Source organism: Cyprinodon tularosa, unplaced genomic scaffold (genome assembly GCF_016077235.1).
Source record: "Cyprinodon tularosa strain WSP-4 unplaced genomic scaffold, ASM1607723v1 ctg705, whole genome shotgun sequence".
NCBI classification, from domain to species: domain Eukaryota; kingdom Metazoa; phylum Chordata; class Actinopteri; order Cyprinodontiformes; family Cyprinodontidae; genus Cyprinodon; species Cyprinodon tularosa.
Genome location: NW_024039458.1, coordinates 163,408 through 307,586, shown reverse-complemented (window position 1 = coordinate 307,586; position 144,179 = coordinate 163,408). Strand labels below are relative to the sequence as shown.

General features: G+C 38.1%; 1 protein-coding gene across 2 annotated transcripts; it reads right to left on the bottom strand.

The window, feature by feature from the left end:
- Window positions 1-40,274: 40,274 nt before the first annotated feature.
- tnfsf10l (TNF superfamily member 10, like) lies at window positions 40,275-133,834 on the bottom strand. 2 transcript variants are annotated; one of them, XM_038268611.1, is made up of 7 exons: window positions 133,302-133,834; window positions 88,987-89,136; window positions 45,221-45,257; window positions 45,040-45,135; window positions 42,148-42,314; window positions 41,357-41,467; window positions 40,275-41,273 (listed from the first exon to the last, which is right to left on the bottom strand). In XM_038268611.1, the coding sequence occupies exons 1-7, from the start codon at window positions 133,560-133,562 to the stop codon at window positions 41,088-41,090; spliced, it is 1,008 nt and encodes a 335-aa protein (XP_038124539.1). In that variant the 5' UTR covers window positions 133,563-133,834; the 3' UTR covers window positions 40,275-41,087. The 2 variants fall into 2 exon arrangements, with proteins under 2 accessions (XP_038124539.1, XP_038124540.1); XM_038268612.1 differs by having other exon boundaries at window positions 41,088-41,273; window positions 42,148-42,311; window positions 133,302-133,562.
- Between the last annotated feature and the right edge of the window lie 10,345 nt (window positions 133,835-144,179).

The following is a 144,179-nucleotide window of genomic DNA, read 5'->3' as shown; positions in this document are numbered from 1 at the left end:
TCGCGAGTTCTGGAATAGGCTCCCCCTTGTGCTTTGGTAGGAAACTGCTGTGCGTCCCTAAAAATTCCAGACCGACGTTGCAGACCAGCAAAACTGGTTCACGACCAGACCCAAGTGACATCGTATGTGTGCAGTTGCAGAAGTATAATCTGCTCTTAACTCTCTGTGTTAGCTTCATTGTCATTGATATCACCAGTGAACATTCAAAGAATCACGTTTTTAAAGTTATTGTTATGTTGGACAGTTTCCTTTAGTTTCATGTTAGCCTATAGCCTACATAAGACTTTTGTATCCCTTCTAGGTAGATGATTAAGAAACAACACAAACAGGTTAGTGATGCTGGCTAGAGGCTGTAAAATAACCCAGAGGAAGCTCTGGGTTTTACTGCTCGATACAGGCTGTGTTCTATGGGCTATAATCTGCATATGTCGGTTTTAGGAGCAAAGAAATAAATAAAATCCAAAACCCTTGAGGGAGAAGATGTTTTGGCACAATTCAAAAGGTATATTTGGCCCAAATAAATAAGCATCACTGAAAAAACTTTTACCTACTAAATATGGTTTATTTAACAAAGTGGGTAAAAGAAGGAGCTTATCTAAATAGTTTTGTGACACTGCGAGATGCTCATGTTATCTGTGCGAAACCAGGATTTAGCTTTTTTAGTCATGATGATGGACAAGGACATCAGGTTTTATTTTTTTTCCACTTGATTCACCAGAACCGGGGCTGAAACCTGCAGACAACAACCTTGTTCTTTGTGTGCAGACTCCCACTCAGTTACATCGACACTGGAGGCAGCAGCTGCAACAGGCTGTCAATCTGATGAAAGATAAACACCATAACAGCCTAAGTACAAAAAAAACAAACACTTCTTATATATGTCTTTACAGACCTCATAAAGACTCCTTTAACACACTTATGAGGTACAGCACTGCCATTTCTGAAAATGTCTTAAGTGGTTAATAACCTCTGCTTGTTAGAAGTTCCTCATGAATAACTCAGCAGACGATTGGCTACTCAACGCTTTTTATTATGGAACATGTGCATGTATTGGTCCCAAAGGGTTTAAACAATGTCTGCTGCTAAACTACGGAAGCCTGGATTAAAAATAAACCCTAAAGCATTGATTAAAAACAGACAAAAGAGGCCATTAGCCAATGAGAGCAGCTGCTTTAATCTTATTTTGAACAGCAAACCTTTGAAAAAAATCATCTTTTTTTGTTATTAATGGTAAAGACTGGGAGTTGTGCATGTCGATCCGTGCAAGGCTCACACTGGGGTCGGCATGGTGACCTCTATGGTCACCGTGACTCATGGTCTCCTGCAGCACGTTGGAGCATGTGTCTGGCCACATAATCCCTGTGAGAGCGAATGTCTGAGGGGCTGAAGATGGAGTGGAAGAATGAAGTAATGTATGTGGGCGTTTCGCATATGGATTCCTTCTATTTGTTGCACGTTTGTGCGAGCAGGTTACATTTTCTGTGCAAATCTTGATTTTTTTTCGTTGTTGTTCTTGTTGGTGAGGAAGGTGCATGCATCTCAGGAATGTGAGCACATTGTATTCAGCTTGTACTCACTCGGCGTAGGCTTGATCTTACGTCCTGCTCGCTTCCTGAGACTTCACATGGGGCTCGGGTTACAGACCTGCCCGTAGGTCCTGCTTTCTCACACCTTGAATGCTCCCTCGCACTCCCAAACACACACAGTATTTTTTCTTCCTTCCACCTTTGTGGAGCTTTTAGATTTTCAGTTTCTTTCCTGTGTTGTAATTGTGTTACTCTTTTTAAAATTGCCTCTCTCCTACACCAGCACCCCCTGTTCCCAGGCTTGCTATTGTATCACTGCGCATTACAAAGTGACACAAATATTTGGATGTGGTAACAAGCCCAGTTTAAGGTGTCACCCTACACCTGGAAGCCTCAGATCCCTTCTTTTCTAACATACCTGTGTGTCTGTGTGTCCTGAGGGTTGCGCAGGGTTTAGCCAATGCCGAGGAGCAGGGCCCTGCCTGAGCTGTGTGGAGGTTGTGCAATCCTATCTGCTCCCCACCGTTTCATCTCTGCTGACTGTGGCTCACCTGACTTCATGAGGTGGAGGTTCCCACCGCTTCAGTGTCTGCTGCCGCTGCTCATGTAACAGAATAATCACACTGAGATTCCACCTGCCAAAAATAACAAATAACCCCAGGCCAGTCAGAAGAAGGAAGCTTTTTCTATCTTCTTTAGGACTGGCGTATGGCTGCATGTTTAAAGCGCTGCCAGACACTAATTGGGTAGATTTGAAGCTACAGTGCAAAGTGGTGTGTTATGCATCAGTTATAAGCAAGTGCAGCCGGATAAAAGACAAGAGCTGCAAATATGAGCTTTTGATAAAAGAGAACTTATTTTTAGTTCAATATCTGAAATATGTGGTGTCTTTTTGTTTTAAAGAGTCGACATTTCATTTGTGTTTTTCCTAGGTTTTAGACGAAAAAAACAACTTTTGCATAAAAAGGAGACAGATTTTCTAATTGTTGAAGTTATGCATAACAACATATCGTTTCTAAGCTAATCTATCCATCTATTTTCCATTACACTAATCCCTGCTGGGGTCGCAAGGGATGCAATGGGCGAGAGGTGGGGTTCACCCTGGACAGGTCGCCGATCCATCGCAGGAAAACACGGAGACAAACAGGACATACAACCATTCACTCACACCGAAGGAGAATTTAGAGAAGCCAATCAACCTAACAGTCATGTTTTTGGACTGTGGGAGGAAGCTGGAGTACCCAGAAAGAACCCACGCATGCACAGGGAGAACATGCAAACTCCATGCAGAAAGTCCCCGGGCCGGAGAATGGAACCTGGAACCTTCTTTCCACTGCTGCCACGATGGAGAAAATAATACAACTTAAAACATATCACTGCCAACAAGTAAAGTTAATCTGTTTTCAAAATAACTAAAAGAGTACAGCATAAAATGTACCCAAACCACTCCATTTAAAATTGTATTTTTATTATTATATGTACATCCAAAGGAAATATGAGGTGTTCGAAAATTCTGACTAATAAACATACTTTTGATTTTTGCAAAACTTTACCTTATTTTTTTGGTTGTTTTCCATGAAGCTGACATTGCTGTCCGGCCATTAGCTCTCCAGTCAAATGATAAATGATGTACCACGTAGCAAGTGGACACAGGTAAAACAAAAAAAGTTAAGTTACTTTTTGTGGTAGAAAATGACAGTGATCCCTTTAGGGACAGGTGATATTTTTATGGAAAAAAGAAACATGTTATATTTTTATTAGAAATAGGAATTTCTGTGCCATTGCCAATAAAGATACTGCTAATCAAATTAAATTTTAGTCTTTGGAAGGACTAAGAGTATAAAACCTGGCCAAGGGACAAATGACATAGCAAAAACATTCAATATAAAACCATATTTTATATAAGATAAATAACAATTCATAGATCATAAACTGGTTGTAGGTTCGTCTTTCTGTTTAATAAGTACAGCATTAATAAAAAAAAACACAAACATGTTTTTCTTCTTCTGATTTCTGCCTAGGACACAAATTAATTGATAGGTGCAGAATCACCAATCTATTTGGCAATATGACAAGAAATCTAATGGGCAGACAGGAAGTGAGATCTGTAATAAAAATCTAATGAATCTGTTTTGGAGAAAATACAAACTATAATGGTCAAATCGCAAAATAAACCATCCTGTAATTAGAATAGAATACAACTTTTTATTGTCAATAAACTGTCAGAAGTACAGAGTAACGAAATGAACTTGGGAGCAGTGGGCTGCCATTGTGCGGGGCCCGGGGAACAGTTTGGGGTTAAGGGTCTTACCCAGGGACCCAGAGTGGCAGTCCGTGGGAGTGGGGCTCAAACTCAGAACCTCTGGGACCCATGTACAAGGCCCTAACAACTAGGCCGCCACTCCCCCGAATTCTTCACTAATTTCTGCACTGTGCTGGTGAAGATTCTCAGTCATCCAGGTCATAGTCTTTCCACAAAACTTAAAAAACAATCCACTGGACTTTGTTTTCAAGTTTGAAGATGTTTAGTTTCCAATCCAGGAAGCTTTTTCAATTCAAATAGTCAGAATCAGGCTCAGTTCGAAGCTTTATATAGTTGCCCAAAAACTTGTTTTGGCTTAGAAAACATTCAAACTGAACTAGAAAACCAGGTCCGCCCCTTAGGAATGGAGAGTTGTTTGAGTTCTTTGTTAGCTTGCAATACCCTATACTGGTCTATGCCTCTGAAAAGGGGGTCGTTAAAGGCAATTGTTGGCCTGGCTGACCAGGGAAGATGTCTCGGTCCCCTGCATAGCGATGGGGGTTGAGATGATAGCGAAAAGGAATCAACTCTATCGCTGTGTTGTAGGTATTGAAAGCTGAAACCTGAGTCCATCCCCTCTGTGTTTAAGGTCGGTTATCAATATTTATAAATTCATATGATGTGAATTTCTGGAATTTTCTTTGGGATTCTGTCTCTCATTGTTAGAATGTACATATGATTAAAATTGTAGATCGTTGCAAATCTGCAAAATCAACAAGGGGTCAAATACTTATTTCCCCCACTGTATATCAGGTATCTAAAAAAAATAGTGTGTGAAAGAGAAGGAAAAAATTAACAAATTGTAATCAACTTCAGGCACTAATAAAGCAAGACTGGGTCACCACCAGAGGAATAAGCCACAGCCATTGGTTTAACAAATGACTGAATGAACTCAAGACGTTAAAGAATCCACATTAATGACCTTTGAAAGACATTTCATTAAAAGAAAATTTATGTCTGTGTCACAGTTATAGAAAACATATGTGTTTTATTTCTTTACAATCTTGAAAAGTAAATGGTACCTATTTAGGACCCAAACCCAACATAATAATTTATAAAGTGAGTCTTCAGATACAGTACACTGTGTGCAATCTTCATATCAAACCCTGAACCTTTGCCTTCCAGTTCTATGACTAGGAACAGCAGGAACGAGTCCTTTAAGCTGCTCATCGTAAAATTCAAATTGAACAAAGTGGAGCTGCTTTTCACTCCCAAACTGCAGGATAATCCTTTTTTTCCTCCTTTCAGTACCCTCATGGAATACATGCCAGACCTCTAAGTCATTGAACCATATCTAATCTCTTACAGAAATGTTCTTGTATCCACATTGATGTACACTCTTGTAGAGCTTTCCTAGATTTTTCACAACCCCTAAAGGGAATAACGGATTCTTTGTGCTTTTATTTTATATAAATGTGTGATAACATGTGTTTATAATAAACAACATCTTCACTCAATGATTACATGTATATCCAAAATGATTTATTGATTTTAAATAAAGGAATCTAAGATAAATTTGGTTGAATTTAAAGTTTTTAAGTTCTTTTTTTTTTGTATATCTAATCTACTTCCCTTTGAATTGATGTGTAAAATACACTGCAAAAATGGAAATCTAATTAAGCAATTTTTATTTAAAATACGTGCATTTTTTTCTCCAATTCAGTACGAAAGTGCGACACTTTGCCAATGGAACAAGACGATTTACATTTAAAAGAAGAAAAACAATTGCATTGTCTTATTTCAAGTTCATATTATCTAATTATCTTATTTTAAGAGTAAAGATACTAATTTCATTGGCAACTTATTGTATTTACCCACTCAAATTAAGGGTAAATACACTTAATTTAAGACATTTTTACTTATTTCTAGATCATTTTTGCAGTGTACTACCTGCAACTTGAAATCAATGTAGTTATTTTCCGATTGGTCCTGATTTGGGTCATGTTTCTCTCCTTAAAATTTTTACATAATAAATTGAAACTTCTTGATTTCAAAATGGGAAAATTAAGACTCTGCATTTAACCCATTAGTGCCACTATGCAGCAATCAGGAAGCAATCGGGGGTAAAGTGTCTTGCTCAGAGAGCCAAAGTGGCAGTCTGTGGGAGTAGGTTTCAAACTCACAACCTCAGGATTCTAAGCCCTATGCCATAACCACTAGGCCACCACTCCTATACACTGGAAAAATTATCTAAAAATGAGTTCCGTAAAAGTTCAAAAACTATCCACTGGACCTGGTTTCCAAGATTTGAAGACGTTTCGCTACCTCTCCAGGAAGCTTTCTCAATTCAAATGTCTGCACTGTGCTTGTGAAGGTTCTCAGTCATCCAGGTCGTGGTCTTTCCACAAAAGTTAAAAAACAATCCGCTGGACTTTGTTTCCCAGTTTGAAGTTGTTTCGTTTCCAATCCAGGAAGCTTTTGAATTGAGAAAGCTTCCTGGAGAGGTGGCGAAACGTCTTCAAATCTTGGAAACCAAGTCCAGTGGATATTTTTTGAACTTTTACGGAACTCATTTTTGACCTCATTTTTGACGGAATGATTATGACCTGGATGACTGAGAACCTTCATCAGCATCTAAAAATGAGTAAATATTTCATATATTAAGTGCATTTGCCCTTAATTTAAGTAGGTAAATTGCCAATGGACTTAGTATTTTTACTCTTAAAATAAGATAATTAGATGATATGCGCTTGAAATAAGACAATGCAATCATGTTTTCTTATTTTAGGTGTAAATTGTCTTGTTCCATTGGCAAAATGTCTCTTTTACCTCTCAATCCAAGAAAAAAATGCACTTTTTTTAAGGACAAAATGATTTATCTAGAGTTCTATTTTTTTCTAGTGTAGAATGGAAGCTCTTACTTTTAAACCAGTAGTGTCTTGAAGAGAAAACATAAGTAATAAAGACTAGTGTTGCGCCGATGCCATTTTTTAGCCCCGATATGATACCTAGCTGTGCAGTATTGGCCGATACCGATACCATCTGTTTAAAATTGATGTGTGTGTATATATGAAGAACTGCGTACTACTTGGATGTAAAATAATTGCCATCATAGCTTTGTCAAGCTGCTGCCTACCTTTGTGACACAGAGCTTTTTTTTAACAACTTCTATACTTGAAGTTCTCCTCTTTTGCTTAACTAACGTTTAAGATTTTTATTTGTACTTTTCCATTCAATTTTGACTTGCAGTAGGAGACATTTTCTTCGCCTTGACTCCCTAAATCCATGTGCTGTTTAGGAGCTTTGAAGTGTTATTGAATCTCAGGGGTGAATTCCAGTATAAAGACTTTATTTGTTGCAGATTCATTCATTTCTGTCTGTGATTTGTTGAGCAATAATCCATCCAGCCAACTCCTGTAAATCATTTGGAGCTCTCCTAGCTTCAAATTTGAGGATACTGACAAGAATGTCAATCAAGCTTGGTTTCTTCTTTTTTATTTTTTATCTATTTATCTTTTTTATATATGAAAAAAATTGGTTTCTAATGAAACTGCCAATCTAAACTGTAGCAGCTGTGTTGTTACTAGGCCTATTTTCCTAAACTTACCATAAGTTTGGCAAAATTTGGCAATGGATACTGCATTCATAAGGACAGGGATCTAGAGTCGTCTTCAGGAGAAATGCAGACAGCTGGCAGCATGTGTTGCGGAACAAGAGTAAAATTCCTCATCTAGCAGCTGCAGCATCATGGACAATAGACATCTAATAAATTTCATTCTGATCTGTGGTTTACTGCTCTTTAAAATCTGCTGAGAGAAAAGAAACTGTATAAGACTTTTTTTCTAAATGGCAGTTTTCTCCTGCAGGTTAAGAGTGCAGTTGGGACTGGAAAGACTGAGATGTCATGAACCGAAGAGGTATTATAAATCATAAAATTGTTCAAGACACATACGTTAAAAGTTAAAAGATCGGGCCAAGAAATATCTGAGGATGGATTTTTTTAAAGCTTTATGAGCTGATGGGAGTTTAAAGCGTGCCTCCTGTTGGATCAGATGGATGGGCTCTGGGTTGATGGGTAAGACACATAGAGCTCAGCTTGGACAATGGTGCCAGCAAGGTAGAGACAGGACTGTGGAATGGGATATATAAGCTAAAGGGACATTTTTATTTGCTTTAGATCAGGGGTAACCAATTAAAAATCAGCAGGGTCCTAATAAAGAAAATCAACAACCAGTAAAGGTCCGGAGACATTTTTAATTCTCTATTTTAAACAGACTTTAACACTGAAATTAAACAAGGTATTTATGCATCCATGTTATACGTTGAATTTTTAAATAAAAATGTAAACAAAAATAGAACATTTTTCCATCAAATAGAGAATAACATATCATCTAATAGAGAACAACAATCGTTCAGTTTGGTATATAGACAATTTCCTGATTCACATATTTTATAAAACACCCAAACTGACTGTTTTTTGTTTTTCTTTTTCTGGCTTAATGAGAGCAGTGGGCTTTATGCTGCCCTGCAAGGCTTTAAACCTGGGTTTGAATGGAGACAAAGCCATTCTAAAGCACATATCAAGGACCTCTTTTAGAGCCTGGATCCATATTTATTTTTGATTCTGTTCATGGTGGAGAATCCTGCTTCACAGCAGCAGGTTGGGCCAAACATACTCTAAGGCCCCGTCCACACGAAGTCAAACCCTGGCCTAAACGCACAAATTTTTCACCAAACCAGCCTCTCATCCATACGAAGCCGGCGTTTCAGGGGTCTGTAAACAATCTTTTTTTTATTAAGCCTTCAGAGTGGGAAGATTTTGAAACGCTGTTTTCGCGTTTCCATCTTTAAGCTCTGACCGCATTTTTTTTCTTACACGCATGCGTCATAGCGTCGCCTCTAAACACGCATGTGCGACACAGTATCGCAACAACAATGGCGCCGTACTGTGTTGAATGGTTGCTGCTAATGCTACTCACCCTGCTGTCGGGCTTACAACAGAATCTTCTTCTGGCATATCTCCAGGAAGAACAGAGCAATATCGACGACATGGTTCAGCACCTGAATTTGACTGAACCACGAAAATGGACCCGCAGGGCAAACATGTATAAATATTACTGCGCATGCCCAAAATTCTGTTGCCTGTTTTCGCCTATTTTTGCTTTGGCACCACAGCGCCACTTACAGGCCTGGCATACATTTTGCAGCGTTTTCATGCATTCGTGTGGACGATCACATTTATTTTACATCTCCGTCTTTACGACAAACGTTCTGGAAAATACTAGCGTTTCGTGTTCGTTTTGACTTCGTGTGGACGGGGCCTAAATATTCAGGGTCATCTGTGATCTGTGTAGCCTGGTCCTAGACAATCCGTAGGGCTCAGTGGCACAAGGTAAGTTAGACACTGTCGTCGGACAACATGGGGTAATTTATAAATGTCTTAAATCAGGTTGGTTCCAGATCCAGATCCTGGATCCGTGACCTCTGTGCTAGATTATCATGTTTAAGGAAATTACTGCCAGAATGTAACATGTTAATTACATGATTAACAAGTTGGCAGATTAACAAGGGCAGCTTGCTACATACAGTATAACTGAGATAAAACATCTTACTGACTTGGTTACTTTCATAGAAACATTTGTTATAAGACTATGTGACGTCTTCAATAGATGGTTCAAATCCATTGGAGGGAAAAAAATTGGAGGAGGAATTGTTATGTTGTTGGTTGAACAAAGTCAAAATCAGGAACATAACTTTTTTTTAACCTGATTTTTGTGCAAAAACAAGGAGCTTGCATTTTTGTTTCCCATCCAAACAGGATAATAGAAGCACATTGTATTTTTGGTAAATTGATAAAAAAACGAATGGTTGTTGTAATGATGTAAAAAGGCCTAAACTGTTCTAGCAAAGCATCTAACTATCTGGCTGTCTGTCTGTTGAACAGATCAAGGATTGAGGGAAGATCAGTCCTGATGAACCTCAGATCACTGGGAAAAATTAAAATCTAGATAAGTCATTTTTTTTTTTAATAAGTGCATTTGTTCTTGAATAGAGGAGATAAGTGAGACATTTTGCCAATGAAACAAGACAATTAACATTTAAAATACAGAAATACAATTCCATGGTCTTACTTCAAGTGCATGTTATCTAATTATCTTATTTTAAGAGTAAAAATACTAATTCCATTGGCAAACTATTTCATTTACCTACTCAAATTAAGGGTAAATCGACTTAATTTATGTCTAGATCATTTTTCCACTGAACCTGATTGTTCTCTGCAGTTCAAACCTGTCCTCTTTTGGAGAAGAACCAAACCACACAGAGATAGATGTGCATAAAAAGATGGCTGTGTAGCAGATGAGCAGCCATCCCTAGAGAAAGTTGCTACAGGAAGTCCAACCTTTGGTATAGTCTAGGTGTAAGGTAGCCTCGTGAGACCATCCTGATCTCGCGAGCTTTCAAGGTTTCACTCGCAGATCAGTCCGGAGACTCTCCGTTGAAGAAAATTTGGAGCCGTTCACCAAACGAACGTCCAATCAGCGTTGGCTTTGAGGCGGGTTGAGGTGTGACGCAACGAGAAGCACGACAGTTCAGTCTAAAGAACATGGCGGCTTCAGCCGCTGAAACTAGCGTTAGCGTGGCTATCGAGCAAGTTTTATCGGAATTACACTGTATTTCTTCACTGAAAGAAGAGCAAAACACTGCTCTGGAGGCTTTTCTCAGAAGAAAAGATGTTTTTGCTCTTCTCCCGAATGGTTTCTATCAATTGGCTCCTCTTTGTCGTCGCTCTGTTAGTACGTCATATGCTTCGTTGATCTGATTGGTTTATTTGGCCCGTCTATCACCAACATAGGCCAATCAGCTAACCAGTATTTTCGCCCCTACCCAAAATTACTTCAAAAGCAAATCCATCTGGCGGAGTCAGGTTAGGTGTAAGGACCACCTCAAGTTGACATAAAAGGTGGTCCCTAAGAAATGGATATGGTCCACAGTCAACATCATGTTGCCAAGGTTAGTATATGGGTTGTTTTTCTCTTGAAGTCGACCCTCATCTCCACAGTTTTATGAGGATTTGCCCTGGGGAGTTCTGAGATCACCAGTTTGGTCTATCTCCTGTCTTTACAGTGTGCTGATTAGTCCTTGTCCTGCATCAAACCAATGAAAGTGGTGTCACATGCAAAATTCTGGAGTTTCATAAACAGGTCCACCGAGAAGCTGCCATTATGTCCAGAGGGAAGAAGAGTGGAGAGGGAACACATCCCTGGGGTGCACAACAAAAAATGCCTCCTAAAAAATGAGAAAAAAATATAGTGTATTAAGTGAATTATTGCTTATTTTTAGCAAAATAATCTGCCAGTGCAGCATGCAAATGAGACTTGGTAAGATTTCTTAAAACAAGAACATAATATCCAAGTAGTAAGCATCCAAAAAAACTTAAATCAAGTATAAAATTCTATTTTTCCTTTTACTCATTAAGATTTTTTCTCTTATTTTAAGCAATGTATTCTCATTTATTAGTCATTATTGCTTAGAATTAAATAACCTCTAACCAATTATTGCTCAAAACAAGCATACAACAGGCTTAAAAACAAGGCAAATGTACCAGTTCATTTAAAGGCTTAAAACTAGTCTGTTTTTCGTAGCTAGAATTAATTTCATTAGGTGTAGTGAATGTATGGGAAAATACACTTGACAAAAACTTCAAAACGTTTTTTTTATTAATATTTTAGCAGAAATGTCACAGAATTAAGCGAAATAAAATGCTGAATTCAAGTTTATTAAACTTGTATAGATTTTCCTTTTTTGCAGTGTGCTCCATTGTTGATTGGTTCTCACCTGTCTGGAAGCTGGTGATGAGCTATGAGCTGGATTAGTCTCTGATGGAGGACGTCCTGGATGATGGTGATGAACGACAAGCTAAAGACCATATACAGGACCCTGGTGTATTTCCTGGTAGACATTGTAGTGCAGGAATAATTGTAGGCCCACTGCCTGATGCAACAAGCAGTTTGCACGGTCTGCAAATTCTGGGGAGTCCATGATGATCTTTCAGCAACAGAACTTCATGACGTCAAAGCAACAGTTTTTCACTTAAATCACTACATAAATTGATTCATTTTAATCTCATCCTGTTAAAATTTCTTGATATACTGCTCAAAAAGACGTTTTTAATCATACCTAAGCTTGCTTTAATTTCAGTTTCTGGTATTATTGCACAACTTTTCACGATGTATTTCTATTTGATTGCATAAAATACATACACTGCAAAAATGGTCTAAAAATAAGTAAAAAAACGTCTTAAATCAAGAGTATTTACCCTTCATTTTAGTAGGTAAATGGGATGATTTGCCAATGAAATGAATAAGACAATGCGGTTGCTTTTTCTTATTTTAAATGTGAATTGTCTTGTTCCATTGGAAAAGTGTCTCACTTACCTCCTCAATTCAAGATCAAATGCACTTAGTTTAAGAAAAAATTACTTATTTAGATAACCATTTTATGCAGTGTATAAATACTTTGCTAAAATACTTACTCAGGCAGCAGGAGTTTTCTTTTAATACTGACTAAATCTATACATTTAGATATTTTAATCTTGAAAGTAAAATATTAGCATGACATATAATAAAATAGTAAAGTTAAAAATGATGTTCTCCTGTTTATGACCCCTCCCTTCCATCTTCCCAATGACCAATAACGTATCTAGAGGTGTTCAAAATGAACTGATTTATTGGTTTTGCTCCAGTTGTTAAATTCACTTCCTTCCTTCCTTTTCTGCTTTATTATCACAGAGATGCTGATTCTCTGAGGGTGTTCTTGTTGTCCCCCCTTTCCTTCCTCTACAATGTGCTCCCAAAACAAGTGGCTCGGCTGTGTGGTGTACCTCTGTGGGCCCCTACAGCTTTTTCTCATGAATCTGACCATCTACAATATAAACCCAACTTAAGTGTGAGAAAGCAATCACATGGAGCCACTTTGCTTTTTTCCTGAGCCCATTCCAAGCTGGCGGTTCCCCTCGGCTTCCTGAGACAAACCCGTTGTGTGCCAAGGAAAGGGGCTTTAAAGACCTTATCAAAGGTTTAGTAATGTTTGTTGCTCTGCCGCGGGAATAACCGCATTGTTTAGGTGCCCTGCAAGGTATTCTGATAGCACCACTCCCACTGGTTCTGAAATTCCCTTTCCCAATGGCCGGTAGTCGAGGCAGCGGGGTTGAAACAGAAGTATTGTTCTTCGAAGAAAAGTGTGTGTGTGTCAGGTTGAGCGCTTGTCTGGCCCCACGTAGTCTCTTCAGGAAGTTATGGGTTTTCTGTGTGTGTGCCTGTATGATTTCCAGCTTTATAAAACTCATTTCCTGGCTGCCTCCAAGGAAAACATTAAGCATGATGGGCAATAATCGGGAAGAAAAAAAGGGAGAAGCTGCTCCGTGATGGAATTGCTAATGTGTGAGAGACGGACACAGGCTGTATTGGTGTGAGATAAAGGGACTTGAAGGCTATTTGTATGACTGTTGGTGTACGAGTGTGTCAGGAAGGGTGGCGTTACATGTGTGTGGACAGAGGATGAGGGGCCGGTTAAATAAGCTGATAGCTCTTTAGTTAACTATCCTATTAAACATAGCAGGGTCAGAGGAAAGCAGATAAGATGCTTAAAATGGCAGATTTATGAACAACTAGCAAGGTCCAAGAATAAAGGCGAGAAAAGTGGAATAAAAGGGTTGACCCATTATTGGAATGTTTGGGTTGGCTCAAGGAGAAGATAGTTGAGGTCGGGACTTTATGCCCGCTACCTTTGATATATGTATTTGTGAAGCCAATTGTTTTCTCAAATACTTCTATATTAACACTGTGCATTGGTACTTTGTAGGACCTTCCTCTGCTGCAGTAACATATGCAGGCTTCTTGGTAAAGTCTCTGCTAGCTTTATACATCTATACTGAATATTTTACCTTATCTTCTACAAAAATGTCAAAGAACTCAATGTGGTTTGATAGAGAGGGCCTTTAAGAACATTTTTTATATTTTATATACAGGTGCTGGTCATAAAATTAGAATATCATGAAAAAGTAGATTGATTTCAGTAATTCCATTTAAAAAGTGAAACTTGTATATTATATTCATACATTACATACAAACTCATATATTTCAGATGTTTATTTTGTTTAATTTTGATGATTACAAATGACAACAAATGAAAATCTCAAATTCATCATATCAGAAAATTAGAATATTGTGAAAAGGTTAAAAATTGATGGCCCCTGGTGCCACACTCTAATCAGCTAATTAACTCAAACCACCTGCAAAAGCCTTTAAATGGTCTTTCAGTCTAGTTCTATAGGCTACACAATCATGGGGAAGACTGCTGACTTGACAGTTGTCCAAAAGACGACCATCGACACCTTGCACAAGGAGGGCAAGACACAAAAGGTCATCGCTAAAGAGGCTGGCTGTTCACAGAGCTCAGTGTCCAAGCACAGGAAAAGAAGGAAAAGATGTGGTCGAAAAAAGTGTACAAGCAAGAGAGATAACCGCACCCTGGAGAGGATTGTGAAACAAAACCCATTAAAAAATGTGGGGGAGATTCACAAAGAGTGGACTGCAGCTGGAGTGAGTGCTTCAAGAACCACCACACACAGACGTATGAAAGACATGGGTTTCTGCTGTCGCATTCCTTGTGTCAAGCCACTCTTGAACCACAGACAGCGTCAGAAGCGTCTTGCCTGGGCTAAAGAGAAACAGGACTGGACTGCTGGTGAGTGGTCCAAAGTCATGTTCTCTGATGAAAGTAAATTTTGCATTTCCTTTGGAAATCAAGGTCCCAGAGTCTGGAGGAAAAGAAGAGAGGCACTTCATCCACGTTGCTTGAAGTCCAGTGTAAAGTTTCCACAGTCAGTGATGGTTTGGGGTGCCATGTCATCTGCTGGTGTTGGTCCATTGTGTTTTCTGAGGTCCAGGGTCAACGCAGCCACATACCAGGAAGTTTTAGAGCACTTCATGCTTCCTGCAGCTGACCAACTTTTTGGAGATGCAGATTTCATTTTCCAACAGGACTTGGCACCTGCACACAGTGCCAAAGCTACCAGTACCTGGTTGAAGGACCATGGTATCCCTGTTCTTAATTGGCCAGCAAACTCTCCTGACCTTAACCCCATAGAAAATCTATGGGGTATTGTGAAGAAGAAGATGCAATACACCAGACCCAACAATTCAGAAGAGCTAAAAGCCACTATTATAACAACCTGGGCTATCATAACACCTGAGCAGTGCCACAGACTGATCGACTCCATGCCAGGCCGCATTGCTGCAGTAATACAGGCCAAAGGAGGCCCAACTAAATACTGAGTGCTGTACATGCTCATACTTTTCATGTTCATACTTTTCAGTTGGCCAACATTTCTATAAATCCTTTGTTTTTATTGGTCTTCAGTAATATTCTAATTTTCTGATATGATGAATTTGAGATTTTCATTTGTTGTCATTTGTAATCATCAAAGTTAAACAAAATAAACATCTGAAATATATGAGTTTGTATGTAATGTATGAATATAATATACAAGTTTCACTTTTTAAATGGAATTACTGAAATCAATCTACTTTTTCATGATATTCTAATTTTATGACCAGCACCTGTATTTAGTTCATAGTCCTGGCTATAGGTTAGGAGGTCATTTTCCTGCTAGATGGTTAAACCCTATTACTCAGTCTCATGTCTTTTGAGGATTTCCATGCATCTAGTTTCCTTTATCTCCCCATCAACTCTGACCAGCCTCCATGTTTTTGGTAAAGAATCCAACAGCATCCTGCTGCCACCACCATTAATAAAACCTTCAACTTGTCATGATGGGTCTCTGTGACTAAACCCACATGCAGAACACCACAGGAGTTTGAGTAAAAGTTCAACAGTTTATTTTGATAAGCACACACAGAGTAAATATTTGCACTGGTTCTGGTACAGGTCGGGGACTGGGTTCACAGAGTTCTCTGCAGAGAGGGATTGTTTGGTTAGCCAGGTAGTTATGATGTCTTGACAGAGATTTATTCTGAGTTGTACCTGATGAGGTTCAGACGGATCGGTGGAGAGAGGGAACCGGTTGGGTCCAGAGACTGTGGGTTCAGCAGAGAGCTTAGCAGCGGCAGAGCTTAGCTTCAGGCTAGTGAGGTTCAGACCTTGAGTTGTTCTTCAAGTTCTCTCCAGAGAACAAGCAGGGAGATTCAGACTGAGGATCTTCAGGTTTGGCTTCTCAGAGCAGGCAGGCAGGTTTCCAAACATGAGCTCCTCCAGAGCTACAGACTTCGATCAGGTTTTCCTATGAGGCAGAGAAGACAAAGACTGGTTAGAATCAGAGTTACTCTCTAGAGCAGACAGAGATTCTAGGTTCAGGCTGAGGCTCAGGTTCTGCTAACCAAAACTGGTCAACACTCCGGCGCTGAAGGGAAGTCAAGCCGCTGCTTAAGTAGCTGGTCTCCTGATGAGATGAATCAGCCTCAGGTGTGCAGGTGGCTTCAGCTCAGGAGACCCAGGGCGCTCTCTGCTGGAGAAAGGTGGCAGACCTCCAGATCCCAACACAACTAACTTAAACAAGCTTTATTATGACTTTCTAGGGTATTAATTACCGGACCAAAAGAGAAGAGATCCTGAGTTAGCTCACAGTTTCAGTTACTAGAGCTAGAAACCACTGATTATGGCTGAAATCTTGGTGTCATGATGGACTCAGACCTGAACCTTCAGAGACACATGAAGACAGTTATTAAATCAACCTTTTATCATCTGAAGAACATCTCCAGGATTAAAGGTCTAATGTCCAAGCAGGATCTATAAAAGTCTATTTAGAAAACTTATTAATGCATTTACCTTTAGTAGATTTGATTACTTCAACAGTGTCTTCACAGCTTTGCCTAAAAAGTCCTTCAGACAGCTGCAGCTGATCCAAAAATCTGCTGTTAGTGTTCTCACTATAATTAAGAAAGTAGAATACATCAGGACGGTTTTGACGTCCTTCCACTGTAGCTCAAAGAATAGACTTTAAAATCCTTCTGTTAGTCTAGAAATCACTCGATCAGCACCTCAATACATAACAGATTTGCTGTCAGTGTATCAACCTCCCAGACCTCTCTTCTAGTTCCAGCCTACTCTGTCCACCCAGAACCAAACATGGAGAAACAGAATTTAGTTCCTATGCTCCACCTATCTGGAACAAACTCCCAGAAGACTGTAAAAGTGCTGAAAGTCTGAGTTCTTTAAGTCAAAGTTAAAAACCCATTTGTTTAGAACTGTCTTTGACCGTAGAAGTTAAACTGATAGTTAGCTAGTTTTTGGGTCAGTTAGTTTAAGTTTTTGGGCCAACTGTTATATATTTTTTCAATTTTATAGTTTAATTAATGTAAAAAAAATATGTCTATGTACTGAATTGTGCTTTTCAAATAAACTTGTCTTGCCTTTCTTTAATCTAGTGTTGCACTGATGCCAATTTTTTGGCCCCAATACCGATACTGATACCTGGCTGTGCGATACAGATACCATACCGATACCATCTGTTTGAAATCGATGTGTGTGTGTATATAGGAAGAACCACATACTACTTGGATTTAAAATAATTGCCATCATGGCTATGTCAAGCTGCTGCCTACCTTTGTGAAGCAGGAAAAAGACTAAAACAAAGTGAATCCAGTAGAACTTTTTATTGCCTACCTGGAATGGATGACAATAGTTGACTAAACTTTTGGCTCTCAAAATGGTATCAGTGCCCAGCATTTTAGTGCTGGATCGGGACCCCGCCCAATACTGGTATCTGTATTGATGCAACACTACTTTAAACAATGACTTATGTCTTGCAAGTTTCTAATAAATACTAGCTTTGACTGTGCAAATAAGTTGTCCTGTTGACTTATTCTCCAATTTTTTTTGAGGATCTTTGCAGCTCCATGGTCACCATTGACCTCTTGATTTTGTATGTGATTAATTCTCACTTTATCTGACCTACCTTTTCAGGGTGACCTTGATGTCTTTATTCAATTTTACAATGTGCTTTACACCTACCATCTTGAGATGGTGGATTGATCGGAGCTCTTTAAGACGTCCGATGCTTGAGGCACTCTCTTAAATACTAACCCTCTCCTTAAACTTTTTCACAACTTTCTTCTTGGTCTGTCTGCTCTGTTCCCCGGTCTATAAGATGCAGTTTGTTTACTTAGTTTCAAACGACCTCTGAGGCCTTTGCAGAACAGCTGAACTCACGCTGAGATGAAATAACACACAGATATACTCTGTTTGCTAAATAGAGCACTTCTGAAAGCAATTTGTTGCAGTGAATTTTATTTACCGAATACAAGCGACAGCAATAGGGCTAGCTATCCCGTGGCAGCACAACAGTTGTTTCTCTGTATCTTCAGTTTACACAGATGTCCTTTAATCTCGCCACAAAAATGCAAGTCATCATGGTTATGTGTCTCATTTTAATTGTATCTTATCAGTTTTGAAATAAAATAAAATAAAAGAATAACTGTTTATATTGATCCGAAAACTCAAAGCGCAGTTTCTGGACTTGTGATTATGCATGGCAACATGGATGTTGGTAAAACACACAGCAACACACTAGACATGTTATGCAAATGTGGAAAAATGAGTGGCATCACAACAGTATTAACAATTTACATGTTTCTAATATCAGCTTTTTAGGCCCTCCAGTACAGATACCCATTAGCACTAAGCTGTTTTCTGTTGCTATAAACACATTGCACTATTACTTCTATTGACCAGAAGAAAGGCAGACTTTATTGATGCCATTGGATTCCAAATACTCTTTTTGGAGCAACAACATTTTCTGCAGAGGTAACCCAGATTAAGATTATTTTGTAGCTGAAATTCTGTTTCAGATTGCATGCTATTTAACAAAGCAAGACTAAGTCTGTTTGCAACAAGATCTAATGACGATATGATTGTAAATGCTATTTTTCTAGTTAAAGGGAAGTCTAAATGCTGCAACATCATGTGTTCATCTTGTCAAATAGGAGTAAGGTGTAATGAGTCCTAGATAAGATCAGTGTGTTATGTTACTGGTAGTTTGGGACTCTTTTTTTTGAAGCAACAGAGGAAGTATGTCCTGAAATGGACTGATGTATTTACAGTATACAGTATAGACTACTTATCTGTCTGTCTGGACATACATGATTATGAAACAATCAAAGACAGCTGAAAGTTGGAAGTTTATTTCATAGTATTTTTTAAATTTTACACACCAGCAAAATTTTATTATATATGATAAATTGATCTTCAAATTTCTCAAATTGTAACTATGGAAACAAATTCGGTTAACAGACACCATATAATTTTTTTTTATTATTAAAATAGGTTTTGAGCTGATATGAGGAGCTTTTTTGGCTCTATCAAAATTGATGTATTTCACAAACATGCAATGGAACAATTTAGTTCCCAGCACATGATTTATGTAATAAACAACTGGGTGTAACTGGCAAAAAAAGACAGAAGCTCACTGCATGAACCTCAGATTATAGGTCCTAGCTGCTGTTCTTACAGCTCCTACATCACCTTTCGCAGTGTCAGCTGTAAGAACTCTATCGGGGACATAAAATCCTCCCTTGACCACTGTGCTGAATCGAAACAGCCTTCAGCCTTACAGACGCCATTACCAAAAGGACATGAATTACGCTTATCAATTGATCACATCCTTTTGGAAAAGAACTACAATCATCAAAATGTACACAAATGTAGCAAATAGCCAGAACTCTCCATTATGTAAACCATAACATATGAAGTTGAGGACATTTGCATGACTCACATGGTATATGTCACAAAATAATGTATTTTTGTTAACTAGCTGAGGTGGATTGGGCCTATGCCTATTCCTGTGCTCCCTGTGTCAGACGTCAGACTATGGTCAACCAACGTAATGATTATTAACTAAAACTAAAGAAATATTGAAAACTATAATTAAAAAACATTTTAATAGCATTTGTAATAAAAGTTTACATAAAATTGATCTAAAGGGGAGTGGTTAGGGTGTAGAGCTTAGAATCCTGAGGTTGTGAGTTTGAAGCCCCACTCTCACATACTGCCACTCTGGGTCTCCCTTAACCCCTGATTGCTCCCTGGGCGCCCCACAGTAGCAAGCCCAATGCTCCCCAAAGGGAATGCATTAAATGCAGAGGTAAATTTCTCCAATGTGAGATCAGTGAAGTTAAATTATTATTACTTTATGAGGTCAAGTTTCCACTTGCTGTCTTCGCTTTTTTGCCGTACCACTGTCATAATCTTGGCAATGTTGTCTGGTCTGATTACTCGCTTCACACACCTGCTTAGCTCCACCCAGTTTTTCTTTACGTCCATCTTATCCGACTGTACCAGACTATTTAACCAGCCTTCAGACAAGTCATCAGTGCCAAATTATTTTCTAGCCTTTAGTGCGAATTATACCTGTGTTCTGACTGTCTGATCCTTCCTCTTGACCTCTGAGCCTGCCTGTCCGCATCTGATCTGTTTGCCTGACCTGTCTTCTGACTCCGGCTGAATCTCTGCCTGTCTGCGTACTGAACCCGGAACTCTTTCCCGACTCCTTTCTAGATTCTCCAACAGCACCTCACTGGATCTCTGACCTACAGTACTGGCTCTGACAACTGAGCATGTCTTCGACATCAACTCTGGCTTCCCTCTCTGGATTATTTTGCCTTTCTTCCTATGCTAAGTTCTGATCTACTGCCTGGTCTCCGAAATCCGGCACTTCAGCATCTGGGACTCTCTGTGTGACAACGGCTTCATCGCATTGGCAGCCAACCGGCTGGAACCAACCTCACCCTCTGGACTCGGACTGAAATATAACCTGGTTAGTGACTCGCACATTTTTTATCATCCACTTTCAAAAACACATGGTCCCTAACCTGTTGCGTTGTCTCCTCCTGTAGAGTTTCCTGCCTCAGACACCGACACTGCTCACTTCGGTTCAGTTTTTCAATTCACATTTTATGAAATCTAACTACTTGTCTGCGTTGAATAGTGGATCCTAACAATATCACATCATCAGGCGGATGGTGCAGCAATCAGGTTATTTGGGATTTTATTTCAATGATTTTTTTATTTTTTATTTTTTGTCTTGCCCTTGATATTGGCTGACAGGTAAAAACTCGCAGTAAATGATTAGACAAGCTTGCTTGCAGCATTTTCTTTTTTGCTCACAGCATTTTGTTTGTGTTTGCAGTATTTTTCTGTTTGCATTTGTTATGTTGATTACATTTTTTTTCTTTTATGTTTAGTGACTGCAGTATCTTTTTGTTTGCAGCATTTTTCTGTTTTTTGTGTTGGTGTGTTTTGGAGTTTGCATCTCACATGTTTTTGCAACTCATCAGCCACCATAAAGATGTGTTCACACCCAACACAGCATCAAAGCATCTGATTTACGTGCAAAGTCTATGGCAGACAGAACTGACTACACACATGATGTTTTGAGGTGTGCTTTCTCGCTTAAAAACGTGTAAAAAAATATTTTCCCCAATTAATTAAAGTAGATAAAGGCAAGCAGCTCTTAAGCTTGCAACAATAGAACACAGCAGAAAACCAACCAGAGTTTAAACGTTTTTGACGCTCAGATCGGGTTTGGTGTGAACGCACGCTAAAAGCATAACTAAATATAATAAAAAATAAACTGAAACAAAGAAATTTCAAAAAAATTTAAATTTAAGTAAATTACCGAACAAATAATTCAAACAAATAAAAAAAAAGATAGAATTGAAAATAAGAAGTCAGAACTAAATAAAAAAAAAATAAACATCTCCAAACTACTTAAATCTTGATCCTAAATAAACAAGCACTGGAAAGCCTCCCTGTCTTGGCTCCTTCTTAAATGTCACCATTATTCAGATAACACTTATTATGATGACCGCAGAAACACTTTCGCCATGCCATCAGTGTCCTTACAGATTTTAGGTATTCAGATTGAGCCGAAGAAGATGACCAGAGGTAATAGAGGGATGATGAGTTATCTTGCAAACAGACTTATTCAGGTAAGATAATAGCTGTAGATAAATAAAAGCACAGCAGTTGCGAATGTGGTCTTTTGGCAATAGCAGAATATTGACAGCTTTGTAGACATTTGTAATGGAAATGCAGCTCATGAGAGCTCCTGCTAGAGCACCCTGACTGGAAAATGATCTAGAAATAACTACAGATTTCTTAAATTAAGTGTATTTACCCTCAATTTAAATAGGTAAATAAGATAGTTTGCCAATGGAATGAGTATTTTTACTATTAAAATAAAATAATTAGATAGTATGCACTCAAATTAAGTCAATGCAATTGTTTTGTTCCATTGGCAAAGTGTCTCAATTACTACTCAATTCAAGAAAAAAAAAATACTTATTTAGATAAAAACAAATTGCAGTGCAGTAACAGAACAGTGTACAGGGGACTCAACTATAGATAATTTCATCAGGATGAATTAGGATTGTAAAATACTTCTGGGAGTACAACTGAATCTGAAAAAAATCGAATTACATAATTAAAGTCTGCAAAGAAAGTCTTTAAAACATAGTTTCCAAACCTTATGTACTACCTAAAACCCTAAAAAGAACCAATTTGTTAGCACTCAATGCTAGTAATCCTTACTTCCTGCACAGCATGTGTGGTTTCACTGATAAACACACACAGGCTCAGCTGTTCCTACGATTAATCATAGATTTTGAAGGCCAGAAAAAAAAGGTGAAATCATGGTTATATAATTCATAAGATCATATCTGCTCTTGGCTGAAACCCGCATGACAGCATTTTCTGTAAATCTTTGTTAGTGAAGGCATCAGGAGGCCAGGCACAAGCAGATGCTTTCGTTTTGCAATCTGTTGCCAGGTATTTCAGCTAGAGAGAAACGCCTAAAAGCGGATTGACTTTGTTAGAACTGCTGGACATGTGTTTGCAGCGAGGCTCCAAAATAGCTCAGCTGCCGGGTGAACCTCTTCCCGAAACAACTGGATCAACCTCACACTGCAAATTACACCTGACAAGGGAATATTTGGCCTCCAAACACCAACATTCCTTTAAGAGCATTTGACCAAAAATTGGTCAGTAAAACCTAATAAAAATGTCCTTATCAGGTGCCAAATAGGAACCGGAGAAACAAAGTTAAACAATGACAAAGGTTTACTTCACTTGATAGCATATTTTGAACGCCCATTTTAAGATAAATAGGTTTAACCCTACAAATTATCAGTGTGTCGGCCGTGTTTTGTTTCAAGTGTTGGACATTTAACATATGAACTACAACTAACCGATGACTGTCGAGCATAAAAAAAGCTGCATACATTTCTGAACATCACAGTAGCATTCTTAAGATGAACCCTGATGCAGCCCGATGCACTAAACTTTATTAGATTTTGTCTTGCAAATATTTATCTCCCAAACACTCTATGCACACACAAACTGCACCATCCATTTTATAATCTAAATAAGAAACAAATGTGAACAACAGCTGTTTTTTTGTTGTTGAAAGGTTTAAATGTGTGGTTCTAAATTGTTAAAGTGAGATACTGGCATAAAATATCTCTTAACTGCATCACTTAATCTCTTATTATCATTATTTTCCATAAATATAGATTTAATTTCCCCTGAGGCTGAAACAACTGGATAATCAAGGAGTAGTTGGGACCAAAGCAGATTCCTCCAGTCCCCAAAAAAGGCCCCAAATTCAAAACCTTCTAATCATTCCAAAAAATTGCATAACATCAACCTCTGAACTGCCATCACATCCACATCAACATGCAAATTTACAAATGACTTAAACTTAAAAGTATACCGCTCTTTCTATACAAATGTAGCCCCGAGTGCTTAACAGAGTTAGGCCTGCAGCTCTCAATACATGTTTTTAACACAGGAAGATCATTGTTGGCGCACCCTTTCCTGGCTCTGTGTAAATAGTATAAAGGTTCATAAAATAGCATGTACATAAAGTGCTATGATGTTTTTGAGGCTGGTGCTGTTCAAGATGGTGGAAGTCCGCTTTAGCCTTGGCCTATCTCTGGTAAGCTAAAAGTCTTCAACTAAACAGAGTTCAATCCAATTAAAATGTATCTCTGCACCAGTTAACTACTGATGCACTACTTTATCTTTAAAACCAAAAAGTGAATAAGTGTATACTACCTTAGAACAATAATTAAATTAATGCACACTATAACCTGTTAACCAAAGAGACTCAGTTCATTTTAATTCAGTTTATTTCTATAGCGCCAATTCACAACATGTCATCTCAAGGCACTTCACTTCAACCAGATCATAGTCAGATTGGTTAAGTTTTCCTGTCTAGAAAAAACCAGCTGATTGCATTGACTCATCAACTCGAAGGTATTCCCTCACACACCAAGAATGCTTTTAGCGACAGTGGAGAGGAAAACTCCCTTTTAACAGGAAGAAACCTCCAGCAGAACCAGGCTCAGTGTGAGCGCCCATCTGCCGAGGCCGACTGGGGTTCAAGGAGACAGAAGCATAGATACAAAAAGCAACTGTTAATTAGCTCCTCTATAATCCTCTTTAAATTAAAATTTAGGCAAATTTAGGCAAAAAAAAAACACTGCTAGAAATAGATATGTTCATTTAATTAATGGTGACTGTAGGTTGCTTGCAGCGGCAGAGCAAGACAATTTTGAAAGGGGTGGCCAGACATCGAACAATGTGCACCGTGGGGTGGCTGAAAAATTGATAGGCACAGAACCAGTTCAGGGTTAATCTACAATGTACCAAGATGAAAACAAAAGCGCTCAAAATTCCATAATTCCTGGGTGTGCTTTGGTGGCGCAGTGGTTAGTGCAGATGACCCATGCGTAGGCCTGTGCATAGTCCTTGATGTGGCCGACCTGGGTTTGAATCTTACCTGTGGTCCCTAGCATGTCTCTCATACCCTCTTTTTCTCTCCAGCCAACTGTCCGAAAAACTTGCTAAAAAATATACGCACATATTAACACACTCAAGCTGTCGATCAAAGAGACGTAGGATAGGTGGGGGGTCATCTTACCTATTGGGGTTATCACTGCTGCCATCCTTGGATTTAGAGGAACCTTTACCGTAACTACTTCCACATGGGAACAACAAATCACAGGGTTGCTAATGGTTAGCAAATGGTGGCCATGGCTTTCACTACCCGATCCGTCCCGGAAGCACGATCCGTCCTGCTCATGCATGAACAGATATACATACGGGTGCTCATAAATAATGTAATTATGGTACTTTATGTTTAAATCCAAAGCCTAAAAAGTTAGGTAGGATCCCATTTCCGGTGCAGATCGGGCAGAGACGAGTGATAAAACAGAAAAAGATTTTAAGGCATTTATTTTCTCAGGAAATACATTTTTAACCTATAAAAGATAAAATTTTAGTACAAGGAGGAAAAAAACATCATTTAGGTCTTTTTAACTAAATAAAATCAAGGGCGCCCTGGATGTATATCTGGATGCGCATGCGCAGGACGGAGTGACAATGGCCACCCCTAGACCCCCTTCTAGCTCTGCCCCTGTATTTGTATTTAGCTAATACATTTTCATCTATGACTCATTTGTTTTTCATCTCTAGAATGTAAAAACTGCACAGACTCAGTCGCCTGTTTTTGAGATTAGCTTTAGTTCTTGTTGGCCTGTTTGTTGCACAAAATGAAGACACTGTTTAAGAGGCTTTACATACAATCCACTGTTACATTATGTATGACAGGGATGACTGCTATTATGACTGATGACGCAAAAGAGAAAAACTTTACCAAAGAGTACTTTAGCATGAGCAAATGATGCTATAGATTTTTTTTTTTTTTTGCAAAAAAAATGATCTTTTAAACAGCCTCCTATAAAGTGTTTGACAGGGAGTGTTTTTTTTTTCTTTTTTTCTAATATGAAGGATATAATTAATAATAAGGATACAACATAAAGTGTTAGCCGGTGCAACTTATTCATTTTAGTGCATTTATGCAGAGGTGACCTTAACGTCTCCTCAGGGTGGAAACACAGAGATGCTAATCAAACTATGACTACTTCTACTGAGAGCTAACTTTGCATTTACCAGTTTAATATAACCCAGTTTTTCTGCACTTTTATTCTTTATGAACTTCAGGCAGAACCAGAGCCATAACAAACATAAGTCTACAATTATCACAAATTACGGGACATCCCTAGGCAGTGAAATTGGTCGTGCCGTCTAGAAACACACAGCAGGTGCGTCTCAGCTTTGGACTGACCTTTCAGCCTTACAAATAAATTGGAAACATATTTGCTGTGAGGAAACACGGGGGGGAAAGCTGCAGGTATGGCCTCTATGGGTTTGAATGGGATTTCAGAGTCTATCGCTCACACTCCCAGCTGCATATTGACTGTTTTAATGCAGCAATGTCCCAAATGAGTATGTTTCAGAGCAGCTATTTATCAGTCAAAGGAGATATTACATTTCTTTTAGAATCATTGTAAAATCTAAATCTTACTGTCAAAATAAACCTCTGAAGGATAGAAGCAGGCTTTAGAAATGTTAGTTTGTCCCTGCTTTATGTTGCAAACATATCATGACTGTTGTCTCTAAATGCATTAAGCTATGATAAAGAACAGCTTTTCCTAAAGCATGAGAAACAAAGACATTATTTCGTAGGTGGTCAGCAAACGTTAGGTCAAAATCCTCAAAAGATTCTGGCCCCGTCACGGTAATTTTTCCAGCCCTATAGCCAAAAGAGACACATCATGTCATAAAGTAGAGGCATATGTTCTTTTAAAGAGTACAACATGGCTAAAACTGCAAATTAAATGGGTGTAAATGTAGAACAGCATGGCAGTGTGCTGTTAGTAAATGAAAGGATGAACCTTAAAGTTTATACATACAGATGAAACAGACCCTTTTTAAGACTTGGTAAAGCTGAAGAGGACAGTTATAAAAATGAGTTAGATACCAAACAACTGGGATTTTCCAGAGAAAGTGTTTATTCATGCATGCTTTCTATATGTTCTTTGAAACAATTCAATTTTATTGCTCTGGCTCTTGGCTATAGATATATTTAGTTTGAAATTGTATTATTGATTTATTTAATCAACATGGATTCTGGGATTGCCATCAAAATCTCTAACGCTTTTGCTTTTCCAGGAGGCAGTGACAATTTTAAAATTAATATAGATAAAATCTAAAGAACAAAGTATGGCTAAAGTTGTTCTAGGCTTTAACAACACTCTTAGTGCGTTGTTTAGGTATTTATGGAGTTAGAAAGATGTTTTTTTTTTTTCTTTGGCACATTGAAGCTATAGTGGAGGATGTTCTTTTTCCGGGTGGATCATCAAAATCAGTGGTCCTCCTAATTGTCAACCATTCTGGTGATATGTTTACATAAAGCTGTCCTACATGCTCGTCCCCATTTTCAATCTAACATACTTAATTGCCAGTACATAACGTACAGGCAAACATAAACACACAGTGCAACAACAATGACAACAACAACAACAACAGCAAAAAAAAACAAGAATAAAAGACAGACTACAATACAATCAGCTAGACTGAAAAAAAAAAGAAAAAAAAAAAGGAACCTTGATCGTGGATCACATAATATTTATAGATTAAATGGGAATATTTATCTTTCCATTATCTATTCACTTTCTACCAAGGTATAGAGTAACAAGAGTCCATCTCCTTATAAACAAAGGCAGTTTCAACTGTAGAATAGCAGTCATATTTTCCATCATTTGGACATGTTTAATTTTCTGCATCCATTCAGATATTATGGGAGGGTCAGGCTGCATCCAGTGGATCGTTATCATTTTCCTAGCAGTCATCAAAAGGATATGTAGAATATAGCATTGGTCTTTGGTCAACTTTTGGGACCACAGGGACCAAAGGTAAATGAATACCCATAATTTTTTCCAGTTTGTCTTGTATGTGTATTTTGTTTTAAGTGCAGAGGGTGGGTCTTTGGAAAATCCTCCACTTTACCTTTAACACAACCAACTTCTTTGTGTCTTCTATTTTTTCACGACTAGCACAGTTGCTCATACATACTTTTAACATAAAAGGTAGATCTGTATTTGTACATAAAAGCCTAAAACAACTTGTGCACATTTATACTTTCTCTTCTATTGCCTCCCAAAGAATGAGTCCACCTGAGAACATTTTAACCTCATAACAAACTCAGCTTTTCAGTGAAGGCCTCAGATGGTTTATCGGAGAAGAGTATTGGACAGAAATAAGTCATAAAGAACACAACAGAAAGGTCTGGGACAAAGCTGTGGAGAAATCTAAACCAGAGTTACTTTATTGAACAATATCCCAAGCTTTGAACATCAAAGCACTGCTCCATACATTATCAGAAGATAGCGAAACTCCAGCACAGCTGCAGAACTATTAAGACTTGGTGGTCCACCTTAACTGACAGTATGTGCAAGAAAGGCATTAATCAGAGGATCAGCTAAAACACTGGTGGTAACTCTAGAATAGTCACAGATATCCATTGCTCAGATGAGATGATCCGTTGATTGGTTAATTACAGTCATGCACCCCTTAATAAAGAAAAATGACCATGTTTAGTTGCCTTAAGTTACATAGAAGGGCATTCTCCTATAAGAAAAGTCCAAATTAGAGCTTTATAGCCAATAGGACTTTATGCGTATGAGAACAGAAATACCCAAAATACGCACCACCACCATGGTACGTCATGGTAGCTGCATCCTGCTGTGGAAGCTTTCACTAGGAACACAAAAACTGATCAGAGTTGTTGGGAATATTCAGCTGGAAAACCTGGTTGCAAAAGTCTGAGGTTTACCTCCTCTGTGGTCAACATCATTTAGTATAAAGCTCTGGCATAATAATTTGGGCTTATCCATATAGGGCCTACTAATGTAGTCAAGTGGTTCAATCAAAGCTCAAAACTAATTAACAGAAAATCTGTGGCAGGACTTGATATTCACATATGCTCATCATTCAAAAAATGACAAAAAAAGTATGACGTGAGTTTTACACTATGGCTTTAAGTGAGCTACAGCACATGCAACCATCCAATTTGTGAGGAATATTGACAAAAACGACGGTTCTCTTAATTAGTTTAGGTTTCTTGGAATATCTGCAATTACTTTTCTGTTACAGAAACTACATTTGTACATTTTTCATTATGAGTATGAGGACTGAGGAGACTAATCAACTGTTTCACAAACTAATGATGACAAAGTCCAGGGGTCTGGATTGAATTTTCGGCCTCATGATATTCAGCCAAACGCTACAAACATCACCTTTCATTATGTCAAGCTCAGTGGATAATTTGCTCGGGCGACCCATTTCAGTTAGCAGAGCGGCTTCAGCAATCTGGTCCTGATGAGTCCTTTTGTTGCAATACCTCCATGCCTGCAGCATGATGTCACTGCCTTTTTTCTAATGCTTCAAACATGTTGAGGATATATTTCCTAAATGGGTCCCTCAAGAGCTGCACCAGCACTCCGTTACTTTTTAGGCTGCAGATGTTATTATTTTAAATTTGAAGTCTTAAACTGTTTATTTGCGCCTAGATCATTGGTTGTAGTTTTGGCGGCACAGCCTCTGCTAAAGAACAAAGAAGATAAAAGAGAGCTATTGTCAATGTCAGGAATTACACTGCAGAGAGATCTAAAGCAGGGTTAGCTTTGAACTTTACCGATGCAAAATTAACATCAACTTTTGCAATCAAAGGACATATATCGTAGTTTTACTTTTTAAGGTGTTTTGCGAGAACTTGGGCTAAGCTTTGGCGCATTACTTGCTATTCACAGGATCCAAAAACGTATGTACAATGCCATTTAAAAGTATTCCGTGCCAAAGCCACCTCTGAAGGTTTGGGATTCCAATAAAACACACCTAGTATTCATAAATCTATAGAAACTGAATAAAATAGTGGTCAGCCTGCCCAAATGACTACAAAAGCATGATAAGTCTATTAGGTCACCCAAAATACCAGAACTACTCTGAAAGCAGCGCAGTCCTCACTTGTCATGGTCAAAATTCTTGCCTCAAAATTAGACGTTTCCCATTATTTTCAATGCAGTTTTTGAAGTATTACATCAAAGAGCTTGACGGAAGCAGCGGAATTCTAATGAATCCAATCATACATCCATCTATCTTCTCCTGCCTAATCTGTCAGGGTCGTGGTGGGGCTGGTGCCCATCTCCGGTGTGGTCTGTGGACGAAATGTGGGGAACACCCTGGACAGGTCGCCAGTCCATCGCAGGGCAACACAGAGACACACAGAGAGATACAACCATGCACACACACATGCACACACACACCTACAAACTCGTTCTGCTATATGTATTGAGGACCATGTGTTGACTCCCATGACTTCCATTGATTTTCAGTCATTTTCAACCCTTTCTATGCCCTAACCCTAACCATTGCCTACAGTATGCATACCTCACCGTAACTCTAACCCCGTTGACACCTAAGCCCTCAACCTAGCCATTAGCATAATAGCACATGAGGACCAGCAAAGTGTTCTTACTTTGCAACAACTGGTCATCTATTTGAGTTGAAATTGGAAAAATTGTCCTCACTCTGAGCACTAGACAGGTACACCCCCCCCCCCCACACACACACACACACTGAAGGACAATTTGGAAATTAAACTGACAATGAAGTTGGAGTACCCAGAGAGAGCCCATCTATGCATTTTTTTTGCATTTAGCCAAATCTGATGTGAAATTTCAATTAAACTTTTAAAAATTAGACTTGTTTCTACATTACCCATGGGTGTAGCAAACAGAAAGTATGGTTAGTAAGCTAGCACAGAACACTGATTATTTATTTGCTGAGGGTTTACTGATTGTGTTGCAATTAGGTAAGCTTCTTGTAATGTTAGCTAGTATTATGAAATGGTACGTGCTATCTGGAGACATAAAGACCGAAGTGTGATTCTAATGGTGCAGTCAGGACACCAGTGGCACAAGGTAAACATGCCCTACATCAGAACTTACTTGACAAGTGTGTGTTAATCTCTTTAGGCCTTTATCGGATAAGTAAAAAGCCAACTAAAGGGGTCGTAAACACTTTTTTTCAGAACTTGAGGAGGTTGAATTTTGTTGTTTCCAACAAGCTATATTATATAAAAACAAAACGTGATGGAAACATCTATTGGCTGAGGTGGATTTTTAATATTTCAAATAAGTAAATGAGCTTAAGAGGAGATGGAAACACATTTGTTTAATAAGTTTTGATGTAGGGAAGATTTACCTCACATTACTGACCAGCTGTTTCTGCTCCTGGGACCTTGAATGTGAGCATTAAGACGGCATTTCTGTCTCCACATTTCTGGATGGCATGTGCCCTCGCTAATACTAGATAACTTGATAAAGTACGTACAACTTGACCAATTGCAACACATTTATTAAAAAACATGCCCCATTAAGCCAGTTTTTACAGTGTACGACTTTTTGCCCTTTTCGGGCCAATTTTCCAGTCATGCCAGAATTTTTTGGATCGAACAGAGTTTCAGCCTCATTGTGCGTCCTGTAGTACACAGTGGGTAACGAGGGGCGATTAGCTTCTCACGACCACCTCGCAATCAGGTCGGGAGAAAATTAAACATGTTTCAATTTCAGTCTGCCCTTGTAGGGTGTCCGTGAGCAGATCCTGCTGTTGAAGCAATGTTAGGAGCATCTACAAGCCGATTTACCAGAACCTCGAGCACTGCGCATGAGCAAACAAGGGAGTTATTCTTCTTCTTTCAGATTGACTGGTCAGACCAGCGCCATCTCTTGGCATTGAGTTCAACGTGTGTTTTTTGGATGTGCAGTATGAGCAGGTAGATCGTATCAGAGCGTCGGGCCTTGTATCGGAGCATCGGGCCTCACAGTGTAAGACCACACATCGCGAGGTGTAAACGTTTAAACCCTGCAGCTTGATTGTACAGTTTGAGTCGTAGCTGAGTACAAAGTTTGAAAGTATTGTACAAAGTTTGCTAAAAATGAGCCAAAACATTTCTTAGTGAAGAAGAGCATCCAAATCAATGCACAACACCAGACAAACACGCACATGTGGAGCCATCAAGTCATGTCTATGTCGTGCATTTGTTCTGCCAAGCCACTGAACCAGGTAAGCCCAATCTTGGACTCTCCTGGTAAAGTGGACTCATTGCTCTGGGCAAGAACAAATACATGACATAGAGAAGACTTTATGGCTTCACATCTCCCACCTCTGCAAACAGATGAAACACGTTATTGTAAAAGCAAATAAAGTGTAAATGCGGATTTGGAGAACTGGTCTAACTGACAGCCTTCATGCTTCCTGTGAAAATATGTTGTCGTGTTCAGCAAACCGCAGTCTTTTAAAACATGGAACAATGAACGAATCTTAAATGGAAACTGGGAACAGCACAGCTGGAAACTGGTTTCCGGAGCTGATTTACATATAGTTTAAAGGGTTTTATGATGATTGCTTACTTGATGTCTTTCACCAAGTCTGGAAGCCAGCGGGTTATCCCTGATATATTTCCAAAGAATGTGACTCCATCTTTGCTGTTGATGATTATTTCTGCCTTTTATTGAATGTGTTTCCAAGTTAAACAGAATGCCCCAACGCTGTAACACAAACCCTATCATTATCTCCATATGAGGTGCATGTTTCATAACAAAAAAAAAAGTTTTTAAATTGTTTTTCAGCTGTGTTCTGTATAAACACTCACCTCAGATTGGTGGGTGGGTTTAAAGAGTTGGTTAACAGCTAATGGGTCTGGCTAAAAGAAAAGTGGATTTCATCCATCATAAAATTACTCTTATTGTGATAAAACAGAAATGTGTGCACATGCTATTTTATAAACTTGAGTCTATCATGTTTGAAACAGTTACTCACTGATGGAAGAACAAGTAAAACAAAACTAGTCTACATTCTATTGCTTAAAATTAAATTGCTTACTGCAAAAAACACGATATAACATCTTTCATGTGTGCAAATCTGAAAAATTTGGTGTGTATTAATAAGCCTGCTCGACTCTAACACTGCTAAATAAAAACTGGTGCAGTCATTTTGTTTTCAGAGGTGCACTAATAGGTAAGTAGTCCACCTATAGGTGATTTAATTTCATTATAAATACAGCTTCTTTTTAAACGTCATGAGGAAGACCCCAAGGAACAAAACACACAGCTCAGAAATAAAGTTGGAGATAAATCTAAAGCAGGTTTAGAGTCAAACTTTGTCACACCGTGTCGTTTAATCCATTATCTTAAAATTAAGAATGTAGACCAAGCAGTAAAGTGAAGAGAATGGATGTATGAAATGAATTGATTAAATTGCCTTTTTTTGAGATGTATATTAAAAAAACTGTGGAATTTAAACAGTAAATTGACACAGAATACTAACTTAGAATAACGAGTCTTTAAAAGGGGTAGTTATGTGATTTTGATGAGATTTTTTTTATTTTATTGCAATATGTAAATTACCGTAGTTAACTTTTCTTTGTTCAACTGTTGAGAAGGTTGGTGGTGGTGGGGGGGACCACTGGTTTAGTGTGACGGACATGGACAGTACTACTTTAGAAATGTGACCTCTTTTTCTTGGTGCTTCTAACAGCTGTTTCCATTTCCTCTTTCTTTTTAAGCTTTACCATCCGGGTTTGATGATAAAGAGCCACACAGTCTGGTTATGTACAGCTGCTTTAATATCATGCTCATTCTCTCACAGTGTGAAACGTTCAAGTATGATGTTGCAGTCTGCATTATGTGGTACACATTTGTTACTTAAGTAGAAGTATAGATACTGCAGTTTAAAAACACTCTGGTAAAAGTTGAAGTATCAACTTGACCTCTTTACTCAAAAGTGAAAACGTATGTGCATCAAAAACGACTTAAAGTATAAAAGTATAAAGTAGCCTTTAAAAAAAACCCAGCCAGATGCCACTATATGAATTGAAAGCTCAATTTTTTGACAATTTTGAAAAATTCTTTGAGATAGGGCCAAGGATGAGGGAGGTCTTGTTGGTCTCCGTCTCCATCTCCCGATACGCTCTCACCTGTGACCTTTCAGGCATTTCAACATCTTTTTCTGAATCTGACATTGTAGCATGGCATAAACAATTCAGGTTTGCAGTTTGATGAACACCTGCCTGCTTCTAAAGATTTCCTGATGATTAACTAATGAGTGTTTGCATTATATGACTCATCCAATTACACTGGTCTTCACTAGATGTGGATGACGCCAATGATCTGCATTGAATGGCGCACATGATGTGAAATAAATATTTGTAAACATTAAACCAAAGCCAAGAGTACCGAGTAATGTTTGTTTTGAAAATGTAAGGAATAGAAAGAACAGATACTTGTGTGAAAATGTAATGAGTAGAAGTCAGAAGTAGAAGGAAAAATAAGTAATGGAGTAAGGTACAGATACCTAAAATGTGTACTTAAGTACAGTAACAAAGTATTTGTACTTTGTTACTTGACACCTCTGAAAGAGTGTTTGAATAAGCTGAAGCTTTTTTGACACTAGATTCATGTTAAGGTTTATTTTTTTAAGAAACCTGCCTTTTTCCTGGGGTTTGACACTCTTCTTCTGTTTATCTAAACAAAACATCATTAGGACCCTTATCTACTGATAATAAGAGCCATTTGCTCAAAGAAACCAGTGAATATGACGTTTATAGCCTTGTTATGGGCTCTAAAACAAAAATGTTGACATTCACCTCGACCATACAGGGGGGAAAAAAACCTTTTTACCAATCTTTTTCTCACTATGTTAGATATTTTTGTACTTTTTTTGTTTTTTTTAGACCTCTAAGGGGAATTACAGCCATGTCTTAGGGTGGTGCCTTCTGTCTATGCCATAACTGGTTCCTGTCGTCACATGGTGTCTCTTAACCTGTGAGTTTTTGTTTTTGATTGTTTTTTATCTGGACCTTGAGTCTAAAATAAAGAATCTTATCTAACACAGACAATAACTGGAGCAGGTGTCTGTCACTCGTGACAGTCTGATGATTTTAAATAACATTTGGCCTAGATGTCTTGAATCATTGAGGTTATTTACTGTGGAATAACCACTCTCCTTACAGGCAGTAAAAACACAGAACGTGTGTCTAACCTGCATTCAGAAGAGATCTTTGGCAGGAAGGGAAGGATCACCACTGTTGCAGATGAAAACATGAAACACTTAGTAAGTGTTAACCTACCAGCAAGGGGCATGACTTCTACATACTGTCATAATATTTTAGAACCAACTGTCTGACTATAATCCAGGGGAGCCACTGCCAACATAGTTTATAGTTCTTTGGTGTTCTTTATCCTGCAGCCTCAGCTATCTGAAGACATGCAGCGAGACCTCAACTTTTATTTTTATTAAGTAATTTCCCTCTGGGATTAATCAAGTATTTCTGATTCTGAATTCACCAGCTCACAAAATTTGATAATCCAGTGACACATCTCCAGAAGAGAAATTTAGAGGGAGACCAAAATGACTTAATGAGTGATAAACGACTAGATTAATGACTAAAATATGGACATGCTTCTCTTACAAATATCTACTATGCCTTAATGGCATAATGAAACCTTTAAAAATGGAAATAAAATTCTGTTGGTCAAATGCAGCAAGATAAAGTAGCAATAATTACAATCACGAATTAATGACAAAAAAAACAACAACAAAAAAAACAAAGGATTGTCCCTCATTGAATAGATCAACTCAAACTGAACTGCCATTGACCAACAACAGCTCGGGAGCCACGACTGTACGATGCGTCAAACTCATTGCCTTTCTGCTGGCATATTATTATGGTGACTCCAACAGATCCCTGATGATACCCTTTTTGGTGTCCTAAGTGGGACTGAGCTAACTTTAGAACCTCAATAACAGACCTCAAGTTTTCTTTTTAATAAGAATGTGTTTGCTATTCTCAGCTTTACTGGTTTCATGGACTCAAAAATTACAAAAAGTGAGCGTATTGCTTAGAATGTTTGCGTCACATCTAAAGTTATCTGATTGAGGCTGACCGAGTTAGTCCCGCCTTTGAAATTAAGCACTACCAGCCCTTTACCAGCCGTGCATGTCGTATCAGTACTTAATTGGCATCAATTGGGAAGGGGCTTGTATTTTGTTCCATGCTAAACTCAGGAGTTTTTGTTGCTCAAATCTTTTAACCTACAGTTCAACAAGATCCTGAAACGGAAAACTAAGCCATACCCTGGCATGATCTCGGTACTCTATTAGAACCATGGAGTGGTTGCCTTGCAGGATGTATACAGTACAGTATGTACTGGTACTCAGTTTATCCACCAGAGTATGACGGCATGTGACGTTTGATCAGCGCATTTGAGAAGAGAAGAGCAAGAGGAAAGCCACAGCAGGAGGTTGAATCTAAAGATGAAGAAGTTTGGACATCTGTCTCTGGGTTATATGGAATTTTGAACATGAAACTAGCAACAGATACCCCACCACTACCAACATTCAAAGTTTCTCCATTGTGTCTTATCTAATCGAGGCAGTCTTTCTTCTTTCTTGTGGATCAGCACAATACTGGATTAATTCTGCCCCCCCGAATCACTCTGTTTCAACTGCATTAGGGGAGGGTGGCCTAGTGTTAGGGCATTGTTCTTGGAATCCAGAGGTTCTGAGTTCAAGCCCAGCTCCCATGGACTGACACTCTGGGTTCCTGAGCAAGACCCTTAACCCCACACCCCAGGCACCGCACAATGGCAGCCTACTGCTCCCCAGGATGGGTTAAATGCAGAGAGTGAATTTCGATGCCCTGTACTTGTGTAATGACAATAATAAAAAAAAGAAAGCTGCATGCCATTTTACTCTTTTACCAAACCGTGGACGAATTTACCCAATAAATGCACCCAAAGTACTTAAAGCTTGCATAAGAATTAACAAAATTTGCATGCCTGCAACTGTGATGGTGGGATCAAAAATTGTGGTTATAGAGACTTGGGGACCCAAAGATGCCCCTCTCTGCTGCAGTTATCTAACTATGAGCTCTGGGCATTTTGCCAAGCTTCCTGCTGTGTTTATTGGCAGGAAAACACACCAGACCTCATTAGGCCGTGTTTGCCACACCAGTTGTTTTAAACTCTTAAATAATTTCTTAGACTGTACATATAGGCAGATTTTGCTGAGTCATTTATTGTAGCTTAGGTAAAGCAAAGTACACCTGGCTCAGTTACATAAAAAGCTTTCCTGCCTTTTCTGTTTTTAAAACATAGGCCTCTGTGTCATAATTATACCCTGGAGAAGCAGAGAAGTTCAAACCCTTTGATTAATTTTAAATTCAAAAGGATACATGACATATAAAAACTGCACATTTAACAGTGGAGTCATTATTGTTTGCATAAAATGTTTGTTTAAAACAAACATTTTATGCCTGAATGATTGATAAGTTGGATTTAAGTGACACAAACCACAACAGTGTATGACTCTATACTAGTTGTAATATTTATAAAGTGACATAATATAAACATGATGAAAAACTGAATTAAATCCTGTAGATTATTTGTTTTGGTCTTAATCCCATTTTTCTGCAGACCTTTGTTTAACCAAAGAAAGCTGTTCTTTTGGTTTTTTTTTTGTTACTTTGAACCCCAATGTAAGAATTTAATCACACGCAGTTTTTTTTTTTGATATTTGTTTATTTTTCCAGAAACACTGTGCCACAAATGTCCACAGCTACGTATAAAACTGTTCAGTAGAAACAAAGCCCTTAGACATTCAATGCAGAAATTGAAAAAAGATGTTGGATGTATTGTTACAATGTGGACACGTAGGTTTTGATAATAATGTGAGGGTTTTTATGTCGTTTGGAGACACTGAGAGTCAACCGTGGTGTACAAGACAGAACATTAATGGGGTGAGAGAAATCACAACCTGCAAAAAAAAGAAAAGGTAACAAGGCAATCATTCTAAAGTTTTTTTTACAGTTAAACCATTACAACTGAATTATTGCTCCGCCTGACGGCATACATATTTCTGTGTGTAGAAATGTCCTCTACTCCAGGGAAAAAATTACGGCTTTAGTGTTCAGGCAAAGAAAGGTGCGTTTCATTTGTTCAATCTCATATCTTAATTCTGATTGTGACATAAGCTGTTTAAACAGAAAACCCATACAGTAAGTGGACTCTGACAACAACCAGATGGCATGGGGAGGCTGCAACATAAATTTCCGAGTGTGTATAAATCTGAGTGTTTGTGCTTTTTGCACTGAGTGTGACACCAGATGATGTGTGTGTCTGCAAAGCACATGCTGGCCGGCATGAAGTGTGAGGTGATGGGTATGTGTGTCTTTTTATTTTGCATACATTCCCACATACCAGCAAAAGGAAAGTGTGTAGGGGGTTGAGTCTGTGCTAGGGGGTGCATGGTTTGTGTCAGCAAATATCTTGCTTCCTCCCATCTAATAATGTCTGTGACTTTCTTTAACTGGGATGTTTTTCCAAAACTATAGTGTGGCTATTTTCTGATCTGCGCATACAAGGCAGTCTATGTCCATATTTAATCATGTGATCTTTCATCGGTGTACTGTAACACCAGCTTTTGTTTAAAGTCTCCTGTTTAAAATCGTTTTTAAATTGTGGTAGTAAAAAGAAAAGAAATTACTTCCACAGTACATGAGAATTTCAATAACTAACGTCCCACATGGGCACTTTTGGGGAAAACGTCCTGATCGGTGGCTTTAGCTTAAAGGAACTGTTACCCCCAGTTTTATTTTCGACTGTTACGCTTCCTGCTATTACATTTCACGAAAAAACGTAGGCCTTGCTCGTAATGGTTGATTTTAGTCGGATTTAAAATACTTGTTCTCAAAGTGAAACCTAATGTCGGTGACGCACCTCAACAGTTTTCGTGTTTGAGCTCGTTTCAGAGTATAATCTTATATTTAAGGGTTTTCCTAAAGGGTTCATAGCAAAAGGCTAACACCTAGCTTACCTGATTTTAGTAGTGTAAAACGCCTCAAACGGGCAATTTTCATAACCACATAATTTAGTATGAAGTTATTAGACATATACATGTTTGCAGTTGGTTGTTAAATTCGTCCTTTTAACTTTTCTAGGTCCTTTATTTCCATGGAAGCTATTCTAACAGAGTGATGACCAGATAATGAGGCACATTGAGGCAGCTAGTAAGATGGAGGAACATAAATTCAGCAACAGAGGAAAACATTACTTGGGAAATAAGAGGCTTTTGTCAAACTGATCAAATACTGCTGTTATAGGAAAAAAAAAAACCCTACTTCAAACATCATTTTTTACTTAAAAACGATCAAGGTTGTGTTATGTTTGTAATCAAGTCTTTATTCTAACTTTGGAGGGTTTTTGATTTGAGCTTACTTTAAAGTCCAAAATTAAAACAACATCTTTAACCAAGTTTCACTAATGCAAGCAAAGCAATCTTTAGAGCGATATTAGTTTCAGTCAAAACACTGAAAGCAGCTTTTCTGTTTATCGTGTCTGCTTATCCAAACAAGCAAACACAAATGATAAGAATAGCAGAACACACAGTGCGTCAGTTTCGCTCTCCTGAAGATACTGACAGGGGTTAGCTAGGCCCAGATTGAAAGATTGGTTGAAAGATTTGATGCGTGGGGTTTTTCTCAGTAATTAGTTAATTAACCTATTTTTCTTAAATTATGATTGAACAAAAGATTTATAGGTCTAATGCAGATTGTAACTTTTAGATAGACACAAAGCTAGGTACATGGTTAGCTTAATCTATGTGGTTTAGCATCCTGAGTTCACTAGTTACAAATCACAGTCCTAGCTCATGAACTTTAACAATTTTATCCCATTTTAATTTTTGTCAAAATGTTGCTGTTTTATTGTAATAAACCTGCCCATCATACCTCATAAAAAAACAACAACTATGCATTGGGAGGGTTTAGCAAATTCTTATAAAAAAAGAACACCCCGTTAGCTCGAAAGCATGTTTTTAGCGGCTTCTAGAAGGTAGCTAAAAATTTAAGGCATTGAAAAGTTTTTTGTTTTATAGAAATGCTCTATCCTCTGAACAAAAGTTTGTACAAGGTAGAGATTTGAAGAAAGTGAATTATAGATTCATAATCTAACATATGTATTTGTTATTTTTAGGTCAAGTTTTCTGTAGAAATAATCCTCATTAGAGCAGTTTTGACGTAGTTGTTGTCAAGGAAGATTAAAATTACAGTTAGTGTTTGAACATTATTATGAATGTATTTCAATGTAGAAGGTGCTAGTTGTGACATTGTCCCTAAAGAAACAAAAGTTAACACAATAACTTTTCAACCATGCTAGCTGTAAATATTTAAAATTTACCAACTAGAGTTTCTCATTATCAAACATTATCGTAATCCACCTGTTTGGTATTTCAGGTTGAGTTTTTAGTTTTTTCCTTACGGTAAAACACAATGCAGGTTCACAGGTTAGACAACTAAGGCAAGGCTGAATAAACTATTGAAAAACTTGACAGAAAGGAAGAATCAGAGACTTGTTTGGCTGCATGCAATTCTAAGCCTCTCTGAGTCTTTGTTTTATCTCCCTCTTCTTTGTTGCTGTCATTCTTTGTAATAATTCACCTTTATTCTCTTTGTTTTCACCTCTATCTTCTTTACAGACTCTTAAAAAAGTTCTTGTTTGATCACAGTTCTTGGTAGTATCCAGTATGAATAGGCAGTCCTTATCCTCTACTGCCCCTTTCATGCACTCCATGGTTCTAGTCCAAGTGGTTTTCGGTTAAGTCAAAGCAAAAATAAAAAAATGCATTAGATTAAATATCACCACAGGTCATCATCATCATCTAAGTCCCATGCTAAGGCCTACATATGTACAGTACTCTCATGGCACACTTAGAAAAGTTAAACTCAAGACACTTTGCTTTGGTTTGATTATTACACTTCTGCTACGTCAAAAAAAAAAGTCCTTCTTCACATCTTTGATGCAGAAGATGGTGTGTACATTCTTTGGTTCGGAAATCCAAGGGTATGTTTGTTTTTTTTTTTTTTTTTTTTTTTTTTTTACAACAAAGTTTGTTAACAGAGTAAAATCACAGAGATAGATCTGTTCAGTGAAGATGTCCAAATGATCTTTTGCAAAATCCAAACAGCACAAATCAACTGTTAATCAGTCCTCACATTTATGATTGCACACCTCTGTATAATCTTTCCACCAACCACGTTTTTCTTGTGGACAGTGGGAAAGACAAATCCACTCTTTTTGCTTTCCCTTTCATTCAAACGTCTTGCTGTGTTTGTCTTTCAGGCTAACGTGTATACCCCCACAACTGTCCTCAATAGGTGTGTCTATCGTGGCCCACACTCAAGAGCCAAGATCCAGCCTTCCCGTTGTGATCAACTGATATTTGTCGCATTATCTCCATTTACACCTTAGTCTCTTTGTCTTTTGTCTTCTCCCGTCCTGTTCTTAAAGGTCCAAGCGGAAGGCCCCAAAATAACTGGAGGAATCATCGGCATTCACCATGGTGGGAGAAGACACTGAGACGAAGAGTTCGTCCCCGGCCCTTAGCTCAAACAGTCCTCCCTGGTAGACCGAGTGCAGGGCGTACTCAGCATCTGGAGCCCAGCACTTGGTTCCTACACCCTTTAAGAGCTAGGAAAATCAAAGACAAGAGAAAATCAAGATGAGGAATGGCTCAGATAACTGATTCATGTAAAGAAATACACATTTTCTACCTGTATAGGGTCTGGGTAGGAGGTTTTCTTGTAGACGCATTGCACCAGCTGGTGGCTGACGCTACGCTGGTCCCCATCACTGGCTGCTGGAGACGGATATCGAAAATAGACCTAGAGGTAGTCGGCAACAGAGGACGATTATGAACCATGGATGGCATCATTTTGCAAGATCTGTGTCAGGTTTGACTAATCATCTATACTTTAGGACCCCACATAGTCTGGACATACTGAAGGGGTACTCCAGGCAATCTCGAAGCGGACATCCCCTGGAAATGTCCACGGAAAGCTTGTTTTTTACTAACATAAAAACGTTATGCTAACATGGTGTTGTGCAATAAGCTTCCTGGCAAGAAACGGCGATCACAATGAACCATTTTGTATGTGACAACAATAGATTGAGTATTGCCACCATCTTCTGGGTGAAATGGACTTAAGAGCATCTTGTGGAGTGGGTTAGAAAACATAAAAACTTGTTCAGTGAGGGAATCCCTGATCTGGATTAATATCCTTATATACCATTCTTTCTTCTTTTGTTTTTATAAAGCTAAAAGACAAATCTTACAACTAAAGACTTCACATGACTGAAACAATAGAGTATAAACTCTCAGCAGTCTGCAGGGATCAGCTCAGTATATGCGCACAGTATGTGGGGGCCTTTAGGCGTATTGCTTTTCAATAAAATTCATTAGGCATGAATAACACCACAACAGCAGATTTTTTTTTTGTGAGCAACCCATGGCACCTCTTAAATCTTTCTATGCCATTTGAACCAAGCTGATGAGAGTGATCACCTGTGAGTACAGGTAGTACCGTCCGTCCTGAGGCACTCGCAGCCTCCCATTGGTCAACGTCATGTTGTGCAGGTGAGCTCCGAAGCTCTGATTGGCCCAGGATCGCACCACGTGACGACAGGACTGGTGGAGACTCGATTTGGTATTTTGATTGAGAGAGAACCCTGCTGGCAGAGATTAGAGAAAGGTAAGGAGTAATGAAACACTGCAGGCAAGATGGATTGTACTAAAAACTGGCAAAGGCTCAAAAGCAGCACTATTTGACAAAAAAAAAGGTAAAAATAAGACAGTGATGAATTCCAGAACGTGACCAAAGGGCAGTGCTTCCCCAAGGATATGTCAACGGCTGTCAGATTCAAAATACATTTGTAAATTATTATAATTGCTTGAAGTTTGTAGGAATACTGTAAAAATGCAGACTGGTTGACATTTACGTGACTTTTGAGCAGACAACGCACACTCATAATGTGTTTATGCACATTAGGCAATTATGTAATTGTATTCAATAGAAAATCTTTTTATGACCTCACTCAAACATATCATTTGGAAGAGGAATTTACTGTATGTGGTGGGAAAAAATGGTTTAAATACAAAGCTTTAACATTGGTCAAAAATCATAAAGGAGATATCCATCTTCTATGCCATAATTTTTTTAAAATAATTTTCTTTAAAAAATAGTTTATATAAGGCATAACCATTAATATCAATGCTTGTTTTTGCTTTATGAATTTATGTTTTAATTATCAACTATCATCAGCAAATAAGCAGATAAAAAGTTGGGAGAGTGAAGTATGAGTTACAGTTACTAATTTGGCCCTCATTTGAGTAGGTTAGTAAAATTATGTACAGATTAAATTGAATTTTGGCCCCTAAAATAAAATAAAAATATATATATATATTTGCATTTAAAATAAGATACAGTTTTTTTTTTTTTTTTTTTAAGCTACAGTGTGTAATGATTACAGGGATATACAGTCTGAAATGTAATATATTATACATAACTATGTTATTTATCATCATCTACGAGCTCAGCCTCTTAACCTTAATATTTGCGTTGCCTTAGAATTCGTTATTTATAATTACATAGGAGCGGGTCTCGCAGCCATGGAGGCAGACATCTTTGCTCTACGGCAGCACAGAGCCAACAAACTAGCGATTGCGAGATCGCCAAAACGTCATAACGATGTAGAAAAAATAACGGGTATATTTATTATCTTAAGTCTACATGAAATCTATACCCTACACAGACTAATGAAATACTATCTGTAAAATTATCTATGTAAACAAACCTCATCACTTGAGAAGGTAGGTGATGCGGACGTCGTGGAAGACATTTTGTCCCGTATCGCTCGCCGTACAGTTGGGGGGGAGATGTTCATATTGCTGCAGTCTGCAGTCTGACCGCTAGATGTCGCTAAAAGTTACACACTGTAGCTTTAAAGGTAAAAATCTTGTTTTATAGGTAGATAATTTTACTTATCTACTTAAATCGAGAACAAATACACCTATTTGAAGAAAGTTTCTACTATGATGTCTTCTGTTTAAAGTGTAAATCATATTTTGCTTTGTTATGTTGTAATGCGTTTGATAATTAATCATTTGGCCTAATTCTGTTGTTTTAATTCTCCGTCACAATACTGAATTTTACTTTATTGTACAGAAAAAATATGAGTTTATCCTATTAATGCCATTAGTATTTCATATATCCCTTTAAGAGGAAACTAAATAAAGATATTCCGGCATCAATTATATTATTTTATTCTCAGTATACTAAGTTTTTATACGAAACATCAATGGATCAATTTAACTGACTGAAGATATCTCTGTTGTAGCTGCAGTTTTCACGTTAGTTCAACATATGAATGGCAGAATAAACTAACATGCTTTGGGTTTTACTGCAAAGATAAAAGCTTCATCGAATCGATTAGAAGGCTTTCCCCAGAGCGTCTCTCACTGCTGCACTTCCTTTTGAGAAATCCAGGCTGAATGTGTGAACCTCACCCTGTCTTCCTCCTTCCCTTTCGTACACAAACACATAAACGCTCACAAACACTTCTACATTCCTTGCCCTTTGTCAGCTTAGTGGAAACAACATCATGCAGCCTTTGCCAGATTGTTAACACCCTTCGGTTTGCACGCCAGTTTCAAATAAAATGCAAAAAAAAGTCTTGATTTAATAACATTTTTCCAACTGAAAAGTGTGTTTTTTTTATGAACAAACTTGTTTTTTTTATCGTTTACATCTATTAATCATTCCCGGTCAATGTCTGTTAAATGATTTTCGGTTCGAAGAAGGATGAAATAGTTTTATCGGATGCTGACAACGAAAATAACTGATGGTTTGAGCAATTTAATTCCCCTTCAAATGTCACCAGATAGTTATGAACTGGAAAAGAAAGAGGTTTGCATCTGTTTCAAATGAAAACATGATTTTAAAAAAAGAAGACTTGTTTAAACCAAATCTGCGCTGGGAGAATTGGAAAATCTAGAAACACAGATGTTTAAGCGAGAGAGCACACAGAGATATGAAAGTAAAGGTGATCTAAAGAACATTTAATGCGATCCGTTTGAGTTGGCGCGGACATGATATGCTCCGGCCGAGTGTTTTCCTCACTGTTTGTGACTGTTGTTTGTCGTTACGATTGAGATGGCTAATTGGTTTTGACAAGGCTCAGCTGGGACTTGTATTCTTATAAACTGACTCAACATGGGGCTTCATTCTGATCAGGCCTTAGCGTCATTTGAACAGACACATGCTGGCAAAGAGGAAACAGAATTCAGGTTGTTTATGATTGTTTTTTTCCATTGCTTGAACTCAAGGATCCTGAATGAACCCTCCTGGAACAACATCTTTTAAGCGCCCTCCTAAAGTTTCCTGTCCAGATGTCTCACCTTGAGAGCCGATGTCTCGAAGAGTCAGGTGAGCAGACGGCCTCTGGGCCACGGAGCTCTTTGAGATGTTGAACGAGCGAGGCATCGTTCTCGCCTCTGTGAGAGAGGAAAGAAAATCAGGGGAAGCTCTGGAAGGAATGCTGTGGATGAATTATGGAGTGTGTGAGACGGAGATGCTCACCGATGAAGGTTTGTTTGGAGATGATGTTCTCCGTCACCTGAAAGAAGATGTGAATGCTTGAATGAACAAAAGTGCCATGAATCACAATGACATTTTACAGTTTTTTTTTTCTTGTAACATTTCTGGTTGGAAGAAGCAGAACTCATACAGTACTTCATTATATCAATTCCAGAACATAAAATATAGAGTAAATTCTGAGCAATGACTCATCATACTGTGTTAAAAAAAAAAAAATCAGATTAATTTAATTTGATTTTGATCAATTTATGACTTAAACTATGTTCATTTTTTCTCCAAATTTGATCTTCCTTTGAAACTTTAAGCCTGTAGTGCTCTTTAACATATCGTATTAACCATGACTTCTTTATTCTTCCTCGTTCCTTTTGACATCATGTATACTTAAAGCAAACAGACTATTTTGTTTGAATAAATTAAACCTAGAAAGTACACTGCAAAAAATGCAAATCTAAATAAGTAATTTTTTCATAAAATAAGTAAAATTTTTTCTTGAATTGAGGAGGTAAGTGAGACTCTTTGCTTATGGAACAAGAACGTTTACATTTAAAATCAGGGGGAAAAAATTATTTCATGTTATTATTATCTAATTATCTTATTTCAAGGGTAAAAGAAAAACAAATTCCACTGGCAAATCATCTTATTTATCTGTTCAAATTAAGGCTAAATACACTTAATTTAAGAAATTTATACTAATTTATAGATTGTTTTTGCAGTGTAAAATAAAAAGTGCTTAGAGAAGAAGATCGAGCATAAATATAGCTCTTTAATATTATTTTGTTGGATATTTGTATGTTTTTTTGTTAATTAAACTAACAACATTTAGAGTCCCAACATGTTCCAGACTAAAAAATGTCTAACAAATTCAATTCAGTTTATTTCTATAGCGCCAATTCACAACACATGCCATCTCAAGGCACTTTCCAGTTCACCAGATCATTTGAATCCTTTGATTCAAAGTTTTCTATCTAAGGAAAACCAAGTGATTGCATCGACTTATTGACTGGAATGCAATCCCTATCTAATTATCTTATTTTAATATTAAAAATACTCATTCCATTGGGAAACTATCTCATTAACCTACTCTACTCTACCCTACTAAGGCTAAATACACTTTATTTAAGAAATATGCACTTATTTCTAGATAGTTTTTTCCAGTGTGCTGCTTCCCAGCATAAGTGAGCAGAGGTGGGCAGAGGGGCAGAGAGCAAACCTACTTTATTACATTTTTAATAACTAAAAACAAAAAGTAAAAGGTAGCAATCCAATAAATTACTTAAGTAAGAGTAAAAAAGTAGGCTAATTGTGAAAAAAGGCTGCTAAAGCACTGATCAGACCATCTGATTTAATGTTTTAGAATGATGCAAATGTACAAAACGTTTAAAGTTATCTGCAAATTTTAAAAGTGAAATAAAATAAATAAATATATAACATTCAGTAATTAAAAACTGATTTCAGGTGGAAGAAACAAGATATTTTTGCTATAAAGTCTCTGACATTATGGATAGCATGTTATGAGTAAGTTACTTCTTGCAACATGATAAATTAAACCAATTGCTTTACTTTCACTTGGCGTACAAATAACACGGCAGGATCAGCAAACAGAAAATAACATTAAAGCAAAGAAGCTGCAGTAAAAATAAAAGCCTTACTTTTGGCTCATATTCTTTTGATCATCTTCATTCATTTTCTTTAACATCCCCATTTTAATGTCTCTTTTCTCCATCTTCCTTCAGTCCTGCGGTACCTTTCCACCCCCCCAAGCAGAAAACTGAATCCTGGTTGTTTCAGTTCTCCCTAATTAATTTGCAAAGAAACCACAAAATCCTAAATATGGCTTTCATTTCACCCCACTTTCTGAAAGGTGGTGTGTTTTTCTTGGCTGGAGGATCGGTTTGTCAGCAGCGCGCACTCAACTGAACCTGCAAATTGAAAATGATCACTTAGGGGGTTGGTTAGGTGTTTCAGTAAATGAAGGCCCCCCCTTCAGCCTCCCCCCACGGTCTGCACCCTGTCTATACATTCTAACGAAAACACAGCAGAGAGTAAACGGCGTCTAATCTGCCGCCGTGGCTCGTTTCGCTACACGTAGCGTGCCGGCCTCAGCTTCCATATGTCCCAAAAGAAGAAAATTACTCCGTCCCCCAAACACACACTTGGAGACGAGAAAATTGCCAACAGATTTCTTTCTGCCCAGCATCTGGCTGCGACAAAACGGGGAATCTTGTAGGAGCAGCAACCCTTTGGTTGACCTTACAACGCTGTTTTCAAAATTCAAGATCAAAATGTCGGCTGTGATTAAAGGTAAACGGCTCCTATGGGAAGCTGTCAGGAGCGCTAAAGAATTTGGACTCTACTAGTTGTGGAGGAATCCGTTCCCTCCTTCTGACTGTTCCAATCTGGTTCGTATTTCAGATGCTTCATGCACATTTAGATACTTTTCGATTGAGCGTGAAAAGCCTCAAACATGCTCCAGATTAATTCCCTACACATATGTAAACACGCAAGACTTAAAAAAAATAAGATGCATCACTTTGATTAAATACCCCACTCAACAAAAGCTTTAAAATCTGGCCTGATAAAGTGCGGAGCTCCATGCATGCTCCCCGTTAGGATAAGCAAGACCAAATGGCGTCTGACAGGAGAGAAATGAGCAGCAAAAACATTTGAACTATTACACAATCACACCTGAATCCCTCACAGGTATTATTCTTAGGAGCTGACAAGATTTCCCTCAGATGTGATAAAATCCTAATAAATCCAACAGCCTTGTTTCCACCGATGATTTAAAGCGGATAAATGTGGGATAAAGGCTTTTCAACCTTCTGTCTGTTGGACACAAAATGAAGTCATTATTTACTGATAATTCAATGTAATAAGGAATGTCCAGTGAATAATCCACGGCTCAGCGTGTTAGCCTGTTAATTATTCAGTCTTAATCAGGAAAGATTTACTTGGACCACTTAGCCCCAATAAAATGGAAATCTGAGCGGCTTTATTTGGGTTCCTCTGGGATACAGTTTAAACAAACGGAAATGCGCTGGAAAGTTTACTCTGAATGTCATCCTGCTCTCTGATCCACAAGGGAACAAAAGCTCAACAAGCACAGCTGCCATATGGTACACATTTCTTTTTTTTCTATTTCAAATTAAACACATTCATTGTGTTTTGACACTTAATTCTGTCTGTTTACTAAATCCTGTCACTTAGATCTAAAGGGTTAATGCTGGTTTAGATGGCCTTATAGGAACTAATGTCACAGAGGAGGATGTGTTTTTTGTATGGCTTTAGAAAAAAAGGTCTGAATCAGGGAAAAGATGACTAAAAAGTAACATAAACACACAAAAAAGCTGCAGTTTTCCAATAGCCAAATGATGTGTTTTCAATAAGAAGAAAAATCTTAACAAGCTGCAGAGGAAATGATTGGGATGTCAAAGGTTTAAGCAAGAAAAAGAACAAAAAGAGAGCATGTTGAAGTAGTTATTTTCAAGGTTAGTCCCTCTGATGGCCTCGTTGATCACTGTCTGTTATCAGTTATCTATTTGACTCCACACAATCCTTTATATCCAGCTACAGTCACATTAAACTATCAACACACCCATCGGTGAGCGGCTAAAGGTAAGGGTTAATTGCCTTGCCTAAGGCTTGCGCTAATGCCCCTACACTGGAAAAAATCAAAATCAATTATAAGTCATTTTTCTTAAAATAAGTGCTTTTGTTCTTGGATTGAGGAGGTAAAAGAGACATTTTGCAAATGGAACAAGACAATTTACACTTAAAATATGTAAACACAATTAGCCTTGTGTTGTTTTCAGTGCATATTATCTAGTTATCTTACTTTAAGAGTAAAAATACTCATTCCATTGGCAAACTATCTCATTTACCTACTCAAAATACGGGTAAATACACTTAATTTAAGAATTTTTTACTTATTTCTAGATCATTTTTTTCCAGTTGAAATCAAACTCCTGATTTTCAGATTGCAAAAGCACTGCCTTTTTTTCCCACAAAGCCACAGTTAGACATTTATTTTCATGCTTAAAAAGTATAGAATTATTTTTTTTTGGTAATGCATAGATATAGGGAAAAAACTATTGTATTCATGTCATTATCAAAGAAAAAAAGACTTTCTAAGAAACACTAATATACAGAGATTTAATTTAATTATAATTGTACGGAAACTTATTCAAAAACTCAGATGGACTGATCAGATTTTAAAATATTCAATTAAACTGTTAAAAATTGTTTTACTAAATAAACTACTTAAAATTCTTAGGGCATCTTTAGTTATTTTAAATAAACAAAAATATACTTGAGGTAACTTATGATTTGGAAAAAAATCTAGATATAAAGCAGGATAACTGAGTCCAGATTAGTCTAAGAATGACAGTTCTTAATTTTATTGTTTTTTGGGTCAAAGATGAAAAGAAACCCAGACTTGATTCATCTTCACAATGTTAGGAATACTGGTAGAAAATCTCTCAAAATAAAAGATCTGTAGGAAATCTGGGAAACAATAAACACTCCATCCGGAAATAGCTGAAGCATGACTCAGCTGTATCCAAATGTGTTCAACACATTTGAATGACCAGGGTTTATTTCATTCAAAGAGTGAAGCAAAGGTTTTTTTCATTAGTTAGTGTGTTTTCTTTCCTAATGAGCATATCATCAACTGTTACGGCGTTTTTAAGTGAAAAACTACACCCCTGCCCTCGTTAGGGGGCTCCATTTTTGAGTCCCATAAATCAGCATGTAGCCTCTGATGTGTCTACCTTCAAAGTTAGAGTTTATTGGTTATGTGCCCTTAAGTGGGGGCAAGTTGGATAGAGTAACACTAGGCTATGTGGGTGTGTGCGAGTTAGTGTAGCTTTAGGGTTTACTGCTTTCCAGCTGCGTTATGAACAAGGAAAGCTCTGAACTCTCATCTTTCCAACTATTTAGAATAAACAACGGATAAAACAAGAATATTTTGCCGTACTTAGACTAGTTAAAAACCCCAAACTTCATGGAGACTGAAGGAAAAAAAACCTCTGCAGCACCCTATATTATAAGTTATGTTGCAAACTGAAAATAGTATTTAAATGAAAGGAAATCCAGCACCACTAATACTGCTAATAATAGAAACTTTCTGATTGCTGCTTTCAGAAATAAAGTAGTCTTTGACTTATGGGGGTATATCCGCTATTTATAAACTGTGGCCTAGAGACTAAAATAAGCAAATATGTTTTCCATATAGTGAATAGGATGCAGTTACTGAGATTCCTTCCTTCCTTCCTTCCTTGCTTGCTTGCTTCCTTCCCTCCTTCCTTGATTGTTTGGTTTCTTCCTTCCTTTCTTCCCTCCTTCCTTCCTTCCTTGCTTCCTTCCCTGCTTCCTTCCCTCCTTGATTGTTTGGTTCCTTCCTTCCTTCCTTGCTTCCTTCCTTCCTTGATTGTTTGGTTTCTTCCTTCCTTCCTTCCTTCCTTCCTTCCTTGCTTGCTTCCTTCCTTCCTTCCTTCCTTGCTTGCTTGCTTCCTTCCTTCCTTCCTTGCTTGCTTCCTTCCTTCCCTGCTTGCTTCCTTCCCTCCTTCCTTCCTTCCTTGATTGTTTGGTTTCTTCCCTCCCTCCTTCCTTCCTTCCTTCCTTGCTTCCTTCCTTGCTTGCTTCCTTCCTTCTTTGCTTGCTTCCTTCCCTCCTTCCTTGATTGTATGGTTTCTTCCTTCCTTCCCTCCTTCCTTCCTTCCTTCCTTGCTTGCTTCCTTCCTTGATTGTTTGGTTTCTTCCTTCCCTCCTTCCTTCCTTCCTTGTTTGCTTCCTTCCTTCCTTGCTTGCTTGCTTCCTTCCTTCCTTCCCCCCTTCCTTCCTTCCTTCCTTGCTTGCTTCCTTGCTTGCTTCCTTCCTTGCTTCCTTCCCTCCTACCTTCCTTCTTTGATTGTTTGGTTTCTTCCTTCCTTCCCTCCTTCCTTCCTTGTTTGCTTCCTTCCTTCCTTGATTGCTTGCTTCCTTCCTTCCCTCCTTACTTGCTTGCTTGGGAGTCTTTAATGTTTTCCAGGCTAACGACCCCCAAACTGATTGCGACATGGAGCGGGGACCCCCTACTTATATATATTGTATAAAATTGTGTTATATCAAAATGGCCTTATAGTCACTCTATTACATATGGAGTACTGTGACAGAAGTAATTTCGTCCTGGGATTATTAAAGTATTTCTGATTCTGGTTCCTGGCTGATGGGACAGGTGTTGTGGATGAAACGGTGTCCAGCTTGAAAGAGCTCCTGTGTGTCGCTGAATGTGTGCATTGATGACTGAAAGACATCTTCTGCCTCCATTTATCTGTTTACTACAGTGTGATGAATTCATGTTAATGTGTATTTAAAGACATTTCAATTAGTGGAAAAAATTGCAGGGGGGGAATATTAAAAAGAAGTCTAATCAACTAAAACTTTTGCGACCCCTGTTGAAGTTAATAGTTAATAGGTCAGCATTGGTAGCCCTTCCTTTGGCTCAGTACCCATGAAGTAGCCCTCGTCTTAAAAAGGTGTCAGACCCCTGCTCAACACCTTCATAGTTCCCCATCAGATTGGTTCAGACAGCGTCCTTTAACCCTTTGGCAGCTTGTTGGTAGTCAGCATAGCCCCAACGAATTAGTCAACATCAAAACAGTTCCAGCATTTCTATCCTGCTAGACTCAGTTATGGTCCTTACAGTCCTGTATGACCATCTGGGCATTCAATGTTTGACAACCACATCTGCCTTCCAGGGAAACATTAGGTTTATCCCTTCCTAGAAGACCACGCAGATGTCATAAAAGGTGATGTGAATGCAAAACATCTGATCCCCACCGGGTAAAACATCTTGTTGGAGTTAGTGTTTAAGATATAAGACTCCTTTCCCTTTGGATGGGAGTGCAATGTGATAATGGTTCAGTTTGGGGGAAAAAAAGCATTTGAAAGGAAAGAACCATTTTCCATGGTTCTTTGTGGTAAACAGGAGTTGATGCCAAGCTTGATTTTTGAACTTTTAGAACAGTTTGGTCAAACGTCAGTTGTAAATGGGAACGGAATAATGCGGAAAGAAAAATGATAATGGTCAATTATGGGGAGTAAGAGAAGTGGAATGAAACAAAAAAGAAACAGGGAAAAACAGGGAAAAGTCAGCTTGGAGAGGAATGAAAAAAAATCTGATCCTGCCTGACTGAAAGAGAGGATTGAGAGGCAAAAAAAGAAAAAAGATGAGGAGTGAAAGACGGGCAAGTATGCACATGAGGGACGTTTTTTCCCCCTGCAGATTAGCAGTAGCTGCAACCCAATACTTTAATATGAACAGACAGGCCTGAACTAGACATGTGTGTATAGGATAGAGAGAGAGAGTGTATTTGTGCTACTGTGACAAGTTGTTATCAGCTCTAATCTGGTCTAAGAAGCTACTCATTCTTCACCATCTGAGAAAGCATAGTCCAGCTGCAGTCCAGGAGAAAAGCCTTAACGGCATCTCCGTGTCTGTGACTCTAATAAAGCCGGGCTCAGGACTTTTGAAGAACTCTGATGGGTACGCAGATAGAGAGAGAAAATGAACACAGTTCTTTTTTTTTTCTTGAATAGTAGGTTTTTTTTCTTGGTTACTCTGAGAAACATGAAGCAGTATTTTTTTTGTGTTTTTTTTATTTTAAATACATGACATTCTTGGAAGCGTAAGTCATTACACATGGCTGTTATTATTAAAGGGTTTGCAGCATAGTTGCCTTAATGGGAACCACAGTTGTCTTTGTTAAAAGCTGATCTTTTTAACTACAGCCTGTTTCTCCCAGGCAGGAACAGCAATGTGTATTTCATGTAATCCTCTGAAAATGTAATAAGGCACACAATTGCATGGATGGGCTTTCCTGCGTGGAATAAAAGGCACATTATACTTTTCATCTGAAAACTAAGTTCCAAAATCTGCACAGATTTAGTCTTCGTTTCTCTTTCACCAATTGGGCCTCGGTTACATGGACATTTGTGATTTTTTTCTATGTGAAATTGCTTGTTTTAAATCTAACAAAGTGGGTTTGAAGGAAAAAAATGTGTGTAATCCTGGACAAAGCACATTTCCTCTGCACACACCTATCAACATGAACATGAGCGCACATGCACTCCTCCCTATGACATAATTGATATATGATAAGCAAATGTTGGGAAAGCTGAGCAGTACGTGATTTTCCAAATGGCATGATCAAAAATGATGTTTGCATGCATAAAGAAGAGAAGAAAAGACCTCATACATGTGTTTACTCATAAAACTGCTAGAAATACACAGGCTGTCAGGGGCCTGTAAAAGTACCCTGAGGGGTTATCATCTGGAGAAATAAATGTCTCGGATCAATGAGAAGTCAAAGTTTCTCTCTCTTTAGTAGCGTCGGCCTCAGAACTCTATGAGATCGATCTTCTCACCAGGAAGAGGAAAATCCAATAAACATAGCTGTCACATCTCCTGTTTTGGCTGGGAAACCTCCGTATTTTATACCCTCTTTCCCCCTGTATTGTAGGAATATATTTAAAAACATTCTTCGTCCTCCTAAAATAGAACTCTCGGTAGAATCGTGAGTCAAAAACTGATGTAAAAAATTGTGGTTTGCAAACGGTTAACAAGTGGATATTGTGTCTTAAAATATAATGGATACAGGAGCTTCACTGCGATAGTCTGACGGCACACAGCGAATGTCGTAAAACTGACCTTATTTTAAAAATCTAAACCTGACAGCTATACCTATGAAGTCCTTTTTCAAACCTTCAGTTCAATAAAACATATGAACCTTCCCACATCTGTTCTGAAAGTTTTGAGGGAAAAGTCCTATGACAGGTGGACCTCCTTGTGCAAAAAGTGAAATGGTCTTTTCCCGATATTTCAACTTCAGTTATTTATGAAAAAGTTTGACTTCTTTTAATTGATTGGGTAAGATTATTACAAGTTCTGTTGGCTCGAAAGTGGCAGAACTTGATGTTAATCCAGGTCGCATCAGGAAGGGCAACCAGCTTAAAAACTTAGCCAAGTCTGTGTCATGATGCTGGACTGATAGAGCAGTTGAAAGGAAATGCAGTCCTGTTTCTCTTATAGAAATAGCTATGGGTTGAGCTTTTTCTGTGCTCTCTTTGCATCCCCTCTGATATAAAAACCCTTATCTGCTTAACTGTTTCTTTTTGGCTTACTGTTACCTTCTCGAACATAGAAGTTATTCATGGATCAGTGCTTCTATGTTCCTCTTATATGTCTGCCTCGATCACACTGGGCCTGTTTCTTTTGAAAGTTTCCTCTTGTTCAAATTGTGTTTTTCCTCTCCACTCTCGCTGCATGCATGCTTGGTGGGAGGGATTGCTGTAGAGTCAATGACTCAATGAAATCATTACAGTTTCCTTGAATAGAAAACGTTGAACAGTCTGTCTGTATGACCTGGTTGAATTGTCTGTAAAGTGCTTTTAAATCATGTATTATAAATTGGCCCTATATAAATAGAACCGAACTGAATCTCATTCTCATTGTGGAGTAAACGTTTCTGATCGTTTCTTAAATGTTAAAACTTTTTTTAAAGTGTTAAACTAAATCGCAGCACAAACTAAATTGAGTCTTAATATCTTGATCCATATTCTCAGTTTATGGTAAAAAATACTACTAATACAGGTGAGTTTGTGCCAGTATGAGTAATTAGAGAGATTTAATAAGCTTCATCTAAGCAGCAAGAATAAAGTGACACACAAACAAACCCCATAATTATCTGTTAAATCAGATGTAAATCTCAGATTTTTCAGACACTGCTGGTTTAGGCGAAGCATCGTGTCTTTTGATTTTCATCCAGGTTTTCATTCTTTATTCAGCTCCATCCATCTGATTCAGTTTCCTGTCTCCACTGAAGAAAGGCTCCCCCCCAAAGCATAATGCTACTTCCATCGTGTTTCAGGGTTTCACAATCTTTTTTGAAAGAAGCACAAAAATTAAAAACATTTATCTGATCTGAGATCTCTATTCAACATTTAGGATTTAAGTTTAATCTTGTGTCCTACTTTTCTTTTTATTTTATTTTTATTATCGTCATCATTACTGCCCCCCAAAATACAGCTTCAAATTTCCTTTAAGACCCCCTGCTCCTCCAAACTACCAGTAGGGCAGGCAATAAAGAGTGAGGTCCAAATCAATTTTTCAGCTGTAATTCATAGCTCATGCAATTTGTGTTGATCACCTGTAACACACTCACTAATTGCATGTGCATTTTCTTTATCAGCTATTCAGCTCTTCTTTCTTTGAATATTTGAAGATCAGACCCTTAAAGCTCTCTGCTTGCATTGGAACAGGTTCCAAAACATTGTGCCCCTACCCTGGACCTCAGGGTCAACCTAACAACATATTTACACTGGAAAAAATCGAAAGCTAGACAAGTCATTTTTTTCCTTAAATAAGTGCATTTGTTCTCAGATTTAGAAGGTAAAAGAGAATGGAACAAGATAATTTACACTTAAAATAAGAAAACATAATTGCATTGTCGTATTTCAAGTGCATATTATCTAAATATCCTTTTTTAAGAGTGGAAATACTCCTTCTATTTGCAATTTACCTACTCAAATTAAGGGTAAATACACTTAATTTAAGAAATTTTTACTTATTTCTATATTATTTTCCCAGTGTAAAATATCTCTCAGCTTGAACCTGGTTTAAATTGAGTTTTTCACAGGGTTTTGCAGAAATCATAACATGCAAAAGCAGTAATTTATCCTGTTGAGTTGGTAATCATCTAAAACATGCCAAAATTGTACACCAATAAATTTGTTATTTAATATGCAACTAAGAAGTTTTTTTATACATATAAATAAAATACCCAAGTAATGTGATCAGATGCACACCAGAATATAAATATTTTCTCACTTGGTTGGCTGCTGGAAGGACAAAATATGTGAACCAAAAGAGTTTAGCTTTAAAGATTCGCATTTACACACACCTGGCTTTTGCTGAAATAATTCATGTTCATAGGTCTTAAAAAAAAAAAAAAAAAAAAAAAAAAAAAAAAGCATTTTTGAGATGTCAAAGAATCTCTTTGATGTCAAACGGCAAGAAGTAAATATGACAAGTAAATCACAACCATTAAAGATCAAGAAACAGTAAAATATCACCAGAGAAGAATTTTCCATCTATTATATTTCTGCTGTTGCGTTTAATGTAAGTGTACAGAATATTCTGCTGAATGCCTTCAAAGTAAAATCCAAAATGCCTTTCATAATTCCATAAACTGAATGCATTCATCCTATCATCTGACTTACATCTGGTAACTTTGCAACCTTACAGGAGTTGCCAGCAGGGTGGAAAGTTTTTTTTCTTTCTATGACAGGTAATGCACCAGTGCCCCATCGATGCCAGCCACTGATAACCGACCTGTTTACTGTGGGAGTTTCCTGCCACACAAATGCTGTGTTCTCTTAAGGAAGCGAAACAGAAAAAAAGAGACTTGTTTCGACCTTTGAACTTTGGTTTCGCCAGGTAATTAAGTCTGTGTACTTGCCCCTTTGTTTGTTTCAAATCAGCCAAGGATTAACCATTTATGCCCAACAACCAGCACATTGTATTATCACCAGTGCAGGCCACATAGGCTATGTTTATTTACATCCCCTGCATGTGTTTTGAGTTGTTATTTTTGATGGTTTTAATGCAGAAATTTACCTTTTCTCATTTTATATATATATTTTTTTATCATTGTTAGTATCTTTATCTCTTTTATGATGTGTTTTTACTGGTAAGGAGACACTCAGCATCAATGTAGGTCAGGGGCAAAGTTCAAGATCAGTGTTCAGCATTTATTAGTACAGCACAAATACACATCTGATAAACACTTACATTTAAGAAAGATTTCTTTCAAACACATGCGGTTATGAATTTAATTATCAGTCATCATTTTTTATATATATTTTTTCCAATAACAATGCTTTAAAAATTAGAATTATATCTAAGTTAATAATAATATTATGTGTTTTTGGTAAAAACCGCCCAATTGTATCATAGTGGGAGTTTCATTTTCTTAACACCATTACAGTAAAAGAAGGGCGTAATGTCTGGGGCATGTAACACAATGAGGAATCCCGATATCACCCTTCCCAGTTTCCCTGTGGTTTTATTGGTTTCAGTCAGAACTTTGGCCTTGTCAGTCGGTCGTTATGGGAGTGATGTGTGAGACAAAACAAATCCTTTCCCAGGCCTTCGCCACAGAAAAACAGAGAAACCCCCCTTGCTGTATGCGAGGCAGAAGAAGCCTGGATTCAGATTGTAGGTTGGCCGGTAAACAGCATCCCAATCAACAAGGAACCAGCTCCTCTGTGAAAACATGTGGACCTTATATGGCATGCTTCAAACTTCATATTTAGACGAATGTTAGTGGTGAAATAAATAAGACAACATAATTGTGAGCTTAAACATGGTATTATGGTGGACCTCTGGAGCTTATACAATGGAAAAAATTGGTTGCTATCCAAACCTGCGGTTCAAGGATAGTTCACTAACATCTTTTTGCTGATCCTTTAATTCAGTAAATGCAAAAAAATGTTTTTTTATGAAAGCATTTTAATTCTGTAATATTAGGAATTTAACCTAGGAAACACATTTTTGACTGATCTATCAAATATTACTTATCCTATTATCTAAAACACGTCTCTCAGACTCAAAAGCCTCAAGGTTTGATGTTCAAAATCCAACAAAACATTTCAATTAGTTTTAATCTTTAAAACGAAATTCATGAAAGTATAATTGTACCACTGAACAGCACAAAAATTATATTATAATATTATCTTTTTCACATATGGAATTCTTAAATGGTGCTTTCATGGAACTGATAGTAAAAAAAAAAGAAAGTTAAATTCATCAAAGTGTCATGGTTGGGTTGAGGTTTTGAGGATCAAAATGCAGGGATTAGTAGGCAGAGATGAGCTTTGATTCTGATTTTATGAATTATTCACAGGCAACTGAGGCAGAAATCCAAAATAAAAAAAGAAACTGAATCTAGGAGACATCAGGGAAAACATACATACATACAACTACATAGGGAGAGTATATATAGGAGTCAGAATAAAGACTGGACTAATGAGCTGACAAGGAACAGGTGTGGATGGAAGCATCTAGAAGGAAGCCAATGTGGGAAGGAAACAAAACACAAGGGGGGAAACAAGAAAAAATACAGCTAGAAAACAAACTACAAATACAAAGAAACTAAAAATAAACTTAAACAGATGGCAGAACCGTGACACCGAGGTAGCACTCTAAACCATCCTGTCAGTTTCAACCAATAAGTTCGCGAATTTGAGGTTTTGATCTTTTAATAAGACCAAAATGACTTAGCTTAAAATAATTTAGGTATCAAACAGCCACAAATTAACTCATATTTTCGGGATATTTGGTAAACTATTCCTCCTTCTGCTGAGAAATGTCTTTCATAAAGCGCCTGTTGGAATCCAGGAAATGAATGTCACGCAGATGTGTTTCAATAAAAGAGAATCAGCCTGAACTACAGTACAAAAGAAGTGTGTTACGATGTCGCTTTGAGTGAAGGAATGATTTTAATTTGGCAAGCTCTTTAGGATCAGTGAAGGTTGGATCCAGTCCACATGGATCTGCGGTTTGGTCTGTTCAGGTTTAGTCTAAATCCATCAATGCACGTGAGCTCCTCAGATTTGTCATCACTTGCAGCTCAAGACGTGCTGGAAACTTTATCCCAATGTCAAGCGTATCTTTGGGGCATTAAGTGTCACCATCCAAGGCTGGCTTTTTCTAATAATAGCATTTGGTGGGAGTAAGCCGGTTGATTGGGAGACTCTGTTCCTGCACAGAGAGACTCTGAATTTGCACTTTGGCTATTTTACAAGGTGATACGCAATAAAAACACTCTCACACACAGTAGATTTATTAGCAGAGTGTTGTCGGGCTACTCCAGCTCATGTGCTGCATCTGGCAGGTCAAAACATGGGCTTGTGGTTTGGAGCGTCTCATCTCCAAAAAAACACCGCTCTCCCAGAAAACACAAGCAAGAATCAGCAAGATTAAAGTTAAAAGCAAACCCGTGGAGACTGTTCAAGGTTGCAAGGTGGGGAGGATCAAGCTCGCGCTTGTTTAGCCTGTCAAAATAGCCTTATTTTTCAAACGTGAATAATTCTTTCTGCTTAAAAGTGATGACTTTATTGGACTTTTATCTCACTGTTGTGTTTATGCCAGCTCTTTCATTTTGCTTTTTAGTCCGACAGCAGAAAATCCAGACAGAGGTCCAAGAAGACATCCTGGGAATGGTTATAAATAAAAGAGAGACTGTGTGGTCAAGATAACGTGCATACAAGAAATAAGGGCCTCAAAAAAAAAAATAAAACCTCCTAGTGAGGCTGCTGTTGGGGGCAGCTGGCAATTTCAGTGCAGCCTAAGAGGAAACCTCATAAAAGCCTAATTAACAATAAGCTCGTTGAATGCGGCGATGAAAGCGTGACGCCACCAATCGCCAAACTGTCAAAACTCCAACAAAGCCTGAACTATTTCCTTAAGAAGTTCCTTTTGGGCCAAGTTAGACCAACAGAAACACTGCTGAGCTTTTAAACGGACGCTTGGAGACAGAGAGAGGGAGAGACAGGACCAGTTGTGAAGCAACACCAGTGTTTGGACTGTAAATGTTCCATGCACAAATATGTAGAAGCTGGTGGGGGCTTACACAACATTTCCCAGAGGTTTCACATCCTTATACGGCTTTGATAAGGTCAATGTAAGGAAATCATGAAAAACCAACTTCCTTTATATTACCTGGGTCCTATGAGAAAGATTAACGCCCAGTGTTTGACATAAAAATTCAGTCAGATAAAAAAGAAAGCGAGATGGAAAAGTGGCATTTGAAAACAGCTGAGGAATCATGCCTGGCCTCTGAGAGCTGAAAAGATATATGTGAGTGAAACTTTGATCAATGAATAACATTGTTCAGAGGAAATAAAAGGTGGGACCCTGACATCATTAAGCATGTGTATAAGAGCTGCTACGATGCGCGATTCAAAAACTAAAGGGATGCAAGTAGGAAATTAAGAAAAAACTTAAATAAAAAAGAAAGGAAAAAATCAAACAGCAAAGCTAGCAGATAACCAACAACACTCCATCCATCCATCATTCTATCGCAGACCAACACAGAGACTAACAGGTCAAACCATTCACACACACACTCTCACCTAAGGAGAATTTAGAGAAGCCAATTAACCTAACAGTCATGATTATGGACTGGAGGAGGAATTCGGAGTACCTGGAGAGAACCCACACATGCACAGGAAGAACAGACAAACTCCATGCAGAAAGATCACGGGCCGGGAATCGAACCCCTGCTGCAAGGCAGCTGTGTTACCCACTGCTCAACTGTGCAGCTCACCAGAAAACAGAAAAAAACCATAGGCACATTAGCTGTGACAAAAAGAAAAGATTCAACTCTGGAACACGAACACTGAGCTAAAACGTTTCATTGTAGCTCTGGCAGTAATGGTCGTCATCCATCACCTTTTACACCCTCTTACTGTTTTTTTTCCCCAGTATCTGCCTGTGCTGAAGGTAAGCAATCCATAGCATGATACTACCACTGCCATGGTGTAGTGTAGGGGTGGAACGGTTCACAAAATCCATGGTTCGGTTCGGTTCACGGTTTCGTGGTCACGGGTTTCGGTTCGGTTCGATTCGGTATGTGTTGATTGTTACACTGGAAAAACATAGAAATTTAGATACGTTTTTTTCTTTTCTTAAAATAAGTGCATTTGTTCTTGGATTCAGTAGGTAAAAGAGAGATTTTGCCAAGGAACAAGACAATTTACACTTACAATAAGAAAACACAATTGCATTGTCTTATTTCAGGTGCATTTTATCTAATTTTCTTATTTTAAGAGCAAAAATACTCATTCCATCTGCAAACTATCTCATTTACCTACTCAAATTAAGGGTAGATACACTTAATTTAAGACATTTCTACTTATTTTTAGATCCTTTTTCCAGTGTACCCCGAAATCCCATAAAAATTAATGAAATTAATGAAAAAATCCCAACAAATTATTGAATTGTAATTATTTTTAATGATCCGCGGAAACTCTGGATCATTTGCTGCTTAGAATTTAATCATCTCGCGCATGCCCTCTACGATCTCCAAGGAACTCAGAGCGGAGCGGACGGGAGCCACAGTGGAGGCTGTAGGCTTTGCTTTGAGCAGGCAGTCTGGAGCGCAGCAGAGCGCAGCAGAGCGCCGATAGAGTATGTGGGATTTCAGGGTTAGCATGACATGTTGGTCGTATTACTCTTAGCATAAAGAAAACGTGTTGCACAATGCTTGCACACTGTTGCACTTTTATCCACAGCTTTCTTTCCGCCGTCATCGTAGGTCACTCTAAATGCAAAGTGATCCCATACAGCAGACCTATAAAGTGCTGCTGGCGCGTCTTCCAACTCCTGTTCTTTTTCACTCGCAATTCCGACACAATTCTCCACAACAACTGATTTTTTTCTGCTACACCCGGCTACGCTGCTTCGCTTCTTCTTCTTGTTTACTACTGGTGGTTGGCTTTGGTCGCAGTACCGCCACCTTCTGCTCTGGAGTGTAAGCGCTTTGCCTATGAGAAAAAGGAGCAGCGCATGAACCGAACGAAACACGCGCGAACCGAACCGAGACAGTCGAACCGAACGGTTCGGACGGTTTTCATAAACCGTTCCATCCCTAGTGTAGTGGTAATGTTTCAACCAGTTAGAAAGAAAAGCAAGCCTAGTTTAGCTTTCATCTGACCTGCAGATGCTTTTCAGGAGTCCCTTGTTTTTGCTTTTAACTGGGATCTCTAAAACAATTTTGATACATTTAAAGAGCATTTATATTAATTCCAGGGAAGTTGCTTGCTGTAAGCAATTGCTGTTATATAAGATCCTAATAAAACATGTTTGTGCCTTGACACAGAAAATTTAAAATATAAAAGCTTCTCTAAGTTTCTTCTTTAGAATACATTTAAATCCGACCGAGCATTTTATAACATGTTGGCTGTGAAGTGTGGCCACATTTGGCTCCAACTAATGCATCACACATTTAGGCTGAACATATGCTACATGAAAAGCCGCTGCGCACATATGACATTAAACAGTTGTTCATCTGTGGAAATAAATGTTCGCAGGGGGAATTCCCCAATCAGAGCAGTTTAGAAGAGAGCATTTAATACATAAGTCACGACATAACAAGAAGCTTCTTGTTATGTTGTTTCTGATGCTACGGAAACGCTGCCTGTCAGAGTGGTGGCATTAGGAGGAACGGTGAAAAGATGGAGGAATGTCAGAGGAGCCGCTGGACAGGAACTCAGCTTGAGTGGTGAATGGAGAAAAAAAAAAAAAAAAAAGGGTGGTCGACGCCAGACACAGAGGGCTTTTGTGTTTGCCTATCAGCTGGAAATCACTAACAACACCACAGCCCACCACCCCACCAGGAAAGTGTGTGTGTGAGCGTATAAACAGCATGTCAGTGACTGACATTTGCTTTTCTATAGTCGGCTGGAGCGCAGAGTAAGATAAGAGCGTGCTCCTCTGAGGCTGACTTGTTTCATTGGGTTTTAAACAGATTTGGGTGTTTGCTGATCTAACACAAAGAGAAAAATGATCCATTTTGTAAGGGTGACGTCACAGCGTCCCACTTTTCTTCCTCATCATCACAACTTGATTTCAAGTTACACCCTTGATATAATGAAATATTAGAAGTAGGATCGCCATTGTATAGGAGTCATGTTGTGTTGTTATTTCCTTCAGTAACTGTATTCAGACAGGAAATGTCTTGCTGTAAAAAGGTGAGGAAGGCAGAGGTCCAAAGATGAGGAATTTAGATTAAAAGCCCCTCTTAATGGGGAGACCACTTTATTTTAATGCATTACGCAACACCTAATTTGGGGAGTGTTGGCTTAGCCCCTTGAACCCTACGGACCCACCGGCGGGTCCAGCTGCTACGTGACCTCGTAATTTTACCAAACCCGCAGTATTGATGTAAAAAACATATTTGGCACAGTTTGGTGTCATTTATGGATAAATGTGCCAAAATGGCCTCTCCGCCTAAGAAATTTCTCACTAATACCATCTTAAAATAAATATGATTCATCTGATTGAGTCCAAATTTGGTATATTTTTACACAACATTTAGATTTGAAAGTCTGTACTACTTTTTTGTGCTATAAATAATATTTTGGTAGTGTTTTGCAATGTTTATTTCAAAGAAAATTTTGGCGAGGTTCAAAAAATGCAAAATATTTTGTATTTTGTCCCTAATATTTCAGGCAGGGTCAAAGCTACAATGGTGCTGACACCAGAAAACCTTTCTATGACATCTTACCTTTACAGACGTACCAAAAGTTTCTTCTTAAATCTAATAGCTGTGAGGCTATAAGTTATTTACTTTTGTGTGTTTTTGTCAGGCAGAAATTTATTTATACCCCCTTAGGGTGTAAGAGGTTAGTGGGTTCGATTCCCACAGGCTCCACTCTGGGTTATGATCAAAGACCCATTGACCATAGTACCACACTATGGCAGCCACACTATGGCAGCCCACTGCTCCCAAAGGGGATGGGTTAAAATGTAGAGAATTAATTTCCCCATTGTGGGACAATAAATGGATTTACATTACATTAATGTCACCTTTCCACTTTTCTAAGAATTTTTACACCAATATAGCCTACCATTATCATTTTGTTGCAAATCTGTTGAATTTGAATAGATTACAAGGATGCATGAACTATCTATGAAATTGATACTGTAGCTTAAATGATCGTATCGTGTGTCTGATGCATTATGACACATTTATGTTGCCAATAAGGCTACGTTCACACTACAGTAAATTTTTTGTGTGAAATCCAATTGTTTTGCATCCTCATTCATATTTCCAAAAATGCAGCTTGTATGTGATCTCCCGTGTGAACGCCTGTGCAATTGAGGATGCAATGGCGCCACATGTAGTGACTGTGTTTACTGAGGTAGACATGGATGGTAGCGTTGGAGCGCATCTTGGAAAAAAAACTGCTATCCACCTTATCGTCCGCCATGGTTGCTTAGAATGCAGAGCAGCGAACTTTGTCGAGCAATAATGACGTGCGGGTTGGATGAATGCGACGGGCCGTTCAGGAGCCGCTCACATTTGCAAATATTAGAAACGTAGCAGATTTAGAACCACATAACCAAGTGACCTGGGTCCCATTTAAAAAAATCCGATTTCTGTTATCGTCATCAAAAGATCAGACACAGGTTGCATATTGGCAAAAAAAAAAAACCTGATTTGGGTCCCTTCAGCATGCTCATTTAACATATTCCTAGAGATGCCTAATATTTCTGCACATGTTTTGACTGAAGTGATTATGAAAGCATTATTCCAAAGTATTTAATCTTCTTTATTTAGTTTTAAAATGTAAAATCTCATGTTTGTTTTGTAAATAGTTTGTAAATTATTTGGATTTTGGCCAAAGGGAACTTTATCATTTAACATAGAATGTGGGTAGGTATAGGAAGGTATGAAACATCTCTTTGTTAAGTGGAGAGTTGCCTGTATTCTTATTTGGAGCTTTTTCAAGTCAGGAGACTCCAAAACACTTTATACTACAGGCAGTCACACACACTGATGTAGCCAGTAAGCCCTGGGGTTGTGGTACACAGGCGCCACCATGCCCTCTGACCACAATCAGAAGGTACTGTGGGTGAAGTGTTTCGTCCAAGGACGCGACCGAGACCGATGAAGCTGGGGATGGAACTGCCGGTCCTCCAGTCACTGGACAAACTTCTGCATCCTATTCCACTGTCACCGTCTTCGTGCAGCAAATTTCACTATTCAGTACCCCAAAAAGTCAGGTAAGAGCAAACACAAGATAACTGCGTTTCTTAGCAGGAGACTGAGCAGCGTTGTCAGATATGGAATAAATCAGACATTCTCCAGGCTTTAGTCCTGTGAGCTGAAGCTAAAACTTTGCACAGTCTCCACTCTGTCTGGGTTTTTTACTCTCTAACATGCAGATAATGTCTATAAAATTTCATGGCAATTTGTGGATTAAGAGCAAATAAAAAAACACCAAAGAAAACCCCTTCATCGATGTCTTTGACCTCTTTGCCTTGAAGCTACACTGACTATCAAGAAAGTACCAATTGTCCCTACTTGATAGTTTGCTTTTATGTGATGTCCCAGGAACAGATGCAACACTGATCAAGCAGGTAATGATGTAATAATATCGTGTTTGTACTCTATTCACTCTGCTTAATGCTCTGACTAATGCTGGTTCCCAAGACTTGATGTTTGCCTGTTTTAATCAAAAGACACTTTCTGCACTGAAGTTTTGCCAAAGAAACTCAACAAAACCTTAATAACCCATTAAGATGCAGAAGGCTCACATGTTTGATCACTTAATTTGATTCAATGCGTCTGAAACCTCATTTCAATGCTTGTAAATTAATAATATACTATTCAGTATTAAGTTTTATTTTATGATAGGGTAATTCCAGATCATTAAAAGCCCCTTTTCTGAATATTTTTTCTCTGGATTATTTTACATCATAAGCCCTGCAGCTAGAACGTTTTCTTTTGAAACTTCCACTTAATAAAACACAGATAGAGCGCAAATGAGTAACTTTAGCCATTCTGTAAGCAAAACACTTTGGGGGATTTTGGGAAACACTCTTTATCTCTTTATCCTTACAACAATACTGGATTGGGTTCATCAAGTTTTGAAAAAAAAAAATATTTCTTCAAAATCCCCCTTTTTTATGCTGATTATGGATACTGAGGTTATGAAAACCTCCCATCCTCCGTTGCAGTGCTACCAAGTTACGTTTGAAAAAGGAAGCGCCTCTCGGATTTTAGTCCTTTTATTTTTTGCAGCTTCCTCCATCCCACAGCGTCATGCATGGCAACTTGTGAAACATGCATTTTTCTAACAGAAAAAGCCAGACATACCTTAAGGGATAGTTTATGGTTGGTAGGGGGTTGAATAAAAGACCAGTTTTAGCACCAATTTCAAAGGTTGCGTTTAAGAGATCCTGTGGTCTTTTATATGCCAGATATATCAAGTCCAAGGAGACAAATTAGTTCAGTCAGATTCTTTCTGAGAGATATCAAAACAAGATAAGAGCCAGCTCAAACAAAAAAAATGAAAAAAAGTTCCTTATTTTGTTTGGTCCTTCAATTAAATTAAGCATATAAAAAAACCCTGCAGAGTTCAAAGTCTTCCTTGGTTCCTTTTTTTGCAAAGAAAACTGATTTATGGTGATAGTGATCCAGCGCTGTGCAGCACGGGGTGCAGAGGCTTTCGAAGGTTAAAACCTGCAAACTGTCTGTCCGCACCCAGCTCGGCTATCTCCAAACACCTTTTTTGCATCATCGGTACAAAGCCAAATATTTGCTGTGACATCACTGCTGCATGAGGGAGCGGATACAGTGATACAGCTCTACCAATACACATACACACGTGGGGGGGACCAACGGAGCGTCGCTTCTCTGAAGTTCTTGATTAGATGAAAACACGATAGAGCCTGACCGTTCGGGTAACCTTCAGTATCATATGTTCTTCATCAGCAGGTCAGGGGCATCAAGATGGATCGTTGGCAGTAGGGGGCTTGGAGCTGCAGCCTCAGACCGTTAAAGCTACATATTTCACCTTTAAAAGGCACTTAGGAAGCCTGTTGGTTTCAATAACAGACAAACTTGACAAGCCTTTTTCTTATGACCTCGTGACAGTAGGTGGATGTAGGCAGTGCTTTCTGTCATCATCATGGTGATCCAAAACGACCAATAAAAGCATGTTCCACCACCATAAAACAGACAGACAAAAAGTGTGCCCACTGATTTATTGCAATGAATTTTACATTTTAAATGTGGAATTTTATTCAACTCAATACAGTTTATTTATATAGCGCCAATTCCCAACACACGTCATCTCAAGGCACTTTACATTTCAACCAGATCATACAGTCAGATTGATTCAAAGTTTTCTATCTAAGGAAAACAGTTGATGGTATCGACTCATTGACTCGAAGGCAATCCCTCACACAAAGGCATGCTTGTAGCGACAGTGCAGAGGAAAAACTCCCTTTGAACAGAGAGAAACCTCCACCAGAACCAGGCTCAGTGTGAGCGGCCATCTGCTGAGGCCGACTGGGGTTCAAGGAGACAGAAGCAGACATAGAAAAAGAAGCAGAGATACAAAAGGCAACTGAATAATCCAAATGCAGATTATCCTCAGTATTCACTTAGTAGTTCTATGAAGGGCTCCGAACCATCCATTGAAGAATTTTCCGTCACACTTATCCCTGCCGGGTTTGCAAGGGGTTTTGGTGCTTATCTCCAGCTTTCTGCAGGCAAGAGGTGGGGTACACCCTAGACAGTTTACCAGTCTATCGCAGGGTAACACACAGACAAACAGAGAAAACAACCATTCACACACACACTCACACCTAAGAAGAATTTAGAGAAACCAATTAACCTAACAGTCATGTTTTGGACTGTGGGAGGTAGTCAGAGTACCCGGAGAGAACCCAGGCATGCTCAGGGAGAACATGCAAACTCCATGCAGAAAGACCCCGGGCCGGGAATCAAACCTTCTTGCTGCAAGACAGCAGTGCTACCCACTGCACCACTGAGCAGCCCAGGGCTCAGAACCTTCCCAAGGAAAATGAGAAAACTAACATCTGAGGATGAGGACAGCCATAACAGTTTGCCACAAGCCATGTAGCTCAGATTAAACACTAGAAAAGCACTCATAGAACGCATACCTCCGCCAAGCAGCACGTTTTGCCTCATATTGTGACCTACACCTATAGCTAAAACTCGCACAGCTCTGGATCATGACTTTTGCTGTCAATAGTCACTGATGCCACCCCCTGGTTTTGGAGGGTAAAGCTTGTTTCCTTCATAAATCACTATCTCAAAATGTTAAACAATCCTGTATCCGGAATATGATCTGGATCATTACCAAAATGTAGTGGATTGTTCTTTAGTGTGAGGAGCACCTCTGGTTGAAATTACATTAAAATCTGTTAACTTTTTAAGTTCTCCTGTACACAAACAGACAAACATATGCACACACAAACTCTCCTAAAACCATAACCTCCTCGGCGGAGGTTAAAAAAAAAAAACTCTACATGCATATATCCTGAATACTAACAGATTTGTCATCACCTGGAGCAGACCATGATTCAACATGAAGGTGGGGTATATTTTGCTGTAGAAATAATCTGATTCAACAGGGAGAGAAAAGCGTATTAGAGTTTGTGGTAGGACTGGGCAATTAATTGCATTTGCACTATAACCGCTATTTAGCAATAGCAATTTCCATCCATGGAAAAACTGAAACCCTGAGTCAAAACATCTACATGCTTGTGCTTATTGCAAAGGAAATCGCAATAAAATCGTCATCACAATATTGGTCAACACAATTTAAATTTTTGGCAAAATCATTCACCTGTACTTTGTTATAACAAGTGTAGAGCTTAAAACATGGCTAAAGAAGAAACAATGAATTACTGGACAAAAAGTCCTCCATCTTGGTTTTGGGAGGAACCAAAAACGGATTAAAAGTTTCTCTTTCTATAAAGGATGACGTGGTTTTTCTCTTTCAACAGAGAAATTATACTGACCTCCCTGAAGTTTAAAGGTAAATTCCTTTCCTTGGCTCTGTTAAAGGTGAAATGGCTCAGGGCTGAAGGCCGTGACCCTTTCGACTGAACGAAGAGGAGGATACATTCTTCCTCCAGCGAAAATAACTGCTGCTCAGCCATTATAGCAGCAAGGCATTTTAACAGCCTGTCTTATATAGACTGTTAAAACCCACCGAGGTGTTTTATCAATATATACATTTTTTGTTGAAAACCAAACAGAAAGGATCAAATGGTGGGTCGGCAAAAAAAGAATTTAAAAAAAGAAAGACGCTAAACTGAGATTAATGAAGAGTGAAGCTAAAACCTTGGAGAGGATATATGAGCTAAACGTGGTACGCATTCCTGCCACATTTAGTTCCTTTAACCCCATCCCCGAGCGCTATCCATCACTCCAGCTGCAGAACTATGCTGGGAGACCCTCTCAGCAGGTGAGTATCTGTGACTGCTTTTTGGAAAAGATGACGGACAAGGTAGAGCCAGAAACATAACAAGACATGACTACTTTAGCACTGTTACTTCCTTCTCCTCATCTCTCCTTTCTTCTGTCCTGCTGTGTTTTCAACTCTTTTGTACCTCCTTAGTGGTGAGATTGAGTTCCTCAGAAGGGATGATAGTGGAGATGAAATCAGTATTCACCACTGAGCACAGCTGTATGCTTTTCATGCAACTTTATGGAGGTTCTGGGCTAACTTATTTTTAAGTAGAGTTTGGCAATATTCTTACTCCATTTCCATGACGGCTCCGTACACTGTTGTGAGGATCTATGTAAGGAGTAATGTTTGAGTTTCCAAAAAGAACAGACTCTATGGGCCCGTTTTCAATCCAAGTGATTTCCTCGAATCAGGGACGTCATCCAAAATATGTATTCTAGGGAATTTAGGTCTATACTCTGTTTCTGCTGAATATTTGCTGGTGCTGAGCCATGTGAGCAGACTTTGTGACCTTAGGAACTTGATAATTGTGTGTCGCTGTGTTGCCACTGAACCAGGTCTAGCTGTTTGACTCACATACATGAATCACTACTGTGGTGTGGTGTTGTTTATGAATTTAATCATCAGATATTTCTGTTACATCCGTGTTAACAGATTGAGCCATAGGGGGCTGGGCACACAGCCTTGAGGAGCCCCAGGACTCTAATCAAATAAGAACAAAATTGTCTGTGGATTTGCTTCCATGACCACATTATAACCATAAAAATGTAAAAAAAAAAAAAAAAAAAAAAAAAGTTCTACATATTTTGCACATAAAAATTATGTTAAAAATAATCTGTACAAAATAGTAGCTTTAGACAGACTAAACATCCAACTACTATTAAAGTATTGTCATGTTCTTGTCACCGACTGCATTATTGATTCACTCCATCCACCAGCCAGTTTTCATTATCATTCATCAGATCCACCTGTTCCTACTTAAACTGCTTGGTCCCAGCTATCAGTGCCAGATTGTTTGAGCTGTAGGAGCGAGTTCTCTAGCGTACCCGAGTGTGTTTATTCTAATCACCTGATCCTGATTAGTTTCTGCTCCTGGACTTCTGAGTTTGCCTGCCCATGTTCTGATCTGTTTACCTGAGCTGTCTTCCGACTTCCTTTGGATTCTGCCTGCTAACGACCGTGGATCTGTCTAACGACCTTGGCTCGTATTTCCCTTCATTACCCCTTAGGATCTCTGATCTCCTGGCCTGGACTTTGGCTGCCTCATTGACACCGGCTTTGGATTCCCCTTCCGGCTATTCCTGCTCTTCCTTGTCTGCTGGCTTCTGCTCGTCAGTCTGCTCTGCAGCTCCTTTGGCTTCAATTCCTGGAACTTTCTGGGCAGCTTCTGCCGCAAGGTGTGGAAAATCTTCCAGCTTGATTCCAATCCTTCCTCTGGGCTCAGACCTAAACTTAATAAACAGGTTAGTGACTCACATGCTCGCTATTGTTCCCCATTAGAGTTTTGTGGTCACTAACCTGAGTTTCTCCCTCTACAGAGATTCCAGCCATCTAGTCCTAGCTGCTAATCTGCAGATCTCTGTGCTGTTAATAAATGCTTTTTATAAATCACTTCAGTCTGTTTGCCTGCATTCTGGGTCCAACGTACTGAGTCCTGACAAATATATACATTAAATGGGTTCAGCAATGTTCTTTATCTTTAGAGAAGACTCCTAGATGACTGCAGAGACAAACCTTCACCTACAAAACCTTTTCTTTGTCTTAATTAGTACGTAACTTGGGCACAGTGACATCAACACTGAGATTGAGCCACTTTGCAGCAAAAATGTTTATACACCTTTTAAATGGCAAATCTAATTCTGGCAACTAGGAGTTAATACCCTGAAACATTAAATGCAGTTTCTTTTCATTTCCTAATCTTTACTACTTTGTCCTTTTTTAAGGCATTCTTTTAAAGCATTTCTGGAGGCCAAATGGTCTCATTGCTTTATTGAGAAGGGGGAAACGGGAAAACAAAGATGCAATTATGTGGAGCCCGACTTCCAAAAGTCTGTAGAAAATCAGAAAGAAGTTAAGACGTCCAAAACTGTCGTTTTCACCAACCCCTCTGGCAACCTTGTATCAAAACCAGGAGAAAAAAAAAAGTCTTGCTTAAGTTACCACACAGATTGGCCAAGCTGAGCACAGTTTGCTGCCGCGACCACAGATGGGATTTGAAATGCCTAAGTGTGAATAAGAATCCAACCGAAGAACTAAAGCTCTTTCTGGGCAAAGTTCTGTTGGCAGGGAAAATGGTCCCAATGAAAAACAAAATCCTTTGCCTCCGGCATGGTCATTCATTAGTTACATAAAATTTTCAACATTGAATTTGGGCAATTAACGAACAACCCTTTCTCTTTCCTTGACCTCCACCTCAAGTGTTCAACTTTTTCCCATCTGATTTCTATCCTTTCATAGTAATGGTGTCCACAATCCTTCTACCCTGTTATTTTTTCCCCATAAATCATTTCAATGATTCCTCCTCCCAGTGTCTCCACCGTGGGTCTTTTTGTTTGTTTCCCATCTGTGGTTCTCGGCATATTTCCCTACACTCAAAGCTCTGGTGGTCTGTAACTTTCAAGACTATGTCTATCACTCCTCACCAGACCTCCATGTCACTATCATCATCATCATCTCGTCATCAGAACACGCAGGCATTTGTCAAATCATCGTCATCTTTGCTCTTTCTTATTAAGTGCAGCTTGTGGCTATGTTTATAGTCTGCACGTGCTCTGCTGAGGGATATGCATAGTCATATTTTATTTGGCCAGCAGCGGGCCAACAGTGTTTAACGCTAGCTTTTATTAGCTTATTTTCTCTCAATCTCATATTACTACTCTCTTCTTTTTTTTATTATGGCCTTTTCTGTTCTCCTTCTTTTTTAAATTTATATAAGTAACACAAACCTGCAGAACTGTGTCTAAAACCGGCTCCACATTTTATCAGTGGACAGAATCTATATACAACTAAAACTTAGTGCAGAACTTCACGCAATCATTTAAGGAGGTATTTAAACAAACACACTTAAACAACTTTATTAGGTACACCTGATAAAATACTTGTTGCCCTGCTTAATGACTTACATGGCAGTGACTCAATATTTTTAGGTGTATAGATGAGGTGACTTGAAGTTTTAACTGTGCATCATAAGGAGACACCAGTCTTCTGTTCATTAAATCTCACACAGATCACCTTCAGGATGTGCTGAATTGGGAAATACTGATCTTGGATGCAGCAGCTGTGTGGTGCTATTATGACTATATAAAAACCAAAGTCAACTGATTGCGTGCCTTGAAAAATGAAGGCCAATCATATTCCATACTAACACCACTTTGTATCAAAGCAGTCATTGTATGCATGTGTGCATATGTTTAGGGGCTCTATAAAGTGAGAGTTCACAGTAGACAACGGTTTATTAGAATCTATGCTTATAAAACTGGACAAACTATGAAAACATTGGAATGTATAATGTTGCACTAGAGGGGTGCTATGAAGTGAGAGGCTGCAGGAAGTCCATTAATTCCCAGGAATTTCCTATTTCTCTTGTAGATGGCAGATCAAAAATCCTGTTGACACCAGCTGAGAGCTATAAAACTTTGGCAGCTAGTAGTTCTAAATGCATCTGCAATAAGTAAACTAAAATAGTTCTAGACAATCTTAGACATACTTATTTTATGAACAGCAACATATAAACTGCTGCTGTTCAAAAATTCTAGAATTCTAGAAGCGGCTGTTCCAAACGTTGCATTTCCAAATTCTCCCAAGTGGTGCCCGACTTTGCACAAGTGAATAAAGTGAATGTGATTGGTTGTTTATTAAGAGAGCGGGATTGTTGTGGAGGAAATTTTGCAAGCAATTTTGATTGTGGCTGTTTTCTCTGAAGCATCTTGCTAACCAGTTAGCAACTTAGTGCTAGTAGGTTCCCAATGGGAAATTCCATTGGGACCAAGTAGCACTAAATTGGTGACTTAGAAACGACACTGTCAAGGAACGCTGTGGACAGCGGAAACATGCAAGATGGGGAGAGTTCTGTGTCGGAGGTCGTGGATGAGTCTCCTCCGTCATACATTTTTTATTTAGAGGAGGAAAGCGGAGATGAAGATGTTGTGGAAGAGGACGCCAGGGCGGCAGAAGCTTGGTTTGGTGTAGAAGGCTTACAGCCGTACATGTTTGAGCCCTTGCCTCGCAACGCTGCGAGTTCTGTTAGCTCTACGCCTGCTGAAGACACAGACGTCCATCCCTGTGAACACTGGGACGGAACTCAATGAGAAAGGAAATTATTCCTATTTCATATTTCAACCGTTTCGTATATTAGCTGCGACATATGAATCAAGATGCTATGACCGAAAAAAATTTGATTGACAGATGACCGTTGATAGATGATTGGCTGAATTTAGGTGTTCAAGCTGACGTATATCTAACTGGCCGGGATGAAATAATGGAAAAAAACTAAACTTTTCTAACTTTAGGGACAATATCGTCTGATGAAGAGTACATTTATAGACATGTTTAAGTCAGAATGATTTGACATTTAAATATGACTTCCCTACGACTTTAAGGTGTTTTTTTTTTCAGAATCTATTCTTTACTTTTTTTGACATTTGTTATATGTAACCATAGCAACCATTTTTTTTATTGCTGGGAGAAGCTCATTAACATATCTAAAGATGAAATACTTCAACTACTTCGCCACGTAACAGCTGAATTAAAAAAAGTGGTGCAGAGGATGCAGAACATAACATTGAAGCTGTCTCTTCCATTAATCATTATGGGCAATGCTTTGTGACCAAAGTAGCAGACAGACATTTAAAGCAGGCTGGAAAACTCATTGGGGAGCCCAGGGCCAGATCAGGTGCATGACAGACCGCTACAGAAGATCCTACCGGGCTACAGCTGTCAACATATACTAAAGGTCATTGAAAAAAGCGATCAATTACTACAACAGTTAATTTCGCCTTGGGATTAATATAGTATTTTTTAATTGAATTGATCTGAATTGAACTGAATGGAAACACTTCAGTGGCAGCATATCTAAGAAGGAACCAACTTAGAGTCCTGCAAAGTTATTTTCTCTGATAAATCCTTCTTTTGACTCTTTGGCACATCTGGAAAACCATTTGTCTAGAAAACATGACTGATAATGTAAGTTCTATGTCATGTCAACAGTGAAGCATTCTGATACAATCCATGTGTGGGGTTGATTCTCATCCAAGGGAGTGGACATCTTTACAAGTCTACCCAAAATCACTGCCAAGAATGAAGCAGGGGATTAAAATGGCCTCCAAGAGACACTTCCCCAGACAACCCCGACACATTTCAAGGATGATCTTTGCATTTTCTGGGATGATGGAGCACTCTGTCATGAGATGGAAGTGATGACAGGGTGACTCAAGACTCATAAAAAGCGATCTTGGATATGTGTTACTAGAACTCCTGGGAAGGATGTGTGGTCACTTCCCAAAACTGACTAAGCAGAGACCAAAAATTAGTTTACCAGATCATAATGGAATGTAAAACAACTATTGTACAATTTCATGCATTTTTGATCCACAGTTATGGTACAGCTTTACAGCAAGGGGTAATTAAAAAAGAATTTTATTCCTGAAAATTGTCTCAGCAATAACGATGGACAGTATGAACTGTGATAATAGTTTGGTATTTATATGATGAAAACAAAAACGCAATGTTTTTACAAAAGCATCCCATGTTTTCAGACTGCAAAAAGTCAAAGCATCACATTATAAAAACACCTCTAAATATACACATCTATAATGAAAAAGGATGCTCATCATACAGTATACTGTGAATATAGAAAATCAAATGAAACATAAGTAATAGTTATTTATCGCCAATTCCTTATTGTATTAAGAGTTATAGATACAGAAAAAATGGTGAACTTTTATATATATTCTTTTCAATTTCAACAGAAATTGTCAGGAGTCCAATTCAGTCAATTAGCTTTATTTCCAGCTAAGCCTTCTGTTAAAATCTGAAACTCCTTTGATTGGTTCCTGAACTGCAGTGGAAAATAAGGTTGTTATTAGTTAAACAGTAACAAAAAAGTCCAGACTTCTCATTTAGGATAGGGTGATAAAGTCATATCTGCCTTTTATTTGAATTTGAAAGAGTACTTGTTGTGCAACTGTGACCTTTTCTGTTATTACATCTACAGCCAGACTTCCAAGTTGTGTCTTTATCGCTGAAGTGCAGAGAATATAAATTACCGTAATGACCTGAATATAGGACGACCCTGATGATAAGACGACCCCCTCTTTGTCAGAACCAGTTTTAAGGAACAAAACAAAAAGACGAAATGGAAAAAAAACATTTATTTGGTTTAAAGAAACTATTTTATATTGAAATGCTTACAACTTAATTGAAATAATATTGCACTGAAAGATTTGTGCAATTAAACAATAAAAAGCAAAAAACACAGTAATGACATTTAATTGAAATCTTGCAACACTTCAACTTGAATCCAGGCTGAACTTTGCTCATGAAACGTTTCAAAAACCCACATGAGGCTTTTACAAACAGACGTTCTCTGCCTCGCTGCACTCGCTGTCACTCCTACTCTCATCCTGCAGCTCTGCTATTTTTTAAAATATTCTTTTGTTTTTCCCATTTTTTCTGTCTTTTTGAAGGTGCCATCTTCTGACATTGCACTCCACAACTCTGTATTTCTTTGCTGGCTGCTTGATGCCTCTGCAGCGTTGACCACCATTATTTTATAATAGTCGTCATAAGTCCGCCTCAAATGTCTCCAAACTTGTCTGACTTTTGATCCACTCCGTTCTGGGCAGCGACTCTCCATTTGTAGCATCCTTGTCGCTTCTTCTCTGTTGTGATGGAAAGATCGCCCCAGCCACAGTGAGGTCACTGGTGTACAAAAAAATTGCAACCTCCGCTGTTGCGTTCGTCTAGCGACCCCGGAAAACTGTCAACCTGTATAATTGGCTAGACCCCGATTCTAAGACAAACCCACATTTTCACATCGTTTTGACGTATAAAAACCCCTTGTCTTATATTCGAGCCAATACGGTAATATTTGAAGAAGAAAAAATATCCATGTTTCTTGCCCGTGCAGCCGGGTTCATTCAATCCCCAACATCCCAACATATATTAATTTGACTCAAATTTCAAAATTCTAAACCCATAGTTTATAGCTTTACTGTTCAATTTTGGATCAGTATTATGTTACTGTGTCCTGTTGGACTTCGTTATACTTATCAAAGATTCTTCTCAGTTAGCACGCTCTGCTACATGGTGGGTTTTGTGGAGGATTTCATGATAGTAGCTACGTTTACATGGACACAAATAATCGGATTGAAGGCCTGATCAGATCAAAAATGTTTTATGTAAACATGTCAGACTGAAGATTCTTATCCAATTCGGTCCGATCGGAAATAAATTTAATTCCGAAAGAGAGAGGTGGTTTTTGCCGATCGCCATTCTGATTGGCGTCCATGTAAACACCCATTCGGATCTTAAGAGTAAAATAATCTTCACTGCGCATGTGTGCGACGTCAGCATGACGTTTTTCCGCCTTGTCAACAACAGGAAACCACCGGTCGCTCTCGCTCTTGTTGTGAACAACATGACGGGAGGAGTCTAGGAACGCCGACTTATACACTCAAGTTCATTTAAAGCTGCAGGAAGCAGGAATTTATCCTCCTCCTCTTCCTCTTTTCTCTCTCCACAGCCCACTCGCTCTCCCACGCCGGTTCAATCGCTCATTCTCTACATTTTCTCTCGGAGATTTCGCTGCCAAGCGCTTTTTTCCTCCTCTCTCCGTTTTTCTTTCCGCTCGCTCCGAGCGCATCGTTTGTCAGGCCTCCCAAAAACCAGACGCAGACAGAACTGCCAAGTTTGGCAGGAAGTTCTGCGCATGCTTAAAAGATTTAATCTGATCCAACGCTTTGTACATGTATACACACGTCATGATCGTATCATTTCATTTAGTGTCCATGTAAACGGAGATTTTGAATTTCCGATCAACCAAGGTTTGGATCGGATCGGGGAAATTTTGCACATGTAAACGTAGCTAGTGAGATGATGAGTTCCTGCTGCGTTAAAGCATGACACTTTCACTTCCATGGTCCATAGTTGGTAGGGCAATTTTCCTGGAATGCTGCAGTTGATTTAGACTCAACGTGTTATCGTAAATTTTTTTGCAGATGCCACTGTTCCAGAAATCCTGATTTGTGTTTAAGATCTATATGTTAAACTTTACTTAGATCTTTTCTTTGGAGGGCAAAGTACTTTCCCTGTAAACCTCTTTATGGAACTTAAAGTCGTAGGGAAGCGGCTGTTCCAACTGTTGCATTTTCGAATTCTCCAGAGTGGTGCCTGAAAGTAAATGTGATTGGTCGTTTATCAAGGGGGCGGTATTGTTGTGGTGGAAGGTTCATAAGCAAGTTTGATAGTGGCCCGTTTGTCTGAAGCATCTTGCTAACCAGTTAGCAACTTAGTTTTAGTAGGTTCTCAATGGGAAATTATATTGGTACCAAGTAGCACTAAATTGGTGACTTAGCAAATGATTCTTATTTCTTATTTCAAACACTGTGTATATTAGCTGCGACATATGAATCAAGATGCTATGACCGAAAATATTTGATTGACAGATGACTGTTGATATATGATTGGCTGAATTTAGGTGTAAAAGCTGATGTATAACTAACTGGTCTAACATTTTCTCTTTAGATCTAAGACTGTTTTATAATTGATATTTTTAAAATTTCAATAGTTTGATCCTGTTAAGTAAATGTATTTGTTTTCTTAAAATGGAAATAAAATCCTCAGCTGCGCAAATGTGTTTTAAAAGAGACCAACCCCTGTTCAGGAATTTAAGATCTTTTAGGCATTATAACAATGAACCATTATGCTTCTGATCTGCTGTTCTGTGCTGAGACTTGTGTTTGTGAGAAAGTTTGAGAATGTGTTGCTCCATTTAAACAGTACTGAGCAATAAGTATCATACGTAATTTAATTTATGTAGGATATTTATAGGGATAAAATGATGCTTGCTGTAAAGCAAAACTGTTAGATTACCCGCTAAGGGCTTCTGCCGTAGTTGAAAATCTACATCTTCAAGTTTCTCACTGAAGCATTTTATAAGGAAAGAGATGGCGCCTGTTCGGTCTGCCAACTCGCTATGACCACCATCTTGGCTTCATCTGGTGACATTGTTTTAACAAAAATCAAATCACTGAAATCTACAAAAGCCAACCTTTCATCAAGGACTAACAATGCAACCGCAATGTTACTTAAAAAAAAGGCCAAATTTCAAGTTTGTTCCCCCTGCAAGAGACATACAATAAAACAGAAAAGAGGAAACTCTGACCCAAAAGCCTACTCTATGATTCAACGTTTAATCATGTGAAAGTTTATGAGAGTGATTTGATGTTAATGTGTTTGGATGTTTTTCACCAGCGATAATCTGCATTCTTTCTTTTTATTTTAGTTTTTCCTCCAGGAGGAAAGCTAGACATTCCTGTTCCTGTCCAGTGAGGAGTGCAGGGGCATGGAGCAACAGGGTCCGATTATATCATACAATTAGAGCCCGCAGGCAGGGGGGGAATAGGTGAGGGGTAAAACAGAGGAGTAGCTGGGAAAGGAAAAAAAAGCATCTATTTTAAGATAAAGTCTTGCTTTGTTTACCAAAGAAACATCAAAGAAAAGTAGAAAATACTTACTGCAAGAAAATTTTGCTCTAAGCTTGTAAAATATGTTGTTTTTTTTACTCAGATTGTTATTAACATTTCAGATAACCTTAAAGTCAAAGGTGCTCTGTAGATTAAAATCATTGCTACCTGTGAGAGCTGGATTAAACCCTGAATACACCAGTGGACGATTTCTTATAAGAGGCACAAAATCAAAGATATCCAGAGACATTAGAGTTCATGAGATGTGCTTCCAAAGTACAGTTTAAGCAAAAGTAGTTTTAGTTCTAAAGCTACTAGACAACCAGGTCAGTTGTCCTGGACCTAGGATAGAGAGGGGCTCCAGAACCAACCCCTACAAGTTACAAAATCTTTTTTTTTTTTTAAATACAAAAAAAAAACATTCGTAAAGAAATACTGCACCTAGACTTGATATTTTAGTTACATTAAAGTATTTTCCTATTATTATTTTCTTCTAATTTGCCATTGCAGTATTGGGGAAGTACCCTCACCTCCCATTCCAACCAAATGATTTGGCAGCTGAAATTCATTAAAGGTCTGATAAATCCCATAATGTTCACTGCTGCAGAGCATGAATTTGCTGTGGCCTGAATCAGGAAGTGGGTCCATCACTTTTGCACAGAGATGGTACAGCAACTCTGGCCTGAGGAATGGCCTGAAACTGGAGATACAGCTTAACTTAAGGTAGTTTTTCCTCTCCACTGTCGCTACACGCATGCTTAGGGGTTGCATTCCAGTCAATGAGTCGATGCATTCAACCGGTTTTTTCTATAGATAAAAAACTTTGAATCAATTTGACTGGATGATCTGGTGAACTGTAAAGTGCCTTTAGGTGACATGTGTTGTGAATTGGTGCTATATAAATAAACTAAATTAAAATTGAATTGAACTTCGGATCGCTCTCAGCTGCAGACAGCCTGCTCTATGTTTAGGATGTCATTAAGATGTCTTAGCATCTTATGGCATTTACAGACGTAGCAGTTTGTCAGTAATCTATTGTTGATATTTGTTAGAATAAGTTATATTTAGGATCGCTACAGTAGGTTTCGTTAAGAGGTGCGGCTTCTAATCTGCATTAGACTAACGACCAGGTGTGTCCACCGTTCCAACATCAGGATCAGGCAGGTGCCGCGTTGGAGGTGTTAATTAACAAAATCATTTAATTAATACATTATTTTTAGGTTAAATTGAATACATAGACACTCCTACTGTAGAAACACAGCAGCTAAACAAATGTTTTGACCAAAATATTTTTTGTGCTCCAATTTCACAAGCAGAAGTTTATAATGAAGCTTTATTGTGACTGTAGCATGTATGGAAGGCCAAAGGTTCCACATTTGCAATACATATAAAATTGTAAAAATGTATCTTTGGAAATGTGAATTCCACTTATGTAGTATTATGATAATATAAACATTTTTATCCTAAATAAATACATAATTGAACATTTCTTTTTATTATTGATAGTTATTAAATACATATATATACTTCATAGTCTTCTTGATTTTTGGTGCCATGTCACTGTGCTGCAGAGATGTATTCTCAATTAAATTTCTGATCCTTTTTTTTACTTTTATCAGAATTTTGTTGAGAATCTCAGTATAGAAACACGATTCACGTTTGTGAACTATTCCCAATACTGACTAGCTGTTTTTCAATGCATTTAATACTTTCAAATTTGACTTTGTGAAAATCAAATCAGGTTTATCAAAGCAAAATCTGATACTGTGTTCTATCCTCCAGCTTAGCTATAGAAATGGGGGAAGTGACACCAACGTTTTAAACTTTCAGCCTTCCAGTAATTTAAAGATCTTTAAGTGCCAATCATTGCTTACGGAAACAGGAAGAAACAAGGCTAATAAAGCACCAGTTCTGGTTCTGTATTGGAGCCTGTTAGGTGGAAAATTCCCTCAAAGAGCCTGAAGATATCTGCAGAAAGGAAAGGTGAAAATTCCCAACATTTCAACACGTTTCACTGGTATTAAAGACTTTCCAGTAACAGTCCTTTATCAAACAGTACATAAAGACTAATCAGACTAGGGCGATTATTTTGCAAATTGATTAATCTGTTGATCATTTTCTTTTTGTGGATCAAATTAAACACAGTGAAACTAAAACAAAGATATTTTTTTTATCCTAAATGGAAAATGTTACAGTTTCGGTATAATTACTGGTCTGAGTGGTTTGCTCTGTCAGCTAAAGACATGTTTAGAGTCTCTAAGCTCCAGTTAACGATTAATCGATTACTAAATTAGTTGACAGTTATTTCAATTATCGATTAATCACGATTAATCTGAAAATTTCAGCTCTCAATCAAACTTTTTTTGTTAAACTGAAAAAAAAAAGCTTTTCTAAAACATTACACCATCACACAAGAACATACACAGCTAGACAGGAAACTGATGGCGACTTTAAGAAAACTGTACCCTAAAGTCACCCAGACCTTTGAATACCACTGCTGACTTAAATAATTGTTTTTGTGATGGTTGTGTGTCTCAATGGAGGCAATAGGAAATGAGGGGGATGAAGCTAATTGTCTGTAAGTATTCAGACACTGAGGCAAAGTTGGGAAAGTCCTCCTGGCAATGTCTGCGACAAGATGACTTATATTGTTGGATTGACTCAGCGGGCTCATGAGCGTGTGTGTGTGTGTGTGCGCAAGCATCTGGGACTCTTAAAGCCGCTTCCTTTAGTCGCAAGCATTTCCATTCTGATTCAGCATTCGCTACGAGCCAAGTCAGACTTTAATGTGATTCAATTACACTATTTATACGCTGACAGACTTCGTGGGCAGTAGCATGGTAAATGTGGATTGGTGGTAATTTATATCCATTTACTGGCAATTAACTGATCGTGTGTTAATTTGGGTCTTTGAGTCCAGATGTTATCAAGTTTGCACAGGTAGTAGTAATCAATAGGAATGTGTTTCTGTGTTAAAAAAAAGAAGACATTTCTGGATCAGAATCAAGTAATAAATTCTTGTTTGCTTGCAAAACAAACACCGTAAAGTCCCTGCTTGTCTGAGCAGATCTTACAAGACAGAGCCAAGCAGAACCAGGTGTCCATACAGCCAAAGTCAGCTGCAGTTGCCTGAGGCTGAACTAATTTAGTGCACATTATGTTCAGTGGATATGTTTGACCCGGGCTACTTACTGTAAGTTTTTTTTACCCCTATATGAACCAGTTTGGAGCAGGCTGGAGATCAGTGTCACACACAGGGGAGATGCTTTCCTGTTTGTTACACAAGAAATCCAAGATAAACTATCTTATCAAATATCAGATTATGGCTGGATTCAATCATACAATTCATCTGTGTGTTTTGACGGTTAAATGTAAACAACTCTGGTGAGAATGTTCTGCAGTCTAACAGCTGGAAAGATAAGATTTAAGAGTCTTAGGAGTTATTGTCGAAACTTGTACATCGGCACAACAAGTTAGAGGCTTTTACGCTGACTATTGCTTTAATATTCTGAAAATGAATAATACAGTGGTAGAAGAAAAAAAAGTATTTTAGGGCTTTTTAGGCGTTTCATACATCCCTTTGTATATTTGCTGCAGATGTGATTAGTTTCCAGATAAAGCATGATGACACAATTACTTTTATATCAACACTCAGAGGATTTGTAAAGGGATTTCACCAGATTGGTATAAATTTATTGGATAGATTTGATTATCAGATCTTTTTCAATTAAATGTTGAATATTTTTCATCAATCACATAGAAGACAACCTGGACCAGACTAACAGAAACGTGCTGACTAAAACCGCTGGTGTTCAGTTCAGTTTATTAGCGCTTTGCTTGGTCCAGCAGGAGCTCTGATATAAATCTGAAAGATCATTTGTAGAAAGATTAGGGTAATGACAAGGAGGGTTTCCAATCTTAAAAGACTTTTGGAGCCCATTGACTAAAAACATGAGAAAAACCCTTGGATAAAACATAAATAAATGCCTTATTTATTATATTTTTTTTACAGATTGCAAACTTCTTGGCTGAATCAATAACGCTTGGAAACGATCTACACTTGAATAATAATGACCTTAACTGTAGGAGGACTGCAGTCACACCTCCAAGGTTGGCTCCTTGCCTCGGGCTATTTACTTCACATTTGCCCCGTTTCCTGTCAGTGAAATAAAAACTAATAGCTCCACATTTCCGCTTTTCAAAAGAAACATGGCATTAGATTCAGTTTTCCAGTGGTGCTCACATTATTAAGAAAGGATGAGTCACTCCTCTCTTTCTTTTTCATCAGAGCAACACTCTTACTGAGTTACATATGATGTGTGGTCGCTAGAGCAGCAAAGGTCCTTCCAAGTGGTCAAATATATAATTTGCAAGCAGAGCATGAATGTTTGGCAGCTGGTCTATGCAACACTGCATGCATTAGGTCCTCTGCACCTCAGATAGTGCACACATTGATATGGTGATAATGACTGTGATACAATACATTGTGCAGCTCTAGTCTCAATATAGGTTTGACCTTAAGTCGAGTCAAGCAGTGAATGAGGCTTGTGAAACCTGAGATTATGACTCCATGTGATCATGTTACGCCACTAATATTCCAAAGCTACTTGCAACTTGGCCAGCAAGATTGGCTTTTAGTGCATAAGATATTTAACCCTTAAAAGTCCTGAATAGATAAATAATCTCTTATTCTTTAAGGCAAAAAAGCATAAAACAAAAGCAAGAATTTTTTTTTCTGCTTTGTGTTTTGAAAGAATAGACATAAACTTTGATGAAAAAACACACCTATAGCTCAGAGTTTGAAAAATGAAGTAACTGTAAAAAAAATTAAAAATAAATAAAAAAGGCTTTAACCATGTCCATAATCATCCTGGAATGCAAATAAAAGACATCTAAAGTATACATATATTTTTGTTGAAATGCCAGGTTTTTGTAGCGTGATAAAATAAGAGTGTGAAAAGTAATTTCAGAGCTTCTGGTTTCATTTGGAATTTCATCATCTCGGGTTCCCGGTTGCCATTAATGTAACTAGGGAAGCTGCCAAGAGACCGACATCTGCCCTGAAGGATCTGCTCGGATTTCCTGCTCGTGCTGATTATGTTTAATAGCCTCGTGTGTTATATATTTATAAAATGTGACGAAGTTAGCCAATGAAAACCTTTATTTCTTAGGAAAACATCTAGGCAAGAATAAAATCTCCCAACACCTTAAAGAAGAAAGCGTTTCATTCAGTGGAAATCAAATCAAAGCTTTAGGACGGCAATGACAAAGGTTTGCCATAAAACTGAAAAATCACTTGAGGCCCTGTGACACACAGTGGTGGAAGGATCATGACCCATGGTTGCTTTTTCTAAGTTCGTACCAGCGTTTATTTTTTTCAGGTGGATGAAAATTCAAAAGTCAGAAAACTGTAGATAGATGCAGTAAACACAAAAAAACAATAGACGATATCTTGAATGACTTCCACCAAGTAAGGTGAACAAATATTGACAAGATTATGTGAAATGCTGTTATCATTAAAAGGTGCTTTTACAAGAAAAGCCTTTTTTTATTTTTTCATTAGTCTTTAAAGGGATTTATTGGTTTCTATTATAAAAGGCTGGCATTGCAACAGGAAAATCAATTCCAAGATGTTTTATAGCAGTGAGAGTTGCATAAGACTGTGAGTAATTATTAACAAGAGTTTCAGAAAATCAGGTTTGACAAAGTGCTTCTCGTAAGAAGGAAATGGGCTACTTATTTACCTGCAGATTTTGCACAGTTACAGCATAACATGAGTCCCACTGAATAATGAAAGTCAAACAGGTTAAATGTGAACACCTGGCATTGGAACAAAAACAAACACAGTGGGGGAGAGTTTTCAATCCGTCTTAATGCTCACTTGGATCAGTTTTTGACTGGTATAGCCTCACTGTTCAATAGGAGTTAAATAGACACATTTTGGGCATAAAGACGGAAACTTTGACCAAATGCTTTTAACTTGTGATTCAATAGGTGCGCCGACCGCTATCAATCATTGATTTACTCTGAGATAACCTGCCAGCTTCCTTAAACAAATATGTACATTATTTATGAACCAAGAAATACATGCCATCTATCACTGGTTGTGATAGATGGCATGGTACAATAACAGTGGATAGTGTTGAAGTAAGAATCAATGATCATCCATCCATCGTTCCATCCATTGGTCCATCCATTGGTCCATCCATCCATCCATCCATTGGTCCATCCATTGGTCCATCTGTTGGTTCATCCATTGGTCATTCCATTAGTCCATCCATTGGTCCATCCATTGGTCCATCCATCCATCCATCCATCCATTGGTCCATCCATTGGTCCATCCATTGGTCCATCTGTTGGTTCATCCATTGGTCATTCCATTAGTCCATCCATTGGTCCATCCATCCATTGGTCCAACCATCCATTGGTCCATCCATTGGTCCATCTGTTGGTTCATCCATTGGTCATTCCATTAGTCCATCCATTGGTCCATCCATTGGTCCATCCATCCATTGGTCCAACCATCCATTGGTCCATCCATTGGTCCATCCATTGGTCCATCCATTGGTCCATCCATTGGTCATTCCATCCATCCATCCATTGGTCCATCCATCCATCCATTCATTGGTCCATCCATCCATTGGTCCATCCATCCATCCATCCATCCATCCATCCATTGGTCCATCCATCCATCCATCCATCCATTTATCCATTGGTCCATCCACCCATCCATCCATCCATCCATCCATTGGTCCATCCATCCATCCATCCATCCATCCATTCATTGGTCCATCCATCCATTGGTCCGTCCATCCATCCATCCATCCATGCATCATCCATCCATTGGTCCATCCATCCATCCATTGGTCCATCCATCCATCCATCCATTGGTCCATCCATCCATCCATTGGTCCATCCATCCATCCATCCATCCATCCATCCATTGGTCCATCCATCCATCCATCCATCCATCCATTTATCCATGGTCCATCCGTCCATCCATCCATCCATTGGTCCGTCCATCCATCCATCCATCCATCCATCCATTTATCCATTGGTCCATCCATCCGTCCATCCATCCATCCATCCATCCATTGGTCCATCCATTGGTCCATCCATTGGTCCATCCATTGGTCATTCCATCCATCCATCCATTGGTCCATCCATCCATCCATCCATCCATCCATCCATCCATTGGTCCATCCATTGGTTCATCCATCCATCCATCCATTGGTCCATCCATCCATCCATTCATCCATCCATCCATCCATCCATCCATTTATCCATTGGTCCATCCATCCATCCATCCATCCATTGGTCCATCCATCCATCCATCCATCCATTTATCCATTGGTCCATCCGTCCATCCATCCATCCATTGGTCCGTCCATCCATCCATCCATCCATCCATCCATCCATCCATCCATCCATCCATCCATCCATTTATCCATTGGTCCATCCATCCGTCCATCCATCCATCCATCCATCCATTGGTCCATCCATTGGTCCATCCATCCATCCATCCATCCATCCATCCATCCATATCCCAACTTATAATATATAGATTTTCTAAAATTGTGTTGCCTTTCTTTTTAATTAAAAAATATAACTAAATATGTTCTGATCCTAAGTATTAAGTCCACTTTATTGTAATGGCCTGAAACAGCTGACAAGATAAAAAAATTAAGAATCTATTTGGAAACCAAAATCCATCTGTATGGGTTTTTTTTCTATTTTTTTAAACAGACTACACCTATGAGAAAACATGGCAGGAGCAGCCCCAGTTTGTTTGAATTATTTTACTAATTAGAGATAGGAAAGTGTCTGAGCTGATACAAGACAACAGCCGTGTGGTTAGAACTCATCTGGAATGGATTAGATCTACAGGCTTATTCATGTGTAAGAATGGTCTAGTCAAAATCCAGACAAGAATCCAGCTAAGATCTTTGAGAAGGCGTGTGAGCTCAGGGTCTCCACCCTGTCTGACTGAGCTTGGGTTTTAGGGTATAGATGTGCAGCGCGAGTACAACAAGACCAGTAAAGACTTTAAGCTGTTACTACAACAGAGCCTGTGCCAAATGTTCAGGTGGGATAAATAGGAATCCTCAACACATTTTTCAAACATCTAATTATAAAAAAATATTTTTAAAACTGCATTTATTATCACATTTCTTCTTAAGCACTATTTTATACTCTGTAGTATAATATACATGCTATATCAAGCAAAGCCACAGGGATAGATATTCGAATAATACAATACGGGACGAATTATAAGACTTACAAGAATCCGAATCACCCTTAATAGTCAAGTTAATCACACAAATAAGGAACTGGACTTGGTTTCCATTGTATAAACATTAAATAAATATGTAAATAGGAAATACAATAAACAAGTCATCCACTGTGCATAACAACAAGCTTCCCTGTTGCTAATACTAAATAGGGTGCCCTTTTACTCCAAATCCAAAAACGACTTTCTGTCATGATATCTTGTATGGTAAGAGATAAAAAGGCTGAGGAAATGACACAGAATTATTGCATTTTTGATTCAAAAGCAGCAAATCTGCAGCTTTAAATAACAACAAAACTGCTTGAGCTGACATATAGCATGAACTGGTCAATGCTGCCCCAAACTTCCATCATCATGAGCCAGCAACAGTGATATTTTCTGGGAAAACTTCACAGTAACCTGTCATTCAAACAGTTCCAGCCAAATTTTGCGTGTTTTATTCCTTTGACTTATGCTGTAATTATGCCAGAGGTTGCTGAGTGACTACATCCTCCTAGACGCTCATCTGGGTTTGTTTGCATCCACCCCATTGTTCTGTCCATATGTATTTATTTTATCAGCAGCGCTCCTTCATAGCTGAGCATTTCACCATTACAATGACAAATGGGCACAATTAATCCCACTCGGAGGTCTGTATTGGTCCCTGCAGATGTTTTTCTGTGCTGGAACCAAGCGAACCGCAACCAAAACCAGCCTCCATCTGCTCTCAAGCCGCAGATATGGCCGAACGCACTCTGATGACGACTTCATATCACAGCCAAAGATTGGATTCGCTCATAAAAATACAATTCTGATGTCAACCTGGCTTTAGGGGAGACACTGTATCTCTGTGAAAATGTGGAAATAAAAGATGTTTTAATGTAGTTTTAAAGGCTGGATTCAGTTACGAAGTAAGTATAAAACAAAGCTTTTTTTTAATAATACACTCATTTTTAAATTTGATGTGAAGACAACTTAGAATAAAATTCACTAACAAATCTCTGGCCCTTTAAAATAGACATTATGTAACTTGCAGCAGAGCTCCCGCCTCCTTTCTGCTTTATTTTTACTGCTGGTGAATGTGAGGCTAGCGGCAGATTGGGATGAACGTCAGTCATGGCTGCATGTTTACTTATGATCAGTTAACCTCAGTTTAAAACCCTTGGATTCTGCTTTTGCTCATATAATGTGTGTAATATTGTCTTTAGGGCTGCAACTAACGATTATTTTGCTAATAATATAGGTCGATTATTTTTTCCATTAATCGATTAAGAATTGGATAGCCAAAGATTCCTTAAAAAATACTTTTTTACTAAATAAATCAGGTGAAACTCAAACTTTTCCACTTGAGTTCTTTTTTTACAATCTTGGTATAATTACTCCTCTAATTGGGTCGTTCTCTCAGCTAAAGGCATGTTTTAGAGTCTCAACACTCCAGTTAACGATTACTCAAATCCTGAAATAATTGCCAATTATTTCAATAATTGATTAATGAGGATTAATCCGATTAATTATTTCAGCCCTAAATGTGTCTGAAATTTTATTTGTTCATATTTTGCAGAATGATACAAATATATTTTATGATGGTGACACAAATTTAAAATAGCAATAGAAAGTCCACCAACTGTAAATAAAAAATAACTTTAATATTTCTCTTCTGAATCTAAGCCTTGACCTCACCATTTGCTGAAAATCATTTTTCTACATGTGCTGCAAAGAGAATCGTATTGGTTTCTTACCTTTGAGATATAAGCCTTGATGCCTTCGGCCAGTTTGATGCAGGGCTCTCCCAAGAGCTGGGCCAGCTGATCTGGGATGTCCTGGTCCTTGTGCAGGGCATTCAGTAAACCGATGCACTTCAGCTCCTCCGTTACTCCTTGGCTACGCACCTATACCAACAAGGAAGGGGAGGAGAACAAATTAGCAGTGGTGTCAAAAGTATTCCGTTACTTAAGTAGAAGCATAGATACTGCAGTTTAAAAACATTCTGGTAAAAGTTGAAGTAACAGCTTAACCTCTTTACTAAAGTAAAAGTGAAAAAGTATGTGCTCCAAAAACTACTTAAAGTATAAAAGTATAAAGTAACCTTTAAAAAACCAGCCAGGTGCCACTATATGAATTGAAAGCTCAATTTTCCGACTATTTTGAAATATTCTTTGAGATAGGGCCAAGGATGAGGGAGGTCTTGTTGGTCTCCATCTCCCGATACGCTCTCGCCTGTTTCTGACCTTTCAGACATTTCAACATCTTTTTCTGAATCCCACATTGTAGCATGGCATAGACAATTCATGTTTGCAGTTTGAAGAAAACCTGCTTGCTTCTGATTATTTCCTTTAGCTAACCAATGAGTGTTTGCGTTATATGACTCATCCAATTACACTAGTTTTCACTAGATGTAGATGGAGCCAATGATCTGCAATGGATGGCGAACATGACGGGAAATAAATATTTATAAACGTTAAACCGAAGCCAAGAGTAACGAGTAACGTTTGTTTTAAAAATATAAGGAATAGAAAGTACAGATACTTGTGTGAAAATGTAATGAGTAGAATTCAGAAGTAGGAAGAAAAATAAGTAACAGAGTAAAGTATAGTTACCTAAAAAAAATGGGCTTAAGTACAGAAACGAAGTATTTGTACTTTGTAACTTGACACCTCTGCAGATTAGCTGCAGTAAAAATAAACCAAAGTGCTGGAACATTAACAGGCTCATTTGTTAATTTATTTTTATTAAAAAACAAATAACAAAAATATATAAAAATATAAAACACTTCCTAAAGATTTTTATTTTCTTTGTATAAGTTCATAGTATTTTCAAGGATTGGACAAAAAAAAAGTTGTGATTATAGAAATAATACAAATCCACACAATGGAGGCTTATTAAAAAGGATAAAAACTTTTCCTATCCTTGTTTTGTCAAAAAATGAAAATCAGTGGTCCAAGTAGAGGATGCAACCTTTATTAATACTCCTAAAATACTCAATAATACTGAACTTTTACTCAATAGTCTTTGCATTTACTGGGAGAGATGCCGGGTACACCCAAAAAAGGTCATAAGTCATTCATAATATCTCCGAGAGTCAAATTAACACACCAGTTATGTCTTTAGACCTTTAGAGGTGCATTGGCAGGAGTATCCAGAGAGAAACCACACAAGTGGAGGAAGAAACCCCATGTAGAGAAAGGCCATGCCGGGAGTCTAACCCTATACAATCTTGATAAAAGATGATAATTTGAAGTTTCTTCTAACAAACCAAACCAAAACAGAAACGAAAAAGCAGGCACATGAAAAGATTCCAAGAACAAAACCTCATTTCCTGAAACTCCCAGCATCAAACCACTGAAATCAATCTAACCCTAGAAGATCACTGATGAAAACAATATTCTTACACAGAACATTTATCAAGAACATCTAAATCCAGTTGTAACCAAAGTGTTTAGCATGTAGCGATCACCTCTATCAGGTCACTGAAACACAACTCCTTGTTTGACAACTCTGACTGCAGTGAAATCCCATGTGTAATCAGAAAAGCTATGCAATCTTTAGCCGCAAAGAAAAGTTGGCCAGGTTCCTGCGCAACTGAAAAGAGTGGAAAAGAATAAGATTTGCTTCTATCATTTTCTAGTTCTAGAAAAGGCTTAGTATTCTTGCTTGATTTTCTAAAAAACAATTTCCTATAAATACATTTTTTTTTTTTTTTTTTGTTGCTTAAATTGCATTTAGTAAGCCAGTTCTTTATTTGAACATTTTAACCATCAGTGATAAAGTTTCTGGAGGAAAAAATATCATGAAAATAGTATTTAGACAGCTTTAAATATAGGTTGAATGCCAAACCAGTCTCTGACTGGTAATCTGTGAAACCGGGCATATGCCCAGTGGGCCGGTCCTAATTTCAGCGTGCGAGGCCCGGCCCTCCTTAGATCAAACCGGCCCCAACACTTTACTCTCTGGGTGAAGCATCTATCTGTGACAGTAATTAACTCAAGCAGCTCAAGAGGTAATACAATGTTAACTACTTAAATGATGCATGCAGTACACATAGCCCTTCCTTGTCATGCAAATCCTGCACATCCAGATTTTCTGATATAGATCCAGTTTTTCAGGCCCAATACCATCACAACCACAGAAGAAACAATTGCTGAGAATTAAAGCTTGTTGAATTCTCTGTAAGAACCTCTGAAGATGGAGAGAGCAAGTAAAAAGTTGGTATTTTCAGGCATATATTTCTTCAAACCGAAAAATCGTTGCAACAAACTCAATTATAATAAAACTAAAATGCTTTCTTTAAACCAAATTTGTCAATATACAGGTGCTGGTCATAAAATTAGAATATCATGAAAAAGTAGATTGATTTCAGTAATTCCATTTAAAAAGTGAAACTTGTATATTATATTCATACATTACATACAAACTCATATATTTCAGATGTTTATTTTGTTTAATTTTGATGATTACAAATGACAACAAATGAAAATCTCAAATTCATCATATCAGAAAATTAGAATATTGTGAAAAGGTTCAAAATTGATGGCCCCTGGTGCCACACTCTAATCAGCTAATTAACTCAAACCACCTGCAAAAGCCTTTAAATGGTCTTTCAGTCTAGTTCTATAGGCTACACAATCATGGGGAAGACTGCTGACTTGACAGTTGTCCAAAAGACGACCATCGACACCTTGCACAAGGAGGGCAAGACACAAAAGGTCATCGCTAAAGAGGCTGGCTGTTCACAGAGCTCAGTGTCCAAGCACATTAATAGAGAGGCGAAGGGAAGGAAAAGATGTGGTCGAAAAAAGTGTACAAGCAAGAGAGATAACCGCACCCTGGAGAGGATTGTGAAACAAAACCCATTCAAAAATGTGGGGGAGATTCACAAAGAGTGGACTGCAGCTGGAGTGAGTGCTTCAAGAACCACCACACACAGACGTATGAAAGACATGGGTTTCTGCTGTCGCATTCCTTGTGTCAAGCCACTCTTGAACCACAGACAGCGTCAGAAGCGTCTTGCCTGGGCTAAAGAGAAACAGGACTGGACTGCTGGTGAGTGGTCCAAAGTCATGTTCTCTGATGAAAGTAAATTTTGCATTTCCTTTGGAAATCAAGGTCCCAGAGTCTGGAGGAAAAGAAGAGAGGCACTTCATCCACGTTGCTTGAAGTCCAGTGTAAAGTTTCCACAGTCAGTGATGGTTTGGGGTGCCATGTCATCTGCTGGTGTTGGTCCATTGTGTTTTCTGAGGTCCAGGGTCAACGCAGCCACATACCAGGAAGTTTTAGAGCACTTCATGCTTCCTGCAGCTGACCAACTTTTTGGAGATGCAGATTTCATTTTCCAACAGGACTTGGCACCTGCACACAGTGCCAAAGCTACCAGTACCTGGTTGAAGGACCATGGTATCCCTGTTCTTAATTGGCCAGCAAACTCTCCTGACCTTAACCCCATAGAAAATCTATGGGGTATTGTGAAGAAGAAGATGCAATACACCAGACCCAACAATTCAGAAGAGCTAAAAGCCACTATTAGAGCAACCTGGGCTATCATAACACCTGAGCAGTGCCACAGACTGATCGACTCCATGCCACGCCGCATTGCTGCAGTAATACAGGCCAAAGGAGGCCCAACTAAATACTGAGTGCTGTACATGCTCATACTTTAAATGTTCATACTTTTCAGTTGGCCAACATTTCTATAAATCCTTTGTTTTTATTGGTCTTCAGTAATATTCTAATTTTCTGATATGATGAATTTGAGATTTTCATTTGTTGTCATTTGTAATCATCAAAATTAAACAAAATTAACATCTGAAATATATGAGTTTGTATGTAATGTATGAATATAATATACAAGTTTCACTTTTTAAATGGAATTACTGAAATCAATCTACTTTTTCATGATATTCTAATTTTATGACCAGCACCTGTATTTGGCAAAGTTATGTTAGAATATTTTGCAAAAAAATATGTTGTGGTGTATGATGGGGTTTTGCATCTAAAGACTAACATTTCCCATCTTATGTGCATTGTTGCCAGGTTGAGATGTTTCCCAATCAGGCAGTTTAGGATGACCGTCCATGGGTAAAAAATGTTTTTCTTTACATTTATGGCCCAAAAGATCAATAGACTTTGGTTCAAATTGGGATATTGGTGTATAAATTTCGTATATACAGGTGGCTAGGAACATTTTTTGGGCTGGAAAACGTGAGTCAGTGACATCTGGCAACCTGCTTATGTGGTGAGTGGCGCTGGTCCATGGCAATACGGATGATCCCTAAGTGGGCCGGTGTAGATGGAAAAATGCCAGGGCCGAAAATCGTTCCCAGTCCGAGCCTGTGCCAAAATACGAAACTAAAATTGCTATTCTATAGAAACATACAAACAAAATGATGCACTGAGCTTCACAAACTGGGATTTAAAGAATCTGCATTTAGTTAAATAAACTCAATATTTCATTTTTCAAGTCAAAGGGGATTAATAAAATAAACAATGGTGATACAGGCTAATTCAGATGAATGAACAAGAGTGAAAATTATGAATTAAAAAGAAAAACAAAGACAAATTTAACATACACTGTAAATGTATTTCCCCATTGTGGGACAATAAAGGGATGTTCTATTCTATTTTCTATTCTAAATGGACCCAAAAGCTTTCTATAGCAACATTTTAAAATCAGAATATGTATTAGAAACAGAAAGAAAATGGACTTTTGTAATAAAAACTGTGTAGGAACCCTAGAGATCCATGAGAAGCGACATGGGTGAATGTTGGAGTTGCTCTTGGAGTTATGTGCATGTGGGCGCACCGGTGTGTATGTGTATCCTTCAGGGAGGTTTTCACGGTCTAAAAGTCCAGCTAATGACTGTAACAAGCGCTGATGATGAGAAAGAGATTACACTGTTGTACTCCTTCAACCCTCTGATTTAGTTTTATTAATTTCTTTCCACTTGACCTCCCCTCTCTAATGAAATCCCTTCCCCTTTTTTTCTTTCTTTCCCATCTTCCTTGCCTTGTAACTCTATGATATTTCTCATCTTTTAGGGATTATTTTTCTTCCCGTTGCAGTAACTGTCCATGTTGATGCCTGAGTGGATCAACTTGTTCCTTTTGGAGATAAGATTGTTACTACAAGTGTTTCTCACTCTGTTTGCCCTAACCCAGACACACAGGGTTGCTTATGGGAAACACATTTTTTTTTCAAATAAAAAAAGATGCCCAAGCTCAAAGTGTCGTCCACTTCTTAGAAGATGACTCAGATTTGTCCCGCCATTGAAGGACAAGTCATTAGTTTGGTTTAATTGGATGCATGTGTCAGCTTCTAGATCCAGCTTTTTTTTGTCCAATTTCAGGAACTTATAATAAATGTCAACAAGAGTGTGTTTAGCTGAAAACTAGTTATTTCTTAATCTTCCAACATTTTTAATAAAAAAAAAGCTAAATTGCTATTAGCCAACACTGCACACCCAAGCAAGAGAAATGGTTTGCCTTCTTGCACATCGTATAAAAGAAAAACAACATTTGCTGTGACGAGAGCTTAAATCTTTACTGGACCTATAGTTATTTAAGGGAGTATTGGGGCTTGGACTATTTTTCTAAGCTGTGGCAAGCAGTGATTCTACACTTGAGACCATTAATTCACCAAGACAAACAGTGAAAATTTATAGGTAGACTAGAGTATGTCTCTTTTTTTTACCGGCCTCTGCTCGGTTTAATGTTTACACCAAGTAAAAGGTCAGTGTTGATAAAATGTCTTCTCTCAAAGCCAAATGACATATTCATGCACGGGATTAAACCTGCATGAATCATTAAGTGGAAAAACTGGAAAAAGGAAAAAAAACATTAAATATTGCGATTTATCCAGATTTTCTGATATAGATCCAGTTTTTTCCAGCCCAATACCTTCACAACCGCAGAAGAAACAATTGCTGTGAATTAAAGGTTGTTGAATTCTCTGTAAGAACCTCTGAAGATGGAGAGATTCAGTAAAAAGTTTGTTTTACTTTCAGAGAAGGTAGAACAAAACACAACTTAGAGGAGAAGAGATTTTAAGAAAAGGGAGGAGAGAAGTATAATACTTTGTATAACTTAGAAGACGTATCATACAAATATTCATATTATCTCACTGCCTCTGCCAGTCAATCTTCAAACTATCCATCACGTAACGGATCCCTTTAAGGATTTCGGCACCTTAAATTAGGGTGGAATTTCCAACCCCAAAAAACAAACATTTCTGCTTTCCCTACCTAACAAAGCCTATCCAAATCCTGACTAACAGCACAAATCTTCTCTGAAATGCTGAAAAAAAAAAACAAGTGCCTTGAGGTCATATCGAGACAAAGCAGCGAAACCCCCCCTGAAGGGCCGCTAGAACAGAATGATGTAATTTTGTTCTTGTGGCTGGGACAGCAAGAAAAAACTTCTGACTTTGGTTGAGGATGTAACAGTCAGACAGATTTAAAATGGACAAAAAACAAACAAACAAAAACAAAAAAATCGCTGAATAATAGTTTTCTGAAAAACACTTAAAGATTAGATTAGATTAGATTAGATTAGATTAGAGAGGATTCTTCAGACAAATTATACCAAGATACATTTGTCTGGCTCAGCTGGAGTTCTGGGTTATTTCAAAAAAACGTACACAAGATTATTATACACCCAAAAACACCCAAGAATGAAAAATAAAGGTGACGGTATCAGAGCATGTGAGTGGAGCGTGGTGCGAGCGGTGGAGCAAAACCGAAGAAATATGGTGGAACGCAGAGCGGTTTTCAATTCAAAGGCCGGAGCGAGGATTCCGCTCCGCTCCAGTTCGTTCCGATGCGCTCACAATGTGAATTAAAAATGTTGGACTATAAAATTTGTAAAATAACTTTTGTTTGATTTAGGTCTAGTAAAATAAATGACTAATTAAGTAGGAAACCCGGGGCAACATGAATGGAGTGAGGTGTTACATTCACAGCTGGGATAATTTAACACCCAGCTAAATAAGACAAAACAAATGTATGGGTCACATTTAATCACACGCCGTGTGTCCCAGGGCCCTGACATAATTACATGAAGGGAAAATTTTAGAAAATGCTTTTTCCTGAAAATTTGACCGAAAATTAAGGGATACGCTAAGCAGATTTTCAGCGGAGCGTCCTGGTGCAACTTTGAGTGGTGGAGCGAATGAGCGAACATCATCGTGAGCGGGAATTGTGCGGCAATCCGCTCCATTCACATGCTCTGGACCAGGGGTGGTCAACTCCAGTCCTTGAGGGCCGGTTTCCTGCAGCATTTAGATTCATCCTTGGTCCAACACACCTGAATATAATGGTTGAATTACCTCCCCAGTATGCAATAAATTTTTCCAGAGTCATTTTAATTATCTATCAAGGACATATCCAAAAGTTGCAGGATACAGGCCCTCCAGGACTGGAGTTGGGCACCCCTGCTCTGGACAGTATTAGGAGGCTGCAAAAGGTCACGTCTTGGAGGGAGGGATCTTATAGAGGTTGTTTAACCAGATGTAAATACGTTTGTTGGTAATAGACAAAAAAAGCCCTCTTGAAACCAATGGCACAATACAACAGAAAGTATAGAGCTGAGAAAGTAAAAGCTTGGTGTAAGGCTGAAGCCAAAAGGGAGGGAGTACAGTCAATGTGCAACCTTTCCAGTATCTCTTTGGGACCAATTTTCCTCTAGCTTCATATCTTCCCCATTGTTTTTCGGTGTTGCACTGACACAAAGAGAGCACAGTAGGTCAACGCGGATCATCTGCGTATAATCAGGACACTTCCCAAGAAAAACTGCTGACAGTAGAGTCTGGGCAGAGACACTCTGTCTATTGGGAGGGGTGCGATGACAGCTACCACCGGCTGAAGTATTGGGGAGGTTCCCACATGCATGAGAAGATCTGAGATTTCTCTGCAGAAGAAAAAGGAGTGTAAGAAGGCCCTAGTATCTTTCTGGTGACTCTTCCAAAATACACTCCCTGTTTAGGTGGATATGGTTGAAGGATTTATTGTCAATGAAGAGCCTCTTTTAATATGAGGGGGGGAAAGTTTCTCTTTTAAGGCCATACATGTTTGTGTGTTCATGCAGGTAAGAGTGACCATTAAGTTCTGACAGTGTTGGTAGGGAGTATTTGATCTATTATGGGAAACAGTCTTGCCAAAGTTAGCAGGGAGATAAAGTCCATTACTATGACTGCCCTCAGCTAAAACCAGATTAGAAGTAAACTGTTGGCTCCATTAGTGAGGAAGCACAAGGTCGGGGGATGAAGCCAGAAACATAGAGAGATACTCATTTCTATTAGCCTTTTTTTTTTTTATAATGCATGAATTACTTTTATATTGTCTGCAAAAAAAGCTAAGAGAAAATGAGTTGCTAATCTAGAGAAATTTCAGGAAAACCTACAATATTTTTTCTCATCTGAATTTGGGTCCCAGTAGCCGCTGTTTTCTTTGGATGAAACATCTTAAAAACTGTGTGTAGCCTTGGTGTGTTGGGTTTTTCTGCCAGCACAGCGGAGAAGCATCCAAATAATACAGACTTACATCATCTCATTCAGCTTTTAAACCCATGTAAACAGTTTAAAATATATGCAGTCTCCTTAAGCCTGCAGATGGAGTGTTCTGGTGTTCAAACTGAAATATCACAACGCTATTCTGCAAGAAATAAGCTGTCTTATCTGCATTTTTATTATCTTAACAAGTCTAGGAGCTATGGTCTGCTACTCTCTTGGCTGTGACTGTACATCTATTTTAACCAAACATTTTTGATTGTTTGATAGCATTACAGCCTCTAAGTCCACTATACTGACAATGGGACAGTGTAGCTTTCTGTAGACCTAATTTATGATTTGATTATGAGCTTATCTGTAACAAGCTTAACTTATATTGTTATACTAACTACATGTAGCTTATTAACCACCTTGTACCAGAGCAAAGCTGAAACAATACCATAAGAGGCATAATAGCAGAAAACATTTAATTATACTCTTTAAAATCATTTGTTTTTAAACTCAGGCTGAAAGTAGCTGATAAATATTATTTAGTGACCTCTTGTCAGCATTATACCTGGTAAATCAAACTAGTAGCAGTCACCATTGTCCATAACTTAGCCTATTTATTTATTTTTCAATTTTTGAGATTATTCTATGAGAGATTCTATGAGATTATTTTTTTAATCTCATAGAGCTCAAGCGTTTGTTTAGCAAATGGTTGGAAGAATCTTTTCACCTTTTAGTTTATGGTAAAACTTGTTTTTCATAAGTTTATGTATTTTGCACCTCCTTTGATAAAAATGTTCTATTTTCTTTGATGTTAACTAATAAAAAAATTCCAACCCTGTCCTTATTTAAAGCACTGTTAGCTTCTTTCAGCTAGTTCTGCTAATGCACTTAATGCAACATGATAATTGCATTAACATGATAATTTAAGCCTGCACCACAGGCTTGAATTATCATGTTGAGAGTACATTTTGTCAACAAATATTTATACATTATATTTGTATTTATATTTGTTGTGGTTTTAAGGTTTCTATGGCATAATTTAAAAAAATTAAATACATTTTACTGAGAAGTTTTAATAAATTGCAGCCCAACAATATGTTATAGAGACAATATTTTAGTGAAAAAGGGAGAAAATTTTTGTAAAAAGGGAAAACCCTAAGTAGCTGTAAATGAAAACTTTAAAAGATAGGGAAAATAGGAGAGTTCAGTGACGCAAAGAGGGGAGTTTTTTTTTATTTAAAGATTATTTCTCTGTATCCTTTTAATAAGGCACCAAATCACTGTTGATCTGGCTGTAAAAATATAGAAAAGTGTTGATGTGTATTGTGGACATGCAAAATTTAAAGAAACTGTTCAGAATCTACCAAATTGACCACTTTAAGTTAATCAATAGACACAAAAAATGCAAAAAAAAAAGAAAAAATACAGGTAAAGCAAAAAAAAGAAGAAGAAAAAAAAAAAAAGGCTGTCAATATTTGAACCTGATCGATTAATCGGCATGCCAATCTATAAGGCCAATTTCAGCAACTGGCTCATTAATCGACATCAACCAAAACCTGGCATATGTAAAAATTCAGTTTTTGCTGAAAAACAGCAAAATGAAGGGAAAATGTGAGTGCTGGCTTATAGGCATCCAGAGACAGAACTGAGCTTTTAAATACTGTCATGACCTGGTAGCTTGCCTTTGAAAAACCCATAAGGTTTGACTTAAAACTTTTCTCTCTGCTGAGTTCATCTGACAGAGTTTGCCAATCTTGACCCATCTCCTCAAGTTGCAAAACAGCCTTTTTGCATTTCATTGTGAAATTAGCTCATCAGCGACTTAATAGGAAAAAAAATGTAATCTTAAAAGCGATCCAAAATCTGCATTGGAATTACATTATAGTTTTGTTTTGTGTTTGTTTGTTTGTTTTTGTAAATGATGCCACTCAAAATTAAAATATCTTTTAGATTTTTGTAAAACTGAATATTTCCAAAGTTTCTAAAGTTCCACCCAGTAGTGATTTGAACAATATGATTATTCTCATGACTTGGCCTTTCCCCCCCCCTCTAAGTCCTAAGCTATTAGTCTCCCACCCTTGTTTCAAATCCAAAAAGAGGTTATAAAATCCCACAAGGCAAAAACAAAACTCCCCAACCACTTGGTGGACACGAGAAATGATGTAACTCTGTATCGTGAGGTTTAACAAGATGAGATATTTCTCTGGTCAAAAGTCAAAAGAAGAGGAGTGAGTGAGAGTGTCTGCAAATGTTCTTTGCAATGGGAAAAAGCACTGACAACAGGGTCCTATAGGGTCACGCAAAGTTAGACAAAGCTAAAGTTTCCACATTTAACCGTCTCTGTCTAAGATATGAAATATCAGATGTGCTGCTCCCATCAACACCTTTGTTTATAGATGTTCGAGATCGGCTTGTTTTTCAGTGTAGTCCTGTTTCTCTGACTGTGACTGGATGGATGTGCTCTCTTCATCCTCTGACATGGGAGTTGGCTCACCTTTTACAGTTGCTTTTTGTTGCTCTGCTTCTGTTTTCTAGAACCCCAGTCGGCCTCAGCAGATGGCCGCTCACACTGAGCCTGGTTCTGCTGGAGGTTTCTTCCTGTTAAACGGGTGTTTTTCCTCTCCACTGTCGCTACAAGCATGCTTAGTGTGAGGGATTGAATCCGAGTCAATGAGTCGATGCAATCAACTGGTTTTCCTTAGATAGAAAACTTTGAATCAGTTTGACTTTATGATCTGGTGAATTGTAAAGTGCCTTGAGATGACATGTGTTGTGAATTGGCACTACAGAAATAAACTGAACTGAATTGAATTAAGATGTGTGGGGGCTGCAGAGATGTTAGCTGTTCTTTTCCTGACCCAAGACCTGTAAAATTCCTGGATGGAGCGAAGGTGAGATCTGATGATCCTCCTGGCAAACCTGAGTTTATAGATAAGCCAAAACACACAGAATAAATAGAGGAATAGCAGAATAGAAGATGATAAGCAGGGCCTGTGGTGGGTGTTTGATTTTCCACGGTAAGCCTTTTTTCTAGCAGTGCCTAAAAACCTTCCGTGTTCCAAAACTTTGTTGTTTTATAAGGATGTGAAGAAAAACTGCACTGCTAAGGAACCTTTATATGGTAATGTAGCTCACCAAGAAATTCACCCTGGAAAAATATCTTAAACACGTCAATGCAAGGTGAAAGCAGATTAAATTTACCTTTAATAAACCCTAAACAGAGTTGAGTTTCAGTCAAAAAGGCTAAATCATGTAACATCTTTTCTAGGTTATTATTCATCTTAGCTTTGATCATTTCTGCCTGATTGTGACGTGCTTGTGTTTCCTTTGGCAGCTCACACATTTCTGCAGCATTTCGCTAAGGATCTAGAGAAACCCTGGTCATTTCATTTGACGGCATTATTTCTCTACAGGCATATCAAAAAACAACCTCAGATTTTTTTTCCCATGTTAGATCTCATATTTTTAGGCATTTGGAAAAAAAGAAAAAGCACAATTACTCTCTGAAGAACCCTTTATAAAATAAACAAAAGTATTTCTGTTGTGCATTAACTCCCAAGAATATTTCTTTTAGATGTTGCTTTAAGCCAAAAACAATGAAATCACTAGAAAAAGACATGCATTGCAATGTCAGAACCTCATGTGAAATCCTTTATACATCTTTTTGTACTGCAGATAGACTCCAGAATGTCAGCTTTAGGGAATCATCATCCCTGCTACAGGCAAAAGGCACAGATTTAAGTGATCTACCTGAAAGCACATTATTTCTGTATTCTTCGCCAGAAGGCATGGGGTCTCTCATATCTGTCCGTTCTGGTTTGACTGACTGGGCTCCAGAAAGAGCCGATCATGATGCCGACTCTCTCAGGAAGCGGCAAACAATGCTGCACTGTTCCTCCCTCAGAGTGTGTATGTGCGTGCATGCTCGCATGTATTACGTGTGTGGCCTGTTCTAGGTGTGTATGTCTAGTTTGTGTGCGCGGGCTTGGCTTTTGCAGGACACCGAACCTTGAAAAGAATATCTCAGAGGGCCAGTTGGAAAGCTGGCCCCAATTTTTTGTGTTTCTACGTCTGTGTGTTTGCCTGAGTGTGTAGAGTTCCTTGGCAGCGCAGAGGTCTCATTTGAGAGGATTAGGAAGAGGAGAAGCAGCCACGTAACTAAAATCCAACAAGGCAGAGTTCTGGAACGAGTACGTGTGTCTTTTGGAGGAGAAACAGCAAGAACAGGGAAGGAGAGAGTTTGCTTTTGGGGACAATGCTTTCTATTCTCTGTGATGAAACAAATAAGGCAGGGAGCAGAGAGCAAAACAAGAGCCGAGCCCTCGCTGGCCGTTTCTCGGCCCGTAAAGCAAACAAGGATGCGGGAGCAAACAAAAGCGCAAAAGAATCATCAAAAAACCCCATTGAGGAACACGGTGGAACCCGCTTTGTCATGTTGTGTAACTCGGCCTGCAGCCACAAAGTGTCTAAAGCTGAAAAGAATCTACCAGAAAAACGAAAACATCCATAAGGTGAAACTAAAACTGATGCTCGGCTTGAAATGCGCCTGCAGGCCGTGACATCAATGCAGAAAAATGAGAGAAAACACAGTGATACGGCGATAAAAAAGTACTTTTTTTGAGTTTTTACGGCACTAGTGGCTCGTTTTATGAATAGTAGGCTGACAGGATAAGAGGTAAGAGAGACATGCACGCATCGAGGACTTAGGCCTCAACACATGGGTCGTGTGCGCTAACCACTACTACAAAAGCACGCCCATAAAAAAAAAGTACTTTAATCAGACTGAAATACTTCAACAAGTATTATTGTGTAAATAAATACTGTGCTGCACTGTAAGCTTGTGGATAAGCAATGTGGAATCTGAATACTGCCACCATCAATTCAAAACAAGCTATGCTTTTAAAGCCTTAGAAGATCTGACCCATTTCGATCCCTTAATCAAAGGTTACATACAGCTTCCCATCCAGTATTGGTTTATAAAGATAAATGTGGGTATTTGATTCAGGAACTGCTTAAGTAAAAAACCCCTTGAACCCTCAGATGATACAAACTCTGTGGTTTTCAGTCCGGAAAGAAAGGGTAACTTTAACTCTGAGTCAGTGACTCAAAAGTAACCCACAGATTCAGTTACGGTGATAATTAATTCGGAGAACATAATCTTCCAACTGGCAGGTTTTTTTCCCCCTTAAACTCAATAGTTTCTCTCATACTCCTCACATTCTGCTGAGCCTGAGAAACGCTCATTCATTTCCAGTATAACCAGAACATTTTATATGTTTAAGGCTCTTAAACTAACAGCATTTTGGAGTATGGTTCTGTGAAGTTGTCACTAATTGTTCCCTTACCTTTAGTGCACAGATAAAGAGTTTATAGAAAATTAAATAAATTCTTAAAGCAATGGAAAGCCTGAAAACGAGACAGACGAACCTCCTCGTTTTAGCTGATTTTATTAAATTGTAAAAACTCAAAGTTATTCCTGCACATTATTCACACTTTGCTTCAGCATTGCCTGCTTTAAAGCAGTTACTAATAAAGTTTTTATGGTTTGACAATGTCTGGTTGGATCTCCCAGCGGTGGCAATCCCCCTGACCATCTAAAACTAATCAGTTCATTCTGAGTAAAAGGAAAAATGACACAGTAGTTTATGTGTTTAGTCCAAGAGTAAAGCATACAAAGATGGAAGTTTTTTTTTAAGAGAAAACAGCAACACATGTAACAACATTCAATTTCCTCTGATACAATTCAGTTTCCAATGGATATGAATGGTTTTTATTTTGAGGTGGTTAAAATAACTAAAATCAATGTGAAAAAAGGGGGGGACAAGCTGTTAGAATAGCACTTTGACAATTCTGTTTCGTTTTTAAAAACCGAAAGTGATACGTCATCTTTTCAGACAGTTCAGGTGGCATCACAAGAAAATATTCAAATTATAGCTTGTGCTTTTATACTTCTGTGTTCATTCTCAGTCGTCTGGGTCGTGGCAGCCACAAAACAGATTTAAATAGGAGGCAACTGGACTTTAGTTCAGCTTTCTTAAAATGTTTTGTCACGTACCCAAGAGTCTTTGTCTCCAGGAGACTGAACACCAAAGAGTCTATTCAACAGAAGTGACGTACAGATTCCTGGATATGTGTGGAAATATTTCTTAGAAAATCTGAACCTAAGTCCGGTTGCCTGGTTATTAGCAATTAAGCAACTTTATTAGCAACTCTGATTCGTGCATAAAATGTGGGTTTGTTAAAATAAAAATTCCAAAATATTTTTTTTTAACCTGGCATAAACCAGATCGAAAAATGTAGTTCAATTTTAATTCTACACAGTATGCATCTGTAAAGTCTCATGTAGAACATGTTCGCAAAGGGGAGGGACATTCAGTACAATTCCTCGAGCTGATTGGGTACCTGCCTCCAACGTAGGGGTGAGTATTCGCATGGAGGTTGCTTTATCATACGTGTCATGATACTTGGGTCACATCACGATACTGTCAATTATAAGTTTAAATTAAAAAAAAACTGTGTTGTATATGTTCATCAGAGGATATTGATAATTTACTTATTTTGGTATCCATGTTTTTGGGCTTTGAGTCAGTCGATGTCTTTTACTGCTACAGATATGGTGCTGCGCCTCACGGCAAAAGGGCTCCACAGCACATTTTTTCAGTCTGGTCCACATTTCTGTTCTCTTTGCTGCCCTGTGGGAAGTTTCTTCCCCTCTGTCATAAGACTGCCAAACTGTTTAAAAAAAGCTCTAAATCATGTCACAGACTCTGCTTCGCACTGATAACACCACACCAAAATAGCATATATATTAATGCTCTGAACTTCAATATCAATGTGTTTTTTCTCCCACACTGTTTACATTTGATCACTGCTGCACTTTATAGAATGGAAATGAACTAATAGAACGAAATTTTGTTTTGTATAAACTCTGTGTATGCAAAATGACCACAAAAGTTGTCTATGTCTAAAAGTCTAAGGCCATTTCTCAGTATGTTTATTTGTGCGTTCTCGTGTACTCGTGAAACATCATCAGCCTCAGTCCTAGTACTGTACCAATTCACAAGAACAGCTGGCCGAGAACGGACAAAGTCTGTATTAGGCTGAAGTATTATACTTTAAAGCATCCCTATATGGTCCATTTACCGATTTAATGTGTAATTAAAAGAAACATTTCTGAAGTTGAGAGGACCGCGGCAACCAGCGGAGTTCCGAGGGTAACAGCAGCCAGGATCATTGGTCAGAAACATTTCAGGATGTAGGCTAATGCATTTTTTTGGCCTCAGGCAAAATTTATATTTGGGAGTTTGTGAATTCACAAATCTCGCAACAATTAATCTTGCTTTCAAATTAACTTCTCTATATCCTTATGTTTCTTAGTTGATTGTAAACAATTCGCTACAAACCACAAGAAAGGCAAATGTTTTTTCCCCTATATGAGCCAAAAAAAAATAAAAGCTGCAAAAGCTTGTTTTGGTCAGAATCTTTTTCCCATCCTTTTGACATTTAATGTATGTATTTTCACCCTATGTCTATTCATTAACACTCATGTCTGTTCTTGGTAATCATGCGCTGTCACTTTAAGAATATGAAACTGTGGTTAGCAACAACACCTTAAATGATAACAAAGCATTGATTAAAACCTGCCGCCCATCACTTTCTCCCAACAAGCAAGAATAGTGATGCGTTGGCCTGCCCGGGCATGCCTCACATAGCACATGTGTTGCACAGTGATGGGTGAGAAAGAGTCGTTTTAGGGTTTTCACTGCAGATGCCTGTGCGAGTACAGGTTTGCCCATATAAGTGTATGTTTTTTCATCTTTATCATCCCTTCAGGGCTCCTGTGTTTTTGGCGGGCAGCCAGTGTAGGGCTGACATTGATTTATTTGTTGAAGGCAACGGATTTATCCCTGTTGTATATTTAATGGCCATCAGCTTTCTGAGCCATCTATCAGACAGAGGAGCAATCAAAGCAAGCAATTTCTGCCTTGTTTGATGTGCAACAACAGATTCCCCTCCACAAACACACATGGTTTGCAAAAGCCAAGTACATACAGTACACAATTGCTTATGAAGGGGGGGGGGGTCTGTCTAAACACACAAGTGCTTGCTCTGCCTTTAATGACCACCACTCATTTGCTATAAGGAGGAAATAAAATGCTGCATAACGCTTATTGTGGCTGACTCATTGCATTGGACTTCATGTTACATTTTAAAATGAATGTTTAAACTTTGAAACACATAAAAAAAGCCCCAACAATGGCCTATAGCTGAATAAAAAAATAACTGATCCCTTACTAAATTCATTTACTACAGACTCACTTATTTTTCCTCCACTTTTCATATCTTAGGGTGTTTGGTCTTTGTGAAATTCCCCTGGTTACAGAGACACTACCTGAAAATTCAATTTTTTTAGACCTTGACTAGGGAAAGTATATTCACTGATAAGATGAACTAAAAGTGAAACTGAGAAGACCCTGATTCATCCAGTGAGAGACATAAATATTTGGCGCATCAACTTTCCAGACACTCTGTAGGATCTAAGTGAAAATAAAACATTAAAAAATTACTTGACTACATAGGCACTACAAGCAATGCCCCCTTTAATCTATCTTCTGAAAAGGAGTCCTGGACATGAAACACCTGCCACAGTATGTAAATTACCATGTAATCCTGTCTTACTCCATCATTCTCAGCATCGGTTACTCAAAAAGTTGTGTCCTAAGCCCCAATTTACTCGTATTCCTCACTTATAATGGTTTGGCCAAGCATCCAGGAATTTACAGACATAGTGGTAGTGGGATGGTGATATGATATTGTAGAGTGGTATGTGGAAAATAACCTTTTCCTAAATGTAGAGAAGATGAAGGATTTGGTCGTAGACTGCGAGGTGGGTATTCATCATCTTCTCTATTTTGAAGGAAATCTACAAGAAGGGGTGTCAGAGCAGGGGCTGCTAGCATCATGGGAGATTAAAACCACACGGCTCATAGACAGTTTAAATTCCAGCCCTACGGCAAGAGGCTGCGAAACATCGAAGCTAAACGAGACTCTGCCGCGGCTTCTACCCAGAGGCTTGCGGGATTTTGAGTAGAGTGGTTACTTCAAATGCAAGGTTAAGGGCTGCACTACCATAAGAAATAAAAGCATTTTCTCTGCTAAATATATCCTATCACAAGATCTGTTTTTAGTTTCGATATAAACTATTCTAGTGTCTCATATTGGGTTGCATATTTAAGTTAGATTCATACCTGGGGGAGTTACCGTAGATTGTATAATCTGCCCCAGTCTACTTTTTGCATACTTGTGCTGCCCTGATTTTTGTTATATTTACTAAATTAAATAATTTTTCCTAAGTAGCTTTTTTTTTTTTCCAAATCTGAGTGCTTCCACTGATTTTCACTTTCAACCCAACTTCCACACCGAAGGGTGTGACCTGGTAGCATTCAGTAAGGTGCTCTAGTCAATGTCTGGTTAACGTCTCCAGTCAATTTAGAATATAATGGAACATTTCTTTATTGTCCAACAATGGGGATATTTAGTTGTAACTGGAGTTTATCTACACCACCATATGTCATGATTTCAAAATAAGAATCCTATGGATCACTGAAAACAAAAGGATATCGGTAACATAAAGAAATGTCTGGCTTATAAACATTTCATTTACAGAATTAACCAAATTGTACTGCATTACAATAAATGAATCCATCTAATCTGAACATAAATATTTAATCATTTTTCCGTGAACATGTTTAGCTTTCTATACTGACTTAAGATTGCTGAAAATGTTTACTTAACTTAATGGGCCTAAATAAGAATTACCTAATGCATAATTACTCTATTTAGTGTCAATCAATTTTTCCTCTCATCTTTGATTTCACTATTACCAAACCAAACTCCTTCATTAAGTTGATTTCTGCTTTTCTGACTAAAATGAGAGCACATTTAGCTTATTGAGTCAACTTAAAAAAGTTGCTCCTATTCCAGCTCTCAGGGTAATTTTGTAATCAAAAGGGATGTTTTTTCTTCTTTGCACATAATTACTGTGCTATAAACTGTCTAGTATGAGAATTCAAAGAAAAATTACACAGAATTAGACTCAGATGGATGTCACGTAATAGCCTACGTGCACAACAGAGTGGAGTTTATAAAACATTCCTACCTCTGTAAATCACTGTATTGTAGTGTTGCAATTTTATAGCAGGTTTTTTTTGTTTGTTTTTTGTGGGGGCTTAGTTTGAAGGGTAATTAAAATACTTCAGGTTTTATGCAACATCAGATAGCTGGGTTTTATAGTTTTAAACAAGGCTTTCAGGTGTTGGTTCTTCTCCAGACTACACATTGAGACTTTTCATATGGTCCGCACATGCTTTGCACCCTCAAGAACAACCCAAAGCCTTGCTCTGCAGGAAGGCGGTAGTAAAAAAAGCTGAGTTAGGTTCTTCCTTTGTGTCTTTCATGAGCTTGCTGGAAGTCTCCTTTTGTCACAAAGAATGTCAACCAACAAGCATGTGTTTCTGAGACCTGTGGAGCACTAATAGCCAATTGTTTCACCTGCCAAGCACAACGCCGAGTCATGCAATCGCTTTTTTTGTTCTAACAGGGCTTGCATGAGCTAATATTCGTGAAACTGTACACAGCCCTGCAGCGAGACAGCAGAAAACCCCTCCCTGCTTGTGCATGTGGAACAGTGACCTTCCTTTGTGAGTTTTTGCCCCTTTGGATTTTTTCCAATTTATAAAGTTTAAAGACATACAAAAACAGGGTGGACCTGCGTGCTGTGTCTTTATTTCTGTTTTAACTTCCTTCTTGCCTCAAACAATTAAGAATGTCACTGCTGGGAAAAAATGAGCTGTTAAGATTCATAGAGATAAAGATACAGACAGTGTGGCTCCCTTCACGTTTATGGCAAGATTTGTTTTGTTTTATTTAACACAACTACTGTACAATGAATGCTAGCTATTCTTTCATGAGTTGCATTTCTGGTCCCTGATATCATTCAAGCAATGTTGGCTGAAAACAGGGGAAGAAAATGGAAAATGATTAGACGAAGGAGACAGGTACGAATAGGGAAGGACTTTCTAGAGTTTCTCTGCCACCTGTGCTCAGATTAGGCATCAGAAACGCTGGAGGCAACCATGGTTTCCCTTAAATGAGGCTGAGAAACAGAAAGTAAAAATAGATCACAAAAAGTTCCAAAACAAATAAGTAATGTATGACAGAATGGAAGATGAACAGTCCTTTGGAAAGCATCCTATAAATGCTCTCTAAACTATCAGTTTATCAAGAGTTTATACAATAACCAGACCACTTGCAACAGATTTTGCATTCCAGAGGTAGGCTCAAGCCTCCCAGCTGTCAGATATCTGCATATGCATATGCAGTTCATTTTTTTTTATTTGTGCTTATCACAACCACCAATCAAGAACCTAAACAAGTGAATATATTAGTGACGCGCTTAGTTGACTTAGTCGACGATGAAAATTTGTCGACGGATATTTTTTTCCATATTTTCTCCTGTCACAAGCTTCTGTTATTGGTTCTGGTTTTAAGCGTGATGCGAAAATGGCAGAGGCAGGTGAGTCTGAATCGAGAAGGGAGGCATCTGGAAGACCAATAGTGTCAAAAGTATGGCAATACTTTCAGGTAGCTGGTGATAGAGTGGTTTGTACACTCTCTTAGTCTTCATTGGCTTATCACGGAAGCAAAACTGTGACGCACATGTACCTATACTCCCACAGCAGTGTGTCGCAGTGAGCTTGTTGCAGACATTTTGATTCATGCCCAATATTGAAGCGTGGTCAGGGCTATGTTATTCCACGCCACAACGCAAAAGGGACAATCACGAACTAGCTGTGGGTCTAAATACGGCTGAGGCGGTGAGGAAGTGGAGGCAAGTTTGTGCAACAACGGGGGACATGAGGGTGAAAAAGAGCGAGGATCCAGTTGGAAAAAGGGTCCCAGCGTTCTTGCGCACCTCGCTCTTCTAGCTGGTCCGTTTACCAAAATGGTCGTCATACAAACAAAACAAGCCGTAATGGTACCAAACAGGAAATACGCATAGTGTAGAGCAGGTGTAGATTTGACCAGTCAGAGGCCTCCTGTCTGCAGCACTGTCAGCGGTCAACTACAATATTGGAGAGGTGCACCAGAGTGTCTGTAGCAGGGGCGGAGGCACATTTGCATTCACTGCGACATTGAGTATAAATTAGGCTTAAGGAAACACACGAGTAGTTAGGGATGCTTCTGAAAAGGCCATGTAAGTTGATTGCTGTTTAAATGCCTAGTTAGCATGTGCTTTTTATAAGTCTTGTGAAGTACGAAGATCGACTGTCTTTGCATGTCAAGCAGGCCCCCTCAACTCTTCTGTAATGTTTTAGTAAACTACGTTGAACAACACTATGCACTCGCATTTATAGTTTTTAGTAGCAGCTTTAGAATACATGTTTAGATTTCTAATCTCTACTCTATTCTGTTTGATAGTATTTAAACACAAAAGTAAGAAAAAGGATATTGCAACTACTAACTACCGGTGTGTGTAAAAGTACCTTGAGATGAGATGTGTTGTGAATTGAATTGAACTAATTTGCCTGTTGGATTAATAGATTATTTAACCATTAAGAATTTATAGTTTGATTTTTGTGCAAATATCCATATTAAGTTTAAGGTTATTTCGTCAATGGGAGACAATAAAATACAAAGTGTTGTGTATTTTGTTGAGTTAAACAAGTCAAAGCTTTGAGTTTTTACTCCTTTTGTCTAATGGAGCCAAGTATGACCTTATCTATTCTTGTTATTTCTTCCTACTGTCCACTTATCATGGTCTGTGTGGTGAAAGGTTTCTCATCTGTATCTACTTAGTAGTATCTAGCCAATGCGCTGTGTTGCAACAAAACAAAAGGGGCTCTTATACCCATGCATGAAGAAATCCACCAAGTGAAGGTATACGGACCAGGGTACAACGGTTGCAGTTTTCAAAAAAAATTTTTTAAAACATGAACAACTTAAAAGTGTTTGAAAGATGATGCTGCCTCAAGGACATACAGTAATGTGGTAAAACGCCACTAAACTAGACAATGTGTTCCTTGGGCAGTTAAAGATGCCTTTGTTCACAAGGGGTGGGCAAGTTTGGCATGTAAATGAGGTCATGTATGGACACGGTGACTAAGCGTGACTCAAGAGAGAGGCCCACATATGTGTTTTAACGCTGGCATACATTACAGCAGACTGGAATTCATTTAAATGCAATGGTTGTAACCACCACAGGGGGAGTTTCAAATCTCCATAAAGTGTTAAAAGCTGTGTTACAAATACTGTTTAAAAGAGAGGGGGAGGTACAGAGAAGCTGACAATACTTGAGTTAGAGTGATATGACCAAACACTGTGTGTTTGTGTGAGGAGAAAAGCCTGTCTGCCCGTCCGCCGGCCTCACTAACGAGAGAGAGAGATGTCAGTGTCAGCCACAATAAACCCTCAGTGGACTCAGGGGATTTTTCACTCTACCTTGCACATTCCAACTGTAATCTCTGCAGAAGTTTCTGCCTTGTGTTTGCGAGTGCTTGGATAATAGATGTGGATATTAAACCTGATAGCATATCTCAGCTACCTTCTACTCAAAAATCCTTTGGAGAACTCGCATGAGTTTATGGTTATAAGGAGGTAAGGGTAGTATTGCATGAAATAAACATGGAGTGAGAATTTTTCGCAACACTGGCACATCTAAGACAGAATAACACTTACAAAAAAGGCAGCAGTTGGAGACCAAAGCATTTGGCAATACTTAAGCAATGAAACAAAAGTCCTATTGGTGCTTCTTGTCCAGAATCACTAACATGGTGGTAATGCAGGGAATACACTTTGTAAGATGGGTTAAACACACCTCAATTTTCAACAAAGACTTGGTTAAGACTCTGAGACACTGAAGGCCGGAGTGTGATGACCTTTAGTGTCACATCCTGGTATAACAGTTGTGTTGCCTTAGTAGGCGTTTCACAAGAATGGAGGAAATCATTGGGGGCGACCGTTTTCCTGACCCAATGTCTTCAGAGAGCACAGGGCTTCATCTGTGACCTCCACAACATGTTTGCCACGCTGCCGTTTCGGCATCAGTATGTGAGTAATGAAAACCAGACCACAAAATGGTCTTACTCCAAAGGCCCCTTCTTAAACTCTACTATTCCGATTACCTTTATCTAAAACGCCACCTTAGGTGCTCTCTACTCCTATCATGTTTGTCCTCTTAAACCTGAAGTATTTCTTGGAATTTCTGTCTTATCAGAGCTGTTATGTTTCTTTTGACCTTTTTACTTCCTTCAATAGAGTTGAGTTAATGATGGCTGGGAAAAACAAGAGGGATTTTGAAACATATAAATCATAAACTAAGTCTAACAGTTGTGTGGTATAGTTATAGCAAATTATTGAAATTTCTCTTGAAAATGTTTGTCTTGGTATTTTTTTCCTGTACAACACCCCTTTTTTCTTTAAGACTTCCATTTTGCCAATGCCATTTTGGACCCCTGTGCTTAAATCCTGGAATGAGTTTGGTTTATATTAGCATTTTTTCCAATATATTTCAGTGAGTTAGTCAATTGACCCTCAACTTTTGTTAGATTATGACCCTCTAGTGAAACCAAAATGGCTCTAAAAGAATTCCAGCTGGTAGTTAAAGTTTATAGAGTCATATAACCACATTACTATACACCAGACTTTGAGTAGGGTATGGAAAATTAATTCACTCCATTGGTTGTTAATACAGTGATAAAAGTAGAGGGCACCAAAATTGGGTTGAAAACCTAAAGCTTCCTGAAAAGTGTCATACCATCTGCATCTGATGCCTGCTCCTGACTAAACCTTATTCTCATATAAAACACAACTGCTAAGAAAATATTAATAATTTGGGATTAATACGGAATATTATAGGCTGATTGAACATTTTTAAGATGACACTTTTCAACAGATCTAAAAAAAAAAAACACTGAATTTTTGAACGATTATAATGTAAATGTGTTTTTCATTTCAACCATGGCTTGTGTTATTCCAGATAGATTTGATAGCGAGTGAACCGGTTTTATGAATTTCAATTCAAAGCCAGCTAGTGTGACAGTGCTCAAGTCTCTCTCCTGCACAGCTGTTATTTGTTGATGTTCTGTAACTCTGCCGTGCGACTCAACCGGTTATTGTCATCTCGCGTAGGTTGCTGAGAAACATGTAAAATATTTCATGAGGTGCTGAGCACTACTGAAGCTGCCAACTTGCACATTTATCAAAAGACAACAAGTCCTGTGAGAGAGTCTGAAGGGTTTTGTTTTCATTATTACACTGTTTCCTTCATTGGTGAGAGAATACAAGGCCAGAAAAATTAGGCTATTCCCGTTCCTAGATCTTTCTCTAAAGGAGGTATTCAGTCCAGTTGGAAACATGTTCTGGAGGTTTTTGTCTGATGAAAGACAATAAATTAAAGGTGCAAATTTTTGAAGTGAGGTTCTGTATAAGGTTATACAGTTTTTGGATGAAAAATGGGGTGCATAACGAGCCTGTTGCTGTCCTCATTTAAAACCCAATAAATCGAGCATGAACAGCTACACCAAACAAGCAAATCTGTATTTTACTAACTTGAATAAACTATATTGAAAACACCATTCTGTTCTATGTGAATCCTAACTTAAAAATCTTTAAAAAATGGCATTATTTACAAAGATGCCTGTGATTATTTCTATTGGAAAATGAGGTACACTACAGACTACTAGTGAAACGAAACTATGAGAACCCAACCCCGACTTCCTGTATTATTCACTATGACTTTATTATAACTAATCAGTTTATTATAGCTAGGCTACTGATGTTACCAGACTTCCCTTCATATTTTTTTTTTACAAAAAGTAGCTGAAAAGCTTTAAAAAACCTACAACTTCAGTGCAAAATAAATTCATTTGACCTATATGTGCTATACATATGCCATACCTGTATATGTAATCATGTTCTTAGAAGAAAATGGTTAATTAAAGCCTAAACAGCAAAAACACAAAGATTAAGTGGGAGACGATTTACACGTATAGGTCATGGCAGCCTATTTGTAATTCTATAAATAATCCTATGTTTGACTTTTAGGTAATGAGACAACGTTGTTGGTTTGATGATTAGCTTCCACTTCTGATTCATAAGTAATTAGACCTATGTCTGAACAGCCCCGGTGTTACGCCTGTAATAGGTATAAGATGCATTAAGCCCCAAAATTAGTCCAGATTAAGCTGATGAAGGTTCTCAGTCATCCAGGTCATAGTCCTTCCATAAAAATTAAAAAAATATCCACTGGACTTGGTTTCCAAGATTTGAAGACATTTCGCCACCTCTCCAGGAAGCTTTCTCAATTCAAATGTCTGGATCCGCAGGGAGTTTGAGTCTTATATAGACAAAGCCTTGTATCGCAAATGGTAACCGATGAATGTGTCGTTTGGATCCATCTTGGAACCATCTTGTCTTGGAACCATCTTGTAATACCTGAAACCTAAAGGTTTCAGGTATTACAGGAGACAATCCCCCCTAACGGCAATCCCTCCCCTTTAACAACCGACCCTCAGAATCATAGACAGGTTTCAGATATTACAGGCTAACAATGGAACCAAACGACCCATTCATCGGTTACCATTTGCATGTTTCCAACTTTTTTCTCATGACAACGAGATAGTAATCTTGCTATCTCGAGAAAACAATTAATGGTTTAACTATGATAACAAGACAGTTATGTCATTATATTGAGAATGCAAAGGGGAAAAAAAGTTGAGTACAACGTCTATCGGCTTCCGTAGCTAACTGTTTCCTATGGAAGTAATAATAATTAGCAAAATATTCTCATGGTTTTAGCAAAGGGTAGTTCTATGCATATGTCGACTTTATTTCTTTCCTAATAGGTGGTTAGCTAAGACGTTATTTTCCAATATATGTTTTACAGAGAAAGATCACTATTGGTGCACCACCTCCTGTGTTCATTTTACATATAGGAACACTTCTATGTTTAAAAGTTCAGCAGAGATGGCAAAAGTACTCACTTTTCGTACTTGAGTAAAAGTACAGATACTTGTGTTAAAAAATACTCTGGTAAAAGTGGAAGTACTGATTAAACGTCTTTACTTAAGTAAAAGTAACAAAGTACAGGCTTGTAAATTTACTTAAAGTATAAAAGTAAAAGTAGAAACCACTTTTTTCATGCCGTTGCCTATATTTTAAATGGATGTCTGCCAATAGGACTAGATCTCCGTTGTGTTCATTTTCAATCATCTCGTCATCCATACTACTATGCTAACGCCGCCGCCACCAAGCTACAATGATTTCCCGTGATGGAATACCGCCAAATCTGTCGATTCATCTTGTAGTGGTGCGTCAAATGCAACGTAGATTCCCATCCAATTAGATTGAATTTGGTATTGATGACGTGAAAAATAATAACGGTAACTTCATTGAAATGATTCAAAACTAAAGTAACGAGCCAATTTTTTAAAATGTAAGGAGTAGAAAGTAAAGATATTTGTGTAAAAATGTAAGGAGTAGAAGTAAAAAGTCGCCATAAAATAAGTAGTAAAGTAAAGTAAAAATATCAGAAAAATCTACTTGAGTACAGTAACGAAGTATTTGTACTTCGTTACTTCCCATCTCTGAAGTTCAGGATAAAGTATAAAATCTGAACAGTGTTATAGATATGGGCAGGTTTTAAACAGTGTCTTAGGCCCTTTAAATTAGTTTAGTAAACTGGTCTGTTTTCAGATTCTAGGACCAATGTATTATGATTTACAATTATTTAAAACACAAAGAAATGTGTCAACTATAGGAAATATATTAGTATCAGTTTCAAAACATTTAGAAATAACTTCATAATTTGAACAGTCCATTTCAGGAAGTACCTTTTTCAATACTATTCCCAGAATTTTACAAAAAAAAAACCATTGTCACATTTTGGCATTTATCTAGAACATTTGAAAAACATTTCACAAAAACATGACGCACAGGGTCTGTCTCATTTTGAACCAAGTGAGTCAACATCAATTTTATCCCTCAAAGTAGACCCCTAACCTTGTAATTGGTAAAAGCTAAAAGTCTAAAGGGCTTCTTTTTTTTTGGCTCCCAGCTTGTAATATTTTTAAAGCCCCAATCTGATATCGGAGGCATGCTTTCATAACATTAGTGCTGGACTTTTATTTTTGCAACAAAAAACCAATAGATCCATTCCTGGAAGCTTTTCCTGTAACTAGTACAGCATGTGTCCAGTCTGCCTGGATGGAATTACTGCAATTGTTTTGAAAGGAAGAAAATAAATTCAAATTAACGCAAAGATTAAACAATGAGTGACAGGTTGAAGACAACATAATCAGTTATGGGACCAGTTTTTTTGGGGGGTAGAACATACAGCAATGCAATTTCCTGAAGATCTAACGTGTCAGTGCTACAGCGCTGTAATATAGAGTTTTGCTCTGCTCCCTTTAGCCCTGTTCATTTAACAAGCTGAGAAACTTAACAAAAATGACATTATTTTGAAATCCAGGCCTAAATGGAAGTTTTGGCTTTCTACTCTTCTCCCCCCCAAAAGTATTATTATGGTTTTCCATTCGGCAGCTGCAGATACAGCCAAATGTGTACTCTGATTTATGGATGAATCACGTTCTTGGATGTCCGAGGACCTTAGAAGCTCTTACACATAAATTATTTCATTGGACAAAAGTCCAAAAAGGTGCTTCACTCTGAAAAGATTTGTGACGGTGGAACAACCGTCACAAACCGTGATCAGCGTATTTATATTTCCTTTTGTCCACTAAAAGCTTGTAAGAGTTAACAGGAGGTTTTCATTAGAAGTCAAAACCACAATGCGGTTTAGTCACAGGATGAGGGAAAAGAACGATGAGGCCAACATTAACATTTAGGGAGGAAACTCACATAGACATCGGACAAGAGTTAAACTAGAGATCTTGGAAAAGTAGACAGAAAAAGCATGTATTAGTTGTTTAATTGTTATGTTTATGAGATCTGGCAGGTGGCTATGTACTTTGTCAGTTCAGAGTAAAATAACCTGGTTGCAGGTGTCAGAAATAATCGCTATACATTGTAATCCCTAAACACTGGAAACCGATTATCTTAAAGTTTTTCAGTAAGTTAGAATATTTAAGCTTAAAGTACTGAGATGTTTTACAGCATTTACATTATGATGTAAAACAAGAAATGCAATCAGTTTCTACAAAAGTCTTGCTCATTCTAAACTATCTGGGTTTAGATCGGCCGTTTATGATTTAAAAAGGGTATATTAATTGAATTTGAGACATGAAAAAATGAATTAGTAAATTAATCAATCACTGAATAGAGACAGACCAACAGACAGATAGATGGATAGATAGACATTTTTTTTTCTATCACCTTGTTTAAACTAGTTCCTATCAGAATTTGTATTAATAGAGAAAAAACATGAGGACATCAAAAAGCATAATGCTCCAGCATTAACCTACAGCATATTTTACATTAGCATGCCCAATTATATAACCAGAACATGACTGCCATAGATTTTATGAATATATTCATCATTGCTTCAACAATAGTAAAATAACATTATTATTTAATCTTACTCTTTGCCATCAGAACTGATGATGGTTCAGTTAAAATTACTTTCAAGCTCCTAGTTTCACTGAAAAGTAAAACTGACAGCTTGACCTCATTCCTGAATTATTAATTTAATAACCGTCCAACCACTTTGGGGCTCTGATAGAGCTTTGAAATTTATTTTCTAGACATTCAGTTGATCCATATATTAAAAACAAATAAATAACACAATAAAAATAAATGTTGACATCTTGGAAAAAGCAGAATAACTTATGACACAGTGCAGCAATACCTCTACAGTGCTATAATTAAATGAATATTTTTCAACTACAGAATTGTGCTAAAGGGCCCTAAGAAAACTACTTTTAAAACAAAATAACAGCACTCTTCTAGAAATTGCTTCAACCCTCTTTGCAAGAGAACATCTATAGTTGTGGTTGAGCAGTAGACATTCCAGCACAGGGAAAAAGGGAATTTTTCCACCTCATTGTATATAATATGTTTACAGTAAGAACTCTAATGATTTGGTTACCAGATGGATTGATAAACTAAGCTGTATTTTAATGTATGAAGTATACACAGTTCTTGTTGTGTAATAAACAATAATTTCCATCTGTTTCTGATGGTCTATGATACTCCTCTACTTATAAGCATCACATTAGCTTTTAAGGGCTTAAGAGAAATATTTGCAACAATGCCTTTTATGGTGTTACACCCATTTTGGCAGGTATTGTAGCTAAAATAAACACTTTTCTTATTGGGATTTACTCCTATTCTTTCAACAACCTCTAAGGTTCAATGAGTTCCCTTAGTCATCTTGTTTGACCTACTTTTTAAACAAAAACCTAGGAGCTATTATTAAATATTGTATCTACTATAGATATACTATTATGTGCTAGGTAGATATGACCTGGTTATTGATGTTAGCGCAAACCAGAGGTGTACTTAAGTACACTTTTTAGGTATCTATACTTTACTCCGTCCCTTATTTTTCTTCCTACTTCTGACTTCTAATCATTACATTTTCATACAAGAATCTGTACTTTCTATTCCTTTCATTTTTAAAACAAACGTTACTAGTTGCTCTTGGCTTCCATTTAATGTTTATAAATTTTTATTTCGCATCATGTGCGCCGGAGAATGCAGATCATTGGCGCCATCCACATCTATTGGAAACATATAACGCAAAACACTCATTGGTTAGCTAAAGGAAATCATCAGAAGCAATCAGGTGCTCTTCAAACTGCAAACGCGAATTATCTATGCTATGCTACAATCTAGGATTCAGAAAAATGACGCAAAATGTCTGAAAGTTCAGACACAGGTGAGAGCGTATCGAGAGACGGAGACCAACAAGACCTCCCTCATCCTTGGTCCTATCTCAAAGAATTTTTGGAAATAGTTGAATAAATTGAGCTTTCAATTCATATTTTTTTAAAGGTTACTTTCTGCTTTTATACTTTAAGTAGTTTTTGGAGCACACACTTTTTCACTTTTACTTGATTAAAGAGGTCAAGTTGATACTACAACTTTTACCAGAGTGTTTTTAAACTGCAGTATCTATACTTCTACTTAAGTAACAAATGTGTGTACTTTTGAAACCACTGGCGCAAACCTATGGTTTAAGAAGCTAGTGCTTTGAATATTTATCTTTCACATCGGTTGGTTTAAAGTCAAAGATCTTCTGAGAAAAAAAAAAAAGATTAAGATTTCTACGGCTGTTTGAAACAGAGAGAAAATTGTTGCTGCTCTTTCCCCACAGGCTCCTGCACACTACTGGTCAGCTAGCTAAAAGAAGGCAAGGCAAGGCAAGGCAAATGTATTTGTATAGCACAATTCAGTACAAAGACAATGCAAAGTGCTTTACATGATTAAAATGTAGGAAAATAAAACAGAATCAGAGCAAGTAGAAGAAAAAAATAATAATAACAAAAATACTGAAACAAGAAAGAACATTAAAGCAGTTGGACTAAAGAAAAAAAAAATTAACTAATGATGTTTCAGTTGAACTTTTTAACTAGAACAGTCAAAGGCAATCCTAAACAAATGTGTTTTTAGTCTTGATTTAAAGGAACTCAGGCTTTCCGCACTTTAACAGTTTTCTGGAAGTTTGTTCCAGATAAGTGGAGCATAGGAACTAAATATTATTTCTCCATGTTTAGTTCTTAGGCTGGAGCCAGAAGACCTGAGTGGTCTGGAGGGTTGATACACTGATAGCAAGTCTGAGATGTATTTAGGTTCTAAGCCAATCAGAGATTTATAGACTAACAGAAGTATTTTAAAGTCTATTCTCTGAGATACAGGGAGCCAGTGTAAAGACTTTAGAACCGGGGTGATGTGCTCTACTTTCTTAGTCTTAGTGAGGACACGGGCAGCAGCTGCAGCTGTCTGATTTAATAAGCAGTAATCGATTTGACTAAAAATAAATGCATGGATTACTTTTTCCAGATCATGCTGAGACTGTCTCAGCATGAGACTAAGAAGACCGCTACACTCTTTCTTTTGCTTACAAGACAAAACAAAGGTGGCCATTATGTATTGGTTTGGTTGCAGAAAGAATGGAGAGTCATGACATGAAAATTGAATGAGCAGTGATTATTACTCTTAAATTTACAGTTTTAAAACTATCAAAGCCAGCTTAAAAAAGAAGCTAGATTGACTTATATTAACTCAGTCGGTTTAAAAATCATTATGCATAAAAATATTAACAGCATCAATGGCTACATGGTGTAGCATAAGTGTATTAGCAGCTTTTAAAACACAGAACTAATAAAGAGCATTTATCAGCACTTTATTGCCCTGTTGGCTAAACACGGTGATAGGACGCTATCAGCTGCTGGCGAGCACAAACACAGCTGAGGTCACATCCTAATGAGCATTCCAACATGAGAACACAAATACGCTGTGGTATTAAGCTAGCTTAACCACAGCTTTACATGTGTGTGACTTTATGTGGCGGCTTTCTGTCCTCAATTACATGGTACGACGCACAGCAGCTCGCAGCTCTCCTGCCCTTACTGACTTTACAGTTAATCCTCGGCTCAACCCTCCGCATTGTTCATCCAATTCGGCCTCAGTCCTTCATTAAAGCTCCAGCGAACTGTGATTTATGAGACTTTTTCACTTTTTTTTTTTTCCTAACCTCATTTGTCCTCTCACTGCTCTCTTAAATCCGTGGGGAGCTGTAGTGAAAATTGATATCCCAAGATTTCTTTGTGTGCTTCTCTTTTATCAGCAGAGAGAGACTGAGTGGATAGGAAAGACCGACCGCAAAGTTGATGACAGAAACATCGTAAAAGTGAATTCTAAGAATACAAATATGTGAAGATTGAGCAACATGAGTTTGTTTTGCCTTGCATGCTTGGTGGATAATACTGAGGGTTTAAAAAGCTCTTGCTGTCTCCACAAGGAAGTCACATAGAACTGACACAGAAACAAAAAAAAATGATTTCCAGAGTTGATTTTTGTTAAAGTTATTTGTTGACCTGCTTATAGCTCTGCTTGTTGGTTAGATGTAGTGTCACAGATCTTTTTGCAGGTAAAAGATCCAAGACTGATTTACTTTATCAACATTAAATCCTAATGATCTCAAACCCAAAATAAGCCTTTAAAGCACCCTAAATTTGGACCACAAGGACAAATAAAATGTTTAAAACCTTTCTTGGGTTCAAACAAAGAAAATCTAATCTTTATTTTAGATGAAGCCCAAATGAAATAAGGACTTACACAACAATTAAACCTAAACTGACAGTTTAAAACCTCAATTGTTTTCCTTTAACCAAAAAGTATTACTCACTGCCTTATTAAAAAGTTGTATTAGCTTATACTTAATCAATCTCCAAACTGTATAGTGCTTTTGAGATCTTGCAAATTTAACCCATGGAGTAAAAAAATCAGAATTCTCAACAAATTTTTGTGGAAAAAAAAAAAACTGTGCCTGATGAAATATATAATAAAGATGCTCAAGGATGCCAATTGCTTGGAGGGTATCATGCATGAGCTCTAGGTGTTTGAATCCAACCATCTTCCTCCTTTGCCTCTGCTCTGACTGTTCTACTCCCAGGTCCTGTTTCTGCTCCAAACCTCCTCTCTTCTCTTTTCACTCGTTTTCCTTCTGATCCCTGGTATCTGTTTTATCCTCGTCCAAATGGCCTGGCTATAAAAACAGGGAGCATGCGAGCAGGTCTGTGCCTGGACACTGGGATGTTTCTCCTACAGTACATACCAAAAATAAGAGGAAGAATTTTATTTTTGAGGGTAAAATACTACAACTTGCATCCTATGATTTTTAAATATCATTGAGCCAAAAAGTGGCATTGTCTGTGAACTTTAACAAGCCATCATTTTTTTATTCAAGGAGCAAAGACAAAGGTTTCTTCAATCCACTTCTTCAACAGTTATTTTTATCTAATCCTCTTGTTTTCTCATACGCTTGTTATTTAAGGGTGTCACCAGCATTAAACACCTCACATTATTAGGGTTCTCTTTAAAGCAGGAACATTACTACCTCCTAAAAAAAATATGTATAAGAAAATCATTTAAAAAACAGTTTTCGTCACTCATGAAAAATTCGTTCCACCCTTTAGCCCCAAAACTGACTGTAACTCGATTCTGTTTTGTGGACTTTAAATCATAACACACGGAGACTACAGGGGGACCAGAAGATGGAAAGGCAGCGAGAAAGAGAGAAAATTGTGTATTTTGGCTACAGATTGTGTTGAAGGAGGGTCAGTTATTAGTGGCTCTGAATTAAATCTAAATATTTGGAGTGACAGATTTTATGTTGCTCCAAATTGTTGGCTAATTACTGTTCTGAGAGGAACAGGCTTAGTGTACCCCAACCACTTATATCATTTCCCATGGATTAATATATCAGTAATACACTTTTGAACATGAATACTTGCTTTTAGGTATGAAAAACATTCATAAAATGTACATGTTTCAATAAAAGGTGTAAATCTGTAATGTATCTCCAGTACATTCATACACTTTTAATTAGTTTGAAGAATTTTCACAGAATAAAAGTATGAATTTACTGAAAAATTTTTTTATTGCATAAATAATTGCTTTATACATTTTGACTTCAAAATATACAACTATTTACTTCTGCTTTCAATGCCATTGACCCAATTGGATTCTGCACCAATAGAAGCAGTAGGTTGAAGTCACATGAGTAGGTCTGTAATAAAGCTAAGAAATGGCTACTACTCTAATTCGCATTTCTCATATTCAAGCCAAATAATACAAAGAAAGGGCAAAATGAGGGCAAACTTAAGGAAATTCATAGTGTTATCACTGTTACCATTTTCTACCAGATTTCCAAACTAGTAGAGAAAAACACCAATTCCCAATAAACCAAATATCTGTTTGATGTTCAGAGATGAAGACTGGTATATTTTCAATAGAGATCCACTTAAATCTTTTTTAATTGGTTTCTTTTCAAAGCGTCAGGTTAATATACATGTCTTATCATGGCACTATGGAAAGACATTTCTGTTAAATCATAAAGACTATTAGTCTGTCTAATAAAGTCAATTTATATACAAAAGTGGATCTAGATCTAATTTGGAATGCAATAAGTTTAATTGAGTACAACTTCACCAGACTGTACCCTATTAAAATACAAAGAAAACAAATTTCGTAAGATTGTCTTTATTATGGTTGACCACTATGTTACATCCAGCAACCCAACTCCCCCTCCTCCACCAACTAATAACGTAACAGACAACAAAATAAAATTTTAATATCTTTAGCTATGATGGTCATTACTGCCAACATCTAGTGCTATAATTTTAAATAGTTAAGCTTATGGTAAGACAAATTAAATTGTGACAAAAACTTGAAATTAACACCTGAAAGTAACAAGTGGGGGAAAAAGATCAACCATAAATATCAAGAATCAAGGTGCTTTAAGTGGTTAATGATAACAAACTACAGCTAAAGGTGATTATTGATCCTTTTTTCCATTACTCTATGATTGAGTAATGGCCAAAAGGAAGGAGGAAAATATCCATCCCCTCTCTAGCTCATTTTGCTGGATCAAAGTAGTGCTGGGCTAGTGGAAATAGTCTGTCTCCTTCAATCTGTATCTGCCTGGTAGTCTTCCAAAGGCAGCAGGGGTCCTGGTCCTAGGCCATGGAGCTTACCGACATATCTCTAGAACCTCTTAAACAAAACACTTCAAGCTGGTGCCTTGACGCCTTATCGTCACCTCTCAGTGTGCGTTCTAACAGGACTGAATTGGCATCGGGCTATTACCACCAGTGAGACACCAGGAGAGCTATTCACAGCCCTTTATCGGCTCCAAGAGGGCAGTCTACTTCCCGGCTTGATGGTGTGACCAGCTAACATTTGTTCTGACGTGTGCCAAGATGAAGCAAATCAATGAAATAGGGCCCAGGTTTTTGTATTCCAGCAGGATTAACGCTTGAAAAAACTAAACAAATATAATGCAGAATGTGTTGAATTCTTTATGCTGGGTTGTATCTATTGCAGTTATGTAGTATTGTTTGTACTGATTCTACCTGAGGTTTTACTCCAGTTTTCCTTTCCTTGGTTAATGGGTGAGTTCTGAAAGTTAATCTCCATATGATGTGATATCTGAATGTCCAAAGTACTTGTCTTTGCAGCTTTATGAGGAAAAGGTTTTGTAAACCCCTAAGGCTGAACAAAGTTCTCTAAAGAAGGAAACATTATTTCCAGTGTTTTAACGTTATTACACAAGTACACAGGAATGAAATCCACTCTCCGCATTTCATCCATCCCCTTGGGGAGCAGTGAGCTGCCATCGTTCGGCACCCAGGGAGCAGTGCAAGTCGTGTTCAGGGAGCTGACGTAGCAATCCGTGAAGCTCCCAAAAGCAGCAGGCGGGATCTTGCCTAAGATCTTGAACACGGACCGTTCATTCCCCCAGCTGGGATATGAACCCAGGCTTCCTGTTTGCAGGATGGGTGACTTATTTTAGAAAGTTGAACCCATAACAGCAAACACTTCTGGAACCAGCTCTGGTTCCCTCTACAGGTCCACTTGATGCACCTATAGTCCATAACCCCCAGATTCCATATACTCTGTTGGCGCTCCACTCCGCCCCGCATACGTACATCATGCGGCGTACTTGTCTGTCATGTTAATCAATGAGAGCTGTTCCACATCCACAGCTACGTCTCCGCACATCACCATCCTCATACATTTTTTTCATCCGTCACTGTCAAAATACGGAGCCAAGCTATTTTTTGCTCGGTTCCGGTCCAGCCAGGTCAAGACCCATAATCCCAATCGCACCAAACAGGAATGTCGAAAAGATCCGGTTTGTCAAATCAAAATATAGTAACGATGGATTGGTAACTACAAATTAGAATTTATAATTGTTATAAATTTTCAAAAACAAAGGCCGTTTAATTAAATTATTGGATGGGAAAATATTGGTACTTCAAAATACCAGGAAACCGATTCCTCATCTTGATCAAAATTATACCGAGAGGCTTAAAAGTTTCATCCAATCAAGTCAAAACGCCCAAGACCGCATCTGACAACTTCAGAAGAAACTTCTTATCTCAGGCATGGCTCATGCAAAGCTCATGCAAACATTGTACGATCCTCATTATCCTTGTTACAAAAATCCACAACAAAAATATATGCTGGATGCTGGTGGAGATTTTTTTAATATGTGATATTAAATTAATTAATCCATTTGTCATTGTTTTGCTCCTATGAATTTAATAATAATACAGTGCATGCTATCCTTGAGCTCTGAGGAGGTCAGAACGGTTTAAGACGGGAGGAACAGCGGTGGCTGTAGGCTTTTCGCAGGCGGTCTGGAAAGTTGGACATGATCTAATCTATGGTTGTTGCAGTCCAAAGATCCTTACATGACCTTTTGAGTCAGACCACAGAGTCTAAATCACATCTTTAAACAACAGATTAAGCTCAACGTTTAGGATATGCTCAATGCCAAAAACTAATATATACACACAACAAGATAAATGGGGCTTTTTTAGCATTGCAACTTTAACTCAGAGCCGGTGGTTCCACACCGTTAATGTATAATCCAACCAATGTTGTGATGTAACACTAAACCTGACAACTATGCTACTATAGGCAACCACTCCAAATCTGTCAATATTTTGGTGGATTTGTCCTAATTTTCCTTCAGCTTGTTCATAACAAAGATCAAATCCCCCAAAGTCGGTGTACAAGCACACTCTTAAATCATGCTAACAAGGAAGGAAGATGACAAATTGCCCAACCTTTTGGGCTACAAAGACCACACACATCCACGTACCCCCTTTCTAAAAAAAACCTCCAAAAGAGAAAACATAGTCAATCAGACCTCACACACACATACGCGCACAACCCTAGCGCACTCACCGAGTTTATTGTTGCGTGTGAGGGTGAGTCAGCGCCTATCAGTGAACCCAAACAATAACAAAGGGGAGCGGCGATGAGAAGAGGAAAGAGTTACACACATGCAAACACACGACAGCGAGAAAAAAAGCTTATGGCTTTACACAAACCAGCACCGCTGTAAAAGAAACCTGCAGTTTGTGACAGTCGCACATCTGGCCCGTGTTTTCTAATACAACCTGCTTCTTTAAACACATTAAGAGTTCTCATTAAAATAAAAAAAAATTGTGTTTTTATTTCCAGCACTACGTGGAAGTTTAGAGGTCATTAGATCGAGGAAGTTATCAAGAGTGGGAATTTATTAAATTTTATAGCTGGCACAACAGGCAACACCAGGTTTCCTAAAAAGCAGCTTCCTGGTGATGAAAGCTCTGGTTTTTTTTACTGTTTAATGTTCATTTATTCATTCAACCTTTATTTAACCAGGAAAAATCCCATTAAGATTAAAAACCTCTTTTTCAAGGGAGTCCAGGCCAAGAGGCAGCAAAGTTACATGTTTAAACAGAGATAGATTAAATTAAATGACAGGTACATAAAAACCTATCAAGTAAAACAATTACAGATAATTTAGGTGGCTTCAAATTCTTTCACTTTCAACTTAAAAGCATTTAACCATTTAACATCCTTGTACAACTCCAGCCTGCATTTTCCTATGAAAATGATCAACCATTTGGTTGACCAGGCTGTTAAAGAGTTAAGAATAAAAAGTCAACTTCCAGTTTCTTTGCAAAAATTTCCACGCACAAAGAGTAGGGCTGTGAATCTTTGGTATTCCCACGATTCGATTTAGAATCCATGCTTGGGTGCACAATTCGATTTTTTTTCTGATTCTTTTAAAACCAAACGACTCGATTCAGAAACGATTAATTTACGATTCAAAGCGATTCTCAGGATCTATTCCAGTCTGCTGGCATTAAAGAAGAGTACATAAAGACTTTATAATTGTAAATGTTTTATTTACCTATTGCAATAATGTAAACACCGAAAGGTAAATTCTACCAACAACTATGGGTGATGTCTTTTGAGATGAGAACGGGGATTTGAAGTACTCCCGAAATACTTAACTTTACCATTGCAATCTCTGCAAATCGCATGAGTTATGTCAAGCCCTTTCTTACCCGGGCCGGGTTGAAGGTAAAATCCAAAGTTTTTTCAAACGGTTGCTTTTAAAGACCGTGGAGGCAGTTTAATTTCTTTTTCTTCGTCCTCCATACTTAGCCTGCAAGGCTAACCTTTTGCATGCCTGTGCTTAGCTCACACTGCTCATTGGTTTTACCAAACACTACGGTGCCTGATAAGGCACATCCGCACCTACAAAAAAAAATCGTTTTTAAAGAAAATGAGAATCAATTCTGAATCTTTAAATGTTAAAAACGCGATTTGAGCTCAAATCACTTTTTTTCTTCACCCCTAACAACGAGCTGCTTAGCTAAAGGCGTTCTTCCCTAGTTGTGTGTGGGCAAAAGGAACAGTGAGCAACAGCTGATCGTTGGATCTCAGGACATAAGAAGCCATGCTTTTCTGTGTAAGTAAGGTACAAATGTAAGAGGGTAGTAATCCAAGAAAGGCCTTGTAAATAAAGTGTACCAATGACTCTGCCTTCTGGTAGAGAGGGAAGGCCATCCCACCTGAGAGCACAGGTCACAGTGATGTGTGAACCTTAATGAAGCATTATAAACAGAGTCCAACATTTGAAGACATGAAAAAGTTGCATTCTTATAAAAAATTTAAGACATTATACCATAGGGAAAAATATCTATATTATTTTATTTCCTTTAAACATGACTGTATTTCAACTTAAAGCAACAATGTTTCCATCTTTGCACTTTAATAACTCATATTACATGTAAATTTTCTTTTTTGTATCACAGGGAAACTTGCTGATATGGACAAAAAAAAAAGAGAAAAATGGCTTTAAAATGACTTCAGGTTTTACATAACTGTAGTTTATTTCTGGTTGTGATTTACTGGTTTGAGGTAATTTCCTGCCCTCTACAAATATATCTCACCAGATGTGAAGGATCATAAACTTATTTTTTGCCTTTGTGTAATATTGTTAGAAAAAAAATGTGGGGTAATTCGGCTAACATTGGCTTTAGATATTTTAGGTGAAGGAAAAAAAAGGTTGTTTTTTATTTACGGTTCTGTATCTGGGAAGCTGTCCATATGCACTCGCTCCAGCTACCTTACAGCTGCAGAATTTATGCCTCGCTTGGATGTTTTGTTTGCTGATCCAGAAACAGCGAATCCACACCTAGAGCTTCTGCGTTTGCACGTGTTTGTTTGTTTTTCCTGTGAATGCTGAAGCTCCAGAGAGTTCCTGCCCTTACAATGTTTATTGTCCCGCATATCTTTTGTCCCAAAAAAAGCCGACTGGCATGGCCTGTTAAGTTCCCCGCAAAGCCAAAGAAAGGGCCTGTTTCCAGATTAAAAATAGCCGGCCTTCACATGGGAACCGGGGGATTCCCCCGCATGCACAGACACACACAGCCCCGTGTTTTTCATTAAGTCTCTTCTTCTAATGTCATGGCTGAAACGCTACTCATCCAGTGTCTTGCGACCTCAGATGTGTCAAAATAAAGGAGAGATAAGTTAAGTTGTTTAGAGTGAAACAGATGTACTCCTTTTAACACTCACTTATTTGAAACCAGATATATCACTTCAGCCAGCATGCTTTAAAGTAAATGCATGTGCTGTGTCCTCTAAGGTCAATAAAAGACAGAATAAAATTACAACCTTTCCATCAGTATTTAAATTAAGAGCAGAGAATACTGACATTAAGATTATAATAATAATATAAGCTAAGAAACAGATAGCCCTAGTATGTACAAAAGACCTTCAATATAAAAGTTTTAAAGTTTGAATGAAAAACTGATGGATGGATGGATGGATGGATGGATGGATGGATGGATGGATGGATGGATGGATGGATGGATGGATGGATGGATGGATGGATGGATGGATGGATGGATGGATGGATGGATGGATGGATGGATGGATGGATTGGCCAATGGATGAATGAATGAATGAATGAATGGATGGATTGACCAATGGATGGATGGATGGATGGATGGATGGATGGATTGGCCAATGGATGAATGAATGAATGAATGAATGAATGGATGGATTGACCGATGGATGGATGGATGGATGGATGGTTGGATTGATAGACGGATGGGCCAATGAATGGATGGATGAATGGATGGATGGGCCAATGGATGAATGGATAGACCAATGGATGGATGGATGAATGGATGGATGGATGAATGGATGGATGGGCCAATGGATGAATGGATAGATCAATGGATGGATGGATGAATGGATGGATGAATGGATGGGCCAATGGATGAATGGATAGACCAATGGATGGATGGATGGATGGATGGATGGATGGATTGGCCAATGGATGAATGAATGAATGAATGAATGAATGGATGGATTGACCAATGGATGGATGGATGGATGGATGGATGGATTGGCCAATGGATGAATGAATGAATGAATGAATGAATGAATGAATGAATGAATGAATGAATGAATGAATGAATGAATTGACCAATGGATGGATGGATGGATGGATGGATGGTTGGATTGATGGACGGATGGGCCAATGAATGGATGGATGAATGGATGGATGGGCCAATGGATGAATGGATAGACCAATGGATGGATGCATGAATGGATGGATGGGCCAATGGATGAATGGATGGATGGGCCAATGGATGAATGGATAGATCAATGGATGGATGGATGAATGGATGGATGGATGAACGGAAGGGTGGACCAATGGATGGATGAATGAATGGATGGATGCACCAATTGATGGATGGAAGGATGGATGGATGGATGGATGGATGGGCCAATGGATGGATGGATGGATGGGCCAATGGATAGATGGGTGAACGGATGGGTGGACCAATGGATGGATGAATTGATGGATGAAAAAATGAATGGATGGATGCACCAATGGATGGATGGATGGATGAACGGATGGGTCAATGGATGGATGGGCCAATGGATGGGTGGATGGATGGATGGATGGATGGATGGATGGATGGATGGATGGAACATTAATTCATAAGCAGATGCTATAACAAATAAATGGATAAAATAATGGATGGAAAGACAAATGGTTGGACGATAAATAGAGTTCAGACATAAACATCTTAGCTACAAACAAAAGTTCTAAAGATCAAATTTAAAGTAAAAGTTTGTTTCTTGATTTTTTTCTTTTGCCAAACTGCATACTTTGGACATACCAATGAGCTACACTTTAAAAACCTTGTTTGTCTGAAGAGGTTCCATATCTTAGACACAAGTCTAAGAAAAAAAAAACCCACCAAATAAAACTCCCCTGAAAGTATCGAGTACTGGAGGAAAAATGTGTGAAAAAGTCTTTGACTCTAAATCATCAGAAAGACAGAGGAGTTACTTTTAAAGATAAATGTGGCTGCTGGGAAGAAAAGCAACAAGCTCTGTAGAATGTATCGCAGTGCTGCTTTAACGTTCAAGCTCTGGTAAGTTTTAGAATATCACACATTTTTCTCACACATTTCTATCAGTTGAGTGTCTGAGAAGGATGCATTAACAGAACTGAACATACTCTGTAATGACCCCAGGGTAGAACTTGAGGCAAACCATGACGCACAACAGAGTATGCCACAACTAAAAAAAAAATCAGTTTCTGAACTACATGGTGAATTCCCCATCCCACACAGACAAAGAAGCTGACTTGTTTAGTTTAGCTTGTTTTCCACTGCCTGACATGAATTTGGCTGAAATTGTGAAGCAGCCTCATTGATCAGCTTCAACACGTCTGATAACGAGCGGCTCTTCTAACACAAGGTCAGCTAGTAATCTCAGGAGCTGGTCTGTATTTTACAGACACTTGTGCCTACGAACCCCTTCAGCTGATGTGAAACATTTGGAGGCAGGTGGTAGAAAAACGTTGGGATTTTTCTTCCCTGTCATGTATGACACTTTTGCCAGGTTCACAAATGGCCTTATGTATTAAAAACGGACCTCCTACTAGAACGTATGCCAAACCAAAGTAATACACATATTCCTTATCATCACTGTTATTTACATATCTTGCTAAAGTATAAAAATCTCCTGATCGGTTTTACTTTCATTTATTTTATATTGCTCTTATGTGGCAATGCAACAGAAAGTGATGCATGGTTGTAAAGTGGGGAAAAGAGCTGCTTTTATATCCTCTCCACCTTAAGGGCTGGTTATACTCCTGCAGCAGTGTGTCGCAGTTAGCTTGTTGCAGGTATGACGCAAACATTTTTGATTTATGCTCAATATTGAAGCGTGGTCTGCGCTATCCAGATACGGCCGAGGTGGAGAGGAAGTGGGGGCAAGTTTGCCGACAACAGAGGGACATGAGGGTGAAAAAGAGCGGGGATCCAGGTGGAAAAGGGTCCCAGCGTTCTCACACACCTCGCTTTTCTAGCTCGTCCAACTTCATGAGTCGTTTTTCACAATAGCGGTCATACAAACAAAACACAGCCAGTAAGGTACCAAACAGGAAATACGCATAGTGTAAAGCGGATGTAGATTTGACCAATCAGAGGCCTACAATGTGGGAGAGGAGCTGCAGAGTGCCTGCGGAAGGGATGGGGACGACTCCTATGCAGACGACCTAGTTTCGATGTATAAATCAGCCTTTAGTAGGAGCATTATTTAACAGTAAAGGAACCCAGTGAGACTCTGGAGGAGCTGCAGAGCTCCACGGCTCTGCAGGGAGAATCCATCATGAGGACGTCTATTTCTGCAAATTCTCAGGACTGAAAAGAACGAAACAAAATTTTTGTCGCCTAAACGGAAAATGCCCCCTGAACACACCAACTCCACTGTCAAACATGGAGTTTAATAAAATTTCAAACTACTGTAGTTATCAATACGCAGGAAAATGTTCAATACTCGATTCTTAGATACCACAGTGATAGAATATGACAAATAACTAAAGGCATTTTTAAAAAAATGAGATATTGACCAAAAATGAGCAAAAAACATTTGTCTTTAGTATCGATACCATGGCAAATTAGGGTTGTATTTGGATACAGCGTTTAAGAATTCAACTTTTTAGAATATTATTATTATCTTTTTAATCTTGAGGACTTGATGAAGTTAAATTGAGGGAAGAAATGCTGGAAGAAAACATCGGTGGCTGCAGAATATTTAAAGTCTGGGGTGGGAACGTGACAATTGGATGCATTTAAATGCTTTAGAATGCTTTAGAAGGGCTCATTTGAAAATGAAAGAAATTCTCTAAAACCACTCTGACTTCAGTTTGAGCCTGTTTGCAAAAAAGAAGAAAGATTTAACATAAACATTCAATCTCTTGATATGCAAAGTTGGTTTTAAATTTCAGATTTTATTAATAAAACCCCAACAAAAACATTGAGTTTTATGGTTTTAAGAAAGGCATAAAAGAATCTGGGCACCATATAGATGAATTCCACATTCTTGAAGTTAACTTGACAAATATAGAGGGTTCTTCCTGCTGGAGCCAGCTCCTCAATCTGATTTCCATTTTATAGGAAATAGAAAGCGGAAGAAAACAGCAGTGGAGTTGTCTAACAACATTATCAGTCAAAGTGACTAAGTTATTATATATTTTGATGAGTCTGTAGAAGTCCACTGGTGATAACAAAGCAGACAGGGGCTTTAAGATTAGTAGTTCCCCTGCTGTGACTCAATGGGCCAAAGATTGCTTCTGATTTCACTTTTAATTGATTACTTTCCCTTTCATTACCCGCAGCGAGGAAAGAAGCAGTGCTGTTTGATTTAGTTGAGCTGCAAACTTGTCCATCAAGAAGTATCAGCCATGCCTTTTCTTTTAGTGCTTTGTTGCTAAGAGAAATCTGCAGACACGTTATGATTATTTCAGAAGATAAGACATTTATTGAAGCCCTGGAGTCTGAATTACCTCCAGCATTTCTTTTTTTTTCACCTTTTTGGACAACATCTGCAGCCTCCTTAAGAGCAGCTCCACGCTGCAGCCCCCGCTTGCCCAAATGGCTCCAATATGCTCCACTCCCCTCCTTTTATGCACAAGGCTAAGCTGAGTTTCGCTCAACAAACCCAGCTGACAGAGGCAGGGGTAGCAACTTCTTCCTCTTAGAGATTGCTTCATGAAATGTGTTGTTTGACAAGCCTGGTCTGGTAGAAATGCCTCCACTAGTGTCTGACAAGTCAAAAAACTTCAGTAAACCAGAACAAAAACTTACTAATCCATCATTTAAAAGCTTTTTCTTGAATTTATGCAAATATTTGCATTTCTTTTAATAAAGTTGTCTGATATTGGAGATGCAAGCAGCACGTTTAAAACCCTAGACATGGAGAGGCTACCACAAACAGCACCACCAGGTAAGCAAAGATGCAGCCATGCCAAAACCTCCTCCCACTCATCAATCCATAAAGAAGAAAAAAGTTTTATCAAGGCTTTAAAACACAGAAACAGACAGATTTTTGTTTATAATAATAAAATTAGGTTGTTCTAATTTCCTTTAAAGGACAGATCTTAGACCAAAGTAGCACAAAGTTTTTATAGAAATGGACCTTTAAGTGGGAAGCAGCTCCTACCTGTGAGATGGACATATTCAGGTAGACAAAGAGCCCAGTGGTGGACGCAATCTGCAAGACCACCACCACAATCACCACCATGGCCAACCACATTTTGGACGGTGCCTCCCGGCGCGTGGACCCACTCGGACCTCCCGTGGGAACCATCATGTAAGTGGTAGACTCGCTGCTTACGGATCTAAAGTAATCCTGGTTCTGCTGGTGGTGGTGCTGCTGCGCGCTTGGAGTGGCCATGGCTTTCCCGACGCATGAGGGGAGCATGAAGTCTGGAACAACAACAGCCTCCACGGAGAGTGGGACAGTGAGTGGGAATCGGAGGAAAATGAGAAGTTAGTTTTCCATGCGTCCGCCAGCCAGTGGGTTCGTTCACACTGGAAGCGCAGCGCGGCGCGGCGCAGCAGAGGAGAGGCGCACAGAGAGCGACCGGCGGAGAGGGTTTAAAGTGTGGATGTGTCCATGTCTGCTCAGCTGCTGGATTGGAGGAGGCAGCTGGGCTGGTGGGCTGAAAACCGAGGGAGCTCTGAGCGGAGGGGCAGGCTTAACCTCTTCATCACCCTGGAGCTTTACAGGAATGCGCGCGGACACCTACACACACACGCGCGCGCGCGCACATTTTACTTTTGGTTTCAGTGAGATTCAAGGACTATAATGCCACTCTCTGCCTAAACACATCAATACCAGGAATAGTGTAATAGAAATCCGGTAACCTGCTAGAATTACTAAAAATATTGAATTTAATTTATTTCTATATCGCCCTGAAAATGACCATAATAATTATTTATAGTGAAATTAAATTACACCCATCACTGCACTTTTATATCCTCCAAATTATTATAATTTTTTACCTTTATCTCCATATTGCAAAGCCATTACTTAATCACGTTGTCCAATTCCCCTCTTAAAACTCACACTGAGCTCTATTTTTTCTATATTCCTCTTTTTATTTATTTATTTTGCAAAATCCTTACAGAATCCTTCTGATTTTAAAAAATGTTGCTATAAAGAATTTGAAACCAACAGTTAATTTTATTACAGGTTATAGATCAAGTGTCCCCTACCGCCAGAGGACGCTGTTTTCTATTGTCTTAACAGACCATTGATGCAGCTCAACCATCAGTCTTTTACATTGCATCAATTTATCAAATATTACTTCAATTTCCAAAGATACAAAAAAAATAGGACACCCCATTAAATGATCAGCTCTTTATTATTAATTGCAAGTCTTCTATTAAATGAGATAATTATTTATTAACAATTTGTCTTTTACACATAGGTTGGATTTGTTTGTTTACATAAATAAATACTATATGCAATTTGGAAATGAACAAATAGCAGGTTAAAGAACAAAGTAATAAAAATTTGAGTAAATATTATACATTTAAACTGGGTCTGGTGTCTATATGTATAATAGTAAAGACAATAATTATATAATAATTAAAGATACCCTCCCAGTATCCAGTTTCACTCCCATTTGGTTGATATATGCAGAGATGTATTGTTTTCTGATTTTATTATGAAGAAGTTCCCCACTTTCAGCTCTGAGGAGTTTCCACCACATACAGCCTGCTTTGGTTCACCCCACAGCATCACCTGCACTTTGACTCCACTCTGACTGTTTAATTTTTAATCCTCACCCAATTGTCTGTGGATGTTCTGCTATGTTTTTGGTCATTGTCATGTTGCAGGGTCTAAATCTACTTCAGCTCCCATTTGTTTTACAGATGGCCTCACGTTTCGTCACAGCATCTTGTGTAATTGATGATAAATAAGTTGTGGGCTCGCCAGCAAATCCTTCCAAAACACAAGATTTCATTCCAAGATATTCTTTTTTCTACCTTCCAAATAGTTATGTTTCAAACTGATATTTACATTTAATATTTTTCTAGATATACTATTCATTATTCCCTGTGTCTTACTTTTATCTGCTTTTTACACCTTTTTTAAGAGTGGAAGGTTTTCCTTCTGTCATATCTTCCATTATAGATAAACTTGTGTATTTTTCCGATATTAACTGCATTTATTTTCTTGTCAGCAGTAGCAGACACCTGCAGGCTTCTAATGACAATTAGAAGATATAAGATAGATTAAGATATGTTCAGAGGATTGCCAGATTTCAACCTTTGTTTTTTTTTAACCAAATAAACCAAAGTTCCTGTCATTATATGTCTGAAGTTTAACACTTTCCCCCCCATTTTATATGATATCAGAGTAGCCACTTGAAATTGTATGTAACATACACCTTTGTTTTTTGTTTTTATTAAGTATTTTCAATAGAATCCAATATGCATAATGGCTCAGGGTCAAACTTTTCCTACCTGAATTAGTTACCCATACTGTTAACCAATAATTTAACAATTTACTTTTGTTATAATGAAATATTTTCTGGAATTAGGGAAACACTTTGTTGCAAGAAAAGCTCCAATATTGCATAGTTTAACAAGTGGATTATTATTTGTAACAAATACAAAATTGTTGAAATATGACTTGAATGTGACATTTGATTAAACCAGCACAATGGATCTCCTGCTTTTAAGTGTTATTTACTGAAATCACATTACCCTATTTTTTTCACTGACAAAGAGCAGAATACAGAAATAAACCTCTCTCCTTTGCAGGTATAATTGTTTATAATTGTCAGCATTTTTATGAGTGAAACTAAAGCTTTATAGTTGAAATAAACCAAACAATAAGAGGGTAACTGAGTACATTGTCTGTTGGAGCAATTAATCACCCTAACTCTTAACTTTATCCCCACAATTACTTCTAAATAATTGATATTCAACAGTCAAAAGGATGCTAAATCGGTCCCTGCACTGAGGGGTTCACCTTGTAGGTTTCATTTGTTTGAACCTTCATCAGGAGGTAGAAGAATTTAGAAACCACAACATTCATCTCTTCATATATAATGAAACATTATGCCTTTTAAATTGTCTGTACCAGACAGAACCATGATGGATTTTAGTTTCCGTTTTCTCTTATTTTCCATAATGAAAGACAGCTGGGAAACAGTGTGTGTTGAATATGTGTATGCAACACCAGAATCAGAGCTTTTTAACAAAGATGGGGGCAAAGGAGCTGGTAGAGATGGGATTGGAGCTGCTGGACAGGCTGGCCCTTCTGAAATACAGCAAAGAGTCCCTTAATTTCTATCTGGAGCAGCCTAATATCTAAGGAAATTTGCCTCTACCTTACTTACTTTTTATTATTGGGAGAATTGCATTTATTTTGTGACATTAGGACCTAAAACCTGCATTTTTACCTTTAGCATTAAAGGATTTTCTTATGTGGAATCGGCATGTGGATGAGAGAACTGTCCTCTGTTTGTAATAATGCACCAAATTGTTGTTTTTTTTCCATCTTTTAACTTGTTTTGCACCTTTAAAACAGAAATTTGTTGTTTCATGTTTCTCTGGAGTGCTGAGAACATTCTTCAAACAGCTATATTTCATTCTATATATTGTCATGAAAGCTTATAAAGCTTAGAAACCCAAGTTACCCCTTAACCCTTCTGCATTCAAGGTGGTTAAGTATAGTGAAGTGTTTTTCTTTTCCTATTTGACGCAGTGCACTTTATTTTTTTCTGTCTAAGACAGGGTTAATACACCATGAAGAAATAATGCAACCTCTTTTGGCATTTACTTAATCACATTTAGTTACTTTAACACAATTTTATGTCCTACAGTGCTAACATGAAACAATTGTGTTAAAGTAACTAAATATGATTAAGTAAATGCCAAAAGAGGTTGCATTATTTTTTTCAGTACATCAAATCATATTCCTACAAAGGACACTTTTACTTTTCCTATTCAGCCAGCGCCGTGTTGGATGCATACCTTCCCCACAGCTGTACACACACAATAATAACACATGCATCCACGGATCCAACACCACTTCTCAGCTATTGCTGTATATGATCTGTAAATCTTTTATCTGGTATTATCTGTCATTATTTATCCTATATTATAACCCCACTAATATATATTTATATATAATCCATATCATAACTTTCATGTATATTCATGGACAGCGCTGTTTGAATTTTCTTAGGGCTAAATATGGTTTTCAACAGATTTTACCTCCATTACTTTTACCAAACTGAAAAAAAATTATCAAAAAAAAATATTTATCTTGCTTCATTTTATGTACAAAAATGCTTGGTGCTTTTACCTTTATTTTCCCAATCACTGCAAACAATTTTTTTAGTTTTACTTAAATACTTTTCTTATAAGTGACTTTCACTTTTTCCAAAGCACATTTTAGTCGAGGTATTTTTTTTACTTTTACGTTTTGTTTTTTTTTTGTTGGTATTTTATACATCTCTGAAGGAACCTAAATGCACAAAGCTTGCTTTAAAAACAGGACACTCTCCTGCTACCCTGTCCAATTAGCTTTCTGGTACATTAAAACATAACTGGAGTTTTAATGTATGAAAAACTTCTGAGCCTTTGGTACAAAATTACAAAATTCAGTTTATCCTATTTGTGATATTTGGTGACAAAAGTGCCTCTAATTAAGTTTAAGTTTCATTCAAAACATACTCAGTTCTTTAGGGAACATTTAGATCATGGATTACAGATCATGGGGGACAATTAATACAAATAAAATAGTTAAAATAATTTAAAAAATAGATAAATCTACAACATCAATATGAAGCTTTTTTGAAGAGTTAAGTATTATTTTATCAGGAACGGTAATCAAATTTTAGATCAAAACTGTCCTATTGTTAAATGCCTTAAACTTCATTTAACCATCTTGAATCCAAGTATTCAATTTCGATTAACATAAGTGTAACAGCCTTATTTAAAGCGAATAGGAAATTCCCCACATTTTTTTTCAAATCATGGTCAAATCAACATTTGTTTTATCTCTCGGAAGTGTTGCTGCCATATAAATCTCTCGCCAAAACACCAAACCACAGATGTAATAGAAATGACACACCTTGAGAGTCAAGAGCATAATAATAAATGGGATGGCATGCTAGTTTTATGGTACTCCACCTCAAATACTGTCAGGTTTCTGCCCTCTGCTTGGTTTATTTTTAAGTTTCTTTTTGTTCTGTTCTTTAGTTACCCTCAGTTGCCCCCTTGTGCTTGTTTTCCTTTTCCCTTGGCTTCCTTCTAGTTGGTCCTGCCCACACCTGCTCCCAACCTGTTGATTAGCCCGTTTTGGTTCAGTCTCCCATATTTACACCACCTCTGCAGTCACTCAGTGCTGGTTTGTTTTGTTGCTTCCGCATCTCTGGTTCCTCACGTGAGTTCTCCCTGACGTTTTAGTTCTCAGTATTTTTGGTAGTGATGGGTTCCTGAGGCGCCATGAGGCATTTCGACATATTGGCCAACTGTATTGATACTTGTCGATACTGTGTCACTGAATATTGACACCTGCTGGCCGTTTAAAAACTTTACAGGCAGCCTCTGACAGACTAAACTGACAATGATTTGACAACCTATATTAAAATCATATTTAAAACCATTGTTTGCCTTAATGTATATTTCATATTTCATATATCATATTTAAATGGAAAATATGTTTGATATTTTCAGATTTTTAGGCATGAGCATGTGGGACTAGGATTTATTTATTTAAAATGATAACTACAGGAAGAACAGCGAACTAAGAGTCAATGTGAATTCGGATTAGCTGAGTGATAATTTAGAGGAACAGGATGACACAACAAGAACATGTATTCAAGTATGAGATTAGAATGGTCCCTCTCGGCTAAATAATTTCTTTTCCCCTGATCGAACTGCTCTGTCTGACACATTGCTGTTTTTTCCTTCTCTAAGATCTATTTTTCTTGATTAGTTTGATGATAAACTGCAAAAGATCATAATTTTTTTTGGCAGATGTGTTGCGTTGACAGATGCGCTTATAAACACAGTTTAGTGCGTCAGTCAGTTCAATCTGAAAAACTCCCACGAAGAGAAAAGACAGAAGAATTGTATTGATACAATTACTTGGTCTTTGGCGCTCAGACCTCGGCAGGAAACATAGCGCTGAATTTTGATAGATATGAATGAACAGTAGCAAAGAATAGGGCGGTTTCCCCCCAGGCCTGAAACTGGTTGTGGAGTGGAGATAGATGAAGTTGGTCAGTCTGTAGACTGCTGGTTAGCGAGACGGTAGTGGACTGCATTAACTGATACTAGAGCTTCAATCAGGGACCTGGAAGATGGAAGTCCAGTTTGGATAACACAAGTTGCGACAACCTGTCCATGATGAGCGAGCATGAGGCGAAAGTGGAGAGGCAAAACTCCCTGTTGGGAAGAAACCTCTGGCAGAACCAGGCTTAACATGGCTTAACATGGATTTCTGCCTCAGTTGCCTATTTAATCTGCAAGACTCAACTCTGCCTCCTGATCTCTGTGTTTGGGTCCTCAAAAACCTCCACCCCACCGTGACAAATGTTTTATCTAGGTGTCAGTCAGGATGAGCAGTTCCACTTGGATTCAGTGTTAAATCTAGTGGCTTCCAAGTGGTGCAAAGAGAGTGAAAGCCACTGGAATCAGATCTGGCTGAGGTTAACTTGAGTAAATAGATGAACTGTTCAACAACAGGGGTTTGACAATGGTTTTAATGGGATCCCCTAGCGGGAAATTCTGGGCCCTATTTATCAACCATCTTGTTGGTTCCCTGTTTTTAATTTACCAAAAACACTAGCAAGGTTATAAATATGATCTTAGTTGAAACCTCTAAACTGAGAAAGGGGTCTCTAGTCGTAGCTGTAACCTGACCTCAGACAAGCAGAAAACCACATGTGGAAAGATGGATGTTGTGCAATTTAAAGAAATAAATAATGGAAAGAAAGATCCCTTGTCACAAAAGGTTAATGTGTTTTAACGTAATACATGTTAACAGTTGAAACTAAAGTTGTTTTTGTTTCTTTTATGAAACCATTATCATTAAAACAAGAAAAAAATAAAACTTTTATAAGATTATCGCTACCTCATATATATATATATATATATATATATGACACTTAGAGCTTTCTAACAGATGTATAATAGAAAATCCTAAATTTTAACTAAATATGACTGCTAATGATGCAGTGCTGTTAAGCTATTAAGAGACATGCCAGGTTGAATGAATGGATTTCTCAGAATTAGATCTTTACCAGTATATCTACAATCCTAATCTGAAACTGTGCTTATATCCATTTCACTTTCTCAGGACTAATAAAATACATCAGCCACATTATTGGTTTTAGAGCATACTCTCTACTTCTGTTAAATGAAGCCTAGGCGGAAGTTCAACTGAAGAAACTGATTACTTACCTTCATCCGCCTCCGACACAAGCCAATCAGCTTTGAACCATACCCCCATGGAAGCCCAATCAGCATCCAGAGTTCATCTTGAAAGGTCTCCAAATCCACATCTCCATCTGCTACTCACTCAAAGCGCAGGAAGTGGTTGCACTATGTCTGACTTGATTCAGATGACCAGATTCAACCCACCTCCATCCCCTCCTCCACCATCGTAGCTAAAGCTTCATCTGACTTTTCCATGGTGCTTCTTTAACCTAATCCCTATAAGAGTGTAATTCCTCCCAGACTCTTACTGCATTCCCTGTCTCATCTCAACCAGTCTGGCAGAAGACCGCCATGTTGAGCCTGGTTCTACCAGAGATTTATTTCCTAAGGGAAGTTTTTCCTCTCTACTGTCGCTTCATGCATGCTCATCATGGACAGGTTCATGCAACCTGTGTTTATCCAAGCTGGACTTCCATCTTCCCAGGTCCCTGAGTGAAGCACTACTGTAGTATCAGCTCACACAGTCCACTGGATCTCACCAATACAGCTCAAGCACACCGTCTCGCCAACCAGCAGTTTAAGACTGAACCTACTTCATCTATCTTAATTTATCTCCAATCCATATGCAAAGCAAAATTCAGCGCTAATATTTCCTGCCAAGGTCTGAGCACCAAAGACTAAAGTAATTGTATCTATAAAATTCTTATTGTCTTTTTCTTTCCATCAGAGTTTTTCAGATTGAACTGTTTGTTGGATAAAAGGTTTTGACTGAATATTAGTTTTAATAATAAAACTAGAATAATTTGGCTGATAATATAATTGAATTACAATGAACATTTACACACCTGAGGAATATTTGGCCATAGATGGATAAACTCCAACAAAGTAAGTTTACCAGGAACATCCTTAGGTATACTTCAACTGTTTATTATCACAAATAGTGAATAAGCCAATTTATTAATCCAGGAATTTACAGCAGATGTGGTGAAACTAACTTAAATTATTTCTACCGGATCAGAAGTCAGTCCAAAAAAGAGAACACAACAGTTTATTAATTTTCTTTCTTTATCCATGTAAACAGTTTGAGAACCACTTCTCATTTACAATTATAACTTAGGAAAGATGTGATATGAAAAAAGGTAAAATAAATAAAGAGTTTAAAATAAGTAGAGAAAAAGCATAGTCATTTGCAAATCAAAATGCAGTTTAGATTAAAAGATAAATGGCAAACTGATGTGAATAAAAAAACAACAAAAGCAACAAAATACTCACTTATTGTAGCCGTGGTATATTAAATACCACATCATAACACACAGCACTTCAAACCTTAAATGAAATTACATTTAACAGCAGGAGATTAGCTGTTCAGTGAGGGGTACATCTGATTTAGGTGTAAACAACATGAAAGTATGGAACCATCTTGCCTTGTATCAGTGGTTCTGAATATTAAAGTTGTAGGGAAGTCATAGTTAAATGTCATAGTTACTGCATAAAAAAACAATCCCAGACAAATATGTTTCTTGTAACAATGGTCATACTGAGTTCGTCTGTTTTCATGCACTTTATTAGATAATTAATGATAATATAAATAATAAACCAACATTAAACAATGGGATATGACAATTAGATCTGTTATATGGAACTACAGGTGAAAAGACATTTAAATAAACTTATTCAGCAACACAGTGCAAACTTTTTAATGCAGTTTCATTCTTGTCAGGCCATGACCCGTTTGCCTCATGTGGAAAAGAAGTAAACGTTTGGTGTTCTGTTGGAGATGATTCCTGCAAATAATTGGGAGTTCTCGATAAGAAAATTTAACTCTTGGTGAGGTTTGTAGTTGGGAGACGTGGAAAACGCCTATAATTAGAAAGAGAGAGACGATCCACAGTGATGGCAGATTGTTCAAATGTTGATGTGCAGGTTGTTTAAAGAGATAGTTGGTGGGAAGTAATGCCACCAATAGAGGAAAGCTTTTGCCTCTCTTTCGATAAACTTCCCATTGTTAGGTGTTGAAACCCTTCTGCTATCCGTCCACCTCTGTCTTTTCCATTATCTGACTCATCCCTGCCCCCTTCCTTAGTGGAAGCTGACCGTCTCACAAGCTTTTCTCCAGATGTGTACCTCCTCTGACACCACAGCTGTTCGCCAAGCCCTGCAGCCTATCATTGTGTCCCTGTTTGTCAGTGTGTAAATGGGAGTCAGACAGTATTCCAGGGTAAGAAAACATAACGATCAGCAATGGAAACCAAAGGTTTAGACAAATAGCTCTGTGCAGCCGGGTTAATTGTCTATGTATCCTGCTCTGTTGGCGTGTTCGGATAAATATTTAACTTAAAAGGAAACATTGATTTGTTACGTAAAATTGGTTTCAGCAGAATAAAATCAAGCACTAAATGTGGGTAAATTGTATACAAATCTAAGGGAAAATGCTCAAAGAGTAACTCTGTCCGTTTGTTAACCTTCCTTACCACAAAACACTCTATTTAAGAAGGAAAGGGTTTCACTCGCTTTCACTCAGGTTCTGAGTTCACCACAAATTTCCATCCAGGACTATTTATTTAAAATAAACATTTCAGGTTTTACTTGCAAACACATGCATCCACCTCATTATCACTAAACGGTTCAACTTAATTTGCTTAAGATGTATGGTCACTATTCATTTTACATAAAAAAAAATGAATTTTTTGGGTAAACCAAAAAAAAAAAGAAAGTATTTCCAACCGATTCTAATTTGCACATTTTGCAGCAGACAGTTTTGTTTGAGTGAAATTAATATAAACATGCTGAAAATTCATTACAATGAGTACATCCAACAACATCCAACACAGAGGAATCACACTCTTAAGCCTCCCTTGTAAGGTATATTCTGAGATTCTGGAAAGGAGTGTCCATCGGACAATCGAATTTCAGATTCAGGAGGAGCAGTGTTGTTTTCGTTCTGGCCGTGGAACACTGGATCAACTCTACACCCTTAGCAGGATCCTGGAGGGTGCATGGGAGTTTGCCAAACCACTCTACATGTGTTGTGTGGAAAAGATATTCAACAGTGTCCCTCGGGGGGTCCTGTGGGGGGTACTTAGGGAGTATGAAGTACCAGGCCCTTTAATAAGGGCTGTTAGGTCTTTGTACAACCGGTGTCAGAGCCTGGTCCACATTGCCGGCAGTAAGTCCAACTCGTCTCCGGTGAGGGTTGGACTCTTCCAAGGTTGATTACAAAATGCTGAATGCATCAAGAAATATTTAAATGGGTACCACTAAATTTTCAGACCAACAAGTAGTCAGTATATAAACCTTGATTGTTTTATTTGAAAGGAACTTTTGAGTTTCTGATGTTTTTCCAAATGTTGGTTTATATACCAGATCAATCAAATGCATGTAAACCTGGACTATGGGCCAGAAACTACTTACTGTCACTGTCAAAAATAGTCTGAAGTAACCTAAAGTTTATTTCATGTGCTCTGACTTGTGGTGTTTATTCCTTTAACCCTGACCAGCAATGCGAGCATCAGAGTGGAGTCTCTTCCAAACAAAATAATCTCCACAGTATTGTGCTAATTATTTTAGGTGGATAGCCATGTCTTTGCAGGTTTCCAGTTGTTATATATTCTTTTTCATATTTTAGATG

Coding starts and splice junctions, on each gene's coding strand:
- tnfsf10l (XM_038268611.1), bottom strand. CDS start 133,562: ATGCTCCCCTCATGCGTCGGGAAAGCCATGGCCACTCCAAGCGCGCAG. Junction 41,468..42,147: donor GGTACTACCTGTACTCACAG/GTGATCACTCTC, acceptor GACTACCTCTAG/GTCTATTTTCGATATCCGTC. Junction 41,274..41,356: donor CCTACCCAGACCCTATACAG/GTAGAAAATGTG, acceptor TGATTTTCCTAG/CTCTTAAAGGGTGTAGGAAC.